Below are 144,179 nucleotides of genomic sequence, written 5' to 3'. Positions count from 1 at the left end.
TGTTCTAGGAACAGAGACATATGCAGATTAGGACAGCCCACAGAAAGCACTTGTGTGTCCAGTCCTATCCACCACCCTGCATGCAGAAGAGGTACCACTAGTGGGGGGCAGAAATAGGCAATAAACAATTCCTCTTTATGGTGGACTCGGGAGCCGAAAAATCGTGCCTCATGGAAGGACGATTCCTGCTCTTGGGAAGAAATGTGGAAACGCAAGGGTTCTCTGGGGCTATTTTAAAAGTTCCTTACACAAAAGATCTTGACATAACAGTGGGGGAAAAAACAGTGCATGCACCTCTACTGTAAGACTCACTAATAAATTTGTTGGGACGAGACCTCCTGAGTAAATTAAACATGACAATCTCTTTTACTGAGCAGGGAATAGTTTGCTCCACCACAGGAGTGTGCCCCGTGCGGGCAATGGTGATGATTAGTACAATGACAAACGAAGTTGCGGTAAGAGGGGTGCCCATTGACATGGATATGTTCATTTATGGTATCAGAGTGTTAGCACGGGTGGTGCCAGAGATAACAAGAAAAGAATGGAAGATACCTTCAGATTTTGTCTTCTGCCCAATTGTGAATACAGATATTGTACCAGGAACAATTTTGTCTATTGATTTAAAAGGGATACAGGTTTTTAGTAAACGTATTGCAGTAATACGACTGGACACACATGGATGCGAGTGGAGAACAGTGCTGTGCATAGACCCAAATATAATGTTGCGCGATTTAACTGATGAAGAATTGTTCACCGACAGTGAGAGTGATAGGGAAATAATAATGGAAATAAGAATATCATGTGATATCATGATTCAGCACAGAGAAATACACAACCCTCTCATGGCTAGTGTTAATGTGCCACCTACCATATTTGAGGAAGATATGAAAAATGTCCGGCCAGAAATATGGACCACAGGCCCCATGATGTAGGACTATTACAAGAAGTTACACCTATCAAAATAAAATTGAAACCAGGTGCCATACCCCCTAGAGTAACACAGTACCCACTATAAAGGGAGGCAGAGGAAGGAATACAGGAAATAATAAATGCACTACTAGAACAAGGGATAATAGTGCCATACAATTCACCATGTAACACAGTGATTTTTACGATCAAAAAAGCAAAGGGCGCGGCTAGAAGTATGATCCAGGACCTACGCCCACTTAATGACATCATACAGAAGGAGTTCCCATTAGTGCCTAATCCAGCATCAATATTGTGTAGCATACCTAAAGATGCCATGTGTTTCACAGTAGTGGATTTGAAGAACGCTTTCTTATCAATACCGCTTGACTCGAGCTCTCAGTACCTCACAGCGTTCATGCTAGGGGGGAACAGATATGAACATTGTGGACTACCGCAGGGATATTGTGAAAGCCCAAGCATTTTCAATAGAATATTGCACGAAGATCTTGGAAACATTGATGTAGAAAGCAAAATAATACAATACGTAGATGATTTACTTGTCTGCAGTAAAAGTAGAGAACAGTGCAGGGCCGATTCAACAATATTGTTAAATTTGTTGGCCGCAAAAAGGATACAAGGTGGACAAAAGCAAACTGCAATATTGCATAGCAGAGGTACTCTACTTAGGACAGCTAATTTCAAAAGATGGCAAGAGAAAATTACCCTGATCATACCAAAAACGGTAAAAGACATGCAAAAGTTTCTCTGCATCTGTAATTACTGCTGTGCATGGATACATGATTATGCAGCATACATACACCCTTTGCTACAGGCTCTGAAGGAAGCACAAAAGAATAATGTCCCATTAAAATGGACAGATGAAATGATGACACAGTATTTCAAACGGCAAGATCTCATTGCACACGCACGAGTTTTGGCGAACCTAGATTACGATCGGGAATTTTACATATTTTCACACTGCAATGGTGTATTAATGACTGCAATGCTGACACAGAAAACATCACTAAGTCACAAGCCATTGGTCTATTACAGCGGTACATTAGACTCAGTAATGCAAGGCCACTTCACATGCGAACAAGCTCTCGCTGCAGTGGCCTTTGAAATAGAAAAAAGCACCAGAAATAGAAATAGAAATAGAACACACACTCTTTGCAATTTTAGAAAGATCAAAATCAACGTTAACAACACAAAGAGCAATAGCATACGAGATAATAATATCAAGTCCAAATGTTCATGTGGTCAGATGTAAGACAGTGAACCCAGCCACATTCATTACAGAACCCTGCACAATAAACGATATCCAGACACAGGACTGTGCTACATATGAGGGAGAAGAGGATGATATTCCCAAAACAAGTGAAAATGCACTACAGGAGGGAGAGATATACTTTGTAGATGGGTCAGCATCAATAGACAGTAAAACAGGAGAAAAACACGTGGGAGCGGCAGTTGTAAGAATGGAAGAAGGAGAATACACCAACAGTACACTCAGAGCTGTCACAATGGCGATGAAGAAGTTTCCGAAGGGCAGATGGTTCGCCAGTACAACATGGCGCATTACTAAATGAACTGATAGAAGCATTAACAGAACCATCAGTAGTAGCAATGATGAAATGCCAAGCACATACCAATAACACGGATGCCATCTCATTGGGAAACGCGGCAGCAGACGCAGCAGCAAAAGATTCCACGTGTTTAAATATCTCACACGCAATAGAATGCATTATCAAAATGCCGAGCACAGACACATCAGATGAGGGATACAGCCATACAACGATATTCCAAGCAATAGAGCTCCAAAGACGCGCACCTGTAGAAGAGCAAGAGTTATGGTCCAAGAGAGGTTGCAAACAATCGTCGACCGATTTAATATGGAGACAGGAACTAACATGGAAGTTGAAACTAACAGGGAAGGTGGTGATGCCAGTAGAGTTACTAGAAATAGCATTCCAACAACTACACTTCCCAACACATGTAACTAAACAACACATTGCAGCAGAAATACAGGAACATTGGTTTGTTCCAAATTTACAGGAGTATTTGTCAAAATTAACTATAGAATGTACAACATGTCAGACATACAGTTCAAGAATGACACTGAGGACACTGTGAGGAACAATACTGCGTCCTGTGGGCCAGTTTAGGGAGCTCCACATTGACTACGCGGATATGGGAGAAAGATGTAATGGAGCAAGATACCTAATTGTGATAGTTTGCCCCTTCTCAAGGTTGGTGGAAGCTGGACCATGCCCCACCCAGACACAAAGTGTGCCGTGAAATTCCTGGTGCGGGAGGTGTTCTCAAGGTGGGGCATATGTGACGTAATAATATCAGATAATGACACACACTTTTTGAATGACCTCTTCAAGTAAGTAACATCATTACTGGGGGTCAAGCACAAATTGTGTTCGATTTATCACCCGATGGCTAACGGGATGCTGGAAAAAATCAACAGCCTGCTCAAAAGCAAATTATCAATGTTGCGTAACATGCTTAACAAATACTGGGTGTATTGCTTGCCCCTAGCACTGTTTAACCTCAGAACACAGCCAAGTAAAGACCATCATTTGAGCCCACACAAAATAGTGATGGGAAGGCGCATTCATACGCCACTCTCCCCAGTGAGAGGAGCTTCAGATGCTCACAGAGCTGCCACAGTGCTGGGGGATGAATTTAAGGAACACCTTACCCACTTAACACGCGCAGTGCATAGCATTGCAAGACAAATTGCGCCACCATTCACCAAAAACGCTGCAACAGACACTGTGATGCCAGCGAATGACAGCCCAAAGGGTCAGTTAATGCCAGGAGAGAATGTATATGTGCAAAGTTTTGTTCGGAGATGGAACTCTCCAAGATTTCATGGCCCATAAGAAGTTGTCTACTGCACACCTACTGAAGTAAAAGTTAAGGGATTCAAATATCGGGTGCATTTGTCAGATGTGAGAAGAGTACGTGAGAGTGCAATCCCTCAATACCAACAAACTGACAGCAACGAAGTTGGTAGTGGGTAAAAAAGAAGGTATGAAGAAACAAAAAATTGACAAAAATGAAAATTGAGAGCAATGATTAAAAATTAAGTATGTCTCTATGTCTCTCTCTCTCTCTCTCTTCTATTAATTACAAGAAATTTGACTGACAGATTGTATAGAAAAATGATTATCATTACTGAAAGAAAATAATATTAATTACACGATAAGTTCATGTTAATGAAATTCACTAGAAACATAGAAGAAGAGTATTGAGGTGTGCACACCATAGAAATTATTAATTTAGTAATAGATCTGTGATTTTTTTGTTGTTGATATGATGATAAATTGAGGAAATAAATAGTGAAATGTATGCATGTCACTTAACAATTTTATATCACCCCTTCAGGTGACACAATGGCAGAAAGGAGTGCACTCACTGATGATGACACAATTTTAGTTAGTGATAGGGCAGTTAGTAGAGTTAATAAATATTATAATTTAGAGTGTGGTATAAAATATTGTGCAATACTGTTATCTACGATGTTATTCTTTATGGCGTGGTACTATACTGTATCTTTCATTATTGATGACATAAAAGAAGGGGGGATTGGGGTAAACCTAATACGAGAGGGCTCAACACTTAAATGGGCAGGTGTGAAAACTATGTGGAAACACAATCACTCTGTTAATACAAACCTCACTACGCTGTACAAGAATCGCACAGCAACAGCCCCCCTTTTTCCACTTCTTGCTATCAGGCCAAGTAATGAAAACAAAACCATTCAGTATGATGGGGATTACTTTTGGGAGAGTGACCCTAAACTGATAAATATGGATGTACAAGCAACCACAGAACCTACCTCACCAGGCACTATAATGCACTTTAATCCTGCTGCTACCTAAGAGACCCCAGAACCACAGGCCTGATATACCATGAATGAACACAATGACACAACATGGGCAGGTGTTTTTCCCATAAATTATCGAAAAGTAAAAACGATGAATGACAGGGGAGGGGGGAGGAGGAGACGGAAAAGGGGGCGGGAGGGAAAATATTTCATATCTACCATGGCCTGGGATTAGATGAAATAGAAGCCCCCCGCCACCCAGACCAGTCAAATAAATGGTACTCAGACATGAGTGCTACAGCAAAACAGGCCACGAACGAGAGCTGCTATGTCTGCTCTCTCATACCGCATGCATCAGGCACACCTAAAATACTTGTCCCGCAAGAAGTGCCCTTGTCAGACGCCCAGTGTTTGATTCATCTTGTATTATGTAGGATTCAGAGCACCTTCCAGGCACACACAGTTACAATAGAAATGCTGTAGAACGAGAAAACATGCACGAGCAAGCGCCCAGGAGTAATTTGTATTATAGAGCCATTTTTTGTCATAAAAGGAACAAGATTTACAGAAAACAAATGGCATGACGAAACCATCGAGTGCAAAGCTGAAGCACTTAGAGGACTAACTGAGGAAAACTTTCAATGGGTCAAAGAAACGTGTGCTCCTGTCTGGTCCCAGCACATTGCAAAACTCACATGGGTTACTGCTCTCGAAAAACCTATCAAGGCCCAAAAAGAAATCTCACATGAACTTTGTTTTCATGGAGAAGGGAAGGTGCCAATGAGTGCCAACAAGCAATGCAACAAAACAATCATTATTCCAGACATTAAAAAGGATACAGCCGCGCTCATGGACACGTACTGGGTCTGTGGCAAACAAGCCTACCTGCATCTACCGGCATCATGGAGAGGTACTTGCGCCCTGGCCACTCTGCATTCAGCATGGATGGTAATCCCAGAAAGCAATATCCAAGGGAGGAGAGGTTCGGCTGGCACATCGGCAGCAGGTGAATTGGCTGGCATATCGGCGGCAGGGGAATCGGCTGGCATATCTGCAGCAGGGCAATCGGCTGACACATCGGCAGCGCCGCAGCCAGCAACCACAGAGTTATCGTCATACGATATTCTGTCTGAAAGTGACCTAAAAGACAGACTCTACAGCAAAAGGAGGTCATCAAATTATATTTCCAGCGAATCATCCAATCTTCTCGCTGAGATCCCAGCAATATATAAACTCTTTAACTCTGCAGAGACATTCTTTGCTTCCCTCTTAACGCCAGGACTTCAGGCGTGAACCAACGCCAAATGGTTGCAAATCGTCCGCTGGGAGCTGATCCAACTGGCCAACGACACTGAAGATGGATTCAATGTGATCAAGGTGGAACTTCGTGCCTTGTGGTTAATGACAATGCAGAACCGGTACATCCTAGACCTTCTCACAGCAATGGACGGCAGTGTTTGCCAAAAAATTGGGAGTGCATGCTGTACATTCGTAGCTTCTGAAGACGCAGATAATGGAACCCTCTCCCACGTCATCTCAGCAGTACACAGCCTAGGGGAAAGAATAGAGCCAAGCAACTGGTTTGACAACATGTTCAATTGGATACCATCCTGGTTCAGCATCGTGATGACATTTTTTCTCCCAGTCATCATTTTTATTTTATTATTTTTCTGTGTGTGCCAAATGGGTATCCGATGCTGTGCAAAATCTATGCCTAACTCAACAATGATGATGGTAACGATGGGCCGACAAACAACAGTAGCCACTATGATAGACGCACAGATGCAAACTGTAGAACCAAACCCACCAAAATATCGCATGACAGCTGTATGTTGCCAGAATGGGGATAAGGTAGATCATTTATATCACACTACCATAAAGGAACCAAGGGAGCTGCAATGGTACAGGGAAGTGTGGGTGGACCTGGATGCAGATGGAGGAATATACATAACATGCACGCTTGATGAATATGCGAGAGGTGGGCACAGCCTGAGAAGTGTATGTAGGGCTTGGATGCCAATAAGGGGTACACCTGCTTGGGATGAAGCAGTAGCAGAAGCAGAGTATTATCGGAATGAGAATAAGAATAATAAGTAGTTAGTTACATTAGATGTAACGAAAGGGGGGAATGTGTGGGAGTGAGGGGTCATTTGGACCCCCATGATACATTCAGCATGGACCACTTGCTCTTCCAATGGTGGGGGATTTTTGCCTTGATAAGTTCATGTAATTGTAATGTTTGCCAGAGCGCTGTCGGGCAGCAGGGTTCTCTGTCTGCCCATTTCAAATAAAAGAAAAATAAATCTAGCAGCCTGTTCAGTTAGTCTCATTCCCTGTTGGGGTGTGTCTTATTTCTTTGGATTAAACGTGTAAGATGGGGACTGGGCCTTTACACTTATTTGGCTCATACCGCCTTGTCTGCTGAGATTCACTTTATAATTCAATTTACTTTTTAACTGTGACACTCTGGAAATGAGGCTTTCTCAGTCTTCTTGCTAAAGTCCAGCACTGCTATAATGCGTAGTGGAAACATCCATCGTTTACTTGTCTATATGCATACATATATATTGGCGCTTGCCGCAATCTATTCACTATAAAGCCAGCCTTAAAATGACTTTGTCTGCATGCGTTTCTTTTGCATCTGTACACGTTTAACACAGCTTAATGTCTTCATCCGTTCTGTGGCATAAGCTTCTTCATCTTGATCCCAAGATGTCACTTATCCTTGATACTTCCTTGATGCCCTATAGAATATCTACATTCTCTGGTCTCTGTATCTCTTCTAGGCACATCAGCTCAGCTCTGTGTGACGTTTACTTGGCGATGGTTGGTGACTTGGTGAGTTGGTGACTTGGTGAATTGGTGACGTCACCATTTGTCTTGACCCTTCATTTGCTCTGCTTCTTCAGGAATCTCATTTAAACAACCATCATATTTTCTTGTATGCAGATATGGATTCTTTAATGGGAATCTTGACTCTAGGATTCCTTTTTGCCTTTGTCGTTTCAACTGCTCCGTGTATGTCACATACGTGGTTTCCAACATACAGGCAATAGGGGCGGAACGGTTGAGGTGGGGGTACTTGGCTCCTCCTCTACACTTATATTCTATGGTTACTCTGATTATTATAATGGCCTTTGTTGTGGACTGATACTATGATGCTTTCCGTCCAGGTACTGGGGAGAGAGCCTGAATGACTGATTTGAGTGAATAACCCCATGTAGAAGGTCTGCCCAAAGGGTTGGCTTCTCCCTCAGCCAGACATTGTAAATACTGTTAGGATCTGGTTTCCTTGAAGGTTTGCAGTTTTTGATTATGGGTACTAATTCGTTTTCTGTATGGGAATATTACCAATAATGGTCACATGTGGAAATACTGATAGCTTCGGAGGTATTTGAGCCTAAAGTGTTGTTAATGTGTGAGTCACAATCCACATTAGAAATCCCACAAATTAGATGTCAGGTTGGTTTGGTGCCATTGATGGTGGTCCAAAATGCATTGTGATCCCTGGAATAGGAACACAGAGCAGGAGAATGCCACAGTGCCCTATCAACCCATCTGAAATGGGCTCTAAGCCATTTCTGCTAAATTGCTCTTTGCGCACATACTTTGTTGGCTATTACTGTCTCTCAGTCCGTGTTGTATGTGTAATGAGGGGGATATTACGTCTGAGAAACTAAGGATGGAATTAATAGCAGAAAATAATATCTTTCGATTGATGTTGCTATTAGCACAATTAGAGATATCAGAGATAAAAGTCTTGTATCTCTTAATGAACTCCAGAGCATCAAGAGGGTGGTGGACCATGTCATAATTGCTATTGACCCTGGCATTAAGATCTCTCAAGCAATTTTCTGCAGCAAAATTTACTTTGTCAAGGTCCACTGTGCTCCAACTATTTCGGCTCAAACCGGTGTCAACAGCTAACAGCCCTGCTCGATCTATGGAGTTTCCAGAAGTACTTAAAGAGAAGACCGTAAGTAATGAAAAATTGTCACTTTCAAATCCAGTCAGAACTGTCATTTCCTCAACCAGAGGGAACAACTCAACATAAACAAAAGCATAGTTGATTATTGAACCTTGCTCAGAAGCAATTCTAGTTTAACGTCCAGGTCAGTCACCAGAATATTACCTATTTAACATGGTAAAGCCACATAGGTATACAAAATTAGCCCAACACAAGGTTTTTTGGTCTGCATATTGCACGGTTCATAGGGACAAGAAGGCATTGTGCAGTGAAAGTCATGGTCCGATGGTATTCTGGCATTACAGTCACCACACGTTAAAGTCAGAGGTCGATCTGGAGAGTGGAGATTCTTATCTATCAACTTAGTGTTTTTTTGTTGGTTACAATTATAGGGTGGACCATAGATATTTATCACTAAAAGGGATCGTTCAGTACCCACTGAGTCTTTCCAAGTTGTCGATCAACCAGGTTTCCTGAAGCATAACTATACTATAGTTGGAAATATGTGCTGGCAAGCCTTCCTCTGTGGAGTAATGGGAAAACCCACGGGTAGTGCATGAAAAGATGGTGAACTGTGTGCTAGGTTATCCTGATTAGCAAGGGTTGATGAGCAACAGGGAGCTATTTCAAATCTATAGGAGTGGCAGCCTCGATATTGTCAGAGGTATTTAAGGCAGTGATTCTCCTATTGCTATGTTGGTCCAGATTAACAGCGAGCTGACTGGATCTTTCCCTGCCATGTGATGGGAGGGCCTGTGATCACTCATTTCTTACTTGGAAGCAGCTAGTTATGAGAGTACAGGACACTTTTTTGCTTCAAAAGAATGATTTATTAGTTCACACTGCCCACCAAGATGGATGTAAATGGCCATACAGTCATATCCTTTCTTTCAAAGTTCAATATTGTGGGATGCCACACATTCAATTAAAGAAGGTGAGTAAGGTGCACTATGGGGATGGTGTAGTGTGCTTCTTCGATTTGTTTTACTATGGCAATGCCATCTGATGTAATACAACGCAGAGGTATGACGCTGTTAAACTATTTTAAAATAGCTGATCGATTTAAGTGCTGCTGGTTTGTTAGGCAAAAAAGGCTCCAGATTTTTAGAGCATGCTTTGAAATTACTTGATCCACATTTCCTTCGTTTGTGGGTGGAATAAATTGGTCGTGATTGCTTTATTAGTGTATGTTATAGGTTAGATGGCCTCTTCGGAGTGGATTATTGGTCGATGTTAGGGCAGTGGTATTAGTGGGCTCCACTTCTACCAATTGAAAGAGCTCAGCCACAGCATCCACATCAAGTTAGAGTTGTCGTGTGTCGATGTAGGTTCTGATGGTGCACAATTAGTTATTTTCACAGTAGGTGCTTTGCATGCATTAAGTGCTGGGGGGCCATCGAGGACGATATGCAAACATTGTCAAATATCAGTTGTAGGGGTATTGTTAGTCTTAGTGGCGATGGTGGCTGCAGTTGCTTCAAGATTGTCTGGCACCACAGAACTAAGTTCCTTATGTTTACATTTCTTCTTTTTATTGTTCCTTTTAGGGCCATCTTTCTTTTTTGAGCAACGGATGATATTGTATACGCCCCTTTGTTGGTGAACAGATTGTGAGGCCTTGTCGTTTCTTTGGCTTATTGGTTGTTTGTCTTTTTCGATTTTTCTTGCCATATTTGGTTTGGAGAGCAGGTATATTACTCGTTTAGGTACCAGCTAAGGCGACAGGTCGCCCCTGTGACTCACAACGTGCTATGATGACCTCCATAACACCATTTGGTGCAGGATCTGGCTGACAGTCAACACCTTCAATAGTGCTCGTATTTACATTAGATGCCACATTAGAGAGTGGTCTTTGGATGGGCAATCGATCAATAGAGCATGTAAAAGTGTAGTGTGAATCACAGCCATGTTTTTATAGATCAATGCAAGCAATGACCAAAGCGGTCAGTAGCCGATCAAGGGCTTCCATTTGCAGAGCGGATTGAAGTGCTCACTTGCTCGGGTGAAGCGATGTTTAGAAGTAAAGATGGAGGTTGTGCTGGGTTCTCCATGGTTGGGACTCATCATTGATTAAAATAGAGTTGGGGGGAAGAGAAGGAGTGTGAAGAAAACTTCTAAAATCCAAATCGACATTTTGTTGATGTATGTCGATACCTTCTACTCTTACTTCACGAGTTCCTGATGGCACGCTGGCTCAGGTGGGTAGTTCCATGTTTGGGGCAAGCTGGTTGTTCAGATTAGGAGCTAAAACTGTCCTGCCTATGAGGCCCTCAACAGGTGCTGACGTCGCAGAAGCTTCCACAGACGCAGACAGCCTTTCATTATTGAACTCTGAAGAGTTTGCATTAGCAGGACAAAGCGAGTGTACTATCTTTTGAGTCAGTTTGGTGACCAACCATGCCAGATTCCTGCTCAAATTAAGAGAGGAGATGCTTCGCTCCGTTATCTCAGGATTGGGCTGAACGAAGTTAATAATTTTAGTGTAAGTAGGTGAATTAATTTGCTTGATAGGAAGTGCTTGCAGAACCTTAGGTGGATAACCTCAAGGCTGTCCTAAATCGTATTTACAAGTCTTTTCAGGTAAAGGAGTATTGTCTCCTCCTACAGTATCTTCAAGATTCATTAGGTTGCGTAGCTGCTCATTAGGCCATTCTGCTAAGGTCGAATTGCAGCCATCTCTATCACTGGTGCGCCGGTTGATGACGTGACGGGGACTCACACTGCGCACTTCACATGCAGCACGCTCATCACTGATGCATCGCTCAAGCACTGCTTCAGGGTTTACCTGCTGTTTTTATGTTGTAAGGGGGTGGTTCAAAGGGCTGGCTAGCCTGACAGCCACCGCCTGGTTGCCAGAGTACTTATGGTAAACGTAGTTTGCAGAAGGGACACATCCAAACAGCTAGAGAGCTGGGTAAAGCACTAGCACTGTGTCAGTGTTCAGCAGCAGTTTTTATGCAGGAAGAGGACAGTTCAAAGGGCTCACCAGTCCGACAGTCAACGCTAGTTGCCCAAGGGCTTATGGTAAGCGTAGTTTGCAGACGGGGCACAGCCAAACAGCTAGAGAAATATTTATTGTGAATAGCCAGCTTCTCAATATCAATAAGTCCTAAGACCTGCACAACAAGATCCGGGATCAGTAAATCTGAAAGAAACCAAACAATTGCGTCCAGAGGCCGGAAAGGAGAGAGGGAGGTAACAAAGAAGATTGCGGCCTTATAGAATTGCAAAGTCTTACCCCAAGATAGCAGAAATCTGTCTTTTCCTGTGTACGCTTTGCTTCCTATGCTGGATTTTCACCCATGAGACCTCCAAACCGAGTGCGGAACACGCAGTGAATGTTTTCATTAGCCTGAAACTATTTCCATGAACGTGATGTCTGTTATGTCCGCATCATGTCATGGAAGCCGGCAAAGCGGAGCAAAAAGCACAAGCAGCATGACGCATCGCTTTTCGCTCCTGGTTCCGCGCCCGTGCCACATCCGTATCGCTGCCCACGTACACTCTATCCCCGCCGGCATCACCGGTGTGGGGACACAACAATGTCTAATCACGTGGTATCTACGTTCTATAAGAAACCTAGAGCTTGATTGGAGAAATCTTGGCTATCATGTAGAGGGCCGGATACGTGAATCTGACACTAAATTCTTGTTTAATAGGGCACGAAGCCACTCATGCTGCCCAATAGCTTAAGTAATGATTTGTTGAGTTTAATTGTCTCTCGAGAACCTACTATTAGGATCATGATGTTAGTGCATGAATATCTTATGTAAAGTCAACCAATGTGGGAGGCCTGGACTCATTCAAATATTATCCAAATATGCGATAGTAGAGATGATACCAATGTATAGGCATGAAGGCTAAAATAAATAATCATGGTTGCAAAAGATTGATAGCATTTACATGTTTGATTTGCGCATTATACCAAAAGGTATCCATTATATATTATTCACATGTATTTTTCATGCCTCTGTTATTCAACAAGTATAAAGTGATTGTCGTTCATGAAGAACACACTTAATTAGCCATAACCATGATTATGCAGTGACCTCAAGGAGACATTTGAAAACAGAAAGTGCACATTTTTTTTAGGCAACAAATTCATCTTTGTAATTTGTACTATTTTTGACAGAATCAGTTACAAGCATCTAATATTTTTCTCTACTCTTCAGTTTGCAGAAAATGTCACCTTTCTGCATGACTGCACCAACATTTCTATACTGTCCAAGTCATGTCAGTGTATAAATGAGGGTGCTCAACTAAGTGTTATTTGTGATCTGTGTTTATTCATCTGTGTTAATTTTTTCCGTGTGGTGTACCCTGTGTAAAGCAAAATATATGTGCCCTGCACTACCTTATGGCAGAGACCACACAAGTTCCAGATAGAAGGCTATACCTATGCTTTGTTGATTATACTTAAGTGTTTGACTCAGTCTCACGCCCATTGATGTAGTCTAAATTGAAACGCTAGGGAATGGGCCCTCTTCTCATCTATCTTGTAAAAGCCATGCATTCAGGGATGTCATTTCACCAAAATGCAAGGGGTAGCGGAAGTGACATCACACGACCCTTGACCTCTGATGACGTCACAGGAAGTGATGTCATTTGACCCCAACCCAAAGTGACATCATAGGGAGGGGATGGAACATGACCTTTCACCCCACGACAAAACAGGAAGTAGCATCACATAGCATTGTTCCTAAGTACACTACGAAAAAATATTGTTACGATATCACTGTAATGCGATGTACATTTCATTCAAGAATGGACCACCATATTTATCGTTAATATCAGTGGGTATATTTATTTTTTTATTTTAATTTTTGTAATGCGCCTCCTGCCCATGTGCCTCAGCGCGCACATGAATCAAGATAAAGACTAACAAAAAGGAAAATCAAAGTCAGAGGAGAACGAGCAAAACGAAAACCGGTAGAGACAGGTTGAGGTCCATGCTTAGTCCTGTTTCTCAGTCACTCTTATGATCCCAAGTGTTGCGTTCCGACCCAATACATAAAAATAGGAGTTATAGTATTAATAACAACTCTGAGACACGGTATGGTTCCTTCTTCACTTATTTACTATCTAACCCCAACTAACCATTAGCCTTGAGCCCCACATTCTGCATTCCCCTAGCCACAGTCCAATTCCACTGAACCACAACAACTCCCCCCTTACTTATCATCTAAGTTCATAACCCATATATTCAGCAATTTCACATCTATACCTGTTCAATAAGGCGTGAGGGCTTGTGGATAACCCTCTGGGACGACCAGTTGCAGATGCCCCCTAGACTTCAGGATTCTGTAAGCGAGGTGAGGAACACCCAGAACCTCCAGGTGTACTAACACACAATTCCTCATCTTCATCCTCATCTTGTGCCTGCTCATTCAGATCGCCCTGAAACATCCTGTGAAAGAACAAAGTGTTTCCAGTTATCTTACTGTCATCCCCCACAGCCGTTGCCATAGGTCCTTTAACTGCTTTGAACACTATGGGCACAGGTTTATATCTAGGATCCAACTTCCTTCGTTGTCTCTGTCGAACCATTACGGTCTCACCCACTGGTATCTGGTGTTCTTCAGCTTTCCTCTTGCAATCTGTCCATTCTTTAGCTCTTTTCCCTTTTTCATTCTCTCTTTCTCTGATCTATTCATCTTCAGCAGGAGGATAGCCCTCAGGTTGCGGAAGCTGGTTTCTAGGCTTATACTGTATCATCAATTTGACAAGAGTGCACCCAGTCGCTTCATGCGGCGTGTTCCGATAACTTCTCAGCATCTGCGAAATTGCTTGTGGCATGGACATAAGATCTGTTGCAGCTTCTTGACGTGTTCGCTTTATTGTGGCCATGAACCGTTCAACCATGCCATTGGCTTGGGGCCAGAAAGGTGTAATCTTCTGATGTCGGAAACCCAAGTCTGTTGCAAACCTTTTTAACTCTTGTCCCTGGAAAGACGGGCCATTGCCAGTTTTAACTGTGTTGGGAACACCCCACTCACTGAACAACTCATCCAACACTGTCACCACATGATGAAATGACGTGGACAACACATGTTTGCGTAGTGGAAACCGTGAATATTCATCTATCGCCACCAACAAATGGCATCCTTCCTCTAACGGACCATAAAAGCCAATTGCAACTCTCTGCTAGGGTGCGTCAGGCATCGGCACTATTTGAAGTGGGCAAGGGTGTTTACTTGATGCCATCACTTGACAAGCCACACAGTGTTGTAGGGCATCTTCCACGATTGTATCCATGTGAATCAAGACAAAGACTAACAAACAGGAAAATCAAAGTCAGAGGAGAACGAGCAAAACGAAAACCGGTAAAGACAGGTTGAGGAGCATGCTTAGTCCTGTTTCACAGACACTCTTATGGTCCCTGGTGCTGTGTTTTCCGACCCAATATATATAAACAGGAGTTATAGTATTAATAACAAGTCTGAGATGTGGTATGGCTCCTTCTTTGTTTATTTATTATCTAACCCCAACTAACTAACCATTAGCCTCTAGCCCCACATTCCAAATTCCAATTCCACTCAACCACAACACAGGTTGAGGTGCATGCTCAGTCCTGTTTCTCAGAACTCTTATGGTCCCTGGTAAGGCATTCAATTCCCTGCCAAAGGTGCCTGTATGTTGAAGATTGTCACCCCAAACAGAGCCAACTTGTATCTCGGCTGGTATGGGACCAAGGGCAGTCCAGCACCGAAATGCCAGGCAATTCTCTTCTGAACAAGAGTACCAACAGTAACCCTAAACACGTGTTTTGCCTGGTTGGCCCTCATCATTGAGGTGGAGCTGTGCCACTCTAAGAACAGTGAGCAAGGGTTCCACTGTATGTTGAAGATTGTCACCCCAAACAGAGCCAACTTGTATCTCGGCTGGTATGGGGAAGACTGGGCAGAGGAGCAAAGCTGTCTCCCTGGGGTGTAGGACTTCAGTCATTCATTGATGTATTTAGGTCTGGCATTGATTTGACATTTATAAGCAAGGGTAAGAGATTTTATGGGTAATATGATGTCTAACAGGGAGCCAGTGAAGGTTTCTGTGAATGGAAGAGACATGGGTCTGTTTTGACAGGCCATGGATGGCGTGAACTGCGCCATTTTGTGCCACCTAGAGTGAATGCACATTGGCGGCTGAGGTGCCAGCAAGCAGACTATTGCAGTAGTCCAATCTGGAGTTAACTAGCGCTGTGACTAGCAAGGCAAGGTTGTTGGCGGTAATAAATGGGCAAAAGTGGCCAACCAGCTTGGTAATAAGGCCACAAGAAGATCAAATGTAAGAGACATGGGGCTTCATGGTGAGGTCTGCATCCAAGAATACTCCCAGGGTTTTAAACTTCCTGGAGACACAGATTTTGTTACCGTAATACAGTAGTCACCAAAGGCTGGGTCAAGTTTCCTGGGCATGGGCCTGATGCAACAATCAGGAGCTCTTTTTTTTTTCACTATTGAGGGCAAGGGAGTTGTCCACCATCCAGTTGTGAACTGCACTGTAGATCTTTTTTATGGCAGCAAGGTCCACTGAGTAATTCCCACTCAACTCAAGGACGATCTGAATGTCATCAGCATAATTAGTATACGGCACACCCAGGTCATCCAAGAGGCTCAGCAGGGGCCTGATTTAAATGTTAAACAAAGATGGTGAAATACATGAGACAGGGGTACACTACATTTTTGAAAAACCGGGGTAGAGCTTCCTCACCCACTGCAGCTCGGGCTATCCATGGCATGCGGAAAGATGAGAACCAAGTCTAAAACCTGACTGACATGACCCAAGGATGTTTTGTTTTTTGATGTGAGCCTGTAGCTGGGTGTAGGCTACTTTGTCCATGATTTTAAGGATGAACAAAACGTTTGTAATAGGTCTGTAGTTTTTTGAGAATTAGGGGATCAAGATTACTCTTTTTAAGAAGAGGTGTGATCCAAGCTTCCTCGAGGGATAGTGGAACCTGGCCTTTATCGAAGGATCGATTTATGAGCTTGGTCATCCAAGGAACCAGTAACTCAAGAGATGCTTTGAACAGTACTACCTGGCGAGCCAGTTCCAATTTGTTGTGAAATGGTTGGGAGACGACATGTCTATAGATACACTGCTCTTTCAGCCAGCAATACGTCAGTATTACTTGAGGGAACTCTCATGGATGGACGAGGGTCTAGTCAAAACACTCCCTACAAATGGGCTTGATGCTGTGGAAGAGGGCGTGGAAGATGCAAAAGGTCCGTGACCCCTACTCGAGACAGATTCCCCTAGCAGGACTAGTCGATAGTCTTACGGCACCCCTGGCCATCTACCGCACGCAGTAGGAAGACAAGGGAGTGGCACAGACTGGAGACCTGTGGAAAGAAGGACGGTGGGTGGATTTTCAGACTCTGATGGATGAGCAGGATATACACAGCAGACAATTCCTATCGTACAATAGCATGATACAGAGGATCAGGAAGAGGGGGGGGGACATTGCCGGGAGAGGAAGATGGGGACGGAGTGCTAGACACGTGGACCGATGTGTCGGAGGGAGGGCACACAATATCGAGACTCTATGAACAACTCCTGCAGGTAAATAATGAAAGGGATCTCCAAACAAGAGCTAGATAGGAAGAGGAGCTCCAGAAGACCTTCATGGACAGGGAGTGGAATAGGATACTTCAGAATACCAAAAAAGTCTCCAGAAACGCGAGATTCAAGCAAATGCAACTGTACCTTACGCATAGGGCGTACATCAAACCCAAGAGAATGTCCTTCATGGGAAACAGACAAATCCAAAGCTGCCCACGCTGTGCAGTAGAGCAAGCGGACATGATACATATGTTCTGGTCCTGCCCAGTGATACTACATTTTTGGAAAGAAGTGAAAACAAGGGCAGAAGCAGAAGGGATCCAAATGCAAGCATGGTCGTCGGAATCCTACCTCTTGGGACTATTCCCAAAGGGTGGTATACAACGGACAGATATAGTGAAAATTAAAGACCTAATGTGTATTCTAGCAAAACGCTGAATAGCGATGGCATGGAACACAAGCAGTGGGCCATCAGCAGAAATGCGGTGGGCAGACCTGCAGAAATTGACAATAGCGGAAACATCAGTGTGGACCAGAGCGACACAGACGGGGGAGGGGGAGAGCGGGGCTAGACTACTTGCATGGAACTCTCTCATACTGGATCTATTTAATAACATGGAAGGACAAGATACGACAGGCCCAAGTGAACCGGAGGAGGATTGAACCCACAGAAAACAATGTGAGCAACAGAACCCGATGGGGGTGGTGGACAGGCCACAAGGTTAGATACAAGAGCTGGCGTTGTATAGAACCGAACGTGATGACCAGACTAGGAGAGAGCCTAGCCAAGACCCCAAGGAGACAAAGCATATGGTGCGGATCCCGACACAATGTGCCAGTTGTAGTGTGATGGTTGTTTATGTTGTTGTTATGGTTTGTCTGTTTAGTGTTGGAATTAATAAAGAGTTTGAAAAAAAAAAGTAAGGGGGGTTATGGGAGTTTCTCTTTACCGGCCTATATGCCGGGTTTGAGTCTCAGCCAGAGTCTTTAGCGCACCATCCTTTCACAGAAGAGAAATTTACACTACATATCAGTCGTTGTCCTGCCCAAGGGCAGTCCAGCACCGAAATGCCAGGCAATTCTCTTCTGAACAAGAGTACCAACAGTAACCCTAAACACGTGTTTTGCCTGGTTGGCCCTCATCATTGAGGTGGAGCTGTGCCACTCTAAGAACAGTGAGCAAGGGTTCCACGTCTGGAGATGGCACAGAAATTATGTAATGCCCGAACAGTGGTTAGGAGTGCTTTTTCATATCCACTGAACTTAGTTTCATCCTGTGACAAGGCCTTACTAGCATATGCAATAATTTTGTTATTCACATCATGCTTTTGATATAACACTGCTGACATCTGACATGCACTGATCAGTGAACCCTATCTCTACAAAGAAATCCTGGTTCTTTATGGGATATGCCAGACATGGTGCCTTCATGAGACATTCTTTCAGCCTGGCCACCGCTTCACATTGCTCTTTTTCCCACTTCCAGGGTACACATTGCTTTAGTAACCTTCTTATAGGCTGTGTAATTTCTGCATAATTCTCAATACATCTCCTGTTATAACCTGTCATCCCTAATAAATGTTTAAATGCTTCAAATTAGTAGAATCTTTCAATTTATGTATTGCCTCCACCTTCTTCTTTTGTGGATTCAACCCATTCTCAGTCACCTCATGACCTAAAATGGCCAAGCACATGTCTAATCTCATTAAAATGATTTTTCAGATTCTCATTTTTAATTAGCACATCATCTACATAAACGAGTGTCCCCTTTTCCGCTGCATCTGGGAGCGCTTTCCTCAAAAATATTCCAAATTCACTCCCACTATTGACATATCCAAAAGGTGGCTGGGACCATGCATATTGGGAATGCAAATACATTTTGGATATCTTAAGCCAATGGCACACACCAGTATCCAGCTGTAAGATCTAATATGGACCCGTGGACCTGTGCGAGACCCTGGTCAATAAATGGAAGCGGCCACCTTGAAACAGGTACTCTCTTGTTTAACTCTCGTAGGTCTGCATACAAATGTCATTGGCCATTAGGTTTTAACACACCCAGTATAGAAGTATTTGATGTGCTATGAATGGGCCTAATGATCCTTCTGGATTCTAAATTCTTAATTATCCTAGCTAATGATTCCAAACATGCCTGGGGTAACCAATATTGTCGCACAAATACTGGTTCCCTACCATGCCCCGTTGGCAATGTGGCAACATGCAAATCTTTAAATGCACAATCATATGCATCTTTGGCAAAAACCTCTTTAAATTCCATAAATATTTTTCTCAATTGGTCCTTTTCTTCTTCATTTGGGCATGTATCTGCAGCTTGAATCTGCTAATGTACCATTTTTGAAAATTCTGGGAAGTCCTCTAATGGAGGAATTTCTGTACTCTCCTCTAACTGTGTAGCTGTATCTCTTTGGAGAGTTGACACATTCAAATATTTTGGAACATTGACTTTCATCTGAATATGCTATTTTTCTGTTTTATTTCCGTTTAAATCAAATATGATGCAATCATCTTGATGACAGCATACTATTTCACTTGATTCATAAGGATACACAGACTGACCTTTAAAGATTCCTTTAGGTTGAGAGTCCGAAGATTCTGGAAACTCACTCTGTGTCGTCACATATCTTTCAGAGATATTCCCAATCACTGTATTACTGAACTCTGCAGTATAATAAGATTTCTGTATTGCCATTCCTAACGCTGAATTCTCCTCTAACTGAATATCCTGGCATCCTTTATTGTCCACCAGAAATTTAATGGGTTCGTCCCCAATCTCTACCAATGGTGTATATTCACATTCTAGCCCTTGCTGCCTCATGGATTCATTTAGGCACACAATTGCATAAGAATCTGTCATCTGTTGTCCCTTTCTGTATTTTAATGCTATTGTAACTTGTCTGGTAAATACAGGAGTAGCAACATCCTTTCTCATCTGCAATTCAATCGCATATGGGGCCATCTGCGCGCAATTATAAGCTTGTCTCTTGTCCACAAATACGGGCACAGCCCCATCCAACCTGGACCAAACCTTGTCATTTAAGGTTGTCTAACACCATACTCACTCTGTGCATAATGTAATTTCCCAGGTAAAATTTATTTTGTGTCCCACTCACTATCCACACGTTGTGATGAATAGTCTTAGGACCAACTGTAATTTTTAACATGCAATTTCCTACAATCCTATTTCCTGACTCCAGATCAACCAACCCAAAATGTGTGGGTTCTTTATTCTGAATCTTGGGATCTCCTCCCTGTTAATTATTTGCTGGAGTACTTTCTCATTAATGAAACTTCTTTCCTGTACAAATGCTAAAGTGGCTTCTATCATTTAGGAATGCCCACTTATACGGATAGGGATCCATGGCTGCTCATCTCCCGTGTGTATTTCAGAAAGGGTTGAAATGTGTTTTTCTGTGTTTATCTCTGGAGTGACATGTGGCTTGCATTTCTCCTTCTTTAAATAAAAGTGTAATGTGTTTTCATCTATTTCTGTTAGCCATTTTTTCTTGGGGTCCAAATAAATCTCCATAGACTGCTTCTCTTTTTCACCCCGCATTTCACCCTGACACATGAGAATTCCAGTGACACTAGGCACACAGCCATTCTGAAGATACACGTCCACTGCACTATCTTACTTTTGTACTGTTGTTTTGCGAGATCACCTTCTTAGGCTTCAATGTTTTTTTGGCTAGGGACCATAAGACCCCATTTACCCCATCAATGAGGGGCGACAACCTCTTCAGGCAATTTGTCCCTATTAGGAAGGGTATTTCACTGATGGATGTGATCAATAATTCCTGTCTCATCCGATGTTTCTCAATCTTTATGTCAACCTCAGTGACACCTTCGATAGGTATTTCCTCACCACTGAAATTGTGCACAGGGCCTTCATTTTGTCTCACCTTTATCTGATTTTGTGGGGATCCCCCTTCATTGATACTTTTTACCAACTCTTTGGACATTATTGTGGCCTGAGATTGATTTCTATTTGTGTTACTTCTGAATTCATGGGCCATATGAGGCGGAGAACGCGTTGTGACCATTCTTTGACTGTGGTCAACTGGTGGTGGTGACTGGTTATAATGGCGCGGGACATAATTCATATTTTGTCTTTCATTTGGTGGGAATTGTCCCTTTTGCTGATTTCCATTTTCAATGAATCTATTCACGAACCGTGGTTTTTCTTAGTGGCCATAAATCATTGTATTAGGGTCAAATCTGCTCTGTGTCACCAGTGTCTGGTATGGGCCATTATTCCTTTGATTTTGATTGTTATTCATGCCTCACATATGGGGGCAAAATCCGACCCTAGGGGCATCGCCCAGGTATCTAGGACTAATGTATCTCTCTCTATTGCTCGGATCAACCGATTGGAACATAGGAGTGACGTCCTCTGTGGTGGCATGCCTCTCTGATTAGGTGTCATGTTGTTCCTTGCTTGAGTTTGGGCTGATTCAAGTGGCATTTGTGCATATTTTATCTCCATTACTGCTGGGGTGGATTCTTTAGATTTCGATTTTGTCTCTCTATTCCTTGATCCTTCCTACCTCTGGCAATGGATTAATAGATTACCGCATACAGTTTGGAACCCTACTCTTTTATCCATTCTAGTGATTTTTCTCTGTCAAATTCGTGAATTAACTGTGATATAATATCTTTTAGGAGACCATAAAAGTTTGTAGTCTTAAATTCTACAGAATTAGGATTAAAACACATATCAAAACGGGAAAATGCTCTTTTTAATTCTTGGAGGAACTGGCGAGGTGACATATCTGGCCTTGCTTCCAATGTATGCACTGCTTTTTTAGCCTCTTGAATTGACTGGTACAGTGAGAATGAATGTCTAACCTCTTTCTCAAAGTCTGCGCTTGGCAGGTTTACCTGTGACCCCGAATAACACTAGCAGCTGCAGGGTCCAGCGTTAGGTGAAAGTACTGTCTATACTGTTCGCTAAGTATCTGAAGGACTTTAAATATTTTGTGTACTTTCTCTAAATGGTCTGCCATGCAACAATCACCTCCCTTTTTGCCTTTTGAATGGTTTAATCAAAGTTTTGATTGATTTAATGATTTTGATAGGGCTACTTGGTGCATTCTGAAGTGCATTATTCTACTGGTCATTTCTGTTCTCTGGTGGGCAGTACTGATTGTAACCACTGGCGGGTGAATCAAACCCTCCTGATGGGCTATATACAGACCTGGCCACAGGGATAGCTATTGGTACACTGTTCCCTCGGGCAGAGCTGGGGTTAATCTCAACTCCATTGAATGTAGTGCCTTGTCGCATTTCCTGAGATTTAAAATGAAACATTTGCTGTTCCATATCCATGCATTTTCTATGATGCTATTCTGCCTCCTGACAAAGATTAGAGTTTGCATCCTTAATTTTATTGATCACGCCCGGCAGTTTGCTTATTTGCATTTGATACTGGTCAAACTCCCTGTCCTTTTTGTGATTCCCTTCCAACATTTTAACAATTTCTTGTTCTATAGCACGACTCTCCTTATCTTTCTCCATATTATTCCTTTTAAGTGTTTCTAATTCTGCATCCTTGTCTTGACTTATTGCATCTAAGACGCCTTTTAAGTGTATCAATTCTTGTTCATTCTTATCAAACTGCGTTTTCCTCTGAGTCAACTGATTATCCATATCACTACATTTAGACTGCATTTCTGTGTTAGATTGGTAGAATTCCGATTCTAGGCACTTTATTTGCTCAACTGCATCATCCAAACTGCCCTGTAATTTATTGATTACGTCAGAATCATTCCCCTGTATTTTTAAAGACCGGTTTATGAGAAACCAGAGCTTGTCGCACAATCGTATTATGCACTCTTTTTCCCCATTCCGGTCTGGAGCAATAAAAAGTTTCAGCAGGCATACTTGTACAATACTCCATTCTTCAAAAATGCCCTGAAATGATTCCTTCTGCACTTCTTCACATATTAAGTCTTTCCATAAAATTGCATTTTCTGATGACCACACCCCATGGACAAAGAGTTTTGCCACAAGATAGTTTGCCAGCTCAGAAAAATCAGCTCCAATTTGGGACTTGGTGACACTGTGCACAATGTTGCCCTATCACTTCACAGAATTAATTCCCTTTTTAAGTGCAGAGAATGGCTATACCTAAAACACTGCCACGCCCAGTAACTGCTTCAAATTTCCCACAAGCCAACGCACCAAAATATGATAGAGATATTTTCTAGAGGCGATACACCTAATCTTGTGGTATTTTGTTATTGTGGTGAAATGGTGGTATATTTTATTGTGGTAACGCATTGGTGTCTTTCCTATTTAGAGTGGCAATGCCCCCCTCAGATTATACCCCAACATTTGTACTTCATCCCTGGGCCTCCCAAAACAAAAGTTACCAGACTTTTTACGCCTATATTTGACAGTGTCACTGTCTTATATCAGCAATTTATCTACGATGCCGAGCTATGCATTAGCAGCCAAATCACAAGTCATCATATACACATGCATCACACACTTTTCAACTTACTTGCTATGAATGCCAACATTTACTTTAGGTTTTTTACCACGTTTGGTAAAATGCCTTACCACCTGCAGTATATTGGGCTCTTCCCTGAGCACATTTTTGCACAGAAAACACAACCCAAATTGTTTTAGTTATAAAAAACGTCTTTTATGTACACGCTTATTTGTATTTTTTCAGAAAACATGTCATGCAGAAATAAACTTGGGTACAAGAAGAGAAAATCTACATAATATCATATGATACAGTTTGCATTTATTAATAGACACCATCAGTTTTTCTGATGCTACCAACCTTGTATTTCGATGCACTTGGCAGCAAACACAGTCTGAGAGAGAACAGGAAAAATAAAATTGACAGCAAAACAAACCCCTTTTTCTGAATTCTCAAGTTGTGTTAATTTTTACATCAAAGAACATTACACATGAACGAATCCTGCCGGCGCTGACTAACTCTGAAATTGCAAATATTCAGGCATCCACCTCACTTATGACTGGTTTATATTCACCTTGGAAGCTGCAGAGATTCCTGTGCTGCTATCTCTGGAAAACCCCTCCTTGTTGGCTTGACATCAACCAGAAGTATCGCAACCTCAGCACACCCAGGCAGCCCATGAGAAGGACACGACTTGTATTCCAGGAACTCTGCTCCTAAATCCACCGCCTGCCTCCTCGAACTCAGCCTGCTGTCTCCCCAAGAGTTTCTGAATCTGTGCTCTGCCAGTCTGACCCACACCCCCTGTCTCTCTTCCTTTTTAAAGGCTATCATAGTCACTCAACAGGACCTGCCTCTCTTCCTGATGTGCTCACATAACCCAATCTAAATAGTACTTTTCTAAACGCCTACTAAACTTTAAATATATCATCTCACTTTCCGCTTCCTGCTAAACAATGGCCTTTTAGCAGTGCATATTTCATATTCGCAGTCTGTGCCATGCTTAATGAGATCACATAGCCAGTAAATATATTTGCACGTTTTAACTCCTTAGCAGAAAAGCACTCATATTCAGTTCATCAGATATGAGTCCATTTTGCACTGATTTGTTAATGACAGGTTACAAGTTATTGGGAAGGGGTTGTTAATTGATTAGCTCATGTTAGTATTTATGTGCATAGTGCAAACCGGACAGATGATCTGTTACCCTGAAATAGACCGTTTTAAAACAGGTGCTCACTGCCAGAACATGTGCATTTCATTTATGATGTGCACCGGCCATTCATGATGTTTGTATTTTCTACATGAACCCCATACTTATTTGTGACCCCTGTACCTCATTGCTCTCAGTGTCCCTACACCACCTACCTGTAACTGCATACTTGAAGTAGCCCCCTGTACCATGAGGTTATGCTTTGCAAACGGTGCACCCTTACCAATGTCGCTTTTTACCTACCTGTAACTGCACACCTGATGTAGCCCGCCACACCCTTTGAGTTGGGGCTCTCCCAATCCTTTGTCTGTAACCTTGTGCGTATTCTTGCACTTTATAATGTGCCATGCACTTTCTTTAACTAGCGCCCAGATGCCTCTGGGTTCGGTGTGCTGAAATAAATGCAAAAATTAATTTAAAAAATAAATACCATCCCTTCCATCAGTTTGGCTCACTGAAAGATGTGATATTTGTATTCAGTTGCAGAATCTTCACTCGGATCCCAGCACTTTGTTGGGCTTAATTGGCCAGCATTTGCGGGAAGACTGTGATTCATCTGGCGAATATGGATCTATCACGGGATTTGGTACAGGACTCCCCGAATGCTTGTGCCCTTATAAAAAATAAAACAAGAAACTGGAATAGAGTAGTAAATATAGGGAAACTGTATGAGAAAAAAGGGTACAGAGAATACAGTTCACAAGGGTTTCAGCCAAAAGCCCCCTCTATTTAACGAGACTGTGTGTTGGCAACTTAAGAAGGTTTATTGTTTTATTTGTGTTTTAACTTACTTCCCACCCATGAATATGTTGTAGAAAGCAGCGGCCAGCTTTTAACTTTTTGCCCCATTTTCAAGTCATGTTATTTTACAGGGATTTGAGGCCTCCGTTAATAAAGTGGAATCCCTCATTACAGATCAGTTTTGCAGTGCGATCTATGGGGCAGAATCATTGGTCATAACTGCATCTACCTACTATGTATGAAGGGAGGCACTTGGGCTACTCGATCGAGCACTGGGTTCGGCCTAGCTTTTGCTTGGTGGGAATTAGGTAAAATAATGTTTTGGTATTCCTGATATTTGTACTTTACATATTGTATTTCAAATTAGTATAGTGTGTGAAACCATTTGTCTTTGGAAATAATTTTAATTGTGGAACGTAATTGGAAATTAATTGGGATACAGTTTTATTGATTTGTATATGTATTTGATCTAACGAGGCGAATGTGATGTTGCAAGATACCCACATTCCACATGGATAGTGTCCCCAAACTTCTGGGAGCCCCCATGATCCTCTAATGGACTGGACATTTGGTTCTCTGTATGTTTTAGCTTACGTTTGCTTCAGGGAAGGAGCTTTCTTTCTTTTATGCAAACAGTGGATATTAGTTTACATTCTCTTCTTCTGTTAAGATTTTCCAATCTGCGTTTGATTATTTGACCAATCTGTGCACTATTGGGTTTAAATATGGGGGCACATGTAATGCAATTGGTGTTTTGTTTTCTCTCTCTGGGTTGTAACAAACACTCTTTGTGTAATTTTCGCATTCAAATGCTTCAGTAATGATTCTACATGGATAACCTCCCTCTTCAAGCTTCAATTTAAGGTTAGATGATTCCTTGATCAAATCCGACTGGTCCATGCATTTATTTTAAATCATACAAAATTGTGCATAGGGGAGTGCAGATTATAAACTCTCCAGATGAAAACTGTTACAATGGAATAGCAGGTTCCTGTCATGTCTTTGGGAGAATAATCTGTTTTTTAAATTGCCATTTTTATGCCAGATATGTAGATCCAAAACATATATACTGGTTTGGCTATATTGCATGCTGAACCTAATGTGTGGTGTACACTCACTAGGCCATTGGTGAAACAATGTTTAAGTTTCAACAGAATACTCACAAATCATGATCACATCACCGATGTATCTTTGCCATAGTATAGTGAGTAATAATGGTTTCTGTCCTTTGATATGAATGCGCTCTCAGAAGAATCCATATAAAGATTAGCTATGAATGGGGCAAATGTTCACCCATACTGGTGCCCTTAATCTGATTGTAAAATTGAGTTTGAAAAATGAAAGAAAATGTGTCATGCCGATCCGTTAAGAATTCTGTGGGTATCTGTTGACGGTCATCCCATTGATTTAATGTGAAGGCAACAATCTTTATGGATTCCTCTTGAGGAATATTAATGCAGAGGCTCTCTTCATCAAATGTGACTAATCAATGTATTTCCGGATAAAATCTCAAATTTTCCCTAATTTGAATAGCATGCATAGTGTATTTGATATATGATGGAATATGTTCAAAAATATGTTTTAAGAGAAAATACACGAAGTTGCAAATGGGTTCAAAGATGGAGTTAATTCCTCACACTATGGGGCATCCGGGTGGGTTATTTAAGTCACTGAGAATTTTAGGGAGTCTGTATATAGCAGGAATGCTGGGTTATGTTTGGAGTAAATATTCAGCTTTTGTGTGTAATCCACTCTTCTTCTTGACAGCAAGTGATTGAATGCTGTCATGAATCTCCAATGTTGGGTCATGTGTTAGTGGACGATAGAATGTTAAGGTGTTGTTGGGCAATTGCTGCATTAATTTTGTCTGTTTCCATAATCACTACACCCGGCCCTTATCAGCAGGTTTTATAGTGATAATAGAATCAGATTTCATCGCTGACATAGGATTACGTTCATCTCTCCTGACATTAGATTTAACAAATGTCCTGTATTTTTCAAGCTTCTCACACTGTTCTCAAATGTAAGAATCTCGGCAGGCATTCAGGTGCCCGGAGGATGGAAGGTGGACATTTCTCTGAACCCAGTTGTGCTTTCATACACTATGGATTCATGGTGTTTGAAAAAGTTTTCAAGGAGTACTTTTATGAGGAACTGTGAGATTTGAAGCCGCACACTAACAGTCTGGTATGTGGGCACAAAGGTAATCCTTTGCTTAGGAAGATAGGTTAAATATTGTAGATTCCCTTACCAATCCTGATTGTCTTGGTGATAGAAGCCCCATCTGGTTTGTATCTGGCTCAGGGGCTGGTGGGGTGATACCATCTTCATCTCCCCCTGGTGCCTCGTCGTGCTAAAAACATTAACAGGCTAAAAAAACACGAGAAGGTTACAAATGGAAAAAAAGGACCGAAATGTCACACTCTCCTCCCTCTCTAGGTGCACTTTTGCCCAGAGAATGCACATTTAGGTACCAGTGTTTCCATCCTATTTAATTTTAAGGAGTCACATAGTAGTGAAATGATAAGTAGCATTTCAAAAGGCTGTGTACAACCATAATCAATGATACAGGGGGGCCAACCCAGAATTGAGATCTGTGGATATTGTGGTTGATTCAGCCTATAAACAACAGTTTGCAGGTACTGTTTTGCACCATAGTTTCTAGAATTATTTGCATCTCAATATTGAATTGCAGAAAATGCAGTCTTCTTGTAATTTAGTGTATGATATATATATTCATAATTTTTGAAGCAACTCATCTATACTTTTTCTGACCATCCCTACTTTCAATGAAAAGTCAGCGCAGCCATCCGGTTCTACCTTTGATACCAAAGTAGTTCAGGTCAGGCATCTGACCTGCATTCTTTGTGGTTCCTTGCCTTTATTTGCTGACGTATGGTGGCTGTCCTTACCCTATTGTCAGTTTCAAAGCCCCAGAAACAGTACTCTGAAGCGGTAAGCTGTATTGTGCCATAGTTAGCAATCCATGAGTGATGCCAGCACACATAGGTTGCAGTATTTATATTTGGGCTCCTGCTGATCAAGGATGACTGTACTTACCCAATCTCGAGTTACATGAGTCCTAATAGAGTTGCCAGCGTTCTCTATAGGGGAAAGCTCCTATGTGTCCAGTTCCAAGTGCCAGATGTCATGCCAGAACATGTGGCGTAATGCCTCTTTCATTGGGCTCATACCACTAGATACTAATGGGGACTGCCCCTACCCAGTCTCAAGTTTCACATTCCCCGGGAAGAGTGCCAGCCTTCTCTGGAGCAGTAAGCTCTAATCTGTCCCAGTCAGACTGAACTCCTCCAAAATGTGGGGTTCTGCCCCTGGCCTTGGGCTCCAACTATTGACCCATGGAGGTTGTTATTTCAAAAGTTACATGAACACCTTGAGACATCCCATCATCCTCTGGAGGGGGTAATCACTAGTGTGTCCAAGTTAGAGCACAATGAGTTTCCAGCACACTTGGGATGCTTCCATGATACTTAAGTTCCTGCTTCTGCCGCCCCAGAGTGGATGTCCCCATGCAATATGAAGATCCAAGAGTTCTGGTAGGAATACCAGCCTTGTCTGGAAGGGAATACTTTAATGTGTCCCAGTCAGAGCTCAGGAGTCACCACTATCCTTGGACTCAAGCGCTGACCCAGTGTGCCTGTCCTAATGAGAATAGAGTTCTATGACACACGGGGGGAGACCCAATCTGTTCTTACTACTCCAGAAGGCCATGCAGGGCAAACTGTATCCCTATCTTTGTCTCAAGCTCCAGCCATCAATTCAAGGTGGCTTTCCGCACCAAGAGCACAATTCCCTAAGCCCAGGAGAACTCTCAGCCTTCTCTGGGGAGCCCATCATTGACAAAGAGAACGGGCTGGGACTCCTCCTCTGGCTCATGGAACTTGGGAATGGGTAGAGGCAAACATTCTGGATTAGTGGTTGCAGCCATGGGCAGCATGCCAAGTGTGCTGGCAGAGCCCTAAAGTTACATCAAAGATTACCCATCCAAGCAAGTCTTGTACCACTCCTGGGATTAGTGGAACTTGTATCTGGGTAAGGAAAGCCAATGTGGATTGGTGGCTGGATCTCTAGTCCAGGGGCAGCACCCCAGGCGTTCTTGGAGTAATCCTGGAGCTCTGATTGGGGCACATTATAGCTTAACCCTCCAGGGGAGTCTGGGCCCCTCCCAGGGCTTTCAGTCCTCTTGCAGTCCTCTTCCCTGGGTAGGCCTGCCACCTCATGTGGGTGGGTAGATCATGGGTGTGTGGATAACAGGCAGGCACACATGTGCTTTTGTGTACCTTCCTGGAGTTTTAACTCAATGGGTCAGAGATTGGTATCACAGAGACGGCTGGCACTCCTCCTGCCCAGGGCTCACAGATCTCTGCCTGGGTTTGGTCTGCTGCTTTGGTGAAGGGATTCCAGAGGAGTTATCCAGGTGGGCCATAAGGGCCTCATGGAACAATAACTTTGATGAGACAGGAGCTTTGTATCCTGGAGGAGACTGGGAATCCTCTTGGTGCTTGTGGATCTCAGTACTGGGTTGGAACTGACACCTGGGGCAGATAGCTGGCTCCTCCGACCCAAGTGCAACCGCAGCCCTCTTTGTGCTCTAACGCAGCAAGTAAAACCTTGTTGCCCAGAGCGGACTGTGATTTCTCCTTGTGGCTGCTAAACTCTGCCCTGGATAGAAAAAGCCACCTTGCATGAGTGGCAGGAGTCCTTCCCACCTTAGGGATCAAAGTGGGCCTAAAGGGCTAACTTGAGCTCTAATTCAGAAGGAGCATAGAGCTTTGTATTCCAAAGACATTTGGGACTCCTCCCTCTAGACTCATGGAACTCTGCATTGGGTAGAAGCAACTACCTGGAGTGGATGACTGGAGTGCTGGAGAATAGGCAGTGACCTAAGTGCTCCCTCAGCCATCCTGGAGCTCCAATTTGAGTGGGTCAAAGGCAGACTCCCTGAAGGATCCTGTTACTCCTTCCATGCAGATTGAGGTATGCGCACTTTGCATATATATTAATTGAAATATTATTTATAAAGAAAGTGGTGTCAAAATGTGACTGTAGCACTTCATGTTACGGTTCATTTATATGTATGCAAACTACAGGCGGAAAAATATGCCATTCGCATTCTATTCATTCAAGCTGCATTTGGTCAAATTGTGCCTATTGTATGCAAAGCGAGTGTTACATTAAAGAAGTAGAGCAAAGAGCACAGCACACATCAAACACATTGAAGTCTCATGCATACAAAATAAAAAATACACCTAAAAACATGTTGCATCTGCCAAAGCAACAAACACTATGAACAGGACCAGAAGCACAACAAAATACAAATACTAAGCAGAGTGAAAACACACAAAAATGAACAAAAGGCAGTGCATGCAAATTGGACACTTTGGAGAGGACATGTCCCTCATCATAAGATAATTTACACCAGATGAGGACTTGTAAGACGTGTGACAAGATACAGACACAAAGCAGTGGACACACAGTTCCACCTGACCACTTAACACATTCATAAGTCAGCAAGCAACTGCCATGCCGGTTGCTATAACACTGCCCCCAATGGCACACACATGTACCAAGAACATTTTCATAACACCACAAACATCCCACAAAACACTGAGTGACCCATCCTGTATAAATGACAATCCACCTATTCGCAGAGCACCATTGGGATAACATGAATGCTGACACACTGGACCTGAATGCAGCCACCAAAACTCTGGGCACAACTGGGTTGCTCCATGTAATGAATCAGGCCTGACTCAGGAGAACACTCTTTCCTGTTCACTGTGAGACAACAAACAAGTCGATATTTGCAACACATGATGTGCTCATGTGTACTAATGGAAGAGGCTAGCTAATATGGGACAACCATCTTTCAAACAAATGTGCACAGGTCCTCTGTAACCTTACTTATCAACTAAAGTTATAATCACTAAAGAAAGTTAAAGTGATGAGTGTAATTGGGTATGTCCATATTATATGATTGCCTGGTCACAACAACTGTAGGGAAATCTACATGAAAGAAAAGGATGCAAAACAAAATTACATTTACAAATCAACATGTGAGATGCAGCCTGTGCACAGCATCTGAAAAAGACATGTGCAAGTAAATGCGTGCTATTAGTAGCCCATCTATAGCTAGAATATATGTCCAAAGTAGCTAACAAGGTACAAAAAGAAATTGTTTCAGTCACTAGAAAGTATCCAGCAGTCTTTCATTAGGAAAATAAAACTCAAATGTGGGCCTGTATTGTTCTGTTTATTTCCTTACAGGATTAAGAATCAGCATTATAAAATCTTCATATACATATACTTAGAAATGTAAAATGTTGACAGGGATTAGATTGGGAAAGTAAAAGCAATGGGGAAAGGAAAATGAATGTAAAAGCTGCATTTAAGAATTAAGCCAGCTTTACGTCTGTTAAACAAAGGGGCATTTTCATGACCCCTCTCCCCCAACAACTTCTGAGGGTGATGTTTACTCCTTGGAAATGCTGCCAGGCTTTGAAACTGACCATACAACTTTGACACCGGAATTCATCAAATGACCTAATGTTTGCTTTGGTTCTCAAAGATAGACCTTGCTAAGGAAGACAAATGCCTTATAAATACACAGATTTCAGTCTGAGCAGTGTTCCGATCTCCAGATAATCTTATCTTTTAATCAGCCAGGCCTTTCCAGAAGGAAACACTTCACACTGTTGAAGACTTGGGATCTGGTTAAAATGACAGAAAGTGACTGTAATCATTCAAGGGGCAGAGCTGCATAAACAGGTGGCTATGAGGAATTAAACCTCAAAGAACAGAACTTGCACCGTGACAGCCAGCCTGCTTAGCAGTCATAAATGCCTGGACTTGTAGCTCAAAGGAAATTATAACATATGTTCTGTTATCAGGCAGAGGACCTGGAGAAGCCAATTCATATTTTTGTTAAAGTAAAAACAAAATGCCTTTGAAAAATGGCATATGGAGTCACAGTTTTGTAAATAACTTTTGATCAGAAGGTTATTATGACACAGAAAAATAATGTTTGTATAAATGCCTCAGAGGGAACAATGTAACAATGTATAACACATACGTCACATGTCATGAGGAGATAAGAATTGCATGATTGGATTCACCTGAGTGAGAGCAATCTGATGAACCAATTAGTAACATGATCATATGTGTGGAATATGATGTTTCAGAAAATTACAATTGTTTTATGTAGAAATCTCCAACATGACATCAAATCAAATTGGAATGGAAACTGGTTGTAGAAGTCAGTCCCATTAGACTTTGCTTCTCATTGATATGCCCATTGAGTACAAAGGGTATGATTTAGTGTGATGTCACCTTTGGAACACTATCCAATCACAAACACTGACCCATTAGGTTAGAGAAATTATACCCACCTTTAAAGGCAGGCTTTTTTTTAAATATATAACGTGCACAAACCCATAGAGTCTTGCATTCACTTGCTACATACTGACTGGGATGGACTGACTGACAGACTGAAAAAAGGAAATAAAGGAAGGAGACTTGGCAACAACAGAAAGGAGAATGGAATATATTGCTTTCCTTTTGGACCCATTTTGGATTACAAGCAATACAGTGCAAGAAAGACTTACCTGGAGTGAAAGACCCAGGTCTTCTTCAGGGAAAAAGACAGCGAACAGACCGATCCTGCTGACTGATGTCCCCCTGTTCCTAGAGAGGGAGAATTTAACCAGGTCTTAAAAGAGGGCGCCCACCTTATCTGAGAGAAAGCCAACAAGAAATTCCTATGTAAGTATAATATTGAGGTGAAATAATTATGTGCAGAGTGAGAGCAGTCTGATGAACCAATTAGTAACATGATCATATGTGTGGAATATGATGTTTCAGAAAATTACAATTGTTTTATGTACAAATCTCCAACATGACATCAAATCAAATTGGAATGGAAACTGGGTGTAGAAGTCAGTCCCATTAGACTTTGCTTCTTATTGATATGCCCATTGAGTACAAAGGGTATGATTTAGTGTGATGTCACCTTTGGAACATTATCCAATCACAAACACTGACCCATTAGGTTAGAGAAATTATACCCACCTTTAAAGGAAGGCTCTTTTTAAATCTATAACATGCCCAAACCCATAGAGTCTTGCATTCACTTGCTACATACTGACTGAGATGGACTGACTGACAGACTGAAAAAAGGAAATAAAGGAACGAGAATTGGCAACAACAGAAAGAAGAATGGAATATATTGCTTTCCTTTTGGACCCATTTTGGATTACAAGCAATACAGTGCAAGAAAGACCTACCTGGAGTGAAAGACCCAGGCCTTCTTCAGGGAAAAAGACAGCAAACAGACCCGATCTTGCTGACTGATGTCCCCCTGTTCCTAGAGAGGGAGAATTTAACCAGGTCTTAAAAGAGGGTGCCCACCTTATCTGTGAGAAAGCCAACAAGAAATTCCTATGTAAGTATAATATTGAGGTGAAATAATTATGTGCAGAGTGATACTCTAAAAGGGAATAGATTAAATCCCATCCTTTTTTATTTGTAAAAGTACTGACGGACAGGGGCATGTCAATCGACTGCACATGCTTGGAAATTAGTAATTATTTCAGAGATGTAAGTGTGTGGAAACTTTAGATTTTATAATATAGACCCAAATGGTGTGTGTGTTTTGGGAGATCCCTGGCTCCTTCTCTGTGCAATGGCCAAAAGCAGACTAGGAGCTCAAATATATCTCACTTTGAACATACCTAAAGGGTAATGTAATTGAAGTCATTTTCTGGTTACATCATGAAGCAGAAACAGGTGCTGGTGCTAAAACAATCAAGACAAAAGGGAATAGGTGACTATCCACCACCCATTTTCCCGCCTTTAAGTTATCAATTGAAAATGAGAAATGTAGACTATTACACTGTAATGTAATAGAAGTGCAATCGAAGGGAATCTAGCGAACAGACATGCTAAACAGACATTTTTCTTCTTACAAGCAATTTACATGAAGGAATGTCAAGCAACCTCTATTTCAATTGAGTTTTCTAGAACACTGTTTGAAATTCTGACATATCAATTGAGTAAGGGAGAGGTTTTTATTCTATTGTATTGTATTGTATTGTATGTATTTATGAAAAGGAGAAGTAGAGAGATCTAGATAGACAGGGATATTCTGATTTAATTTTGTTTTTATCAAATGAAAGCTTTATCCTGGAACCTCATTCATTTTAACACATGGTGAAGGTCCACTCAAGGTAAACCAAATATATATAAGGTGATGTGTGCGTTATACAAGTCTCTTTTCCTGTAAATGTAGCATTGAAAATGGAGGTGACTAGTGTATTGACAATTCTTCATAGGAGTCACCATTGACATTGGAATTTCATAGATGTATAATGTGTTTATATTTAAATTGATGTAATAATTTCTGTTTTATTAATAAATAAACCATCTGTGCAACCCTGTGTGTTTCTTGTCCCAAGAAAGGATGGAGGCTGTAGGGAATCAATATTGTTAAATTGGAGGTTCCATGGGCATAACATTGTGTGCACCTGATTTGGGGTGGGTGGAAAATTCCCCTGAACTAGTTGTTCGATTAAAACATCCTACCCAACGCATCCCAAATTGTGAAACAACTGACACAATTTAGATTGTGTCATCACAAAAAGAAGGGAAGGCACAATTCAACCATCATGCTGTCATGTCAGTACAATAAATATGCGTGTCTGGTCTCAAGCCTGATTTTCTATTGGTATTTTCTCATTCTGCAAGGGGATATGCATCATGACAAACAATCTTTTAGAGGGTTGTCTAGAGTCGTGTCATGTCAAAGCCTCCCATGCACCACTCTTCAGTTTTGCAAAGGCACCCCAAGTGGGACGGAATGGCCAGAAGTGGGTTGCAAGCTGACTGTGCCGAAATTCTCAAGCTACACCTTGTTGAGGAAGGTTAAACCATTTTGGAGTTGCTTGTGGTCTTGTGCAGAACATATGTGTCCTAGCAGTTCGATCTGACATCCTCCTTTCGTGACTTGTATAGTGTTATTTCAACTGCACAGCAGGCTGAAAAGTATGGTTTGGAGGGTTTTCCAGAACAAATAAGTTGTTTCTCTTGTGTTGAAAGAAAATTAGGCTCAAAGTTGGTGATGGCTTCATGTTTTTGTTTTTGTTTCTGGTGAATGGAATGAACATGAATGACATGAAGGAGCTAAGACCAAAGATTGACTAGATTATTTTGGCTCCTACGGAAGGAGTTGCCAAAACATAAGATGTTAATTGGAGCAAATTAATAGATCAGATATTATGTCTGTGTTTTAATGCACTTTTAACATTTGGTACGGAATACATATATTTTTGTGACTGAATTGAGTCTGAAGAGAAAGATTATGTTGAATCAAGTTATGTGGACATGAATGTCGCTCCTTATGATGAATATATTAGTGTATTGAACACTGCAGGGTTTGTATAAATTAATATTTGCACCTATTTCAGAGGTAGACAGGGAAGCCCCAACAAATTGCTTCGGTATTTTTGATGTTTTGGGGTTAGCTATGGCCAATGCCACTGGTTAAAATGTATTCTCAATCTTGCATCCGCCACTCTTCAATTTATAATTTTAAATGCTCACAGACTAGGATGAAGGATTGACAGAACACAACCACAAGAGGTAAATGCAGAGTTCAACACCTTTGGTATCTTTGTAAGGAAGGTTGGGGTAAATGCCTGTAATATCTACAGATTTTCTACTAGAAATAATAAGGGTAACTGTGCTACAAAGGTTTATGGAAGTGCCTCAAGGGCCCACAGTAACTATGGGAAAGATGATGGTCCCCAGGAGTTTCTACGTAAATATACTTTCAAAGCCTAGGGCTACAGCACCCTGCTCACTTTCAGTTCTAGGGAATATGTACTTTTTCCCATTGCTAAGAATAATCGTCAGGCTTAGATATTCTCATCCTCTAACCAGGGATGTACTTCCTGGGCTAAAGCCAACATCTCTTAACACATGCCTACCTACACATTGTTCTTTCCACTTGCTGAGGGCCTTTGTCAGTCTGATATATAATAACCTTTGAAATAGGGCCATCCTCTTTTGCCCAGGTCAGTTCCTCCCAATTCTCTCCTACCAGGAAGTATTCTTGACCCCTTGCTTTAGTTTTATGTCAGTCTGTGATACTCTCACCAATCAGCCTTGGAACACCCTCTTAGGCCTGTTGTTCATCTAAAGACCTGTAATTATAAAAAGTGTATTCCTCTTGCAAGATCATCTCCTTTGTAACTAGTTCTTGGTAAGTTTCCAGGCAATGGTCAAACCCACTTGTGGCCACTGGAAAAAGTTGTGTAAGCATCTGGCCGGGCTTTCCCAACCCCACAGTTCCAGGTCAACATCAACTGTTTCTTGCTCATGTACTACAAATTGAACAAATTCAGATGTGATTCTAGTCTGTAACCCAGTCAGTCCTCCTTCTTTCGGTGCCTCAAGCTATTTCATTGTTTCCTTGATTAGCCTGATGAACCAATAAAGGTTTTGATTTTTTATTCAGTTTGATTACCTTGAGTCTTGTTACCTTTGTATTGTCTAAAAATGGGTTGATTTTCTTGCACCGTCCTATCTCTTCTCTCGTTTTGTTTACCCCAATCCTCCTCCTCTTACGTATGCATCACTCTATCACTCTTTCTCCAAGCTGTCCCTCTCCCACCATTTCTGTGTTATGAAACCTGGCCCTGACATCTTGAAAGGCACTTCCTTGTTGTTTATAATCAGCCACACACTTGTTTCGTTTTGATTCTCTCTGAAAAAGTATCTTCTAGCTACCCCTTCTTGTTAAGTTGTTCCATCATTTTGGTTGGCACTATTTTGTATACCTATGCAGACTTTAATTTTAATATTCCATAGGTCCTCTTTACTCCTAGAACATGCTTGGTTATTCCTCCTTTTTGTCTTTTCTGTTCATTTATTTTCTCTCTTTCTCTAAGGGTTACAAGGCATGGCTGATTATCTGGCCCCAATTGGTAATCAGTCCCATTTGTGCAAGCAGAGGCAGCCGAGGGCTTAAATAGCCACTCAAGTATGAGTGAAATGTTGGCCTTGCAACACCACAGCACATGGCCGCATCCCCCAAGCGACTCTGTACGAGAGCACATTGATCCAGGAGCGAGGCAAACATGGTCATGTCTAAACCACTAACCAGGATGGGAAAGACTGTTGTGCTTGTGAACAATAATGCTGCAGCTAGTGATCTTCCTCAAAGGGTTACGGCGGCGGGGGATGTGGCGGGCATGCTATGTGCATTACCAATTGCACAAGAGGAAGGACGTACAGTTTCCATACATAATAACAATCTACTACGGTGGAGGATATGGTCGACAACAGATTTTGGCAACAGAAAGAAGGAGGGCCTTGAACAAGATGACTGACTTTGGCAAATACCCCAATCACTTCCATCAAGTAGCCCACACATACCATAGCAGGTGGGCACCCAGCCCCCCAAAACCACTTCAAGTCTAACGGGTTGTCAAGTGAAACTTCATCACAGAGTTGTCTGTGAAAAGGAGATTGTCCCTTGTTCACCCTACATGCATAGCACTTCTGTAACATGCAACATGTAGAGAGAGCATTACATCATATGCCATGGCAGCATGGGTTCCTTCTTCCATTCCATAAATAGCTTCAGGTACTTAATTACACAGCAGTTCTCTGTATGTCAAAAAGATAAAAAAGCAAAGATGGCATTGGCGTATTGTATTTGTATTTTGTTTGTATTAAAGAGCCATGATGCCATTTTGAAAAGAAATGAGGTAAAGAGTATACATTGCTCAGGCCAGAGACAGCCCCTGGGCAGTGTGCGACCTTGGTTAGGGACAAAAGAAAAAACACAATTAAGATGGCATTTACTGTACAGGTAAAGCAGAAATGTTTTCGCTGCAAGATTTTTAATTATTCATAACATCTGGAATTGCTCTGGGCAACCATCAATATCATAATTAGTTAAGCCTACCATTCATTACAGAAGATGAACAACCATGTAGAAATCTTGCTTAATCCCACCCAAAAGGGGCAGTATGCCTGAAAAGCTAGATTGCATCCCTTCTGCACGAGACCAGGAGCAACCCCAAACCTCCTGCTGTCTCATTGACCAGTGTCAGTGAGGCCTAGCCTTGCTCTGTATGCACAGCAGACTCAGCACCCACGTCTGGACAGTCTTATCACACTCAGAATAGCATGAGCAAAACTGAAGGTTAGTCGCTGGAATGTTTTGAATTAATTATAACCTCTGGCGTTGCTTTGGGCAACCCTCTGAACAATTGTTTTTCAGTCTGACGTGTCAGTAAATAATGGAAAAGTCTGTATGCAAATCAGGACAGGTACCAGCAAAGGTTTGGAGGTGAGAGGAATGGTCCACAATGTCAAAAGGATGTGAGGAATTCAAGTAGAATGTGGATGGACGAGAGGTTGGAGTGTTGAGCAAAGGTAAGGAAATTGGAGACATTGCTAAGAGCAGTCTTGGTAGAATGTTTGTACCAGAATCTAGAATGGAGGGGACACCGAGTGGGTGTACCATGGGACAATTGGCCATGCAGTTGAGGGCAAACCTCTCAAGGATTCTTGATTGGTGGAGTAGAAGGGAGACAGGTCTGTAGAATGAAGAGTTGTTGGGGTAAGCAGTGTTTTTTAGGGTGAATGTGATAATGGCTATTTATTTTGTAGCCAGCTGGCCAGATGCCAGTTGAGAAAGAGGGAGATATGAAAGATGGATTAAAGGGGAGAGAAAGTAACAGGTGTGAGCTAGTGGATAGTTTGGGCTGCAAAGGGATTGATAACAATGCAGTGTGGTTTGGCAGAGGAAGGATGTGTAAGAATTTGGTAGGGAGAAGGGTGAATAGTGAGATAGTGAAGAAAGGGTACGGAAAAATTAGAGGTAGAGAGAAGAAAAGTTGGGTGGTAGAGACATAAATGGGGAGAGGGTGACATATATTTTGATAATTTTAGAGGATAACTAGGAAGCACTGTCATTAGCAGAAAGTGAAGTGGATGTAGAGTGATTCTTGGGGGGATCATGAAACGGAGTTGAGGTGGCAAGCAGGGAGAGGATATGACATCTGTGTAGTAAGGGAATATAGCAGATTCAACAGCAGTCACAAAGATACAACAGAGTCTTTGTAGGTCCTACCAAGAGTGAAAGAGTAGTATTTGCAGCACTGTGCAAGCTAAGCTGCATGATTGCCCTCAGCTGTTGTTTAGTTGGGGAGATCCATGGTTGTGGGTGCAGGCAAGAGGGGGGGTGAAGCAGCAGAAAGGATAATGGCTGTCAAAGGATTGGCCAGTGCTATGTTGAACTTGGCAGAGGTGAGAGTGAGTGAGTGAGTGAGTGAGTGAGTGAGTGAGTGAGTGAGTGAGTGAGTGAGTGAGTGAGTGAGTGAGTGAGTGAGTGAGTGGTAGATGAGGGGGGTTGAATAGTAGTGGGGAACTCGAATTGTGAAGTAGATGAGATTGGGTTCAGAGTGTGAGGGGTCAGTAGAGTGAGCAGGTGAGTTGAGTGTTGAGAATAGAAATATGAGATCCAAGGAGCTTCCCTGAGTATGGGTAGGCCCGTTGTGACGGATGACCAATGAATTGTCAGAAAGGGTAGAGTCTAGTTGTATTTGGTTTTTATGAGTCACATTGGAGAGATTGAGGTCATCCATATGAATAGCTGGGACATTGGTTGGGAGTGTTTCTATGAAAAGATGAAGTCAGAAAAAAGAGGTCAAAGACTGCCATGTGGGTGGTAGATGATAGTGAGAGGTGTAAGAGCCAAAGGTTAGACAGAGCTGTTTTCAAAGTGAGGGGACTACAGTTTAAGAGAAGAAAGGGAGCCAATGGTGTGTTCATGCTGATCATACCACCAACACCTACATGTTTTTGAAGGGAGTGGCAGAGCTAGCAGTTTAATGGCAGTATTCCAGGTTTCAATGATAACCACCACCGAGAGATTCATGTGATGGGAGTCAAAGTGGTCAGTGGCAAAATAATGTTACTTTCCACGGTATGGGCATTCCAGAGGGCCAAGCTGAAGTAGGTGATGGAAGGGAGGGTGAAGTGGTAAATGACAGAGGAGAAACATTTAGGGTAAAACAGATTAGAGTGGAAAAGCTGGTGAGAAAGCAGTGGCCACGTTGACATTTAGAGGGATAATGGAGGTTGGATTGTGGAGGTAGTTTAAGGCCATATAAGAGGGAGGGAGAGAGAACCATAAGGGGGAGGGTTAGCGTTGGTAAGACCATGTTCAGTAGAGGTAGGTGCCAGTCTGCCTTCAACCACTTTTTGATGTCTTCCTCCTACTGACTATGGCTGACTCTACAAACATGTTCTGATGTCGCCCTCCTACGACCTTCTGTTTCATCTCCCGTTCATCTCCAGTCTCCTTTCAGCTTTCCTGTCTCTCTCCAAACTCCTCCAACTTACTTCCTAAAACACCAACTCACTCCAAACTATCACCACAACATTTTCGAAATGCATGACCCTCCCCTTCCTGGGGTGTCCCTTTTATCTTCTAGCTGGTCCTCTCCTTGGGTCGGTCTTGGACTGTGTGTACTCCTTTTTGTGGAAGAACTGTTTTCTCTCTAACCATACAATACAAGTGACAACTGGACCGCAGATTTAAGAATCCAGTCTGCCATCTTGGCTGTTGTCTTTGTGAAGGTCTGTGCATGGCCATCCATGGATGCAAGTAGAGCTGTATCTGCACAAAACCTGCTGTAATCATTTTGCGTGTTCCAAGATTGTAATGATAGTTTCTGATGAGATTGAGTTGCATTTTTCAGTGGCATCTGACTGTCCTCAGCCAGGTGGTCAGAATTAAGTGTGGGTGACATGGAGATCATCCCCATACTACCCCTGGGGGCATCATCCACTAGTTCATGGAGGTACATGGCCCCTTCATCACTCTAGATGTCCCTAGAATAAGGTCTGGGAATGTGTTGCATTACACAGCACATACAATTCATATTACAAAATGTAATTCTGGTCATAGTACAACAAAATCTTCATTGTGTTTTGTCTAACATGAAGGGACCTAAACAAAAAATATCTTGGGCCCAGGAGACTAAGACAATTAGAACTAAAAGAAAATCTCAACAAGCATTGACACTGCCAACAGTTTGGGTTTTTGTGTAGACATGGGAAAGGCACTTGCCAGGCACAGCTGGTGTGTTATTAACTGGCCATTGATGGTAACAGGTGCAAAATGGTGCAAGTACCTGGGCACCTAATAGCAGTGCCTGACAAATGCCTAATACCTATACACAAGCCAAAACATTTGGCTTTGCCAATGCTTGTCTTTAGTAGGACTTCAGTAAAGGGCATGCATAGTGCTTATAAATCGAGCGGCAGAAGGCAGACCTGCTTAAGATATTTTTAGTACACCAGTAGCAGGTTTACAGATCCAATTAAGTTATTAACTTGCAGAAGATTGCTTTGAAAAAACACTGGCAGGCATTTCGAGAGCAACTTTTGATGGTAAGACTTGATTAAGGTGAGCTCAACGAGTACCCATGAGGAGGTGTTTTGGTCTCGTAGGGGCAAGACCTGGATAGGAATGGACATGGGGATAAGCATGGCCATGGGCAGACACTGAGTGGGAAAATAACCAAACAACAACGACAAGCTGTGTGTCCCTCCACATATGCCATTTCTCCCTATCTGTACTCTAATATAATAGTTTCAGTTTATAGGTGTTGCAAGTGACACCTAATAGCCCAAACTAAAATTGTGTTTAAATTATTGATGTGTAAACGTAAACTGTTATATGGTTTGGACGTATTACCTGTGACTATAAGAAAGTGGTTGGGGGTCTTCGAGGGTAAGCTATGGTGTGTTGTTTTGGGTCACCCTAAGTCAGTGCCTATTGCTGTTATTCGTTTAGAACGAGGACTTAGTTCCTGGTGGTACACCTATAGATATAATAAATTGAGGCTATTCTTCAAGATCAAGGGGGATGAAGGTGAAACCCTTAATAATAGACTGGGAAAGATCTACCAGGAGGCGGGCGAGGTGTATGTGACAAACTTTATTGAAGTCTGTAAAGAAAATGTAAGGGAAGCATCTATAGACCATAAGAAAGAATATTAGGTATTAAAAAAAAGGTTACAGCAATTGTATTATATTGAACATTGGTACAGTAGCCAACATCTTAAATTATAAAGAGAATTTAGGTGTACATCAGCTTGTTTTATGTCTCCTTCAACCTACCTTCCGAAATCCCCATCACAATTCTTTAGAATGTGGTTTCTAGAATTTTGACTGAACTGTTTAACTACGCGAGAAGTGCTGGGCCCGCGTATTGGCAAGGCACCTAATAGAAGGTCACACCGGCTCTGTAAAACAGAACAGTTGGAATCTCTCAGGCACTTACTGCTCAGGTGTTTTGACCTTGAAGAGAGGCAAGTTCGTTATCTGGGCAATTGTGTGGACTCTACGAGTATGACCATTGGGGAGAGCTTGTGGAAACGTCTAATGCTGGGGAAAACATGGCTCTTATCAATTGCACTCGTGGATTTTTTAAAGATATATTTCTACAGATGGGAGATATTCAGTCCCTTACTTATATAAGTGTATGTAATTGATTCTGCAATTGCATTGATGGAGTAGGTAGATTTTATGTGTTTTTGTATGTCCTTTTTCCTGTTCTATTGCAAAGTGTGTCATGGATTGTCTGGTGCTATGAAATGTAAATTGTGTAACTATGTAACTATATAGGGCCTCATTACGAGTTGGCCAGTATCCTGGCGGTAAATCCACAAGAATACTATCCAAATGAATTACTGTTACTGCAACTTGGTCCGGCAGAACTTCCACTGGATTACAAGTGGTGGTGGCGGTGTAATTCCCCATTTATTTTGAGTCCATTGAACGCAATCAGTCTTTTTTGGTGGAATTATTGCAGCAGAATTTCCACTGCGGTAGTTCCGCTGATTCTTCGGCGGCGTGTTGGAGGATTTACCTCCAGGATTTTCATGGAGGCAAATCCTCCACTCCAGGCCCGAACAGAGTTACCACCAACTTTACCACTTACCACCAAACTCATAATGAAGCCGATATATTTTTAGTTAGTTAATTTGTTTGAGGTTTAATGTAAACCAAAACACAAATAAAATAAAATAGAAAATGTGTTATGTTGTGTTTTCTCTTTGCAGTTCCAGCCACTATCTATGGTTCAAGCCATAGATCCAAAGACATGAATGCAGTCCAACTAATTTGACATTTCTCCTCCAGATGAGGGTCATACACAATACCTGACACTAAACGATAGGACCTCATGTGTAGTCAGTTACTATTATTGTGAAGTGAGGTGTGCACTCTTGGGAAAATAGGTGTGTCCCAGACTCATGGACAAACGGGTGGGACACTTATGTACACCACAACAATCTAATTGATGCGTACAGTTAAAGTGATATCTTTGGTGAAAGAGGGATCCGTTGACGTATTTATAGACAATGGAGGATCATAATATTGATGATACTTTTGGAAGGTTACCATGTCATTGTTGAAGCATCATTATGGACGTATTTTGGAATGAATAGACTTCAAAAGCCTTTCAAATGATTTCCTATTGTAGACAGACGCTGATAAATAGGAAGCAGCCTCTAGCTTTTTGGACTCTTGAGTGTACACAGAGCAAGACACACAGAGCAGATGTAAGAAAACCTTAGTGCTCACCCTCATACATCCACATCTTACGTGGCACAGGAAACAGCTTCCATGAGCGGCAAGTTGCAATTTTAGGGCCGGATACTTGCTTGTGCCAAGTTCATACACAAGAAAAAGTAACGCACGCAGTTTGCATAATGGCCGATTCTTCAAAAGATACACTTCTTGCGTAATCAGTTTGGCCCTCATGTAAAATGTGCATGCAGTGGCCAAGCCTAGGGTTGTTCAAAGTACATTTCAATAGAGATCTTCTCTGGAATGCGCTCTGACTGCAGATTATTCTCGTACTGTACATCTGTCTGCCCTGTTGTGAAAATTCTCAAAGCACACCAGGATCTTTTTAGACACCCGACTGACATGCTTTGAGGGCCCGGACTAAAATTGCTCATTTTCTCATTTTCCTTCCTAAAAAAGGGCCCTGCGCGTACATGATATGATAGGTTATTTATAACGCACGTAATATCCAGAGGTTTCTAAGCGCGGACACGGGGATCGAACCTGTGTTTCTCTGTGTTGTCTTGCTTCCAAGGTGTGCACGTTGCCGCTGTCCTATCCTCCCGAGACATGGCCAGAGGGCTGGCCCCACTGCCCTCTCCATGTGGGTACAGATGCCCAATGCATATCTAGGGGTGGAGTCCAGTCCATGCCCAAATTTCACGTATACAATGAGAGTCACACTGCGAGCGCTTACCCTCACAGTATGATCCTCCTGCATGAAGGTTCCTTCAGTGAATCAGAATAGCTTCATGTCGACACTAGTGTCCCAGGATGTGGCAAGCAGTTTACTCTTCGCAGCCATCAGTCTTCATAAATCAGGCATTATTGTCAACCTATTCCTCACCAAGTACTGGATTGCTATTTGAATATTGCCTTCAATACATTATACAAAGTTAGAAACAGTAATCTGTCAAAGTAATAGAATCTCTAAGGGCCAAACTCTCAAAAAATAAAAAAGAGTGCAAATCTGAGGGCCTTATTCTCATCCAGGTGTTAAGTACCAAAAAGGACGTTAAAAGCCTTAACGACCTTTTCGGTACTTAAGACCTATTCTGAAGGTGGCGCATTCCTCCGAAGTCGGAAGGAATGCGCCACTTTAGGAATACATGTGGCGGTTGCTGGGATGGGTTGGAAATCAACCTAGCAACTGCCACATTTGTAAACTGACTTTTTTAAAGCCTATTCTTGTGGCACTCCGCCAGTTTAATATGTGCGCTAAACTAGCACACATATACGGTACCCTTTTGGTGCTGTTAAACTGGAGGAGTGCCACAAGAAGCCTTGTTTGGTGTAAATGAAAGTGTTCATATACACCCGTGTGTTGTATATGGACACTTTCATGTACACCAAAGCAAGCAGCTTCAATGTTACATGAAAGTGTTCATATACAACACACGGGTGTACATGACACTTTAAGTTGCAGCAAAGCGAGCAGTTTCAACGTTGCATCCTGCAACGTGGAAGCTGCTCGTTTTAATTAAAGTGTTCATATACACTGCACGGGTATATATGAGCACTTTCATTTACACCAAAGTGTTTTAAATGAAAGTGTTCATATACACCATACAGGTGTATATGAACACTTCCCTACACACCAAAGTAAGCAGCTTCAACATCCTGCAATGTTGAAGCTGCTCACTTTGGTGTATAGGAACGTGTTCATCTGTGTTCTCTGCTCATATTCTCAACTTGGCGCAGTGAAGGTGCTAAACAGCATGATTCACTGCGCCAAAAGAGGACGCCCATGCCCCACTAGTATTCTCAAGTGGGCATGGGCGTCCTCGTAGAGCACAACAGTGCTTTGTGTGGATTGCGCCTGTTTTTAGTTCTAACGGCGCAATCCAAACTCGGCAGCATTTTTGTAAAATAACGACATATTTGTTATTTTGCAAAAATGCTGCTGAGAACACATGAACACGTTCCTATACACCAAAATGAGCAGCTTCAATATTTCAGGATGTTGAAGCTGCTTACTTTGGTGCTTTATTTAAAGCAAGCAGCTTCAATGTTGCCCGATGCAACGTTGAAGCTGCTCACTTTGGTGTAAATGAAAGTGTTCATATACAAATCACCCCTGATGACATCACAGGAAGTGATGTCATTTGACCCCACCCCGAAGTGATATCGCGGGAAGCGATGGAACATGACCTTTCACCCGTTGACAAAACAGGAAGTGGTATCAGATAGCATTGTACACTACGAAAAATATGGTTACGCTATCACTATAATGTGATGTACATTTCATACAAGGATGGATCGCCATATGTATCGTTAAGATCAATGTGTATAGGCCCATATTACCAAATTACTGTGAATGCAAGCAGACGTCCATGACCAAATGATAATGATGTGTTATTATATAGCACTTACCCTTAAGTGCTTTATATAGAAAAAATATAAACCCAATATCACCCAACCTTTGGTCGTACTCATTTATTGACCTCAGAAGGATGAAAGGCTGAGTTGAGGCGTTTAAGAACAGACTAAATCAGTGTCTCACCCCCTCAAGTGTGCCTGAAATAAACCTTTAATGAGTCTAGCAATTATTGTACAGAATTCCAGAACGACACAACTTGTGGCACTCCTGTTCTTTCATTAAGGCCTGAACAAGAAAGCCAGCCACTCCAGAAGTTAAGAGCCACATGTTATTTTTTTTAAGAGTTTGCAAGGGAGACCTCAGAGGTCGCAGTTGTGACCTCTGAATGAGCTCCCTGCATTTCAGTTATCCTGCTGGTGTGCCTGGTCTTCCTCCTGATTTTGTGAATTGCGGTCATTTTATGCGCAAATGACATGACCTGCACGTTTTGGGGTTTGCATCCAAATGTTTACTCTACGTGTGCGCCCATTTGCTGGATGCACTTAGCAGCGCCGCCAAATGCATTTTTTGGTGAATATTTATTTATTGGTTTCTTATAACGTGCTCGAGTTCAGTTTCTAAGCGTGGATCTGGGATTCGAACCTCTGTTACTCAGGGTGGTCTTGCTTCCAAGAACGGCACATTGCCCCTGTGCTAATATGTGTGGCTCAAATGAGACGCGCCATGGCGCAGGCACATCTTTGTGCATTGCTGCATCTCATTGAGATGCACACTTTTTGGAGCATTTGCTCCACTATAAACAAAAGCATCATGAACACTGTTCATTTAATTTAAAAAAAAATGTGACAAACTAGCAAACGCAGAAGAATACGCTAAACATTGTTTACAAGACCTGAGGGCCAAACCATGCTTTTTTTGCATACTTTACCGACGCACATCTGGCACAATAATCATCTCAGCAGCTCGCATTTCCAAGAAAATATGAGTCCTGGGTCCTCAGATTAGCATGAAAATTGATTCCAATTATTGGACCCCTCTTGTTTTATTGGGCACTTCTTGCTATTTCAGGAACAAGACAACGGGCCCGATTCACAGAACGTTTTTCAATGGAATTGCGCCATTATAAAACGCTTCTGTGAATCAGGCGCAACGTATTTGTCTTCGGTTTCACCCCTCTTGGTCTTGCAACCTGGTAGAAATGCCCTCCAATCCACTCAGAGGAACAGCAGCTAGTTTGCAAGTTAGGCTGTGCTGATATTTTAACCTCGTTACTAAAGCATGACATCCATGATGGATTAAAGCCGAACATTTTTTAAAGGAAAAGAACTTACGTCAGCCGCAATGGCAAAATATTTAGAGTGGTGCTCAAAGTAGTGTGCCAAAAAAGAATAGATGCAATTATGCCCCAAGCACGGAAACACTGTCCGTGTTCCAAATAAATATAATAGTCTTCCATTTGCGTGTACATGTCTTGTTTTGGGTCTACTCGTTCTGTTGATCATTTTTATATCATGCCACATGCAACACAAAGAAAAGGCTGTACAGATTCACAATTAACTCTTAAGGTGCAGGTGAAAACACTTATGGGTGGCAGCTGTCAATGTAAAGTGCAGAGCTAGGTGGCTGTGGTCCACATTCAAAGAGACCACAGAGGGTCCCCTCTCCCTCTGAAAAGCCTTCCACGCCTATGGGAGATCAACTGAAAAGGCGCATCACACTTTGCACAGCCACTGATCGTGGACCACCAAACTGAGTCTGCTTGAGTTAGTTTGATCATATTTTAAACTACACATGTTCTGGTGTGCTTAAAGCCCCACATTTTCAGCAATTTGAAGGAAAAGTGTAAGCCTAATTACTATAACATAGTAAAGCTTCAATTGGGCATTGTCTAGATCCTATCTTGCCTATCACCACTTCAAGGCCTGGTTCCATAATACTCGTTTAGCACTGCAAGGCTGGATTGCATTATGCCCAGAAAGCACAGCAAGGATCCGATTTGCTCTTTCACCAGGCAGAGCAAGCCAGAGAGGGAATGTCACTCCTCCAAGCAGTAGCATAATGGATGAGCCAGTCACTGGTGAGAACTGCAAGATTCCAGTGCTCTCCCCTCTGCATCCCGCTTCCCTGCCTCGGAAGTTGTCACAGTGTGGCTGTTATCCGGTCGGATAAGGCGAGCAGAAACACTAAAGCATGGGGTTCTGTTCTTTCTGGTGCATCACTGACTTCCCCATTATACATGCTCTGATAGAGAGGATGGCGAAATAGTTGGGAGAGCAGGAGACTAGCAAAAGTCAGTTAGGAAGAGGCAGGGGGCATGGATGCAATGCCCACTCTCCTGCTGCCTTCAGGAGGAAATGTGTGCTTTGTGTGCTCTCACTGGCTTCCTTATTAACACAACATATAACTCATTCTTGCATCTTTTTTGGTAGAGCCAGCTCAAACTCACAACTGAGAAGCAGCTTCTTCTTGTTTTCTCGCAGTTTCATGGAGGTACTTTGCACACTGGTACATTTTTGGATAGCCAGAGTGCAGTATGTCTTCATGGATTTGTGTTTGCTTACAGACATAGTTTGTCTGTTTCTGTAGCACCAGCACTCACGCAAAACTAATAAGCAACCTCTTGCATATTATCAGGCACTTTTTACACATACGCAAACTCACACACACACACACAGCAGGACACATCATAGCAGATTAAACCTTTTTGCTCACCCTGATACAGGCAGTTTAGGGATCCTAGGAAGCAGCTGCCATGGGCCCACGAAGGTAAGTTTAGGGCCTTAATCACTATTCATTTTTCATACTTCTGTTTGCAATGTGCGCCCGCAAGTAGGAATAATGCATGCAGCTATGATGAGGGCTTATCCTTAAAAAGAAAAATTGCACTAAATAAATCTTCATCTCCACTTGCGCAGGAGAAGTGGTGAGGCCTAGTCTTAATGACTCCCTCACCTCCGGCAACTTCCCAGAATCCTTCAAAACGGTGTATGTAAAACCTGTGCTTAAAAAAGCATTCCTCGATTTTCTCCTACTGATCAACTACAGGCCCATCTCCAACACTGTTTTTCTGGCAAAACTCATCGACCGCACTGCATACTGACAGCTCAATGGTTTAGGGGACTCAAACAATCTCCTAGACCCTGCACATTCAGGTTTCTATCTGTTCTGACTGCACCACGGAACAGAAACCACACTGATCTCTATCTGGGATGACCTCAGGCTCAGAAGGATGTGCAGCACTTGTTCTTCCTCTCAGCAGAGTTTGACACCATTACCCACATGATCCTCCTTGACATTCTGCACACAGTAGGAATATGAGATTCAGCACTCACCTTGATTGCCTCATTCCTCACCATTAGATAGCAAATAACCCATCCCCCCTTTTCTCGCCTCTGCATGCTCAGTGAACACTGGAGTACCCCAAGGAACCTGCTTCTCTCCCCTTCTCTTCAACCTTTACATGACCCCCCTGCCCAGGATCATCCGCTCACACAACCTCATCTGTTGTAACTATGTGGATGGATAACACACAAATCATCTTGAGAATTCTGCTGTTTGACGACTAACCACCTCCTTCTGAACCCAGGGAAAACGTAGATAATGGTATGCAGCAAAACTGCCTTATTCCTCAACAGACTCCCTGGCCACTCTCACTCGCCCCAGGCCCCGCGGCCACCACCACTGTCAAAAACCTTGGCTGCACAATGTACTCGGACCTAACTCTGTCTCACTAGATCAACATTTCATCCAAATACTGTAATTTCCACCTTAGGCTACTGAAGCGCATTTTCAATTACCTCACCTATCCCAACATAATTGCTGCAGTTATGTCCATTGTCATGTCCAGTCTTCATTATGTGAACTCCCTGTACCTGGGTGCACCGGCCTACCAGCTAAACAAACTCCAAAGAGTACAAAACTCAGCTGCCAGACTGCTCGCATTGAAACGAAGGGACCACAGCTCTCTGCACTCTACACTGGCTCCCAATTGGTCGCAGGGCCACATTCAAATTCCTATATATTATCCACCGAGTGGTGCACAAAGCAGGCCCCAAATTTATACAAGAAAAGATTACGCCCTACCACGCAACTCACACCCTAATGTCATGCACTGCCCTCCTCTTAGTGGTCCCCACCTCCATTTCGGCCAGGATCGGAGGATCCGCCTACTCAACCCTGGCACCAACTTTGTGGAACTCAATGCATCCCTGCATTAGACACAGCAAAGACAACATGCAGGGACGTTATTTAGGGGTTGCCAGCGGTTGCCGCTGTGACCCCTGAGGTCTCCCTTGCTACCCCTGTGGTCTCCCTTGCTATCACTAAAAAAAAAAGAAAAAAGTTTTATTTTTTTAAATGTAAGGTCCTGGGCTGTGTGGCCAGCGCCATGTGGCTCTTTCCTTCTGGAGTGCTGGCTTTCTTGTTCAGATCTTTAAAAAAAATAAATAACATGGGTTCCGCAATTCTAACACTTTCAGCAGTGACCCTAAATAAGAAAGAATAGGAATACTAAATCATTTGTCTTTCTAGAATTGTATAAATAATTGCTAGGTTCATTAAAAGTTTATTTCAGACACACTACATGGGGTGAGCCACTGATTTAGTCTGTTCTTAAAAACCTCAACTCAGCCTTTCATCCTTCTGCAGTTGATAAATGAGTACCAAAACAGGTTGGGGGATATTGTATGTATATTTGTTTTATATAAAGCGCTTAATCGTAAGTGCAATATGATAACACATCATTATCATTTGGCCATGGACGTCTGCTTGCATCACAGTAATTTGGTAATATGGGCCTATATACACTATTCTTAACGATACATATGGTGATCCATTCTTGTATGAAACGTATATCACATTATAGTGATATCATAACCATACTTTTCGTAGTCCACTTACAAACAATGCTATGTGATGCCACTTCCTATTTTGTTAACGGGTGAAAGGTCGTGTTCCATCACTTCCCTTAATAACACTTTGGGGTGGGGTCAAATGACATCACTTCCTGTGATGTCATCAGAGGTCAAGGGTTGTGTAATGTCACTTCCGCTGCCTCTGGTATTTTGGTGAAATGACGTCCCTGACCACATGGCTTTCGGAAAGGCACTCAAAACCTGTCTCTTTGCCTAAAAACACATAAGGGAATGCTCCTACCTCGACTTACCACCACGACCAAGAATTGGCATGGTAATCCGCTCAATACAGGCCCTTTTAAAGACTCTCAGGCCAAACGATATCTACTCCCATTATCTGGAGCATTTGCCCCAGACTTAAAACCCTAACCGCAGTAGCACATATGTACATGATGAAATTTAATATTTGCTTTCATCCGGCAGGAATACCATATGATCTGAGGCCTAGAGATATCTATCTCCAATAACCTGGACCGATTATACTAGACTCGTAACCCAAGCACTAATTGCTCTTATGAGCTTGATGAATGCCAGGCAATTATGCATTATGCAATCAGTCCAAGACATTCACATGCTTGCTAACCCTACTCATCTGGATATCCATGAGCAGAACTATATACTGGGGGCCGTCTAGCACTTATTTGCTAATTGCACCTATCTGGGAATGTATTTAGCAGAACTACCTCCCGGGAATCTATCTATCAGATCTACCAGCCCAAGCTATAAATGCACTTATAAACCTGATCATTGCCCTGCAAATATGCAATATACTATCAGTCCAGAAATGCCCTGGCTTGTTAATCCTACACATATGGAAATCTGTGAGCAGAACTTTATGCTGGGGACCGTCTAGCACGTATTCTTTGCTAATCCCAACTAGCTGGGAATGTACTTAGCAGAACTACCGACTGAGGATGTCTCCAGCACCTCTACAGTAACGACATGAGTTGGAACAGATCTGCCTATCACCACCCGTCAGTCTTTGCCAAAGCAATTTGACCCAACAAGACACAGATTTTGATTTTTGGCTATTTCTTGTGCGCACCAGGCAGACTGAACTGTATTTGGCGCAGATGTTATCTATGATTCAACCTTTAACTGAAGAACGCTGTTTTCACCCATACCTCTTTGGCTCACTTGAATAAAAAGGTTTTGAGTGCCTTTCTAAAGCCTTCTAACGATGGGCATTACCAGATGTCAGTTGGTAACTGGTTCCATATGTTTGGGCCGAACACAGAGAACCTCCTGTCCCCCTTCGAGGTCAGTTTAGCCCAGGGTATACCCATCAAAAGTTTGTCTCCTGACTGGAGATCTCTGGTTGGCTGATAATGGTGGATTATAGCGCTCAGGTATTTTGGTGCAAGGTCATAGAAACATCTATATATTAGACACGCCACCTTGAACTTAACTCGGTCCTCCACCATGAACCAATGGAGAGCTCTATGTGACGCTGAGACATGGTCCCTTTTCCCAAGATGGGCAATTAACCTAACTGCAGCATTCTGGGCCCTCTGGAGTCTCATCATCTGTTTCGCTGGGATGCCTGTCATCAGACTGTTTCAGTAGTCAAGATCAGAATTGGTCAACGCCCCTACGAACATTCGGTGGTCTTCAGTTGCCACTAAGGGGAGCACGTTCCTAAGCATACGCAGGGAGCATACTGTGGTCACCGGTGTCTGCGCACAGCTATCCTGATCCAGAGGGGACTTTGTGCAGAAGGAGAGTGGTGATGCAAGTGCCTTAAAGCGGACCTGCTTTGGAGCCTGCCACCCCTTGCATCCTGTCTCCCCTTGCCCATCTAAGAGACACGCATGGACTTGGCACCTATGTGTACATGGCTCATGTTCAATCACGTGGTTGCGTTTAGCCCTCTGTTGTGTCCTACCTCGCACCAGGACAGCTGAGGTAGGCAGCCAGCACTCTACCAGATCTGGAGGGCCAGGGATAATGAGCCGGACCCTCCTTGTATGCCAGGAGTGGTTGCTCCGCTAATGATGGCAGGATACGTTGGTGTACTCATGCGCTGGGGACTGGTGCACATGCTCAGAGAGTCCTCCCTTTATTTGTGCATTGATATCTACCCGCATCACCATATGCATGTTTGCAGGTCTGGGAATTTACATGTGGTCCTCATGTATAGCACGTCAACCACATACTACTGGTGTCTACCCGACAATGCAAGTTCTTTAACAAAGTTCAAAATGTTTCTATTATAACTGTTAACCTAATTCCTTGAACCTTCCTGGTGGCTGTGCTTGACTTCTCGTTTGATATAGCCTCTTGACAGGAAGCCTTGGGCTCAAGCTGGTGGATGGCCTTTCGTTCGCACATGCCTGACCTCTAGGTGTGTATATTCTTCAGTCTCTGTGTCCTCTTCCCCGGCCTCTGATTGTTCTTCCCTTCCATTCTGCCCACTCAAACTCATCAATGGGTGGGCCAAGGGTTTGAAGAGCTGCCAGAAGCATGGAAACTGCTCTCCTGAACCTCCATGAAAATCTGCTCTCCAACCTTGATTCCAACACCCCCTGTGTCCTCATCTTACTTGATCTCCCTTCTGCCTTCGACATGGTCAACCATGCCATTCTGCTCAACCGTCTCCATGATAACCTGGGGATCACTGGTCAGGCCCTGGCGTGGCTGACTTCTTTTCTCTCTGATCGACTCTCCCAGGTTCAACTCAGGTCCTTCCTCTCCTCCATCTATATCTCTACCTGTGGTGTTCCCCAGGGGTCAAACCTCTCTCCCTGGCTTTTCAACCAATACCTGGAACTTCTTGCCCACCGCATTGCCACGCTGCGCCCCAACTTCCAGTGCTATGCGGATGACACTCAGTTCATTTTCAGGCTACCCTCAGCCACCTCTTCTCCCTCTCTCATCTCTGACTGTCTGTCCGCCATTCAGGAGTGGTGTGCCGGCTATGATCTTTGCCTTAATGCCAGCAAGATTGAGATTCTCCTCATCGGCACACCCACACCCTCCTTTCCTGTCACTCTCAGGCCGGCCTCTCTTGGCCCTCTCCCTGCTCCCACCTGTGAGGCTAAACACCTCAGGGTCATCTTCGACTCCACACTCTCCTTATCCCATCACATCTCTGATGTCTCTAAGAAGTCACACTACCAGCTGCACCTCCTCAGAGGTATTCTTCCTTTCCTCTCCTTCCCCCAGAAGCTCACTGTCTACAGAGCCCTGGTTCTCTCTATGCTGGACTTATGCAACAGCCTCTTTCTAAATCTCCTTGCTTCTACTCTCCGCCCTCTGCAACTCATCCAGAACCGGACTGAGAGACTTGTCCTTGGCCTCAAGCCCAGGGATCGTATCTCTCCAGGACTGAAATCTCTGCACTGGCTCCCAGTGTCAGCGAGGATTACGTTCAAAACCCTCTGCATTGTCCACAAGTCCTCTGGGGCCTGGGGCCTCAATACCTTCAACTCTCTCTTCCTAAATATCTTTCTTCTCGAGCTCTTCGCTCATCCGTCTCCAACTCCCTCGGGTTCAGTCACTTCTCCAAGCAACGAGTTGGTGGTAGAACACTTTCATCGGCTGGGGCCTCCCTCTGGAACAACCTCCCTAACCTCCTCAAACTTGAAGAGAACCATCCCTGGTTCCGGAAGCACCTCCAAACCTTTCTCTTTGCTTCTACTTTTTCTCCTCTGCTCGGATTTCCTGGCTGATACTGAAACTGCACTGGGTTACCTGGCCACCCTCTGATCTCGGGCCCAGGTCCCCTCCCCCACCAGTCGCACACCTACACTGCCCTCCTGGCAACCCCCGCACTTGGGGACTGTTTTCTCTATCCCTACAGTCCCACTACCAGCACTTGACACCTGATGCCTGCACTTACCCTTTACCCTTGCACTTGCCACCTGCTGGCCTTAGCTTTCTATTGTTATCTTTCCCCCTCCCCTTCCCATGCACTTGCGTGATCTGAATGACACCTGGCCTAGTAGGATTGCTGTCTGTCTTCCATCTGTTCCCCCTCCCTTGCCTTGTCACGCCTTGACACACTTGTGTATATGTGCGTTATAAATGCCAAATCATATCATATCATATCTGAGAATTTTAGAGTTATGCAGGTTGTCATGCCTTGGGCAGCCACCATGGTTACATCCTTTGCTGCTGCTATCAGGGTTTGGAGGCTGAATAACAGGCTAAACTTCCCTTGCGGTCTTGAGTTTTCCCATTCTCCTGCTTATGCGCTCAGTCTTGTTGGATTCTGCCAGTCTCGAGGCACGCTGTTGCACATGCAGTTCAGCAGGTCTCCATCTGGGGACGGGTGGAATTATTGTTCTCGGCACACTGCCCAGCAGGAGGCTTGCTAAAGCTACTCCTGTGGTCATGTGAGGTGGAGACCAATAGTCTCTGAGGAACTGGAAGACTACTCTCTCTGGGTCATTGTGACATTCTGCGGCCATGCTTAAGGATATTTTGAAAGTGGGCATGAAGCGCTAAACGTCCCCGTTCACCTGGAACCAGAATGGGATGATCTCGCGATGTGCCCAGGAATCAAAGGAAAGCAGCATGCTGTTTGTTTTGATAGAAGAAGGGAGCCCAAGGATGGCAAATATGTTCTCTGGCTTCCGGATTCGACACTGTTAAGCTGACAATCTCCACTTTGGGGTAGTGGAAAAACTCATCCACCATCACCAGCATATGCTTTCTGTTGGGGTGTGATGCGAAGTCAGCAATCATGTTCTCCCAGGGTTTCTCTCCTCTGGGCATGGACCTGATGGAAGCTTATGGTGGGGTGGCAGCAGTCACCTGTCATCAGGCGAATCATGCCATGAGAGTTTCCATTCCATTGCGCTGATGCTAAAGCTTCTTTGATGGCACAGATTCATTCATCCCGGATTGTCATAGCCTTCACTTCCTCCAGGGACACTGCTCATGGGATGTCTTGCTCTGCTACCATGGTCACATACCATTCGAGGAATCTGTCTGCACGAGCCTCACTGGTAGTCGCTGAGTGGGTGTGTTGTGAGAGATTCCCTGCCCCTCAATGGTATCCAATGATAAAATCAAACGCCTGAGAGGATCAGACAATGTGGCTAGGTGGATAATGAGCCTCCCATGGTAATGAAACATTCCAAGGAAGCTTCTGCCTTTAGTCTGATTTTGTGTGGCAGGCATCGTTTTGATGTCCTTGACTTTCCGTGGGTTTTCTGACAGACCTTCTTCTTGAAAGACAAATCCAAGGAATGTGATTCTTTCTTTGTGGAACTCCCATTTCTCTCTGCTCAGCCTGAGGCTGTGGTCTTCCAGCCGTTGCAGGAGTGCTTTGAATCGTTGCTGATGATCAGCATAGGTTTTACCGAAGATCAGGACGTTGTCGGTGACATTGACAGTGTCAGGGTTACCGGCAATGACTCCACAGATCATGTTCTGAAGACCTTGTTGGCGGAGGACACACTGAAACTCAGCCTTTTGTAATGGTGTGAGCCAATGTTTGAAGAGAAGGTGGTGATGTAGGTTGAATCTGCATGTGTGGAATTCGGTGGTATCTCCAAGTATGTCTGCAAGGAGATCATCTATCATGGGTGTTGATGTTGCTCTTGCTTGACTGCCTTACTGGGCAGGCACATGTCTATGCACATGTGTACCTGGTCTGGTCACTTGCGCTTCTTTGCTACCACAATGCGGACACCTATCGAGTGGGTCCCTTGGCCTTCTCTTTTTATTTATTTATGTTGAAATGTGTATAGTGCTATTATCCAAGAGGCATCTAGGCACTGTTCTTGACATAAAAGAGCGTAGGAGTTCCAGGTTAGAGAGGAGCATAAGAGTTACATGTTACAGAAAAATTCTTGATAATAGAATGTAAAAGAGATTCAAAGGTTACACATATACAAAGAAGGTACCAGACAATCTACACCCTAAGTTTCCAAGTTCATTGAATTATTGAGAAAGTGTAGATTGTTAGGAAAGTGTAGGTTGCTGTTGGAGGGTTATTCTTGCATTCTCCATATTGCACAGCTCTTCCTTGACTTAAGGATGCAGATGAAACAGGACTCACCGGTGCTTTAGAGCAAGCGGTTGAACTGCTTCAACAATCTTCAAATAGATTTCATGTGACAGGAAGCACCCTATGTCATTGATGTGTTCCTTGAATTCTTCCAGGGGGTCTTCAATTTTCTCCACATGCACCCCAATGCAGAGTGACTGAGCTAAAGGTCCTCAGCTGTACTGCAGCTGAGGACAGTTGCCATCTGCAGGTGTGACACACTATTTGTCTTCCGATTTGATATTGTTCTGTTTAAATGTTATTATCACCACACAATTCAGGGGATTAGTATGTGTTAGGGAGAATTCTCTGTTTAGGCTGAATTTCCTAACCTAGTGAGTTCCCCAGCAGCATTGCTGGATTTCTGGAGTTGTTTTTTTCATCCTGCCAAGAGTGAGACTCTTTTCCTCCCACTCTTGGACATGAATGTGGTTGATTTCTTTGAATGTCAATGTGTTCTATGGGCGATGGGGTCTTTTACTCCATAGGGCCTCATATGTTTTGCTATGTGTGTTACACCGCACCCTCCGTGCCGTAACACTGGGGTGTCCTAGAGGATCCCCATCATAGACTCCATACCCTGGGACTGACTACTGTCTCCCAGGGCATGTAAAGTCACCATTGGCTTTACTAGACCTAAATTTACTAACAGAACTAGTACAAACCATCCTATTATGGCCGTACTGGTAGGGGTAATTCGATTACCCGTGGGTCTGTTGTTCGAGGGGGCACTGTCCCGTCCCCCTCGTCGAGTTTTGGCTGGTGGCAGTGGATACTACTTTTTATATTCGACCGCGAATATATTCCTATGGGATTCTTCCCATTGTTGGAGGCTAATACTTTTTCACGTTAGTCTCTAACATACCGCCGGTTTATTTGTCTTAAATAAATCCACCGGTTGGTATTTTCTGCCAGAACTCGGTTTTTAAAATGGCGTATGTGTTCGCCTCTGTAACTCCGAACCAAAGGTTGAGCCCTTTGTTCCACTTTTGGCGGGCTTCTGCACAGAAGCCCTCCAGAGTGGTGCCATTCTGTCTGGGTACCACAAGGGGTGTGGGAAGGGGTTTAGGCACCTTGGACGGAGTTGCCTTGCCAACTCAAGTCGCACTCTGGTGTGATTGGCCCGAGTGGTGAGCCGCCGCCCCGCTCACCACTTAGCATGTTTGATTGACAGCTAGGCTGGATGAATGGGGGTTTCCTGCATAAAAGCAGGGCTTTTTGGACTGGAACTTCAGAAGTCGCCACAGGACCTAAGAATCCGACGAGGGTAAAGCTGAGCCGACCTGCAACGACGACACCTCTGGTGGAGCCCTGCTGAACCGACTCACCACTTCCCAACGACAGAGATCTCCCTGCTGGAGAGTCTTCTTCCCCTGACCGGTGGGAACAACCAGTTCCTTGCTTTTTCTTCGCTTCCAGGATGTCTAGTGGTCGAATTGCCCATGCTGAGCACCCCGGCAACCGTATAGCCACTAACCACTGTACCGCGACCAAAAGGTGGTGCCTTCTGACGGAGCACTCCGCGGCCGGTCTCTTCCCTGGTGGTGCAAAGATCTTCAACTTTTCCTCGATGACGGGATCCTTTCATCTTCTGGCAAAGCCCCGACTTGCATCCACCACCAGGAACAACTGCCCCCGCCGGAGCTGTCTCTTCACTTGCAAGGTACTGTCTCCGCCTGGCTTCCCTTGAAACGGTTAGTGTGAGGTGTCTTAAATCCTTACCTTTCCATTGGGTCGCCTCCAGACCTTCTTAACTTTTTGTTCTAAAACTGGTCCAACCTTTCTGTGACATTTTGCTACAAAGACTTGAAGTGCATTTCCACTGTGATACCTTTGGGACATACAGCCTTGCCTCTCTCCGAGTGGGCCTGGCCTCTGAACTTTGTGATTTACAGTAGACCCTGCCTTGCTCGCCTTGCATTTGTTTCGTAAAAGTGTTGTTACTGAGTTGGTTTCATACCCTGCCTTTTTCTCTCCCTTTCTAACGAATACTAGAGTGCCATCTAGGTTAAAGCATTCACCTCTGTCTGCAAATAAGTGGTGCCGTTGAACCTAGACTTGTCGAAATATTGTTATGGGATTGATATATACTTATAGTAACTGTGATTGAAGATGTTTGCCACATTAGTGCCAGTGTGTTTTCCATGGATGTGTTTTTAAATAAATAATTATATATCTTTACACTCAAGCTCTGATCAGTGTCTGCTTGTTCTACTGTGTAAATTGCCCTATCCTGTATACTCCAAATGCGGCCTAACTCGTCTTGAGAGAAGTCTGACTGCTCAGCCACAGCTACCAGGTAAATCTGGGTCGTACAGACTGCTACCAATTGGGTTTACTGCTAACTCCTGTAGACTTAAACTTTTTGCAGTGGTCCCAGAGGGAACTGCACAGGTTTCTGCCTAACAGTATGTCCCCGCCATAAGCATATATGTGTAGTTTAGTAGGTTTCATTGATTGGCGGCGCCTGCCAGGCTTGCACCATCGGGTGGAAATCATAAACTCAGCATGCTCCTCTTCCCAATTGTCAGGGTCAGACAGTTCTGCTGATTCCTTCTCTTGTACCATGAGGTGCGCTAGTCGGCTTGTTTTTGTGGGAGGTAGGAATGTGCCAGCATGGCATACCTGTGTGAATTGATTAAGCTGGCAGCACTTGGACCATTTGACACCCCTGCTGGACATCAACCTTTGTGAGGCAAGGGCCAGCTGCAGTAGTCACAGGTCTTGGCTGGTTTCAGAGGTGGGGCACTCTCATTGTTTGCATTATCCTGACTGCACGCTGCTCCCTTCTAAGGCGGTCTTTCTGGGAGAGCATGTATGCCTCTGAGTACTACAGTTTGCCACTGCCCTTCGTCTCTCAGTCAGCTCTTGTAAGCGGCCCAGTTCTAGGATGTGCTGCAGTCGAGGTCCAGAATCTGCCTGGTAGTTTGTTAGAGAAGCAACCTTGTAAGTTGTGCCTGCATCTCATCAATCTCATTGACAATGGTGGACATAGAGGTCAGATAGTGTGGCCATACATGGAATGCGTCAATCAGTTCATGAGCTTCTTGCCTTACCAGGCGGGCTGAAAACGCTCAAAATCAGCATTGGTCTGGGGATTAAGGTGCTCCACCAATGCTCGTTTGTTGCCCCAAAAGAGATGTTGACAGGGGACAGGTTCTTGAAAATGTAATGCACCTCTGTGCCGGCATAGAAAAGCATTGTTGAATTATTGATGCCATCATCAAAGTCTCTCGGGGTGGCAAAATATATCGCCAATCATTTGACCCATCGTGACCATTTAGGGCCTGAGGCAGATGGTGTCCCTGTGATGTCATACTCTTGATTAGGTATGGTATTTGGGCTGGGACTGCTTGTGGCCCTGGGCATGAGTGACAGTGGCAGAGGGGCTGCCTCCTCTTCTTATCCTTGTTGCCAGGTCTGTCCTACCCTGCACCTGTAGGGCCCAGGAACTTGCTGAGAAACTCAGCATCTCCGGCAAACAGCACACCACCAGAAGCAGGACACGTGCAGACTTAAAATCTGCCGCTGCAAAAAGGAAAGGACCACAAAACAAGCCTTTTCTGCTTACGCCTCAAGACTATGGACCCTCCTCCTCATCAGCATCAGTCTTGCCCCCAGGCTCTTACAATTCAGAGAAGAAGTCAAGACCCACCTCTTCAAGGAGTCTCGCTTCCTTAACACCTATGCCATCATGCAGCCCTGCCGCGCCACCTGACTCAGTAGATGCTGTCTGCACCTCGCCTCGCTGCCACCTTGTACAGCTGGTGCCCCTCTGTATCCTACCCGCACCCCTGCTGTATAGCTGTTCTGTTGTATACTTCTGTAATTGCTCTGTTGCTTCTCAAAGCTAGGTATGTGCTCAATAAATACCATAATAATGATAATAATAAAGGACAGCTGAAGCAGGCAGCAGGACCTCTACCAGAATTGGAGTCAGGCAGGTTTGCCTGAAAGCTGGAGATTCATATGCATGGGATCCTCGCGGGCCAAGGATCATGGGCCTGAACCACCTTGAATGCCAGTAGTAGCATGTCTGCTAATGATCACAGGACACACAGGTGTATTCATGCACTTGCAACTGGTGCCCGTGCATGCTGGCATCTCCCTTTATTTACATAGCGACTCCTCACTGCGTCATCACATGTATGAGTGCCTGCATGCAGTCTGCACACTTAGAGCTTCGGCTGAGTTCTACTGGTGTCTATCCAACACCACAACACCCTCAAGCCATTGTATGCAGGATGCCCACTGCAGCTGATGGACCTCTTTCACAAGTATGTGTTGTGTTTCTTGCAGGCACACAGAGCAAGCCAGGTGCGTGTCTAAAAAGCCCTGAGTGTGCATTGAGATTTCTACTTTGCTGGCCTACAACAGGGAAGAACAATCCACAGGCAGAGCAATTGTTGAGCACAACCCTACATGGCTGTACTTTACACATTTTTTAGGAAAGTTCACTGCATGCACATGTTACCTGAGGATCAAAGTGCATGCACATAGGCATTTGCTTATTTTATGTTATGTTATGTTATGTTATGTTATGTTATGTTATGTTATGTTATGTTATGTTATGTTATTGGGCATTTGTATAGTGCCTTTTACCATTGGTATGATTCCAAAGGGCTCTGGGTTGAATGCCCTTGGGGTCCGCAGTCCAGGTCAGTGGAGAGAGTGATGTAGTAAACGTGCTTGGGTGCACTTGGGATTTGTGCAGCCAGTGTGGAATAAGTGGTGTGTAGCTGCATACTAGTGCTAGGTGTGGTGCTGTGGTTGTATGAGATCAGTAGAATGTGCGCAGCAGGGCCAATAGACTTGGGTATCTGCATTCTGGCACCGCTGAAGTTTGTGAATGAGGGGTATAGCTGCATTCTAAAGACTGTTGAGGTGATTGTGGAGGTATAAAAGTGTATGTGCAGGTAGGCCGAATTAATCGATGGGTATAGCTGCATTCTATTGTTAGTTTGCGCAGAGGAACGCGTAAGCATAATGGTGTGTATGAGTGTCTGTGTGCTTTCCAGGGGGTCCCTGTTCCCTGTTGAGCTTCCAGTGCCTGTCCAGGGAGTGGTATCTCCCTTCGGGTTCGGCTGTTAGACTAATGTCCTCCCTGAAACACTGCGGATTCTGGGTGAAGAAATTCCGTTCTCAAGGAAAGTGAGGAACCTTGGGTGCATATGGCAGGAAAACCTGAGCAGTGAAGCCCAGGTTGGGGCCATAGTAAAGGCTGTGTACATGCAGTTTACTCCTTGCAGCATGCACCCACAGGTCTATGGGAAATACATGGGGCATTAGTCTTCATCTTTTCCTCCCTCTGGAGTGACATTTTACTATTGCTTGCAATCACGTGCACAATGCCATAAACAGTAATATCATCTGAGAATCATAAACCAATAGAAATTATTAAAACCATCATGGACATTGATCATTTCTAAAAAAATTCCCAAAATGTGCCAAGCTCGAAACTCAGAGGAATTAGCTAAAAGCTGTTCACAAGAGCACATGGCAAAGCCCTGGTATTTTGTGTGTTGTACTGTGCAAACATCTTGCACAATAGGTTTTTCAGCTGCTATTGTTTTCAAGAAAATATGAATTCACGGAACTCGGAGCAGCATGAGAATTAGCTTGTGCTTTGTTTTATTTAAATTGCCGGACTCCTGTTCGTTTATTGGGCCCTTCTTGCTATTTCAAGAACAAGACGACATTTTTGCATTTTTGTCTCAGGTTTCACTCTCGCTCGTCCTTCCAAATCATGTGGAAACACGGCCTGTCGAGCCAGTAACCCATAGCAGTTAATGTGCAAGTAGACGTTAGGCTCTGTATTCTACTCTAATTTTTAAAGAAATGTGTGTATGCAGGATTAAACAGAATAATTTTGAAAGACAAAGATGGGTGTTTCAACTAACTGGCAAAATGTTTGCAGTGGTAGGCAAAGTAATATGACAAACATGGAAACATTGGCTGTTTCACAAAAATATACTAGTCTTCCATTTGTTAAGGTGGAATAGCCAACCAACCAAGTCTTGTATTGATTTTGGTTGTTTGCACATTTTCAGAGTGCCACTTACATCAAAAATAAACAGGCACTATAGATTCACGATATGAAATGATATATGATATGATGCAGCATTTATAACACACCTACATACACGTTTTTCAAGGCGCGACTAGACAAGGGGGGAAACCGAGGGAGGGCAAAAACAATGATTTTACTAGGTCTTGTGACATTCAGATCATGCAAGTGGAGGGTCGAGGGGGAGGGGAGAAGGGCCGGGGGCGAGGGGATGGAGAAGTGTGAGACAAAGGAAACAGCAGAGAGTGCGGGTGGCAAGTGCGGGTGCTCGGAAGTACAGCCACTGGGTGGCTAGTAAGTGCAAGAGTAGGGGCTCTAGGGTTACAGATACAGACCACAAGTGCAGGGGGTGCCAAGAGGCAGTGTGGGTTGCAAAAGGACAGACAGGGACCTGGGCCCAAATTTAGAGGGTGGCCAGGTGACAAGTGCATGGATCAGACAGGAGATCAGCAGAGGAGAGGAAGAGAGAAGGAGGAAGCAAAGAGGAAGGTCTTCAAGTGCTTCCGGAACCAGAAATGGTTCTGCTCAAGTTTCAGAGGGGCAGGAAGGCTGTTCCAGAGGGAGACCCCAGCCGAAGGAAGAGATCTGCCCCAACTCTTTGCTTGAAGAAGCGACTGACCCTCAAAGAGTTGGAGGTGGAGGAGTGGAGGGCTCGAGGAGGCAGATATTTAGGTAGAGAGTGTTGGAGGTAGTGTGGCCCCATGCCCCAGAAAGCCTTGTGGACTATGCAGAGGGTCTTGGTCTTGAACTTCATCCTTGCCGCCACTGGGAGCCAATGAAGAGATGTCAGCACTGGAGATATACGATCCCTGGGCTTGAGGCCAAGGACAAATCTTGCAGTCCTGTTCTGGATGAGTTGTAAAGGATGGAGAGTAGAGGCAGGTAGATTTAGAAAGAGGCTGTTGCAGTAGTCCATTCTAGAGAGGGCCAGAGCTCTGGAGACAGTGAGTTTCTGGGGAAAAGTGAGGAAAGGAAGAGTACCTCTGAGGAGGGGCAGCTGGTAGTTAGACTTCTTAGAGACATCAGACATTTGAGGGGAGAAGCAGAGCGTGTGATCCGATGAGGAGGATCTCTGTCTTACTGGCATTAAGGCAGAGATCATTGGCAGAACACCACTCCTGAATTGCGGGTAGACAATCCGGGATGAGTGTGAGAGAAGAGGTGGCTGAGGGGAGCCTAAAAGAGAGCTGAATATCATTCATATAGCACTGAAAGTTGGAGCAGAGAGCAGCTATGCAGTGGGTGAGAGGTGCAAGGTATTGGTTGAGCAACCAGGGAGAAAGATTAGACCCCTGGGGAACACCAAAGGTAGAGAGAGAGATGGAGGAGGGGAAGGACCCAAGTTGAACCTGAGAGGGTCTATCAGAGAGAAAGGAGGTCAGCCAGGCCAGGGTCTGATCAGTGATACCCATGTTATCACGGAGCCGCTTGAGCAGGATGGCATGGTTGACAGTATCAAAAGCAGAGGACAGATCGAGGAGGATAAGGACAGAAGGAAGGTTAGAGTCAAGGTTTGAGAGCAGGTCTTCACGGATATTCAGGAGAGTGGTTTTCATGCTTCTAGCCGCTCTGAAGCAAGACTGAAGGTCATGGAGACAACCAACAGATTCAGTGTGATGGTTAAGCTGGGAGATGGCCAATTTTTCCAAGTGTTTGCCCAGAAAAGGAGTAATGGAGATCGGGCGATTGTTAGCCGGACAGGAGGGAATCGACAGATGGTTTCTTCAGGAGAGGGTGCACAGGGGAATGCTAAAGGGGGAGGGAAGGCTTCCAGTGGTGAAAGAATGATTGTAGAAGTCGGCCAAGGCTGGAGCGATGGTGTCAATGTGGTCCTTGATGGTTTTGAAAGAACAGGGAAGAACCTGTTTTGACAAGACTTTCATAGATCGGACTTGTCTAGAAATATTATCTGAGGTGAACAAAGGAAAGGAAGAGAAGGGAGGAGGAGAGGCGGCCACAGGAAGGCCATGACTAGAGGAACAGGATGACGAGGCGGAGAGGGTGGACAGGATGTCCTGGGTTTTTGTAATGAAATGAGAAGCCAAGGCCGTGCCAAGTGCCTGGGAGGGAACAGGACAGGTAGAGACTGCAGCAGGATTGGCCAGCTCCTTGCAGATTCTAAAGAGACAGTTTTGTTCTGGATAAAGAGAGTATCTTGTAGCCATCAGGGAGGAGAGTGTCAAAACTTGTGACAGATCTGGCCGTGAACCATATCTCAGTCATACCGAGAACATCAAGGTCGAGGTCTTCCAGGAGACGGCAGATGTCAGAGAAGTGTTTGACAGCTGAGCGAGAGTTGAGCGTGGCAATGTGGAGAAGGATGCCACCTTTGAAAGACTTCTGTGGAGGGGTACAGATCTGAGGTACATCCTGCAGACGTGTAGAAGGAGCCCGAGGGTGGGCAGAGGAGGAATGAGTAGAGGGCAAGGTAGCCAAAGAGGAGGAGGAAGTGGACGCCAGCGAGGTGGCGCAGGAGGGAAGCAACAGGGCGGCCAGAGAGGAAGTAGCAGCAGCCATCGAGGTGGCAGAGGGTGGAGGAGGCAGAGGAGCCGGAGAAGGGATAGAAGGTACAGCAGGAGAAGGAAGGAAGTTGATAACCGATGAATGATGAACAGGTGCTGTAGAAAATAAATATTGACTACAGCTGTCACTCTACAGGAAATAGCTAGGTGGCTAAGGCGATCCATTTAAAAATAAAAAACACAAATGACGTTTGCAAACGGAGAAGACACACACAATTGTGTCCATCCACTCAGAGCCAACCACCAAACAAAGCCTGCTTGAACAAGTGTCACCCATATTTTGAGAAGTTTAAATTCCCTCTAACTTCTAAGACGTTTGTGGTTCAGCAGAAAATGACTGAGCCATACAGAAAAGGGCAAGTTGTGTTCCCTCACATATCACTAAAACATGCCCCACTGCCCTGCAGGAACCCAGCAAGGAACCTGTGGGTTGTGCTTTCTAACCCTGCTGCTTCTAGAAGTCTTTTTTTCTATTGCTAGCAAGATCTGTCATGTCTATGTTTGAAATCAAAAAATTAATATCATGGGGCAGCCATGCCCTCTCGTGCTACAGATCGCAGTTAATAGAGCATAGACATCTACGGCTTCTTACTGGATTAGTAACTGGAATATTTGAACCAGTGTGCCTAAAAAAATAATTCTAGTAGTCTGTTTTTTTTTCTATCATGAGTAGGCATGTCGATGCTTGAAAATGAAAAACGAATACATCTCTCATGGGCAGCCATGCCCTCTCGTGCTACAGATCACTCTCATTTGATAGAGCATAGACATATAAGGTTTCTTACTGGTTTAGTAGCTGGAATATTTGAACCAGTGTTCTGAAAAAAATAATTCTGGAAGTCTTTTTTCTGTTTCTGGCATGAGCAGGCATGACCATGCTTGAAATCGAAAAATAAATACTTCTATAATGGGCAGCCATGCACTTTCATGCTGCAGATCACAGTTAAAAGATCATAGCTACCTGGGTAGGACTGAGTAGCTGGAATATTCCCATCACTGATCCTATACCGATTTTCCTTCACTATGCATAATAGATATCTCAACTACAAGGATTGTATGCATTGTCTTCCTACGCACTACAATGCTCTGTGAACATCTATACCTGTTACAGCATTGTCTTCTGCGCATTATTAAAATGATTGACTCTTGATGTAGCTGTTGCTATTTCTTTAGAATGCATTTAATGTGCCAGCAGTCTCTTAATTCTATCCACCCATGACATCTGTGTATGTTAACGTTTGCATCATAGTTTAATCTTGGAAAGCGATTGCTACATGATAATGCCCAAATTGATTTTTGTAATAAAAGCATGAATATTGTTTAGTATCAAGTTATCACTGTTTACCCCACTATGAGTTATTTAGAGACTGCTTCCAGTAGAACAAATATGGTGAACATGCTCCAAATACAATTTCCTTAAAATGTAAAAAAGAATGTCCACCCCACCCTCATCCTGAGACAGAAAAAACAACACGGGTCTGCTCTGTCCCGATGGGCAGAGCGGTGAGTGCTCAGCTGTATGGCACTGCTCCTGGAGAGATGGTACATGGCATCAGAGGGGTTGGCATTGTGACATGCATAGCATCTGCCTAGGTGAACACTGGCATGACGCCAACTTCTGACAGGGGTGATCCGCTGACATTTGGGGGTTGCTTTATAGATCTTCCAGCAGGACTACACCAAGCAGTGAAGATCTGTGGACCTAAGTGTCTGTGGCTGATTAAAGCCTAACACTGATGGAAAGGGCGTTAATAATCTCTGTCACCCAGGTCTAGGATTACAGAAAAGATACAATCTCTGACCTGGAGACATGGCGAAGAACAGAGGGCCGGGACAGCCGTTTTTATTTTTAAGTCAATCTATTTGCTTATTGATGAAAACCAAACAACAGGTTCTCACATAAAAAGTTACATTTAACAACGCTTAAATGATGCATTCAAGATGCCCACACATTTTAAATATCTAACATGAAACAATCATACAAAGATCAAACATAGCATTCATTTAAATCCTTGCAAAATGATGTGTACATTCTGGATAAGAATGGGCTCCAGGCAATTAAAACATGCACAGCACCTTCCTTTTTCCAGAAACCTGATGGAATTGGTTGACATTATTTTTGCATAATCCTGGTGATTGAAAAAGTATGTGATGGGGGATATGGAGAGAACATGGAGGGGATTGGCTTTCTCGTGTCTGCACAATCTGCTAGAAAGGTGCGTTCGAGTTTTGGTGCTTTGCCCAATCTTATATGTATTCATTTGTTCACTGGACGTTTTGTAACGTATATGACAAAGATCAGACATGAGGGGAACACACATTAGCAGAAGATGCTCCTCATATAAACAGGCAGGGGTTAGGGAGACCGTGCATGGAGTAGGGCCAACGCCATTCTTACTCAGAGGAAGGTCCGATTATGAATTCCAGACAGATACACTATGTTCCCCCTGAAGATGAAATAACTAATATGCATGTGGGCATGCTTGCAAGCCTGGAGCAAGTTTAACAGAAGACCATATGCTTAGCGTTTTAGGCTAACATGTATGCATGCAGATTTCGTGCTAGCACGCTTTGCTTAGTGCGGAATCCATTGCTCGGTTCAAAAGAATTGACAGTCCCGATACCCAAGATCTGAAAAGATGGTAAATCTGGATCTGGACAATCTGAGTCAGCTGTTTGGGGTAGAGGTCGACTCTCAACAAAATCCTGCACACGAATAATCCCCCCAGATAGTCTTGTATGATAAAGATGTTGCAGGAGAACAGATTTAGCTTTAAAAACAAAAGGACGCAAATTCTCTCCATGGGAGCAGGGTGGTGCAGGCCTAAAATAGTGTGCCAGAATTAAGGGGCTAAAATAGCGTGCCAGAATTAAGGGGCTAAAATAGTGTGCTAGAATTAAGGGGCTAAAATAGCGTGCCAGAATTAAGGGGCTAAAATAGTGTGCCAGAATTAAGGGGCTAAAATAGTGTGCTAGAATTAAATACGCGTGTCATTTTAATTGTGGCATGTTGTGGATCATTTTCATTGTGGCATGTTGAGGAGATTACCTCGACTAAGTACTGCATCTCAAATATTCTATGCTGTATGTATCCTTCCGCCTTCAAAGTAGTGTTTTGTAAAAGGTAGCCTACAACACAGTGTGCTGTTGAGTGCAGGCTCACCTTAGCACGAGCAAGCAGATCGTTTCTTCTTCAAACTACAAAGTGTGGGGCTGTGTTGCAATTGGGAAGGGATTTTTTTCAGTTCCCATCCGAGATTTTAGTACGTGGAAATGATGTAAGTATACGGCCATTTTATTGTAGCCCTGATAATGGAGGAACTACCTGGGTAACGGAAATGGTGGGACAATGTGGTCCTTCAATGCCAAAACATGGCAATGGTGTGGGTACCTAGGTCTTTGATGGCAATAGGTGGTTTATGTTAACAATCCATGCCATATGCGTATACGAAATGCATACACAAATGTATACTATAGCTTGTGTATTGGGAAATGAACATGTGCTAGGCCACTTTACCATGAGCCCCAGTTACTCTACTGCACAGTGATGGGAAGCAGTATCTTCATATGGTCCTTGATCCTCAATGTAGTGGCTCATGTCGCAACCATCCTATCCTCACAACCACACTCTGAGGCTGGCCAAATGAGTTTATTTGGCTCAATGTTGCAACCATTTTAATGGGAGGGTGAGTCTGGTGAAAAAGGATGTGAGCACCAAGTGCAGTCTGCATTAAGAACCTAGTGATTCCAGCATACAGCTCTTTCATCACATATATATATATATATATATATATATATATATATATATATATATATATATATATATATATATATGTCAAATATAAAGATCTGCTGTCATTCCTATGTTCCCAAAAGTCTCACTTTTATGTAAAGCAAGCTGTAATGCTCATGCGTGTTATTTGTCTTCGTCCTCTTTTTTTCACACAGGTATTTTGAAAAAAGTGAAATAGTGGTGTACCAGGCTTCCCATCTTTGAATGATATATCAAGAAATAATGGATCTGTTCATTCTAGGTTTTGATAATGGCCATTGCTCAGTAAGACAAGTGTAACATTATTTTCGTATTATGACTAAAATGCACAGATATCTGTTTTGTGCAACTGTTAGACACCATTAGCAAACGCACACCTAGCAGGACAGCTCTGACCCAGATAGAAAGAGACAGAGGGAACAAGAACAGCTGGGCACAGCTAGTGTAAAGGAGCACAGCCTTGCACGAACAGACACCTTTTTCCTGGGACCCAGCACCCCTTCTACTAAGGTTTTATGAGACCGCCTCACCTGCAAGAGGAAATGCACTCATCCCCAGAAAGGAGAAGCAGGAGGTTCCTTGGACCCTAATGAATTGATAGATGGTCACATCCATGTTATCCTCACATCCCAATCGGGTGGCAGTCAGAAGAAATATATATATGAATCCTGGGTGCACACACTATAATGTTAGGATGAGTGCTGTGAAAAATGAAATGATCACCAATCTCAACATGCGTTATTTATTTACTGATGCACACATGCAGACATTTTATCACAGTATTATTTGTCAAATATAAAGATTTGTGGTTATCCTTATGTTCCCAAAACACTCCTACATGTTATGGAAAGACACTTACCTTAAATGGCGTTGTTTGTCCCTGTCTTCTTTCTTAAGGAGGGATTTCAAAACAGTAGCCCAGATCACCCATCTTTAAATTATAACTTTCCATCAGAAAACAATTTATATAGTTATTCTAGGTTTTGACATGCACTTTGTTGAGGATTTCAATCATTCAATACACCCAGGTCTCGCCTAGGATGCAATGCACAGATTAAATATTTATTTATTGTGTCTATAGGTTCAATATTGTGAGTGATATACCACTCATATCACACCCTTCTCAAAATGCCCACCTGGACACACAGGATCAGGAATCAGGCTGGCTGGTAAAGGTAAATATGTATTTATTATTTAAAATTCAAATCACAGATCAGTTTAAATATATGGGGCAGCAATCACCAATGTGGTAACAATACAAATCAGAAGGTAATAAGGCAATTGAATTCACTTTTTAGCAAAACACAGAATGTAAAACACAGAGAAAAGAACAGTTTTGGCTTGTGAAAAGATAGCGCTTAGGTTAAGATTTCCCCCTGCAAAGTTCTTAATTCACAAATGAGCAATTCTACACCGATGTAAGTAAGCAGCAGGTATTCAGGAATGTAGAACAGTATACAGTGTTTGAATATAATCTCCCCTCCCCAAAAAAGAGAGAAAAGCATTTGGAACTTTTACACTTTTAAAATTACAGTTGAAAAATGGCTTAGGAAAACAATGAAAAGTATGCAAAAATCCTTAACTTGATATGAATTCCTATGGGAGCAACACTGAACAGGTCCTAGCAAACATAAGCTACCATATGAGCGACAGTACACACTTTAAATCAAAAAGGAATTTTAGAAATACTTTCAATGGGAAAACACACGTGGAAAACTTTTGCAAAATTGCGAATTCCTGTGTAATTTTTGCTATGCGATTTATTTTGCCCAACTAACTGTTACCTCAATAGAGTCAACCTTGTACGCTTTAGTCAACTTATATTGGAATCCCAAGAGCATTGAAAATCGGAGGTTTCTGAATGATGTTTCAACGATGCTGGACTTCATTGTATTCACTCCTAAAATACAGTATACAATTGTTGCCGGTGATCTCAATCTGCACTGTTTTTCTGCAAATTATGTTTTAGGAGAGTCGAGACGCACATTGTGGGAACAACTTATGCTTTCCAGAGGCTTTAGTATGATGAATGGAAGTAAATTTGACATCAGTGTCTCAGCTCATACGTGGCAACAAGGTGCTGCAAAAGCCACAATTGACTACATCTATGTGAATGACAAATTGTACTCGAAAATCCATTCCTTTAATCTAGAAACCAACCCAAATAGTGATCATCGTCTGCTCACTATTAAGTGGTTGACCAATGTACCTTCTACAAAATGCAACACAGTGGCACATTTGGGTCAAATAACTGTTTCTAATCAGTTAAATCGAATAATCTGGAATGAGAACAAACTAAATGATTTAAATAATTCGTTGCATGTTGCCTTCCGTCACTCACGTGAAAAAACATTCTCCACTGTTGTACCCTATTACGATCTTATACAACATTTTGCAGATAATAGGGTGCGTAAAAAACAGTCCTTTAGAGGCTTACATAATTTCGATATAGAAGCGAAAATCAAAAAAACTGAATTTCGATTCCAAAAAAGAGAGGCCTTGAAACTTCCACTAAGGATTAGGTTTACTACTCTCACTCAAGTTAAAACCTCATACAGAAATTGGCGAAGACACCATCGCAGTAGACTATTCCAACGAGATGGAGAACTAATGCTGCAAACCATCCGTGACCATAATACGGCACAAATTTGGAAAGCTCTAACTAATGCCATATCCCCTGTACAATCTATGTCGCAACTACAGAGTGTGCCGGAAGCAAGTTGGATTAATCACTTCTCTAATGTTTACGCTAGTCCGCCTAATTCTGAACCAACTCTTAGCACCTTTCCTCATAAACGGTTTCATATCATCATCACTAAATCAGACATATTGTACTTCATCAATAAAATAAGCCAGTCCAGAGCTCCGGGTCCTGACGGACTGTCCAATAAAATTTTTAAACAACATCCAGTAATATGGTCATCAATACTATACCAAATTTATGAACATATCAATGAAACTCAAGAGATCCCTGCATCTTGGAAACATTCGCTGATCGTTCCAATCTATAAAAAAGGTGATCGGAGTCTCCCAGAGAACTATAGACCCATTGCCTTACTAGATGCTCCTGGGAAACTTTATAGCCGAATCATTCTACAAGAATTGAACAAATGGACCATAAATGAGCTCAAAAGAGACCCGTTTCAAACCGGCTTTGTTGCTGGCTTAGGAACATCAGTGAATTTGATCACCCTGAATATGTTAAAGTCTAAATATGCAGAGGTCAATCAACCGTTATACATGGCCTTTATAGATTTTCGCCAAGCATTTGATTCGGTCGACAGAACATTGCTTTTCCAGAAACTACAGAAGTATGGTTGCCCTCCTTCACTATTAACCATAATTAAAAAACTACATACAAAAACATCTATTCAAGTAAGATTATCAGTTGATGGATTACTATCTGCGCACATTGAGACTTTGAGAGGCTTGAAACAAGGGTGCATTCTGGCGTCCACTTTGTTTAACCTGTTCATTCTTGACATAGGTGTCTTCTTTGAACAAGTAATATCCGATTCTCCAAAATTAGGATATCAAAAGATCACATGGCTTCTTTATGCCGATGATCTTGTCCTTATTTCTCAAACTCCAAAAGGACTACAAGAATTACTGCACAAACTAGACACTTATACCTGCAATAACAATTTGATCATTAATGTGGACAAGACACAGATAGTAGTTTGTCAAAAAAAGAGGCACAAAAAATTGATGAATTTCCAATGGTATTTGCAGAAAGCCCCTTTAAAGATTGTACCCTTCTATAAATATCTAGGATTACCATTTTCTGGCACTGTGAAAAATCAAATTTATAATGATACCCTGAAAGCAAAATCTATGACTCTTATATCTCAAGCAAAAATTATCCTACATAAGTATGGTAAATTTACCTCAGCTCATGTTGTCACTTTCTTCAATCAAAAAGTTGTCCCTATTTTAATCTATGGAGCCGAAACATTGCTTCCACAATCAAGACTTTATTGGGACAGACATGAAGGGAATTTTTGGAAAGCAGTTTTTTGTCTACCTACGTGTACTCCTATTTGTATGCTGAGGTATGAATTGGGCCTCATCTCTCTATCTGCACTAGTCCTTTGGAAATTTTGTAACTTTTATCGCAAATGTCTGTTAGAAATTAACACAAAGAATTTAATAGGCCCAATTGCAATGTATATCTGCTCGTCCAACGATGTGTTTCCAAAAAAATGGGTAAAAGACATTTTGAAGGCATTGGTAAATGCTGACATCTCCATTGACCTGCTACTCACAAACCCTAATCAAGCAAAAAAAAGATTATACTGGCACGACTGGATTGTAACACAAGAACTATGTTCAAATTATGTGGATTTTGATTTAAAACTCTTTCCACATAAGAAGCTCAAACAAATGGCCAATTATCTTGTAAAGTCTCCATCACATTACGTACGTGCAGAAATGCTAAGAATGCGTCTGAATCTTCATCCAACAAATCAAATTTTGGCAAGACGTGGTCTTATTTCAAAAAATGAAAATTACTGTCGTTTTTGTAAAAACTATAAACAACCAGAGTCATTGGCTCATATAGTGGTTGATTGCCCGGCCTTGAATGGCTTACGCAAACACTACTTTCACAATCTATTGCAATTAAACTGCAATCACTCCTCAAATCATATATGGAGCTTACTAATGACGAGCAATCGAACTGCCATTCATATTGCTCTTACGCAATTCATAAAAACAGTTTTGCCTTGAAATTCTTTTTTATGTTTAATTAACAATTGTACGAATTCTCTTAAGATATAGGTTGTTCTTTTATTTTTTTAACCTTTTCTTTTTTAATTCATGCTTCGCTAACTCTTGTTTAATCATTTTTGTGAAAACAAAGAACAACTTACTTTTAATATTGGCTAAACTTGCTATGTCTATCTATGTACATTTCTGAAGGATTATCATCATTTGTAAACTATGTAAAAAGTATTTAATTGTATATGTTGTAATGAATAATATTTTGAAAGGTTGAAACCTTTTCAGCCAAACAAAAAATAAAATAAAAAAAAAAATAATAAAAACGGGTCAAAGATACTGTTTTGCAATGCGGTTTTTAGTTGTGGATGTAGCTACAGTTTATAGGTTTAAGTGAGAGTTGAAATTAAGTCTCCAGCTATAAAATTGAGGAAGTTATGCACGTTCGAATGAGAGGTGGTTTTGAAAATAAAGGCGTGAAAATTAAAACAGAAATCAGTTTTTACAATGACAATTATGCTCTAAACTAGGATATTCAGGATGGTTACCAGTTTGAAACAAGGTCAGCTCCAGAGTGGTCCGTGGAAACCAACCCCAGCACCTCCGTGTCCGCCTTGGAAGACTCAGTGTTACGGTCACCTGGTATCCACGGGGGCGCCACACGATACTGGATGGAGGTCTAAGCGCTAGCTCGGACCCCTCTCTGCTTCGTATGTGCCAGACATTGGGTAGCGCCTATAACAGGAGAATGGAGGGTTAAGATACTGGTTCTGTGATGGTCGGACTCCTACCTCGCTCTGCTCCAAATCCCCTCCTTTGGGGTTATTGCTCACCTTAGGTTTTTGTGCGTTGAACACTCCATCCTGCGTCTCTGCGCAGGGGTGCATGGTTGGTGCGGGCTTTCCGTGGACCTAGTTGCTTCACTGGTCCGTGCGCCCTTATGTCGGTTCCAGACCAGCTGTGACTCCGACTCTGCTTGCTGTTTTCCAGGTGAGTTATAATGTCTTTTCCGTCTTTATTCTGTCTCTTTCTTTCCATCCGTTTTCTCTGTCAGTTTGGCGTCTTGCTCCATTACGCTGTTCCCTAACAATGTCTCTTTTTGTTTTCACAGGGATGGCTCCGATCTCGGAGTTGCTGCGCCGATGGCCAAGACCACGGTGAGTTATTGATGCGCGGAGCGCTGCGCTGTTTATTGGTGTTAATTGCTAACCTGTGTTCTCTTCTCTTCTTTGTACAGGTTGCAGTGATGTTCCGGAGTAATGAGCGATCGAAGCGCTGCTTGCCCAGGTAAGTGCTTTGTTAATTCTGACCTTGTTCCTTCTCCCTTGCAGGTTGCGGTGAAACCAAGAGATGGGCGAGGTAAGAGAAGCGCAGGATGGATTCAAGGCCGGTTACTTCACAGGTAAGTGTTCTTGCTCGCTAATGCTGTTCTTGTTCTTCCAGGTTATTAATGGAATCCGGATCTAGGGCTTCAGGATCGGGCCGTCGGAGAAGCAAATGAGCAGGAGCTGGACACAGTGAGCGTTACGTTGCAGGAGTGCAGAATAACGCGAAGCATGTTTTGCTGTTTGGGTGTGGTTTAAATATCCCAGGTAAAGTAGTTCCAGGCCAAGTAGTTCCAGGCCCAGCCACACCCAAAACACTAGACCGCATGGCTTGGTTCTAAAGAACTGAGCTGTGTAATAGGCCTCCATGTTGGATTAAGGTCCAAAACTGGTATTGCTTTATTTCTGATAATGAGCATGGCACCAAAGGCGCCAGGACTGACTCCATGTAGGTTTCTGATGGAGTTTTAAGGCCCTTGGGGCCAGTGTGAAGGGCTTTAGCCCCACTGCTGCCAGGGGGCTGTTATACTTGAGGGGGTCAGGGGCATGGATCGTGACACTCAGTTGGATTACACGTGGGATGATTTTAAGGGTTTGGGATTTTCACAAGACAAAAGGATTTTAAAGAAATTATCACTATTACAAGTTCTTAAGTTAAAGAGAAGATGGGGTAGGACAAAGCAAATATACTATGGGTTACTATGATTCCTGTTTATAATTACAGTCCACTGTAAATTAAGATTGGACTGTCAGGTTCTGGTCATCACGGATCGGGTCTACAGGCAGCAGGGCACTTCTGGTGGGATGGTCAGCTGGGCGGTTCTGGTCAATTGGACTGCACCTCAGATTGGATTGGATTGGCCCTTCTGGTCACTGGACACGGTAGCTTAGCGGGATGGCGAGTTTCATTAGGCAAGCATGAATGGTAACTGGCCAGACTGGATCAGAATTATTTCCCTGAAGTTTCTTTTGGGATGGTTTCAGGATTTGGACCAAGCTGGAAAGAGTTCAGCAAATGCTGAGGCCTGGGTTTGCAAAGTAGTCTGGAATCAGGACAAGATGAAAAGTTCTGGAACGGGATGAAGAAGTCAGGAGCAGGGTGTCACGCGGAAATCAGGATGTAGTCAGGAATCAGTGTCTGTGTGTGGTAAAGTTCCTTATTTATCCTGCCAAGTGACATCACTCAGTTTATGGTAGAGACAGAATTACAATCCACACCCACACGACTGTGATTGGTCAGAGGCACTTGCCTTCTTCTGTTGGAAGCCAGAAAGAGCTATCATATTTTAATATTTTGACTTGGGTACTCCCACAGTTATTTAGGCCACAATTTAACTTTCCCACAAATACACATTTCTTTAATTATGCCCTCTAATAAAACCGCAGATGAGCAAGGTCATGGAAATCTAACTGCTGACAAAGAGCAACTGAATCCTGGATTTGTCACAACATGATTTGGTGGACACAGAATTACGAAAAAGTCTGTATACTGCAGTTCAGATGTAATTTATGTGCAGTAAGTGTCAGGATACACTTGAATTTATAGAGCATAGGATATTCAACATTAAAACTTACACGGTGTAGTACCTGAGTTAAATGAATCAAATGACAAATATTTAAAATACCAAATTCTTTTGCTTATATATTCACTATGGGTTCCTTGGGAAGGAAACTAGAGAACTTAGTGGAGTAATAGTCAGGTAATCAACACAATTGTGTGGGAACAATCTAGAGTTGAACAACAACATAAACAACAAGTCAACAAAACAGTGTTTCAGCCATTTTAAAGATAAGCTTGGTTAGCTTTGGTGGTGTAGGCCTTCATCAGGACGGGATATTCTTGTGAGTGAAGTATCCGATGTAGTCGATCCAGAGAGCACAGTAGCTCAAGGCATCTTAGTGTCTATGTACACTGAGGAGGGTAAGAGAGTTTATCTTCTGTAAAGCGGCCATTCCTATTGGGAGCCTGTTGATAGGATGACATTCTTATAGCAGGCAGTGTAATTGATACGGTAGGTGTTCCGGGAGGGACCAATTTGGAATCGTCACTCCTGTGGAAGCTGGTTCTCAGAGGGACCGCATTGTTGGAACTACCAGCGGTCGGTGTGCCTTCTCCAGTGCGGCTCATAGTACACGGACTGACCTTGCTCATCTGTGTTTTTTCTATATATGTGTACCTACCTGGGCAGAACAAGGCATCAACCAGGCACCCCGTTGAAAATTTCTCTAATAAAACCGGACAACTACATTACATATGTTGTGGGTTATCTTTACATCCAATTCCCACGCCACTGAGAGCTGTCTTTGTCTTTCTGTGGAATTTTGTTAATTTTGATCATAAAGATTTGGCCTAACAATTCCTAATTCAGTAGATATCTGTGAAATCACCCCTGGAACATGGGTATACAATATTAGCTTTGCAGTATTAATAGTCTTGATGCAATTAGTGTTTCTTTATAACTTTGGGTCCTTATGCAGTACAAGCTTCAATCACGTCTTCAAAGAAAGAGCATAACATTAGATTTACATCCACCATTTTTTTTATTTATCCTCCTTCATGTGGCAAAGTGAAAGGTTTTTAAATGTCAAAGGCTGTCGGAAGCGGCTGATTCTCTGTTTCCTGTTCTGAGTCTCAGTGCGGCTTGACGGCGTGTGCGGAAGGTCCTCTCCTCGAATCAGGGTTGTAGCACGGCACACTCTAGCCCGGCGGCGTCGGCGAATGGTGGAAGTGACGGGAGAAGACCCGTGACCCATGCTGGCCCTTAGGCACCGGCGCAAGAAGGGTGCCACAAGGGTGCCACAAGGAAGTGGTGAGGAGGCGGTGAGCCGTAAGCCGTGAGCCATGAGCGGTGAGCTGCTAGCATCTGTTAGATAGACAAAACAGATTTAGGCTGACAAGGAGCTGCACGCCTGCTCACCTGCTCACCGGCCCGCCCGCCCGCAGAAGGAAGCTTCGATCGGATTAGATAGGAGAAGCGGTAAGCAGTATACAGTGGTTGTGCCAGCTGAAAAGTGCTACTAATGTGATTTAATCTTTGAAGAGACTTAAACCTGTAAAGTCTCTGTAAAGTCTCTAAAAGGAATAAAGCGATTAAAGGCGGGCAAGTGGGAGACTGTTGGGGGTTTCTCCCCCTTTGATCCCACTGCAAGTTATTTAGATTACTTGACTGTGCTATGCTTGACTGTGCTTGACTGCTTGACTGTGCTGTAATAATAGGCAGAGTCAGCACAGAGTCAGCACAGAGTCTTGTGTGTTTTTTTGGAGCCGCGGGTGCTTCCTGTTCTGCTGTTTGTACTTTGTATCTTGCGCAGGTCTGAAAAATTCTTCCTGCTGAGTTTCTATCATTTTGATGGAAACGAGTGAAGTGATTGAACCGCTGCAGAACCGCTCTCATCTGCGACGCGGAGCTTTGCCCGTACGTGCGCCTTTAAAGCTTGCATCTATAAGAAAAACTGCTACAACTCAAACAAGCACTGAGACAACTGATATAACCATTCTTCCAACAGATCGAAGTATTCTAGACCTGCCAAGTGCAACTGAGATGCAACTTTCGGATGATTATAGTGCATCCGATTTTAGGAATGACAATAGGGGATCCGTGCTTGCGAGTCCTCAAGAATTAGAGGATGGTAAGGCTGTGGATTTTCTGCGTGAGCATGGTGAGCTCGGCGAGTTTGATGGGATGTGTGCTGAATTGGCAGGTATCACTGCAAATGAAAGTGACAATGATTGCTTCATTATTAAAACAAATAAAACAACAAATTCTGAGGGCATTACGTCCCCTGGGAAAATCGCCATAGGAAATGAAGCGCAAGGATGTAAATATTATTCATGCTCTGAATATCCTATCGAATGCAATACGAATGCTACAAAGTCGGCTGCATTAGATGTTTTCCCACAATTGTGTGACCTAGCTGCAAAAACTGTGCAGCGGACACATGAATCGACTGCTAATTGGTCTCTTGAAGAGGCGGTATGCGGAGATCAAGGCATCTGCAAGAGTTTTCAAAAAAGCAAAAAAACGAAATTAAGAAAAGAGCTGGTCCAACATGATGAGCTCATGATATCTGTGAGTAAACCCAATGGACAAATGGAATTCACTACAGAACACATGACAGAAAAAAGTGCTGCGCATAAGAATGATAATAATCAATCTTTATTCTGTGACCACAGTACAAGTGCACATTAGTACTAACACTAATGAAAAAGACATCAATTAAAGAAGGAATTCACTTAGTGTTGCAGACACATTATTAAAAGATTTAATAAAAATGAATTGCCACTTTAATAATCGTTCAAATAAGAAATCAAAGAATATACCTACACCTGTTGGCAGCTTTTGAGGCTGTATATACCAATAGTGTTGACATTGAGGAAAATCTTTCATGAGAAGAGAGTGTATCAAGTGTATCAAAAATTATACACAGCCCGGCACGTAAAAGAAAAAGAAGTGGAAATAGCCTTTTGGGAGAGATTTTTTGTTCTCAGGCAAGGAATCAACAATAGCAATATATGCTGCATTCACCCATAAGATTTGCAGCGATGGAAACCAAGGAGTTGCTATATAGCAAAGGTCTAAATGAGACCTTAACATCTGCTAATGCAAGAAAAAGCAGCTCAGCAACGACATCGTCCTCTTCTGCTTCTAATACTGACGACTCGTCCATAATTGAAAGACCTTTTCCTAAAATAAGACGTGCTCAGTGGAAAAAAAAAACGTCCAATCAGCAAATGAAAACAAATGTGGCAGAAATAAAGACACCGGATTTATCTATCTATCTGTATTCTTGTATTGCGCCACTAACCCATAGGCCTCAGGGCGCACACAAAAGGAGGAAAGAGACAGAACAACAAAAAACAATGTCAGACAAGGAAAACGAGGAGACATGGAGACTTGGTGAAACCTAAACTTCATAAGGACCAGCAAAATGAGGAAAAGATAGCAGAAGACTGATTTCAATACCGAGAGGGCTATGCTAAAAAGACAGAATAGACCTATCCTTTGTCAAACAGGAAGGTCTTCAATTGCTTTTTGAAGATAGGCAGAGACTCACTATTAGAAAGGTATTTAGGGAGAGCATTCCAGAGAGCCGGGGCCCAAGAGTCAAAGCTAATACCCCCAAATCTTTTCAGGATAGATGGGGGCTGAACCAAGACGGTGTTGCTACTTGAGCGCAAGGAACGGGTGACAGGTTTCTTTTTGATCCTAGTAGCGAGGTAGGATGGAGCTTGGCCATGAAGGCATTTAAACACAGTAGTAAGGCCTTTGTGGTGTAAGTGCTGTTTCACAGGGAGCCAATGAAGGCTGCGCCTGGCGTCAGAGACGTGCATGTTGCGCTTAAGGCCCATTACAGCGCGTGCTGCATTATTTTGTATAATCTGCAAGATTTTAATGTTGGCCTGGGAGGTACCGATCATTAGACTGTTACAATAATCCAGCTTGCAGTTTACAATGGCGGCTGCAATCGCAGCAAGGTTCTCTTTAGACAGATAAGGACGAATCTGCCATAGAAGCTGAATATAATAATGACACGAGGATTTGAGGTAATTAGCCTGACGGGTGAAGGATAGCTGCGGGTCAAAATAAACTCCCAAGGTCTTTACGGACTTAGATACGGGAATTATATGTTGGCCAATAAAAAAGTTGTCATATTTTGTTTCAAGTTTTTTCAGTTTTTTCTGGGTACCTAAAATCAACAGCTCTGTTTTTGCATTGTTGAGGGCCAGTGAGTTTAATGCCATCCACTTCTGGATTTCAGTAAAGATGGAGTTAATATGCTCAACATCTTTTTGATACTCACCAGTGAGTTTAATAACAACCTGCGTGTCGTCAGCGTAATTGGCAAAATAAATGCCTATGGCTGACAGAAGAGCGCAGAGAAGACGAGAGTAGATATTAAAGAGAAGAGGTGAAAGACATGAGCCCTGTGGAACACCACATAATAGTAAGGAAGCCATGGAGTGAGCATTATCCTTAGTAACTCTCATGTTCCGTGGACCCAAGAATGATTTGAACCAGGCAGAGGCTTCAGGGGAACATTTGCCGATTGTGATTAGTCTATCCGCCAGTAGTTGATGATTTACAAGCTGTAATTATGTCCACTATGAACATAGCACTAAGCCCCTATCTCAAATTCTATGAACAAATGGATGGTAACATCAAAGATCTAACAACGTTGATAGCTCTTTTAAATGCCAAAGTAACTAATATGAAACTGGATGCAAATCGAAACTCAAGTGATGATAAAAAATGATTAGCAGAAGTTGCACGTGAAGCATTGAAGCTTCTTATTAAACCCCATTTAGATGCTATGAAGGAGAGTGTGAACAGCAGTGAACAGATAGACAGTGATAAGAACAATACTATCATGGAAAAAAGCAAACTGTCAATAAATCAGCGAAAATCTGAGTGCAGAAATATGGAATTGGTACAGAAAAAGAAAGGTCACCTATTACTAGAGAAAGAAAAAGGGAATTCAATTACGCTCGCCCAAAAAGACAAAGAGAAGGACTGGCAAGGGTGCCTCCCACTTTCAGAGCAGTCCTTTGCTGCACCTAGGGCTGTGTGCGAGATCCTAGTGGATGGCCTTCAAGAGAAAAAGCTGGATTTAGCCAAGTGTGATAGGAATGAATTTACAAATGAGCGAGTCTGTGCCATAAAACCTCTCCTTAGTGACAGCATAAATGTTAAAAGCTTAGAGGGGCCTTAATTGGATGTAATAATTGAAATAAAAGATCCACAAGTTGAAAAAGATGCTCCAACAATAGTAATCATGAAGGTCGGCTCAAATGAAGTTCAAGGGACAAAACAAAAAAAAAATATATAATAATTGAGAACTCAAAAAACATGTCGAAAGAAACCTTAAATGAGATTGAAGATCTACAGGAAAACAATACGCAAGTAACAAAAGGTGTGTTCGATATATTTGCAAAAGATAGAACTAAGCAAAACATAAAAGGAGTGCCCCAAAAGAAGAAACCAAAAAATGTAAAAAAGGAAAAATAGCGAATAGTGCTCGAGCATTCTTAAGAAATCTCACAAATCAGTCACGGTTAATATTTTGGCAAATGGTTGTGGCGCATTGTAAAACAAATCGGAGAACAGTACTGATGAAGGAAAACAAAAAAGAACGCCACCAAAATTCAATGGCACAGAAGCAGAAACCTTGGACGCTTCCCACTTTGATCAGGAAGTAGAAATGGGGCTAGAAGAAACTGATATTGAGATCCTAGTGAATCTCTCATTGTAGGAAGACATACATGAGAAGTGATAAGGAAAGTGTGGCAGCAGCCAGAACCTGACGGGGCCTGTAGAATCTATAAGAAAAGACTGTGTACCAGCAACAGGATGTTTCTGTAAATGGGTGACTAACCCGAAAATGGTGATTTCTGACCCTCAGAAAGAGATAAAAAGCTCTTTTCAAACATGGGATGAAAAAAGAAAAAAATCCTCTCTAAGGATGATGCAGCAAGAGAGCAACTGCTTACCAGTCTGTACGGCCTCTACTGAAATATCCGCAGATGAAGAAAAATTGTTGGAAGATAGAAGTCTGGACTGCAAAAAAACATCATTGAGTGCTAATATGCCTCTGGATACAAAGGCTCGTAAAGGGTAAAAGAGTTTTTCTAATACTCAAGATGATAATGGTAATCATAAAGTTGACAAAAGCAAAATCCATAAAACAAAGGCGAAATACTGTCTCAGTCTAGAAAGAATATTAAATATTCATGACGGCCTAATAATGAACAGGAAAAATGTATTAAGCTTGTTTCACCATGTTCCTGTATTACGTACCATCGAGTCTAGTGATATTCAGGGTGTAGAATGTAAAGACGATATTGCTCTGGATAAAGTGTTTTTATATGTAAACTCCAGACTAGTGTGTGAAACATTGCTGCAGGGTGCGTCTGCACTGCTACCCTGTGGCTTTGATATTGTAGAAGTAGATGCTGATATTGTGGTCAAAGAAATAAAGCATGTAGCTCGCACGACTAAACCTCTGCCCAATCCACCGCTGAAGGAAACTCAGCCTGAAATACAAACTTTGGCAGAAGAAAATTGGAAATTGGACTACAAACAATTCATTCTGTCCCGGCAAGAACAGTCCGGCAATCAAAAAATCAAACAAGCTGACCAAATCCGAATTACACTAAAAAGCACTCATCATATCATACAAATAAATGAAAAAGAGGAAAGTCCGGTGGTCGATAGTGAGTGGAATTGGCTAGCAGCCACTTTGGCAAATAATACCCAGAGTTAATGCTCAAAGAAGCCAAAAGATGAACAACTAGTTATTGGCTTGTGGAATACAAGAGGCTTTTCTCATTTGTTTAACTCTAGAGAAAAATGGGCAAGTGAGGTAGACTTGATATGTCTGCAAGAAACCTGGTTGGACATTTGTCCAATAACAGAGAATTTCCAAATAGCAATTAATCCTGCTATCAAAGGAAACAAAGGTCGTCCAAGTGCAGGTCTCCTCCCACTTGTCAAAAAAACATCCGGATGCAGATTGATGGAATACAAGGATGTATCATCGTACATCCAAGTTGCTACAATCATAAGGACTAATACTAATGAAACTAAACACCTGACATTTTTCAATATCAATCTGTATTGGCAGCACTGTAAGGCAGGCACTCTGACCTTTGACGAACAAGTTATCGATATAATCGATGAATTAATGATCGAGGGCAGCTCTGCCAGTATAATCATATGTGGAGATTTTGGACTTTATAGAGAGAAGCAAGAAAGATACACTAAGGAACAGAATCTGGCGCAAAAATGGTCCGAAGAAATAACCTTAGGGAGAATCTCTAGGCTAAATGGTAATGTCGAGGAAGACATACCAGCCAAAGCGACCTGGCAAAGGAATAATCAAAAATCCATATTGGATTACATTTTTGTATCAGAAAATGTATTGTTACAGATCATAAAGCTTCAAGTCTATAATACGCAAGTCAGTGATCATAAAATGGTCCTAGCGCATTTTGAAATGCCCCAGCAAGTCTCCTTTCCGAATTGGAAATATAATATAATGCCAAATTGCAGAGGAAACATACAAAAACTTAATTCACAGCAGGTGAATATAATGAAAAATGAATTTGAGAAGCACATTGGCCCTCATTAGAACTCTGGCGGAAAACCATGGTACTATTAGCACCATGGTCGATGCCGGAGTCTGCCATGGCGGAATGGGGAATTACTACCCCATTCCAAGGTTGGCGGGGCGGTAATTCCCCATGCCACCATGGCCCTTCCCCATTCCCATTTCTGCCCCACAGGGCATAATGGGAATGGGGAAGGCGGTAAGTAGAGTACCGCAAATTGCGGTACCGTACTTACCTCGAGAGTCCCTTTGCGGGCCCCTACTTTAACGGCTGGTCTAGACCAGGCGTTAAGGTCGGTCCCACAAAGGGACCTCGTAGTAAGGCATTAAGGGTTTATCGGTGCCTACACCTTTTACGGCACTGTTAACCCCTTAATGCCAGGGTCCTAATGAGGGCCATTGATTTGCTAGGTGTAGATTATACTCCTCTGTTGGAAGAATATAACACCGTGAGAAACCCAAATGGTACCCAGGCTTATAAGCATATACATATTTATAATCTGGAAATTGTCACAAGAAAAAGGGAAATGCGTAGGGTTCTACAACAACTTCATTAAACAAAAGTATAAGAACTGGACAATAGCCCATCATCCTTTGATGGAACAACATGATGCAGAAAACATAATGAAGTTCCAAAAAGAGAAAAATTCTTCAGATTTTTGGTCAATAATCAATAATGAATCTGGTGTAAAGATGGCTCCGCAAAAAAATATGGTTACCGAAAAAGATTGGATTGAGCACTTCTCCAAGCTGTTCTCAAAAAATGAAAACACCCCTGATCCTCCCTTGCCAGCCCTTTCACATTGGGATATTCATTTTGATAAGGATGATATTCTGAGAAACATCAAAAAAATTTCAAATTCTCGTGCACCAGGACCGGATGGGATAACTAATGCTATATTAAAATCTGACGCAGAAGCCTGGGCAGAATTTTGCAAGGTCTTATTTGATAGAATTGTTGCAGAAGGTGCTACACCTGTCTCTTGGAAGAAGGTGATTGTTGTGCCCATCTTTAAGAAAGGCAACAGATCAAATCGAAAGGACTAAAGGCCAATCGCCTTGTTGAATGTTATAGGAAAAATATATGCAACACAACTCCAGCACAAACTAATGGACTGGCTTGTTCTAACTAAACATCTAGATGTTAGACAAAGCGGGTTTGTGAAGGGTGTTGGATGCTGCCTAAATCTGATACTCATCAATCTACTGAAAATGGATGCGATTAGGAAAGGCTCAAAAGTGTATCTTGCATTTGTTGATCTGTCTCATGCTTTTGACAGCATAGACAGGGAAATGCTTTGGACAAAATTAAAAACGTGGAATTGCCCTGATAGACGTCTATCTGCCATTAAAGATCTACATACCAATACTGAAATCTGCATTCGATTGGACGCAAATGACACTCTGTCAAAACCCATTCAAACCTTCTTTGGGGTAAAACAAGGGTGCCCGCTGGCAGCTATAATTTTCAATGCTTTCATCTCTAACATTGGTGAAATATTTGAAAAAACAAAAGGCTTTGATCCAAAAATAGATATGATTCTGCCCTGAATTGGATCCTTTATGCAGATGATCTAGTGTTAATGGACCTTACACCTATTGGATTACAATGTAAACTTCATGCATTGGAGCGATACGTTGGCGACAACGGTTTGCATATAAATCCAAGCAAATCTGTCGTTCTAACACTACAAGATCTCACCAAACGTGCATCTAAGAAGTTCAAATGGCATCTTGATGGCGAACCACTGCAACAAGTAAAACAGTTAAAATATTTAGGCATGTGGCTGAATTCTAACATAAACAACCACATTTGGTTCGAAAAAACTAAAGCTAAATGTCAACAACTAAGCGCCCAAGCCTCAGTCGTTGACAAAAAATGTGGCAAGTTTTCATTGGTACCCACATTAAAGTTTTATAAACAAAAGGCTGCACCATCTTTAATCTATGGTGCAGAAACTGCCTTTGGATGTCCTGCTACCTTGTGGGATAACCTTGAAAACATTTTCTGGGGCGGAATCTTGAAAGTAGCCAGGGGGACACCTGCTGCTGTGGTGAGATATGAACTGGCGCTAATTTCAATAAATGCAAAGGTTACCTGGAATACCTTGTCAATTTTCCGTACGATAACTCTGCCCCATGGTGCACCACAAATGAAAATCCTCCATGATTTGGTGAATAAACAATCGAATACAGTCTTTGGGGCTTGGATAGACCAATGTCAGCAAATCCTAACAGATATAAACACTCACATGGTCACATTGGTGGAAAATCCAGATGCTGTAAAGAAAAAACTGTGGGAACATGATTGGATAAATACTGGTATAAACAGAGCAAAATACTTGCTTATGAAGAATGTTCCATCGGAAGGGGAACTTAAAATTCTACATAAAAATATCTTGAAAAGTACCCAGACAAACAAAAAAGAACTCTGCTCATAAAATTTAGGCTGAATCAATTTAAGACCAAAGAAGTAATCATGTGATGGCCTAAATATGAGAAGCTGGATCCAAAATGCAGATTCTGAAATCATGATGAAGAAAATATCAAACACTTGACTCTCACTTGCAAAGCCTTCTCTGCGATAAGAATGACTTTGTTCGAACCAATTGTGGCAAATAAAGTTCATCGTACAATGGAAGAATGGTGGGAGGAATGTTTTACAGAAGCTAACAATAAACTAACGTATGCTCTGACATTTCTTCTCAAAAATATCGAAGAACAACTATGTAAATCTAACCAAGAATGGACTTAATTTGGGCATTCCGTATTGTGTGATACTTTGCTTAATCAGTGTTCATTTGATATTATTTATAATTGTTTTTATTATTATGATGTTTTGCATTGTAGGCGATAATTATGTTATTTTTTTTTTCTTTCTTTCTGGGAAATTGTTAGATGTAGCTATTAGTGATTTCTTTTAAAGGTTTGAATAAACCAATAAAAAAAGAAAAAAAAGCTTAATTACAAATAGGCATTTAACCACCAAAAATCCTTAGCAATTCTTTGACTTTTCTTTCAATTTGCAACAGCTGTCAATATCCTTTGATCAGGGTGGGGGTCCTCCTCCTTAAGATGGAAGTTTCCTGCCCCTCCCCTGTAGCGATGAGTGTTCACGCTTGCTATTGTTTTTAGCTGAGTCCCAGACAAAAATCTAATGCGTTCTTTGTCATAAGTAGGCGAAAACCTCCCAGCAGCAATTAGCCCTTTCCTGCCAGCAGTGATGTGTTACCCATTCCCAGGCTGAGGCATTCAAGCAGAATTGTAATTAACTCCAAACTGGGTTTTACTTTAAGTTACCTACATCTTTCATTAACACATATAAAATGCACACAGTTATCAGTGTATTTTGACATTAGCAATCCTTTGACTTTTCTTCAAGAATTAAACCTTTATACCAAAACATGCTTTTAAACAGGTGATTTTGCACTTTCTTCATGGAAAAAGCACCTTAAACTGAGTCTTTTTAAATCAAATTTTTTTATGCAGCACACACATTTAATTCAGCACTATTTCTGTCCTTGAGTGCTGGGATTTGTTTGCAGTCTGTATGTATGTATCCAGCCTTAGATTGGAGTTCTCTCTGCACAGCTGAAATTGTTACATGTTGCCATTTTCAGCCGCATTTTTCCCATGGAACTGAAAATAATGTTGCTGGCCTGCCTTTTTCATGAAATACATTTATTAGCTGCTGTCAGTCTAGATTGTATAAGACAAAATACATTGTATCTAGTGTTGCCATCAGAGGAACATTTTCCAAAGTCCAGTTAGTCAATTTATTGAGTAAGTATTTACAAACATACTTGCAAACACAGCATAAGAGAGAGCTATTGCCATGATATTTTAAAGAGAATCAGTTGATCTCTTTTATGAATCAATCCTTTTATGCTGCCTGTCTCTGAGGATTGTATAAGATATCCTTCAATTTGAAGAGGCTCTGTACATTGCCGTAGGAATCCCATTGTGTTCTGGGTCCCTGAGATTTGTATGTATGTTGTCAGTGTTCCAATCTCAGCATTGCAATGGTGGCAGGGGATCCAATGAAGATCCCTAGAGTTGTGTCACAGATTTGTGACATACACCACTCCCATAGATTCTTTAAATAATGTGGACACATATTTCACCAAACGTCTTCCTAAACCAATAGCCTCTAACACGAGACGACCATTCTATAAATCTCTGGCACATCATCCAAAACCCCTTTAAATCCCAACTTTGTATTGAAACAGACACCATGTATCATCTGTAATGTAATCAGTTTCCCACATAACGTGCCAATTAACACTGATTGGCACTGAACAAACCAGCAGATGTCCTGGGCATCTCAGATTTGCTACATTGTACCTTCTTTAAAAAAAATCTAAAATAGCAGCATACCTGGAGCTGTGTGGAGCATATTTGAAATGCTCATGTGAAAATGGGATGCACACGGATTTGCTCAAGGGTATCTTAAAGATGCTCCAGCAATCTCCAGATATATTCTAGTTGTAGACTTTGTGAATCAAGTGTGAGGTAGCAGAAGCAATTCTGAGATGCTCAAGGCATCTCCTTATTTACTCCACTACAAGTCTTTTTCAATTGATTCCAATGTGTTCTTTGTATTACAGGTGCATCCTTTTAAAATTCAGTGAGGAATCAGGAGTAGAGTATACTCGATATTTTACATTGGGCAATTCTATGTTTTTTGCAACATCTCCACTGGCTCCTGGTGACCACAACAAAAACATTCAAGCCCCTTTGCATCATCCACAAGGCTGTCTGGGTCCTTGTACCTTTCTAGATCCAGTTTTCTCTCTCCAAATACCTCCCTCCTTGAGTTCTTTGGTCCTCTAGCTTCAACTCTCTGCAGGTCAGACGTTTCTCCAAGCAGAGATTGGGATGTAGATCCCTTTTCTCTGCAGGTTTCTCCCTCTGAAATGGCCTCCCTGTCCCCCTCAAACGTATCTGCATCATCTTAAATTCCCAAAACTTCTCAAGACTTTCCTTTTCTATTCCTTCCCTATCCCCCTCCCATGCTAATGTCCCTCTGCCGCTGCGACTGGGTCCTGGTCCTTTCTGAGTCATACAGCGACCAGTCTCCCAGAGGATCCCTTTTCAGCACATGCCCTTGGGCACCCTTCCCCAGACTAGCCCAAATCCGGTCCACCCTGTCCATCACCCTTATCTTCCCTTGCCCCTTCTTTCCCCTGGCACTTGCCCTCATTGGCCCCCCTCAGCACTTGTAATAAATCGATCAGTGCACACCTTATGGGATATTTACAATCAAACTCAGTTTACAGTATTTTAGCAACTGTTTGGGTGCAGAAGAGGAATACCGACCCTGACACGAGGCCGTAATACAATTTACAACAAAAGGTGTCCAATCCTTGGACACATCTGTCCCCTGCACACTTTAATGCTGAAAAACCAGCCAATATTATTAATACAAATTAGTGAATGCCATGTTTCTTTCCAACAACATATTATACACAGGAATCTCTATTCAAATAGTCAAAACTTCGTTATTCTGTATTGTTCGGAAGGAGGCCAAGGGTGTACTATGCGTTTCGGGGATGATTTCTCCTTCTTCAGGAGGAAAAGACACTATACCTACTCATATCAAGGGTAGAACCCTTGATTGGTTAACAGACTTGAACTGTACAATTAACTTATCATCTGTAACTCCTTGCTTATGGTCGGATCACCACAAATTAATCTTCACCAACACAGCCTCCCCACTAAGTAACATAGCACCTGCCATCCCCACTTGTAACAAGAAGGACATTACTGAGGAGAAACGGCTCCTTTAATCACCCCCCTTCTCAACAAGATGTCATTATCCAACTCTGACCCCACAGTCCTTGTTGACACTTATAACCTTACTATCCTAAAGGCCATAAACACTATTGCACCATTAAAACTGCGTACACCAAAACCACGTCCTCATCTGAACTCGTGGTTTACTCCTCAGCTTAGAGTTCTCTGCAAAGCAAAAAAAAACGCAGAGGCATATTGGAAAAGTATTCCATCTGACGCTAATAAAAGCTCCCTGATCAATGCCTCATCAACCTACAAAGAAGATATATTTCTCGCTAAAAAAGATGCTTATAATAACCATATTCTGCTGGCCGAATCTAATACTAAAGAGCTCTTTAAGATCCTTACAGAACTTGAGTCACCTATTGCGCCACTAGACCAGTGCAACACAGATTCCTCCTGGTGCACTAACATCCAGAAAGCTCTCCTTGATAAAGTCACATCTCTACAAACAAAAATCAATTTAAAAAAGGTAGTATCACCCTAGAGCCTGCACTCAACTTAGAATCTAACATCACAACTGCATCACATCCTGCCAATCCATTCACTTCCTCACCACTCTGCATAGGGGAAGTTAAGCAGATCATTAAAAAACTCAAACCTTCCAACTGTCAAGGTGACTCTTGCCCAGCACCTATCATTAAAGATGCCACACACAAACTTGCCCCCTTTATCACTACTCCCAACCAGGCCTGGATGGCACATCATGGATTGTGCTTAAATGATGAGAAAACCGAGTTACTTATCCTTGGTTCCCACACCAGACTCAGTAAATTGGATCCCACCTTCAAATCCTTTATCATTGACGCCAATACTATTAACGTCTCCAATGATACAAAAACACTAGGTATTTATTCTGACTCCACTCTGTCACTCACAAGACAAACAAAGGCTGTTGTTTCTGCATCAGCTTACACTTGCAAGCTTATAACAGCATGCAGACCATTTCTAACTACCCCTAACTTCATCACCCTCGCTAGAACCCTTGTTATGGCAACAATTGATTACTGCAATGCTTTATATATAGGTACCAGCCAATAAAACATCAACAAGATCCAAGTCACCCAAAATAATGCTATAAGGGCAGCCCTCCACATCTACAGGAAATCACACATCTCTGACACACGACGCAGTTTACACTGGTTCCCTATCGCCTCTAGAATATCACTCAAAACTCACAAATCCAAAACCAAACAGGCACCTATCTATCTTGCTAACCGCGTACTGCCCACATTCCTAACTGCCATTAAGATCTGCACAAAACCACTCACTGGTAATACCTATATTCAAGCTCCAGAAAGCAGGGGGGTCCAGCTTCCCAGTCCTCGCCGCTAAACTCTGGAACACTTTACCCTCCACTTTAAGAGCTGAACATCATATCTGGCATTTAAGAATAAAGTGAAATCCTGGCTCATCGAGCAGGATCACACTATATCTCTTACATAACCTGCTGCACCTCCATTATCTTCTCTTGTCCACTGCGTGCTAATACAACATCTTATGTAATTAACTGTGCCTTTTTCTAAAATGTCTCCCAAGCCATGACATACTGCCTCTCTGTAAATAAGTGTACATTTGCTGTTCTCTGTTGTATATTGCTGCATATTGACATTATTGCAAATTCACGGCCTTTCTATGTACCTTCCATGTTACCCCCCCTAAGAAATGCACCCAGATGCCCTTGGGTCAGGTGCGCAATACAAATAAAAATAAATACAAATACAAATATATGCATCTATGATCTGCCTTTTTTTTAAATTATACAGGTACTGCTTTGAATAATGGTTCACGTAACTTGCCACAGACTGCTTATTTCGCTGAATTAATTGGAGACTTATTTCATTTTTCTGGCAACGTACCATCCCTAGTACTAGTTATATATTTAATTAATATCAGTAACTGACTTACCAATCAATGGATTAATTTTTGTCACATATGATGCGATCGCAAGTTGACATTAATCTACGGCTTCCATTGGCCTATGGTATCAGATTTCGATACCTCTGCTCATAGCATTGAACAAATATTGATGTCTCGGCATATTGGAAGGCAGGCATTTCCATAGCGGCACTCTGCAGTGCAAGGACCTAACCGCTGACAAACAGGAGCTCATGTCCTTTGTCATGGCATTGGCTTTTTTTGCATAAGAAGCCAGTATTATAAAGAGCCCAGTGCATGGCGTCCCGCGTGCGAGTGATATTGACGAAGCGCCAGGCATCCGCTAAGGATATAGGCGTTACCACCTTTGTGGTAAGCACTACATGCAGCCTATGTAATGTAGCTCACATTCTCGCATATATATATATATATATATATATATATATATATATATATATATATATATATATATATTACACGGCAGTGGCTGTGTAGTTATGGTTAAGTTGATGTTTCCATAGGAAGAGCCCTTTTTGGGTGGCTTATAACTTTGCTCTCCCTGGACGAATCCTCACCAAACTTTGCAAAAAAAAGTATATGGGTCAATCTGAATTTTTTTGCAAAGTTTGGTGAGGTTTGGTCCGGGGGGGGCAAAGTTATAGGGGGGTCCCAAAATTTCTTTTTTTCCCATAGACTTAATGGGGAAAGTGTCCTAATTGGCCAACTGGCTTGAGTCTTGTCCGCAGACATGCAACGTGTTCGCTGATTGGACAGTGAAGAGTGCGTCAGATTTTCGGGAACGCCCACCATCTTGGATTCGCAGACGTCCGTGGACTGCGCGGACTGCGCGGTGAAAAATACTATTTTGTAGGGGATGTCTTGAAATGTTCTAAATAAACGAAATGGGGGTGTCCTGAGGACTCTACGCCTGTACGTATGGTTCGTAGGCAAGTTGAAACTGTTCTAAGAACACACGCGGTGTCCTGAAATGTTAAAAAATAAACGAAATGGGTGTTTTCCTGAGGACGGTAAACCTGTCCGTTTTGTTCGCAGGCAAGTTGAAATTGTTCTAAGAACACATGAAGTGTCCGGGATGTTCGTCAATAAACAAAATGGGGGTGTCCTGAGGACGGTGGATGTTCATCAATAAACAAAATGGGGGTATCCTGAGGACGGTATGCTTGTCCGTACTGTTTGCAAGCAAGTTGAAATTGTTCTAAGAACACATGAAGTGTCCTGGGATGTTTGTAAATAAACTAAATGGGGGTGTTCTGATGACACTACGCCTGTATGTATTGTTCGCAAGCAAGATGAAACTGTTCTAAGAACACTCGCGGTGTCCTGAAATGTTCGAAAATAAATGAAATGGGTGTGTCCTGAGGACGCTGTCCGTATTGTTCGCTGGCATATTGGAAGGCAGGCATTTCCATAGCGGCACTCTGCAGTGCAAGGACCTAACCGCTGACAAACAGGAGCTCATGTCCTTTGTCATGGCATTGGCTTTTTTTCCATAAGAAGCCAGTATTATAAAGAGCCCAGTGCATGGCGTCCCGCGTGCGAGCGATATTGACGAAGCGCCAGGCATCCGGTAAGGATATAGGCGTTACCACCATTGTGGTAAGCACTACATGCAGCCTATGTAATGTAGCTCACATTCTCATATATATATATATATATATATATATATATATATATATATATATATATATATATATATATATATATATATATATATATATTACACTGCAGTGGCTGTGTAGTTATGGTTAAGTTGATGTTTCCATAGGAAGAGCCCTTTTTGGGTGGCTTATAACTTCGCTCTCCCTGGACGAATCCTCACCAAACTTTGCAAAAAAAAGTATATGGGTCACTCTGAATTTTTTTGCAAAGTTTGGTGAGGTTTGGTCCAGGGGGGGCAAAGTTATAGGGGGGGTCCCAAAATTTCTTTTTTTCCCATAGACTGAATGGTGAAAGTGTCCTAATTGGCCAACTGGCTTGAGTCTTGTCCGCAGACATGCAACGTGTTCGCTGATTGGACAGTGAAGAGTGCGTCAGATTTTCGGGAACGCCCACCATCTTGGATTCGCGGACGTCTGTGGACTGCGCGGTGAAAAATACTATTTTGTAGGGGATGTCCTGAAATGTTCTAAATAAACGAAATGGGGGTGTCCTGAGGACACTACGCCTGTACGTATGGTTCGTAGGCAAGTTGAAACTGTTCTAAGAACACACGCGGTGTCCTGAAATGTTCAAAAATAAACGAAATGGGTGTGTCCTGAGGACGGTAAGCCTGTCCGTTTTGTTCGCAGGCAAGTTGAAATTGTTCTAAGAACACATGAAGTGTCCGGGATGTTCGTCAATAAACAAAATGGGGGTGTCCTGAGGACGGTGGATGTTCATCAATAAACAAAATGGGGGTATACTGAGGACGGTATGCTTGTCCGTACTGTTTGCAAGCAAGTTGAAATTGTTCTAAGAACACATGAAGTGTCCTGGGATGTTTGTAAATAAACTAAATGGGGGTGTTCTGATGACACTACGCCTGTATGTATTGTTCGCAAGCAAGATGAAACTGTTCTAAGAACACTCGCGGTGTCCTGAAATGTTCGAAAATAAATGAAATAGGTGTGTCCTGAGGACGCTGTCCGTATTGTTCGCTGGCAAGTTGAAATTGTTCTAATAACACATCATGTATCCTGGGATGTTCGTAAATAAACAAAATGGGGGTGTCGTGAGTACGCTATACCGGTCTGTACTGTGTCCTAAGAACACACGCAGTGTCCTGAAATGTTCGAAAATAAAGGAAATGGGTGTGTCCTGAGGACACTATGCCTGTCCGTTTTGTTCGCAGGCAAGTTGAAACTGTTCTAATAACACATGCAGTGTTTTGAAATGTTCGTAAATGGACTAAATGGGGGTGTCCTGAGGATGCTCTCCGTATTGTTCGCTGGCAAGATGAAAGTGTTTTATGAACACATCATGTGTCCTGGGATGTTCGTAAATAAACAAAATGGGGGTGGCCTGAGGATGCTATGCCTGTCCGTACTGTTCGTAGGCAAGTTGAAACTGTTCAAAGAATACTCATCATGTCTGCGGACATTAAAAGTGCCCATATGGCATAGTTAAAATGTTTGAACTCTATGGGTGTGATATGCTGCAGTGGTTGTGGCCAGGGCATAGAGTCTTGGGAGCATAGCCATATGAACATGCACCCAAGACTCTATGCCCTGGCCACAGCCACCGCAGCATATCACACCCATAGTGGCTTATAGATGAAAGTGTTTTAAGAAAACATCATGTGTCCTGGGATGTTCGTAAATAAACAAAATGGGGGTGGCCTGAGGATGCTATGCCTGTCAGTACTGTTCGTAGGCAAGTTGAAACTGTTCTAAGAACACTCATCACGTCTGCGGACATTAAAAGTGCCCATATGGCATAGTTAAAATGTTTGACTCTATGGGTGTGATATGCTGCGGTGGTTGTGACCAGGGTATAGAGTCTTGGGAGCATGGCCATATGGCCATATGGCCATGCACCCAAGACTCTATGCCCTGGCCACAACCACCGCAGCATATCACACCCATAGTGGCTTATAACTTTGGGATCCAAGAACACATTTATGAGCCACGATGTTATAAGCCACTATGGGTTTGATATGCTGTGGTGGTTGTACTTATTATAATATACTTATTGTTTGGTTTAGTAACCGGAGATCTACAGATTGCAACATGTTTTCTGTTAATTCTCTGTATTGGAAATGTTGCCAAAGGTTGACATTTCCAATGCTGCCAACAGTTTTACGGCAGAGTTTGTGTCCTAAGGTTTTAAAAAGAGGCTCACCTTTCACTGGTGTCAATTGAAGAAGATCTCCAAAAACAATAATATGTTTTCCTCCAAAGAGCTCTTTGTAGTTTGTTTTGAGTACTTCTTGTAATCTGAGGTGAATCAAAGCCAACATTAGGTTGGAGACCATGCTCACTTCATCCATTAGTAGCATTTTCATATGTTTTAATACTCTGCGTAATTCCATTGCAGCTTCTGTAGAAAGTTTGTAATAGTCTAATTTGTTTTGGTGTTCTACTGGCAGGAGTAGTGATCAGTGTAAAGTGACATGTTGTAGGCAGCTAAACCTGTGAGGGCAGTGACAACAGCTGACAGTTTGTTGTTTGTCAATTGTTGAAGGAATTTACTGATGATTTTGATTCAGAATGTTTTGCCAGAACCAGCTTCACCACTGACATACAATAGTATAGGTTTGGCAGGTGCATTCTTTGTTTTCATGTTGTACACCATGTGCAATTTCTTTTGTTACTTCTTCAAAAATGCTATGTTGCTCATTGTTTAGTTTTGATTGTAGTATAGTTAACTCTTCTTTATCTTCATACTGACACATGGGGCCTCATTACAACCCAGGCGGTAAGTTCCCTACTTTACCACCATGGTGTAAACTCTGTTTACACCATGGTGGATGGCGGATTTACCGCCCCATTCCAAGGTGAGTGGGGCGGTAAATCCCCATTCCCCATTTACCCTTCCCCATTCCCATTTTTGCCCCATAGGGCATAATGGGAGTGGGGAAGGCGCTAATTACGGCACCGTAAATTACGGTGCCGTAATTAGCACCAAGGCGGGTTAGCGCCTTGCATTTTAAAGCCTGCTAAAGCAGGCGTTAAACTGGTAATCAGGCGTTAAGGGTTAACGGCTGACGGCGCCGTTAAACCCTTAACGCCTGGGTTCTAATGAGGCCCATGGTGTTTTCTACTTCCGTCATAGCTAATTCTGCCTAATTTGTTATTAGTGGCTCCCCCAGTGGTTCTTGGCTTCCTGTTACAGAAGGTTGACTACTGTCAGTAGTGTCCTTATCTAGTTGGGCCTGGAGTTCTTCTTCGTGTTGCTGTTCATTGTGCAACATTGTTTTGTACTGTGTAAAGTTTACATCGGTTATAGTGCTTTCATTTGCTTTGAAAGCGTCTTCATAGGAGTCATAGTTATCTAGTATTTCTTCTTCTTTTCTCCATGGTTTAAAGAGTTGTAACAGGGACATGTAATATAGTTCTTTATGTTGAGGAGCCTTTAATGACAATTTGATATGATTCATTAAAATTGGTTTGGTGAGTTTTACTAAGCTGCCTTCACAATTTGACACTCTGTATTTACCTTTTCTTTCATAAGGTTTTATATTATTTTTGTATGTGAAGTTTTGGGCTATGTGGTATAGACACATGGTTTCCAAAGTGGTACATCTGTTTGGGTAGTATGTGTTGAGTAAATTGTTTTTTAAAATGTCTTGGCTGCTGGGATCATGTTTGGCTATTGTTTCTATATCTTTGTATGATTTTAGAACTCTTTTTCTAGATTTAGCAGGACCAAGACTTAGCCATACTATATTTTCAGATTTTCCAAAAAAAGCAGTACCAGTTAAACGATCTGCTGCTTCATAGGAGTCACATTCTCTATGGGAGAGCATTTTTATGCCCAAGCTGTATAATTTCTGAGACAGTGTTTTTTCTGATGACAGGTCATTCCAGAGGTCTTGGAGCTCTGTTGTTTCTACTTTGGTTAAGTATGCTGTAACATATCGTGCAACTGCAGTGGAATTGTCTGCAATCTACTGCACATCTATGTTTGCATTCCATAAGCGGGCAATGATTGCATTGTAATCATTGATCAATTTTTCTTCTTCTGTTCTTTTTATGTAATATGTATTTTTAGGTGATTTACCTTTAACACTATGCTCAACTGAAGACATGAAGTTGTTCACTTGACCTGTTTTTGTAACTGGTCTAGGGAAACCAAAGTAGCATTTGGTGTAGTATTTCCCTTTGTTTTTGTATTTGCGACGACAATATTTGCCACATTTGTGTCTTTAAAATTGTAAAATTTGTGCAAGAAGATCACTATTTGTTGCTTCTGATGGAATTTCACAAGTGACATATTTTTCGATAAACTGTAACATAGTGGTATCATTGTCTTGATCAAATTTAGGAGCATCTTAAATCCATAAAAGCATGTGGATATGTGGTGCTCCTCTGGCTTGGTATTCTTTTCTCCAAAAGAAGTTGAAGTGGGAGAATGGAAAACCAGACTCCCGTCCTTCACCTCTCGCGCTTGGCCTAGAGGGTCGCGGCCCAGACACCCGCCACGAGAAGAGTTTGCCCATTTACCAGATGACCAAATACCCTGGTACAGAAACATACGGATGTGTCCATCTGCCTGCCCAACAGCCCGCACTGGCCATGCCGACACCTGCGGCACGGACCAACTAGACTGAAATCTACACATCGTTAGAGATGCCATGACGACCTAGATAACGGGAAGCACCGCTGAACTATTATACACGCTGAACATTTCCACACCAATCTACACGAAGAACATACTCAGTGCTCTGACGTAGGCGACAGGCTTATTCACGGACGTGCATCTTTATTATTTTTACATAGGCTTTCAGAATGCAGAAACGCAAGACGCACCATGAGCTCATTTATAACGCTTGCTCACGCTTCTCTTGAAACCCGTTACCATCATGAGAGATATAATGGAAACACGATACTGGCCATGAAACTGTATGCCACTATAACCTAAAGCATCCATGCACTAAATGGATTACTCGTGCACCAGGCCCAAGTAGGCCTCAAGCAAGAGTTCCCGTGGACATTAACAAAGCAAAAGTCAGGTTGCTGAGCCTGCAGAAAGAACCCAGTGGAGCAACTAGCCAAGGTCGTAATGTTGCAAACCCACAGTCAAGAAACAAATCTTCAAAGGCACGATGTTGCAACCTCGCACTCCAAGTACCAATGTTAAAATCATATCTGCAAATTAAACCAGACATACAGTGGAAAAACAATATTAATTGTGCAGAATTATGCCTCAAACACGGTCCCTCCCCACGTGACCAAGCCGAACCTGACGAGATGCCAAAACCCAGGAGAGAAAAGGCGTCTGGGTACCTCGCTACGAGACGCAGGCCGACACACTTGAAAGGCTCAATGGACACCTGCTACAGTGGGAACGGTCAGTCTCCCACCTATGAATAAATCCTCACATTGCCTGCACGTACCCATATTGAAACACTGTTGCAACCACAGGTGCACCGTGTGCTGGGAACAACGGTGGTCCCAGGCTGGGGAGCTCACGGATGCACCAATCAGAACATGAGGTTCTTATCTCAGACGTCAGTAACGTTAGCCAATCCTCAGGGGTCTTCATGTAACAATTCTTATGTATCTAATTGTAGGGACAACCCAGATATACCACCTGACTACATCTTAACCACTAATATCATTCTCTATATGCGTACTATACTAACCCCACCACTCGAGCAACCAATCAAGAGTGGCGATAGGTTCTTTTGGTAACTTTTTGGAATGACGCAAGTAGCGCGTCATAATGTAGTAAAAAGGGCCTGCGAGCCCCACTATTGTGTGTGTGTCAGGACGAACGCGTGCGCTCCTTGACCCATCCCTGCCGTTTGCATAATAAACGACAGAAGTTGCCTTGCTCCTTGTGTGTGCCTCATACTCTGTCTCGATCCGAGATATACACGGGAGGAGTTGGGGCCTCCCTGCCCGGAGGTCTGCGGACGGCCCGGCCGACCCCGGCAGAATCCCCCCCGACAAGTTGGAGGCACTGCTGAGATCTGTTTAAGATCGACTTTTATTTTTTATTTTTCCAGGCACTCCCGTTGCGGGGAGGCCCGGCGGCGCGGCCCCCTCTGCCGTTGCCCCCTTCTGAGGACTACAGGACCATCGCGGAGCTGCGAGAGGACCGGACAGCGCAATCCGGATATTGGCCCTCGGGAGCCGGTTGAGAAGTATCCCGCCCGCGGTCGGCGAGTGTCCAGACGTGGTCCAGACGAGGGGAGGTGGCGAGCCGCTTGGAGGGGTGCACGCAGTCGAGCGGCCCTGCATCGAGGGAACTTGGTGAGCATGACACGCACAACAAGCAATGCGAAATTGTGAGGGAGGGGGCGGAAGTAAATAAGGGAGGAGGGAGGTATTGTAAAAAGGTGGGGTGAAGGTTTAATTGAGTGATGATAATGGAATGAATGGTAGTGAATTGAGTGCGAGAGAAGGCGGCTAACGTTACGCGAAAGAGGGGGGCAGGGCACGAGAACAACACGTGCAGACGCTCGCAACAAAAAGCTAACGTTACGCGAAAGAGGGGGGCGGGGCACGAAAACATCACGTGCAGCCGCTCGAAAGACACTGATTGGCCTAAATCGCGACTACGTGTGAGGGTGGGTGTGTGTGGTTTCCTACGATTTGACATTTATCATTCAATGAGTAGATGAGGTTCCCTATTGTTCGAGCAAGAAACTCGATAGGTAGATGAGGTTCCCTATTGTTCGAGCAAGAAACTCGATAGGTAGATGACGTTTCCCTGTGGGCGGTGGCTAGTTACGTAGTTGCCCAAAACGGAAGATAATTGGCTGGTTAAGCCCTCCTGTTGAGGGGCGTATCACACGCGAGGCGACGCAGCGTGCGCAGTCCGGTTATAGTATTGATGAGATTACCTTGTTCCAGGAGAGACAGGAAGACAGCTGTAGGGTTAGCGGGGTAGATTGCAAGTGTATTTTGAATTTAAAGAACATAACACGAATATACCAGTAGTTCGAAGAAATAGGTGACGTCACCAGTAGGGATTTAGTAAGATATCGTGAACACAAGAAGCTTTGGGTTTGACATTGGTGGGGAAGAGAAACATGATAAAGGAGCGGACACGGAGATAAACGATAAACGAGTGGATCAAAGAGGAGAAGGGGAAGGGGGCGTGGCTGCGCACGGAGAACGCCGGCAACGGCAAGTGTAAAGGTGGGAGGAGAACGGGGAAAAAGGACGACTGTGTAAGATCGTCGTAAGGGGTACGCAGCTGCAGGGGGCTGCGTGCGCTTCGGCCGCAGGGGGCCGTAGGGGAAGGAATATAATATAACATCATAAATATATTTGTTTTATAATTTTTTTTTTTTGTGATTATTATCATTGCATAATTTGTCAAAGGATTGTCGTAAGTCCCCACACTTGCGGGGCAAGGTAAGCAATAAAAGGTTGTATGTTGCAAACTGGTAGCAAGGGGAAGGGTAAGAAAGGGTGCGCTAGTATGTCATACGGGAGAGGGTTGGGAGGGTGGGGGAATACCCTCACTACCCCACTACAACATATATGCACCACACTGCCACCACATAGGGAGAAGTTAATTAAGTACAGCATAGAGTGGACCCAGGGGACGGACAACAAAATGTTGACACCATGGCCGCCTAATGGTAGCTTTGACCCATATGCCCAACATTCACTATTAAACCATCTGCACAATACATACAAGGGGAAGAAGTTGGCAAACCATGTGGAGGTGTTTAACTTATGGAGGATGTTCCAGGGGTCTAGACCAGGACCAAATGGAATGTTCACTATGGGGGAAACACCGGAAGAAAAGGAGATTAAGAAAGAAGGAACGGATGGGGAAAAGGAGAGTGAAGGAACAAAGAATATGGGGAATGAAAAACTGGGTGGAGGAAAGGTTGATAAATTAGCTGACATAAAACAGGAACCGAGCAATGAGATACCCTTAACACCGGGAGTGAAAACAGAGGGGGGAGGGTTGTACCCTTTAAGAGAATTAGGAGAAATAAAAGGACAGTTAAGGGCGGCTGAAGGATACTCAAACCCGGCATACAGCCCTCCACCATATGTGGCTCATGGAAAGATACCAATGGGGGACGGGAGGAGAGAAGAGCAGACTGTAGAGATAGGAAACGATGAGTGGGTAGCTGCACAGATATTGTTGAAATTACGAGGATCACTAACTGGAGAGGAAAGGGAGGCGGTAAAGAGAACAAACGAGGATAGTGAAAGAGAGAGTGAAATGAGGGGAGAGGAGCTGCTACGGCAGAAGGAAGAGATTTTGGAGGAAAGATTAGCTAAACTAAGGGATGAGCAGAATGAACTGATAAAACAACTTGAGGGGGAGGAAAGAGAGAGAGTGAGGAAAAGGAAAGAAGGTAAGGACGAATTGGAAAAATTAAGGGAGCAAAGTGAGGAGAGAAAGAGGGAAGCTGTAAGGGTAAAAGCAGCAGCAGAAAGGGTATCAAGAGTAGTGATGAGGGAGAAGAAGAAGGAAGAAGAAGAAAATGAAAAAGAAATGGAAATATGGAGGAGGAGGATAATATCAGAGACAGCTAAAAAATATGAAGAGGGGAAGGTAATAGAGAGTATAGTAGAAAGAGAAAGGGTGAAATGGGAAAGGAGGAGAGAGGATGAAAGGATATTGGAACAGATGAGCAACGAAGTAATGGAGGAATTAAAAAGGAAAAGAGAGGAAAATAGTAGGGAGATGGAGGAGAGGAGTGAAGGGGAGATAGAAGAGAGTAAGAGGGAGAGTGAAAAATGGGGAGAAGTATATAAAAATAGAGAGGTAGCAACAACGTCAGCACTAAGGGGAACAGGTGGTAACAACGGAAAGGAAGAGGGAGACCTAATAGACTTAAAAACTGTAACAATAAAAGGAAAAAAGGCAGAGTGGGGGGCGCAATTTATGAATGATTTTTGTAGTGAGGATGGAAGGAAGAGTGAAAGGGAAAGCTTAGATAAGCTATACCTCACTAGAACAAACATAGATTCGCCATGGGTGAGTAGAAGATGGGAGGAGCTGGAGAGAAGTAAGGAGGAAGTGAAAAGAATGGGAGAAACACAAACTAACGAACACACGCCACCGACGCTCACCAACCAACACACGCCACCCACATCACCATCACGCTCTCTAACGCCACACCCCACATGTTCAACAACTGCACGCTCTCTGCACAGAATAAAGCTCGCACCCTTCATGGACGAAGTTACACCTTATGCATGTCGGCTTAGGGACCTCCCTAGTCGCAGGCAAGACAGGCAAACAGACGTGACAATATTGAACACAGGAAAGGATGAAAAAAGGGGAAAGGAAGAAGAGGGAGGTAGGAGAAGAGGTAGTAAGGAAGGATTTGAAGTAGTAAAAGGAATGGGGGAAGAGGAGGGGTGTGAAGAGTTAACATCATGGAGCATAAAGGATGACACAAGACAGAATGTAATGCCACTGCTGGAGAGAGGAGGGGTTAGACCACAATATGTACCTTGGAAACATACGGATAAGGAAAACATAAAATGTAGGCTCCCATCATTAAGTGGAGGTGCGGGTAAATGGATATATGAAATGGAAAAACACACCGCAGGACAGAAACTAGCAGTGGGAGATGTTAAGGGCCTGTTAATATCAATATTAGGGGATAGAGCGGATGACATTTGGAAAAGAGCGGGATTCCATGGGGTAACAATAACAAACACATCGCATGATGGGGCACCATTTGCAAACTGCAGACATGCGCTATGGCAGGCACTAAGAGTGCAGTACCCAGACACATCAGACATAGGAGCCATTACTTCCCGTAAGATGGGTGAGAACGAGGATCCTGTTGATTATATCCAGGATATTCAAGAGAAGTGGCGCATGGAAACTAGAGAACAATGGGACAAAACACCAGCCATATTTTATCATATACTAGTACAAGGGCTCCCAGAAGGAGTTCAGAGACAATTAAAGAAAGTAGTGGGGATGGAAGCAAAACCATGGCCGGAAATACAACTGACTATAGTACATCACTGTAGAACATGGCAAGGAAAAATGAAACAAAAGGAAGAGGACAGGAAAACAGAAGAGGCCAAATTAGTACAGAAAAAACTTACTAAATATACCATGGAAGGGGCACTAATAACTGCGCCAACACCAATGGCCCAAAGCCCAACGCAAGTAGTGGCTGCACAAAATCCAGCTCAAATAGCGCCTCCACAAGAGGTAATAGAGCAAGTGCTGCCTCTGCAATCACACGCACAGAACATGGGAGGAGGGTACCCAATGCAAGGAGCTGGGTATTATAATTATAATAGAGGGAGAGGAGGGTTTATGAGGGGAAGAGGATACGGATATAATACCCAACAACAGGCTGGGGGACTCAGAAATAACTACCAGACAGGGCAACCAGTATACCAGGACAACACAGGGAACTTCCCATGGCAAAACAGGGAACCACCCGTGTGTTGGAGCTGCGGACTATTAGGACACATGTCACGTACATGCAGGGTCAGGCCAGGAACACCAGCATGGAACGAACAAGCACAACATAGGACATCACAAGAACAGCAGGGCATACAACCACAGCAGATGTCACCACAAGGGAGTGACCAACACTATTCCCTACCACAACAACAAATAAAACAATACCTGCCACAAGTAACTGGTGCAGCGTTAATACAACCACCACCACAACCTGAACGAACGCAATTGGGTGGGGTGACGGTGTTGGGGCACAACCCTTACACAGGGAATGGCCAGTCATTGTACCCCCAATAGGACAGCCCACAGACGGCCTTGGTGTGTCCCATCCTGTCAGTAACACCTAATAGTGCGGAGGAGCCACGCATAGAGGTAACGATAGGTGACAAAAAATTATCATTCCTTGTTGACACCGGGGCAACCCGGTCTTGCATAAGGGAAGGTAAGTTTAAGATGTCAGGCGAAGCCATGAACACACAAGGGTTTTCTGGGGCTAAAGGGTTGGTTCCATTTACTGATAACGTTCCGCTATCTATTGGAGATTACGATCTGTCAGTACCACTTTTGTATTATAGTGCCTCACCAGTAAACATACTGGGGAGGGACATAATGAACAGATTAAATATGACGATCTCCTTTACAGAGGATGGCATAATTTGCTCTACTCCAGGGATTAACATGCTTGCAGCACGACAGATTTTGCAAGCATACTGTGGACAGATAGCGATCAGGGCGGAGCCGGTAGACGGCGAGCTATTCCAGTACGGAACAGACATGGCATTTGCATGGATGCCAGGGATAGGAGGGAAAATATGGAGGAGACCAGCAGCCTATCTATTCCGACCAGAAACACCAGCTAATGAACTGGAAGGGAAGGTCATTGCAGTGGACATTGAGAGCATTATTGCAACAGCTGATTATGTTGCTGTGCACGCCCAAGATAAAGAAGGGAGAGCATGGAGGGCGGTGATAGCACTAGCAGAAGGATGTAGGCTGACCCAGGTGTCAGATGAAGAGTTGTTTTCAGAAGAAAAGGAGGAAAATGAAATGGTGTTTATGATGAGTGTAGAAATGTGGCTAACAGTGGCTCACAAACAAGTGGCACAGAAAATTGCAATGGCACTTGAGGCACCCGCTGGCACACCAGTCCCATTTTTTAAAGAAGATATGTCAAAGGTGCCAAAATCATTATGGACTATTAGCCCTTATGATGTAGGATGCATTAAAAGCATAGGGGGTGTAAGGATAAAATTAAAAAAGGGTGCCATACTACCAAGAGTGAAACAATACCCATTGTCAAGAGAGGCAGATGAGGGCATATACGAAACCATAACAGCCCTTATAAACAATGGCATATTGGTCCCCTCAGAATCCCCATGCAACACAGCTGTGTACCCGGTGCGCAAGGCTAAAGGAGGGTCTTGGCGGTTCATACAGGACCTCAGACCGTTGAACAACATAGTAGAAGCAGAGTATCCAGTAACAGCAAACCCGGCCACAATTTTGTGTGGCATTCCAGCAGAAGCATCACGGTTTACAGTGATTGACCTTAAAAATGCTTTTTTCTCAATACCATTACACCCAGACTCACAAGACTTGACAAGCTTCACTTACCGAAATAGGAAGTGGAAACATACCAGATTACCACAGGGATATTGTGAATCACCTTCAATTTTCAATAGGGTAATACAGATGGATTTGGGTAACGTTGAGTTGGAAAGCACAGTGTTACAGTATGTGGATGACATAATAATTTGCAGTACAAATGAAGATAAATGTAGAGAGGACTCATTAAAAATGTTGACGATATTGGCTGAAAAGGGGTACAAGGTAGACATGGAAAAGATACAATACTGTCAGGAACAGGTACTTTACATTGGCCAACTGATATCACAATATGGAAGAAGGATTGCACCACAAAGAGCACAGGCAATATCAGGCACTCCCGTGCCACAGACTGTAAGAGAACTGCAGCAATTTCTGGGACTGTGCAACTACTGTAGAGCATGGGTATTTGATTACAGCTCTTACATAGGACCCCTGCTTGAGGGTTTGAAGGAAGCAAATAAAGGGGAGAAAAAGTTGGGATGGACTATGGAAATGAAGGAGGCATTTGATGAATTAAAAGAAGCAATATCAACTGCTCCAGTACTAGCATCCCCAGACTATGAGCGACGATTTTTTATATTTTCACATTGCGACTCAGCAGTAATGAAAGCAGTATTGGCCCAAAAGACTAGCATGGGCTATAAACCAGTAGCATTTTACAGCGGTCACTTAGATCCAATAATGTTAGGACAATTCTCTTGCGAACAAGGTCTTGCTGCAGCTGCATTTGCAGTAGAAAAAGCATCATCAATAACTATGGGGTGTCCAACTACACTATTTGTAGAACATGCACTATTTGCGATATTGAATAAACCTAAGTCCACACTGACGACACAGAGGGCAACAGGTTATGAGATTATTTTGTCCAAAGCTGAACTGGCAATTGTTAGATGTAGCACGGTTAACCCTGCAAGGTTCCTAGCAGAAGTAATTGAAGAGGGAGATTACGCCCACGACTGCACCCAAGTAACTGAGATGTACTCATGTACTAGGAAAGTTGAAGAAAACGCACTAGAGGGAGGTGAGCTTTTGTTTATTGATGGGTCATCAACTATTGATCAAGGAGACGGGATAAGGAGGACTGGGGCAGCAGTAGTACAAATGATGGAAGCGCCAGTGTGTGTGGCTATTAAGTGTGTACAATTACCACAGCATTACTCTGCTCAAGCGGCGGAACTGGTTGCACTCATATTGGCACTAAAGGAAAGTTTTGATAAAAAAGTTACTATATATTCCGACAGTGCATATGTTACATCCACTGTCCACTCAGGGCTATCAAAGTGGAGAAGAAGAGGGTTTAGGAGAGCTGACGGCACTCCAGTACAACATGCCCTCTTGTTGGCTGAACTAATTGAAGTAATAAACGATCCCCAAGAACTAGCCCTAGTAAAATGCACAGCACACACCAATGGAGAAGACTATATATCAAAAGGAAATGCAGCAGCAGACGCACATGCAAAATATGCTGCATATTTTGGTGAGATATGGAACCCCACAGACTCACAGAGAGGGAGAGGGAGGGGAATAGCGAGGGAGATGTTAATAAAAGAAGGGTACACCCATCTCCCAGCCACCCAGATTATGGAGTTACAAGCGGCTGCACCAATGGCCGAAAAAGAAGTATGGGTGAAAAGAGGATGCACAATGTCACCAACCGACGCACTATGGCGCCAGGGTGGCACTGGGAAAGTTGTAATACCATTGGCATTGTTAAATACCGCCTTGAACCAATTACATCACCCTGCCCATACAGGCAAAGAAATAATAGCAGCACGAATTAGAGAAGATTGGTTCTGTCCCGAGTTAACATCCCATGTGTCAAATTTTATCAGCAATTGCCTTACATGTCAACAGTTCACGGCCGGTCATACTTTAAAGGTGATAAGAGGTACCATACCCCGACCAGAAGGACCTTTTCGGCACCTCCACATTGACTATGTTGATATGATCAACATTTGTCAAGGCAATAGATACATGATAGTAGTAGTATGCCCATTTTCTAGGTGGATCGAAGCAGGGCCCTGTTCACACCCTGATGCGTTTAGAGCAGCCAAATTTATAGTAAGGGAGGTATTCCCCAGGTGGGGAGTGTGCGAGGTGTTAAGATCAGACAACGGACCCCATTTCGCAAATGAAATGTTCCAGCATATCACATCCCTACTGAACATTAAACACAAATTTGCATGTGCGTACCACCCACAGGCCAATGGTGTATGTGAACGCCTGAATGGCCTATTGAAGGAGGCAATTGCTAAAATACAGCAAACAACAAAGAAAAGTTGGTTGTATTGCCTTCCGTTAGCACTGTTCGAACTTAGAAACAGGCCAGGGTCCGACCACCACCTCACCCCACACGAGGTGGTTACTGGACGCCAAATGCGCCTTCCCCTAACACCAACGTCAAGGGCATTCACCGACCAAGAAAGTTCTGCGAATGTGTTAGGTGATGAAATGTATCAATATGTGTCTTCTTTGATTACTAGCGTTGTGTTTGTGTCTCAACAGCTCGAGCGCACACGGGGCGGGTCCACCAGCAACCAAGAAATAGACGAAAATACAGAATTGGGAAAGGAGAACTTGTGCCAACTTGCCAAAGGTGACCACGTACTACTTCGAAATTTTAATAGAAGGTGGAACCAGCAGAGGTTCACTGGCCCCCATTTAGTAGAGGACGTATCAACAAGAGCAGTAAAACTAAAGGATAAGCGTGCGTGGAACCACCTGCATGATGTAAAAATCTACAAACTGCAGACCCGCCCCAGCGCCAACGACAGGTCCATTGGAAAAACGCCAACAACATCCCCGGCAGCGGAAGAAAACACAACCACAGACAACGACCCAATTGTTCCCTCGGAGAGAATAACGGACGAAGAAGGGGGTGATCCCCACACTGCCCACCCCATGGTCACACGTTCAAAGAGTAAAACTGCTCCCGCCATCTGAGCAAACCCCCCCCCCCATTGACTACTAAATACAATTGTAATAAAAACTAAGGACTTCGCTTGCACCAATACACATGTAAACACGTGAATGTTCTCTTTTTCTCTCGCACATACAGGAGCTGCGTAATATTGTATTGTTAAGAAAAGTTATCTAACAAATTCAGTGTGCAGGCGTAGATGGTGCTGCCAGACGATAGTTACCCAGAAGAATTGTCACACCAATTTGTATACGAAATAAAAAGGCCAACATACTTAAAAAAGAAAAGGGTACGTGTATACTACACGGCCTTCCTCCTGGCCATAGAAAATTACATGCCCCACCTCCGCCCATACTTACCGGTCTTGAGAGACCGATCACTTAGAGTAGCGTGGGAGCAACTCTTCACCTGGGCACTGAATGACTATTTGATAGGGAGAGCTTAATGAAACAAAACTAACATTTAATAACAAGCACTTTTTGAGAATTTTTAGGCGGGCAACTTTAACGTCGCAAGAATACGCTGCCAGGACTGCAGCAAGGTAAGAGCAAAAATGTCGGTGAGGTTAGCATATGTAATAAAAATAATAGGGATTTTTATGATCACCGGAGTTTTGGCTGCCTCTGTATGGCAGTACAGCTATGCTATGAGTTTTTTTGCTGCACCCAAACCTAATGTACCCCACCTCCCTGCTGCAACAGGTGTTACGTCAGGTGGTAACAGTAACAATGAACAAAAGCGAAATAAAGTTAAACGCAGCACATACTCAGACAATAAAGGTATTGATAATTATGTACAAGATTCAGCACACGTCACAAACAACATATGGTACCAGCACATGACCCGCATTGGTAAGCAGACAACTGAGGATAGCTGTTACGTTTGCTCATTAATACCATACGCCATGAGCGCTTCACGAACATTTGTTGCCACAGAAATAGATGAAAAAACAGCACAGTGCATAATATATTTGGCCCTGTTCCAAACGAAAGGAAGATTCCAAGGAACAGTAGTGCACATGACATGGAAAACACGAGACTCATACCCATATGAAAACAACTTCCTCAAGACCTATCTGAGTTATCACAAGACCAGTTTACATGCTGAAGCATTCAGATACATAACAAGTGGCCCTGAAAAAGGAGAAACAAAGAAGGTAACACTGCAGTATCTACCATGTGATTGGTACGCCACGGAAGTTCCGGGTAAACAAGGATGCTGGGAGAGGCCATTACTGACGATAACAGGAAAGGTGTTCCTGGGTACCAGCTGGGAGATAGGAGTGGTTGGCAGCAACATGGTAACAAAAGAAACTATCTCAACCATCGAGACACACAATCATCGATGTTGGACGACATGGATCAAGTATGTACCAATGCTCACGTGGGTAGAAGAAGATGAAGACCCGATAACTATATTACCATTGACTGCGCCCAAAGTATGTTACCAGCATAAAGGAGAGGTGGACGTGGGATATAACACCAATTGTGCAAGTGTGATGGAGTTACCTGAGGGGGGAGCGGGAACAGCAGTAATAATGGACCATTATTGGGCCTGCGGAGAAAAGGCATATCATACACTGCCTCCCCTGTGGAGTGGTGTGTGCACAATGGTACACGTCAATGTACCATCACTAGTGGTACCTAAGAAGCATGTCGATGTGGCGAAATTTCCGAAAATGGATGAAGGAGACAGGAGAAGAAAGAGATCTGCACCACTCCAGAAGGAGCAAGAAAACAGGACCAACAGCAATGATACTGTCCTAAACAGGAGAAAAAGACAAGGAGAGCCATTAACAGGAAATTATCTGTGGGGAAGGTCGGAAACGGAACTAACCTCAATACCGCCAGAACACAGACTATTCAGCAGAGCAGCAATGTTCTTCTCCTCAATAATACATCCGGGACTGCAGGCATACGCAAACGCAAAATGGCTGCAAATAACCAGATGGGAACTAATGATGACCATAAATTCGACAGTAAATGGGTTTAACGCAATTAAAGAGGAGCTGCGAGCTGTAAGGATGGTAGCACTACAGAACAGATATGTATTGGACCTTCTCACAGCAATGGAAGGAGGAGTTTGTGCAAAGATAGGACAATCATGCTGCACGTTCATACCTGCCAACGATGCCGACAATGGTACACTAACAGAAGCAGTTTCACAATTGGCCCAGATGCACTCCAAAATGATGGACGAAAGTAACGGCGTAAACAAGGATAAAAGCTGGTTTTCACTATTATGGTCATGGATGCCATCTTGGCTGTCAGATGGACTGAAAATAATAGTGGGATGTGCTATTTTGGCTGGAGCTGCACTGATAATAATTAGATTTTGGAAAGCCCGGAAGGCGCGCTCAACTGATGAGTTGCTGGAAATGGTGGGAATGCACCCCTTGATGCCAGCGGATGACGGCCAGCACACAGGTGTGATAATACACGAAAGGGAGAAGTTGCGCACCCAAATCATCGCCAATCATCTAGACCCACCATCAGTGAAGATCGAGAACCCAAGGAACCCTAGGAGCTACATAGGAAGATGGGTGTACTGTACTCCTGGAGGAACATGCGAATACATGTATTGGTCATTTGAAGATCACGTAAACCATTATGGACATCTCGGAGGGATAACCAAGATATGGAGAGTAAGAGGAGATAACGAGAAGGATATGTTTGTGGTCGACAAGTCGACCAGAGGGGGGACTGAAGTGGGAGAATGGAAAACCAGACTCCCGTCCTTCACCTCTCGCGCTTGGCCTAGAGGGTCGCGGCCCAGACACCCGCCACGAGAAGAGTTTGCCCATTTACCAGATGACCAAATACCCTGGTACAGAAACATACGGATGTGTCCATCTGCCTGCCCAACAGCCCGCACTGGCCATGCCGACACCTGCGGCACGGACCAACTAGACTGAAATCTACACATCGTTAGAGATGCCATGACGACCTAGATAACGGGAAGCACCGCTGAACTATTATACACGCTGAACATTTCCACACCAATCTACACGAAGAACATACTCAGTGCTCTGACGTAGGCGACAGGCTTATTCACGGACGTGCATCTTTATTATTTTTACATAGGCTTTCAGAATGCAGAAACGCAAGACGCACCATGAGCTCATTTATAACGCTTGCTCACGCTTCTCTTGAAACCCGTTACCATCATGAGAGATATAATGGAAACACGATACTGGCCATGAAACTGTATGCCACTATAACCTAAAGCATCCATGCACTAAATGGATTACTCGTGCACCAGGCCCAAGTAGGCCTCAAGCAAGAGTTCCCGTGGACATTAACAAAGCAAAAGTCAGGTTGCTGAGCCTGCAGAAAGAACCCAGTGGAGCAACTAGCCAAGGTCGTAATGTTGCAAACCCACAGTCAAGAAACAAATCTTCAAAGGCACGATGTTGCAACCTCGCACTCCAAGTACCAATGTTAAAATCATATCTGCAAATTAAACCAGACATACAGTGGAAAAACAATATTAATTGTGCAGAATTATGCCTCAAACACGGTCCCTCCCCACGTGACCAAGCCGAACCTGACGAGATGCCAAAACCCAGGAGAGAAAAGGCGTCTGGGTACCTCGCTACGAGACGCAGGCCGACACACTTGAAAGGCTCAATGGACACCTGCTACAGTGGGAACGGTCAGTCTCCCACCTATGAATAAATCCTCACATTGCCTGCACGTACCCATATTGAAACACTGTTGCAACCACAGGTGCACCGTGTGCTGGGAACAACGGTGGTCCCAGGCTGGGGAGCTCACGGATGCACCAATCAGAACATGAGGTTCTTATCTCAGACGTCAGTAACGTTAGCCAATCCTCAGGGGTCTTCATGTAACAATTCTTATGTATCTAATTGTAGGGACAACCCAGATATACCACCTGACTACATCTTAACCACTAATATCATTCTCTATATGCGTACTATACTAACCCCACCACTCGAGCAACCAATCAAGAGTGGCGATAGGTTCTTTTGGTAACTTTTTGGAATGACGCAAGTAGCGCGTCATAATGTAGTAAAAAGGGCCTGCGAGCCCCACTATTGTGTGTGTGTCAGGACGAACGCGTGCGCTCCTTGACCCATCCCTGCCGTTTGCATAATAAACGACAGAAGTTGCCTTGCTCCTTGTGTGTGCCTCATACTCTGTCTCGATCCGAGATATACACGGGAGGAGTTGGGGCCTCCCTGCCCGGAGGTCTGCGGACGGCCCGGCCGACCCCGGCAGAATCCCCCCCGACAAAGTGTTGCACTTCTCTGAGGGGAGGAACAGTTTTATTACAAATAAAGTGTCGCATAGCAATGAAGCGATGGTGAAAATATCTTGAAACATTAACAGGATCTAGAGAACAAAGTTCTCCAGGTGTTAGTATATCTATGTTTGTTTTGTTTTTGTTTGATATGCGTAGGAAATCATGTAAAACTTCCCATGCATATTCTGCACAACTTAATGTAACAAACCAAGTGGGTGGGCCAAGGTTTCTTAAGATACAATGTATATCTCCATGACGTCGAAACCAGTACTCTTTAGTACCACGCATGTTTGCTAATAGATTTGTAATATTTGATTGTAAAATCTCATCTTTTTGTTGCACTTTTTGTAATAATTGTGTAGTTTAAATAATTTGAAAGTGGGATCCTGATTTTTAACGTGTGTGCAACTCCGTAACATAAAGTTGCTAGTTCACTTTCTAAGAGTAGGTGGAATATGTATTCCACATTTTGTCTAAATCTGGGATCTTCAGAATACATCCTAAATGAGCGGTATTCAGATGCTGTTATTTGAATAGGTCTATCATTGTACCTTCCTCCTTTGCCAGTAGGAAAGATTAGAGGAAAAACACGTGCTTCTATACTTTTTTCCCATATGCTGATTGGTGATCTTTTTGTTTGTCGCATTTGGTACGTTTCTAGTGCATCTTCTACGGTGTCATTAGAGTGCAATGGATGAATTGTATAATGGTCTAAAGTATTGGATACTGTAGCAGGATATAGGAGCTCAAATTGACCAGCTTCTTGTGACTCTTGAATTATTTCAGTGGTATCCTTCAAGTTTTCTTTAATATTAATTTCTTTGTGGTATTCATTATTGTCTTTTAGATATTGCAAGGCTTGTCTAACATTATGTAAATCTACCAGTTGTTGCCACATTTTTTTGTCTTTTGTAGGTACACCATTTACTAAGATAATTAAAGATTGCTCCATTGGACGTTGCACTCCTAGAGTGTGCACATTTTGTTTTAGATCTAATGGTAAATACAATACTTTTCCGTGAATATCTTTCACTAATTCAGACTGAGGTAATTTTGCTGTTTTTGGTTGAAGGCGTATTATTGCTTGAAAGGGGTGCACTGTTTGAATTATGATGCTTTCATATGAATTGAGTTGTTGTAGGGGTTTTGGTAGTGGAAATAATTCCAAATTATTTGTGATAGCACGTGAAGGAGTTTGGTTGTTGTCAAGTTTTGTAGTGCAGTAACTGCAAAGTATTAAGGGATCAGTTATTTCGTATTTGCTTTCTGCTATAAGGCAGAGAGCTAATTCAAACCATTTAGAATCTTCATTGTCTTCTATTTTGTATGTTAGGTCTACAGTTTTTGTGTTACTTTTGTAAAAGGTTCTGCTGCAATATACACACACATGGTTTGGTACTTCAGCAGATGTACTTTTAAATTTCGGTATTTCTTTTTTGTATGAGTGTAGTAGAAGTTTGCCATGCATAGAATTGTTGCTAATTTGCTTTAAAGCTATTTCATTCTATAAGTGGCTTTCACTTCCAAAATATTTATTCTGGATATAGTCGATTTCTTCAAGTAGGTCTTTTGCTGTACCATGTAGAAGAAAGTTATTTAAATTGGCTAGTGCAAAAGCAGGACTTTTAGCATAGTACAGTTTATAGACTAGATTTCTTATAGTTGAATGATGTGTTGATATCATTTTAATATAATGGAAGGTGGTTTTGCAGATAGGTCCTGAAATGCAGGCCAATGAATGTCCTCGTAGTCCTGTGTACTTGCACTGGACAGGTATCCATATTTTGCAATAGTTTAATTTTGATTTTGTCTTTGCCTTTCACATATTGATTGAGGAATTAAAGACTTGAAAGATTTTTTGGGAATGTTACACATTGACGTGCATGGCCATTTGTAAACTAGACGTTCTGATTCAGTTCAATGGAGAGGTAATTCTAAGTTGTCTGGGGATATTTTTGTAAGCAGTATTTCTTGTTCCATTATGGTATTATTAACTTTTTCATAATCTCGTCCACTGCTATGTATGGCAATTGTATTTGTTTGCTTTTGTTTGTATGCTTCTTCATTAAAATATGGTTCTGTGCTTGTAGTGTGACTCCACTCACCTCCACAGATATTTAAGAAGTTATTTCTGTTGACATTTCGTTTATTGAGAAGTCTTTTTTGTAATTTAGTCATTAGTTTTGTTAGTGGTTACATTTTGTTTAACACTAAAATAAATAGCTTTCTTTTGAGAAGGATTGCACTGTCTATCAACGCTTCTAAGATTAATTTCCTACGATAGGTTTTAAGGGTTGTGCCTGTTTTCTCTCCTGTTTTTATAAGGTTTTGAAGGACTCTATGACGGAACATTTTTGCTAAAATACTTTTTTTGGTATGCTTACTTGGCACTATATCAAGATTTATAGGAGCAGTTTTATCTGTAGTGGTAGCTGAATTTGTGTTAATTGTTTTCTGGTATGTTTTACATTTTGATAGAGGAGGCAAAGTTTCTGTACTTGAAGCTTGTTTTGTTTCGCTAAATGACTGTATTAGCTGTTTTGTTTGAACTTTTTTTTACAAATTCTGCTAGAGATGGATGCTTATTTTGGAAACTTCTATTTTCATTTGCTCTGCTTCTGCATTGCTTTCTATGGACTTGATTTTTTGTAGGCAATCTTTAGGGTCTGTTGAAAAAAATAAAGAAGGTATGGGTTGGGGTGTTCTGCAATGTATGTGTGCTGTGTGCATGAGTGTCTGAGTATGATGATAAAGATGTATGTGATGGTGTGTGATTGTGCATTGGGCAACTACAACTAGTTGGGATGGATATTGAATTTATGTGCTACTAAACTGGGGTTCAGATGACAGTAGAAAGTAAGCTAGTGGTGTTGAGAAGTACAAATAGTAAATCTAATGGTATACAAATAAAACAGTTGTTTGTTCTATAATATCAAAATTCTAGGGGCTGAGTTCGGTCATTTGTGCGCTGAAAAATGGGAATTTGTGCGCAATTCTGCCTGTAAATCTCTGTTTGAGAAATGGGGATTTGTGGACAGAATGGTGCACAATCTCTATTTTTAGGCGCAGAAATAGCATGAATTAACCTTACAGTGTGTTTGAGTAATAGTACAAATATTATGGTGGCATTTAACTTACTTTTTTTCTGGAATGAGCAGGTTTCTTCTTAGTTGTTCTTTGTACTTCAAATTCGACTGCTTCTTTTCAGGAGAGTGGTCTTCACTGCAATTGTAAAGGAAACAAATTAGTAATTTTGTTTGTATGTAGCACTGATTTTAATTAAGACATTGATTTTTATGTTTTTGTACAAGTATTGTTGTTTGATATTTGAACATACTGGCCCTCATTACGACCCTGGCGGAAATCGAAAAACGATGGCGGAAATGCAATACCGCCATCGAATAGCGCTCGGTGCGACTATGACCCGTCACCGCAAAGTACGAAGCCATTAGCGACACCGTAGTGAACGCCAACGCTAACTGCACCAAGCACGCGCGCGCGCCATGCCAAACCGCAAACACCACCATGGTGCAACGGTACGCCAATTCCGACCCTAGCGGACATGTACCTAACGCCATCAGGCAAGTACGGCATCGCGAATCAACCGTAAACGGCCCCACTGAGTGCCTGTATACCGCTCCCTGCCCACAAAGTACAACTCCCTGTAGGTGCAATGAAGTCACAATGCAACCATTGAAATGTACAAAGCACCCATGCATGCCAACGAACAAAAGCAACACAAGAGGGGCCAATGGGAGCTGCAGGTCACAGTTGGCACGAATACAGAAGCCATCCCAATGGACATGACCACAGTCCCCCACCAAGAAACGCACGCAAACACAGGCACCTGTGCCCAGCAACATTCCGAAAATCACATCATTCCACCAGTCCACCTGGCTGACCGGCATCTGTTACACAAAACCCAATCCCCCGCCCCTGAGCATGACAACATTCAAACTGTCATATAGGCAGCCCCCATCCCTGACCTCACGGGCTCAGTAGGCAAACGCGCCCAGTACAGTACCACGCAACTAAACCCCGAAGCTGGAACCCAATGCAGATCTCCTCACAATACATCGCCCCCCAAATAGGCATATGCCACATCACTTGCAAAGAAAAACGCTACACGGGCCAAATCAGAATAGCAATTCATGCACATCAAAGACACCAAGCCCATACAGCCATCAGGCCATGAACTCCAAAACACTAATCACCATTGTGGGCTGCATCCGCAAGAAATGACCAGCCACTACTTGTGTGTCGCCCTGTACCCCCATGGTACACAGAGCCACATTCACGTACGAAAAGGCAACATGGAAGCGCACAGAACCGCAGGGCTGTCCCAATGGGGAGGCACTAGTCCAGCTGAAAGGCCGAAATGTTGCTCCGAGACACCAGTACTGCGTAAGGGCATGTGGGCCATTGGCGATCGTCCCATAAGATCGTAATGCTGCTCCACCGATTAACACGAAGCAGCAGGTGTCGGGAGTAAAATCCATCTGCAGGAGTGGCATACAGATGGCAGTGGCAAAAGGGGAGGAGATACCTGTCAACCAGAAGAAAAGAAAAAGAACAGAATGGCCATCAGAACTACATTCGAACAACTCACTTCAATGATCACACGAAATCCACAGCCATATGCATGCTAGCCCACTCAAAAGGATCATCACCACCCCAAAACCACTTGCGACTCATAACCATCTATATCGAGGTGCAAACACCATCACTAACGAGTGTACCTGTGCATGCGTCTGTCAAAACAGAATCCATCAGATGGGAATGTCAACGTGCATGGACACAAGTGTCTGAGGGCGCCTCGAGACAGGGAGGGCTCAACAAGGCCAGATAGACGATGGTCCCACTATGGCAGGCCTGCATCACATAGCGTAGGGGAGGCGGATAGATCCCAAGAAGCCCTGTACATGGCAAACTCTGTATCAAATCACCTGCCCATGCATCCATTCATCATTCCCTCATCCCGGGATCAAAACGCCTGAATAATTACTCACATGACATTAGAAACATCCATTGAGTCTGTGCGTTATGCAGCCTGCAAAATCCACAGTGCCCCAGCCCGTATTTCCAGTGTTGTGAAGTAACATGTATTTTGGAACGGCCGGCCTCATCGCCCACGTAGCTAATGCGCATCCCAAACTATTCATATCAATCATTGCTCCCTCGCCATGGGCCCTGTCTCAAGGACATTGAACAATAGAACGTTATATTTGCAGTCAGACCTGTGGGCATCTCCTCGCCGCCAGCTGATAACCGAAAGCGCCGCCCTTCGAATTCCTCATTTGCAACATCACGTCGAAAAGGCATCTGTGGCCGTTTGAAATCCCTAATTATTCCATCGAGTGCGGCTGTGTGTGAAAATGGCAACTGCCTTCACCCACGAATGGGACGCCCCGCCCGTCGTTGCAACTCGGTACAGTGATGCATGAGGGCCCACCGTTACTCGAGTACTACGTTCCACTGACCCTTCACAAGTCTGTTCGCGACTGCACAGATGGAATGGGAAACAATGGGACCATAGCCGAATGAACATAACAACCAATCCAACACGCCCATCGGGTACAAATACATGATAGCAATAGCAAGATACCATTCCCCGAATTGCAGCGTTGTGCGCGTGACGTGCTCGGCCAAAGGGGAGAGCAGTTTGCACAGGTGGAATGAATCACCACAGGTGGAGGCCATACAGCCTGAAAACACATGAATTGCACAGCCAGTCTCCTCCCACAACCACACCGAAATGCTACCGGCAGGACTCGCGATGTTGGCCCTGGGGGACCTGATAGCGCTGCAAGTGCTCCAACTCCAAGAGGAAGACGAACACCAACTACAACCGGCCGCACGGAGGAGACGCAGGAGGAGGAGGAGGGCAAGGCAGGGCCAGCAAGGCCCACCAGCACAGCCACTACCACCACGCAGGCAGCCCGCAATCCCACGCCTCCGAGCACATCCGTTCAACCTCACTGATGAGCAGATCCACACCCTCTACCGTTTGGACCGGGACACCATAGCCGCCATTGTGGACATGACACAGGCTGACCTTGTCAGCATGATAGATAGCCCAACCGCCATCCCACCCCTACTGAAGGTGGTGTCTGTACTCCACTTCCTGGCCACAGGCACCTACCAGCACACAGTCGGACAGTTGCATGGCATTTCTCAGCCACTGTTCTCACGGACACTATTGCAAGTGCTCGATGCCCTCCTGCAGCACGCAGACGACTACATCTGCCTACCACGCTCGGAGCAGGAAATTACAAACACGAAAGTGGGATTCCATGCACTTGGCGGCATACCGGGTTGCATTGGTGCCATCGACTGCACCCATGTGGAATTGGTCGTCCCACATGCCATGGAGGCCCAGTACCGCAACCGAAAACAATTTCATTCCCTGAATGTACAAATGGTGTGTGACTCCAACAGGATCATTACACATTGTTGTGCCCGATTCCCTGGATCAACCCATGATTCTATGGTCTTGAGGAACTCTACAATACCACGCTACATGGAGCGACACGCAGGGAACAGATCCTGGCTACTCGGTGAGTCTCATTACATGCATGATGATGTGGGGTATGTGAATTGGCAATGACCTGGCAGGAAGGGGGGGGGGTGTGCGTACGTATCAATGGCATTCCACATCATACGTTTCTCGTCCACATACAGGTGATGCTGGATATCCACTGAAGAGATGGCTCCTCACACCAGTCCGGAACCCACGGGACCAGCATGAGGAGGACTACAACCATGCCCACTCACGTACCCGTGTAGTCATAGAACAGGCATTCGGCCTACTGAAGGGCCGTTTCCGCTGCCTCAGCAGGTCTGGCGGGGCACTCCTGTACCGCCATGAGAAGGTTGCAAAGATGGTGATGGCATGTGTCATGCTCCACAACATGTGCGTACGTAGAAATGTGCCCATGCCCCCTGACGCAGAACTGCAAGCACCTGATGATGGTCATGATGAGGGTGGGGATGTGGCAGCACCTCATGGAGTCTGCGAGGCACCGGAGGCCCGTGACATTCGTCAGCATCTCATTGATGTATGCTTCTAGCACTCACGCCTGGTGGCTGATACATGGACACGGGACTCGTGGCACTGCGTGTGTCTGGGACATGCACAATATGGACTGTACGCCTATGATGGCCTAGTACACAAAGATCAATGTCCACACATCTCATTGGTTGATCGTGCACTTTTTATGGCATATGTGATGTCATGTTGAACACCCTATCGACCCACCACCCAAGTGAGCCCAACACACCCCCTCCACCCCCCTACCTCCCCCCCGAACACCAGTGTCCAAAGATGCTCATTGTCAGTGGGCTGTCGCTATTGCAGGCCCCCTCTGCGGGTATCAGGGGCACCCCTGCCTGTGGAGCGCAGGTTCCTTCCAGATCTACGTTGGGGGCTGCCCTGGACGGAGCTTGCAACGGATGATGTGTCTGCCTGATCACGTCCATGCATGTCCCTAAGGGTTTGCGAGAGCTCAGTGAGCACACGGCGCACTGCGGCAAGTTCGGCACATACGTCCTTGGCCGTCGCATGCAGTTCCCCCCTGAGGCTCTCGGTGCTTCTCTCCATTTGGACTCTCAGGCTCTCGGTGCTACTCTCGATTTGTGCCCTAAGTGTCTCAGTTGATGTTTCTATGTCTGCCTTAGTGCCCCCACATTCATCAGCATGGTCCTTGAGGAGCGTGGCCAGTTGCTGCTGTTGTTCGATCAACTGGTCGAGGGACTGTTGCCTCTGCTGGGCCAAGGCCATTTGCGGGGGTGTCACGGAGGGGCTGTTGTCCTCATGTTGCATTGCCACAGGGCTTGTGGGGGATGGCCAGTCGTCGTCTTGTGGGTGCCCCTGCGTGGTATCCTCATGTTGTACGGGATGGGACAGACAGGGGGATTGGGACAGGTCATGGATGGATCTGACTTCGGCATCCCCGTTTTCTGTGTCGGAGCATGCTGCCATCAATGGGGTGTCACCTATGGTGCTGCTGCCACCGGAGGCAGTGCCTTCTGTGGCATCCATTGGGGGGACCTGTGGTGGTGGTGTTGTGGGCATGCTGGCTGCTGGGGTGCCTGTTGATGTTCCCTCCTCTGTGCTGCCACCTGATTTGTGCTGCTGCCGTGTCTTGATGCGTGCAGCTGAGGTGGAGGGTCTCTGGCCGTTGGTCTTGGCCCTCTTTGCAGGTGTGCTGGTAGGGGTGTCCTGTAGCTCGTCGTTTGGATCGGACCCTGTGGTGGAGTAGAGGAGGGCGAGGGTTATTGGTGGGTCTGTGGGAATTGGAATTGCATTGTGTCACATGCATTGGGGTGGTACCTGAGGGTGATTTGGGCCGGGCCCTTGGAGGTGCTTTGATTTGTGTGTGGAGTGAGGGTGCAGTTGTTTGGCAGCCTGCAGTTAGGGTGTGCCTGCTGCACGTGTAGTGCGTGTATTAGGGGTTTTTAATTATTTATGTATTTATTGTGGGTTTTAACGTGCGCTATCAGGCCGATGTGTGTGGACGTTCTCCTGGACATGTGTTTCTGTTGCACTATGTGGACGCATGGTACTTCACATGGATGGACTGTGTGGATTTGGCATAGTTTTTCCTGGCCCACCTACCTGTATCTTCGGATGTCTGCACTCCTTTCTCCATCCCTCCGACTCCCTCTATGCTCTCCATTCCGATGGTGGAGGCACAGATTTCTTCCCAGGGGGTCAACTTGATGGGTGATTCAGGACCTCCCCCGGTGGCTGTGGCAATGTTGCAGTTGGCAGGGAGTATGCTGCGGACGCGTATCCGCAGGTCGTCCCATCGCTTGCGGCATTGCTGTGGGGTGCAGGGTGCGGTCCCCACCGCACTTACCCGCTGTGCCACCAGAGCCCATATGGCCTTCTTGTTTGCAAGTGCCGTCCTGGTCATTTGCGTGGAGAAGACGACGGCAGCATTCTCCTGGAGGGTCTCTGTTAGCACGGTGAGTTCCTCACGGGAGAAGTGGACCTGCCGCTTGCGGTCGCACGCTTTCTTCGCTACTTTTCCCATTTTTCTTGGTTTCGCTAGGGTGGTTGACGGGTTGGGGTGTGTTTCAGGGTAGTGATTTTAGTGGTTGTGTGGTTTTAGTGTATTTATAGGTGTACGCCGGGATGTTTCCCGTTCCGGGCCCATGTTTTAACTTCCGTTTCCGTATATTTCCGGCCACCGTACTTTCCGGTAGGCGCACACTGCGGTGACCGCTAAGAGGGGTGGCGGTATTGCACCTGGGGCGCCGTACGGCGGCGGTGTGGGCCGTTTTGGGGTCATTTCCGCCATCGCGGACTTTGCACTTCCGCCATGCCGTGGTGCTCGTGCCCGATGGGTCGGAATGGGCCGCACTTTGCTCCTTCGTGCAATGGCGGAAACGCTATTTACGCTGTGGCGCTCCGGTCAGTCGCTTTCCGCCAGGGTCGTAATGAGGGCCACTGTGTGCATGCAATTTTGTTTGAGTATGTTAACTCTTTATATTGTACTTTAAATATGTTAGTTCAACATGTTTTGCAAATGTGTGTGTAAAAAGAAATTAAATAGCAGATAGTTTTGGAAGTGACAGTTGATTATAGGAGATGGAAAAAATGACAGTAAGTTCATTTTATAGTTTATACAAGCTAAAAGTCAATTAATCTGTTTATATGAATCTATATGAATTGTACATGTACTGTACAGAAAACATGCATACCTGTAGTTTGTTTTCATGCATATGGATATGCATGCAGCTGCAAGCAGAAATCTTGGAGACTTGTACAGTATTTCTTGTAGAAGGTGCTTTCCAATGATATGACACTTGTACTCAGAGAGATTAACAGTACATTTGAAGTGCTGATCTATGATGATGCAGTTAGATGTAGAGGTCTTGGGTGTGATTGGTGGATGGTCGTGTGACTGCTTAGCTATATCCAATGAGGGAATGGCACAGAAAGTTAAATGGAAATGGTAGAAGGACTGTCCATGTTATGAGATGTCCGCGGACATGGCGGTAGTCCGTGGACATCACGTGTTATATCCAGGGATTTTGGGGTGGGGAGGCATGCAAATGAGAATGAGCAGAGCAAGGGATTGGTCAGTAAACTTTAGTGGGTGTGTTGTGGCAGGAGAGAGTTTCTCAGATACTCTTTTTGCTGAGAGAAGAACAGATAGCTATGGCTGTGTGTTTCAGAAAACAGATTGTTTGGATTTTGGGAGACTCGTGGATACATTGGTTGAAGGTGCATGCAGAAAGCTGTGGAGTAGCTGTAGATCTTGGATTCTCACATGTGGAAGTGTACTGGCATGGAGTACGTGGAATGAAGTGGTTGGACTTGCTACCTCTATGTGCTACTTTGGAGACAGAGCAACATCCAGACATAATTGTAATTCATTGTGGAGGGAACAGTTTAGGACATGTGTCTGGAATTTCTTTGCAATTTGCAATGAAAGAAGGACTTGGGAAGGTCATGGACATGTTTCCAAATTCTCAAGTAATTCTTTCACGGATTGCGCAGAGACAAATGTGGCTTCGTTCTTCTTCATTTGGTCCACAAATGGAGAAAGCAAGGCGCAATGTCAATAAGGCTGTTTGTGCCTTTCTAAGAGATGTTGGCATGTCCTCTTTTCACAATGAAAATATGTTTCGTAGCACATACATTTTTTGCAGAGATGGAGTCCATCTTACTTATGCTGGCAATCAGATTTTTCTGGGAAATGTATAAAATGCATTGCAACCTTTTTTGGAATTACAGCATCCATTTTGTAGTAGGTGTTGAAAATTTCACATTTTTCAAACACAAACAAACACAACCAAAAGGCTCCTTTCAGAGCCACCACTTGCTCCCAGACAAATCTGCAATGGTTATGATAGGGCAGCACCCTAAAATTTTAGGTGTTCACGGACTGTCCGCAGACTTCTAAAAAATACACAGGGCCGTGCTTCATTTATTTTCACTTCTATTTTTAAACTGTGAAAGGCGGCTCTGAAAAGAGCCTTTTTGTTTTTTGAATTTTGTTGTTTTTTTTGTTTGTTTTTTATACACGACACACTAGGAGAGGAGGGAAAAGGAGGATAAGGGGGGACACCAACCACAGGGATAAGAAAGGGCGGGTGGAGAGAGGAAGATGTAGAGTGGGTCTTACTTGGGTAGTGATCAGATCTTCTCGTGCTCTGAGACCAGAGCCTCAAAAGCACTTCGAAGTCTCTCCCCCCTGCAGAGTACTGCGTCGCAGTACATACACACAACTGTGACCCTCGAAATGTAAGGGTCATCAGTATTGTGTATGGCCTGTGAGGCAGTTTGAGGAATACGCTGTCCCACAGGAGTGTTCCTTGTGGTGACAGGATTGGAAATGGAGGATGTAGTAGAGGAAGTCAACCTACTATGCTCCTCACAAGATACAACCTTGCGAATGGCCCCAGTGTGGAATGACTTTAGGTGTCGCTTCATGGTAATTGTCCCAAAGCTGTATGAACCAGGCCTCCCGCGACTGAGTACCATTTTGCACTCGTTGCAGGTGACTCGGTTCGCACACACCTTAGGTACATTACCATGAATGGTAAATAACCACCACACCCAACACTTACGCCGAGTGCTGGTAGAAGGGAGTTCCTCTACCTCATTCTCATCATCCTCTTCATCCTCCTCTGCATCCTCACTCCTGTTCCCCTCTTCAGGCCCTTTAGGAGGTGGTGGAGGGGGTGGGGGTGGTGCTGAGGCAGATGTAGCACCAAGTGGCAGTACTGCAGCCATGGATGCCATCAGGTTTCAGATGAAAACCTGGAAAGTTGGCCGCAAAATGCACTGTGTTCTGTAAGATAGCCAGAAACACAATGAGAATGAGCTCTAGGGTATGGCCTTTTATAGGGGTGCTTGTGCGCGGTTTGCGGACATGCGTGCTGTCCGCGGACAGATCGAACACCAAAAAAGGTTTCAAAAAGTATGTAGAAACTCAGGATTACTATGTGGGACTTGTGCTATGGTGAGTTATTATTGAAAAATATTGTGGATTGCTTGAAAAGGTAGTTTTAAATTGTTCGGGGACACGAACAGTGTTCGCAGTCAGAACACATGCTCAGCGTGGGTGCGTTCATATGATAGCTTTGCGAACATGTCCGCGAAAGGAGCGGGTATCTGCAGGACATCAAATGCACTGAAACTGTTTTGTGCAAGCGCGTTGGTGTTCTACGGACACTGTTCGAGTCCTGAAACTAATTAAAAGTGCGTCACAAGTGAAACAAACAGTTACGAACTGGCGTTTGTTCTTAGAACAGTTTCAACTCGCTTGCGAACAATACGGACAAGCATAGAATCCTCAGGACACCCCCATTCTGTTTATTTGCGAACATCCCGGGACACTTGATGCGTTCTTAGAACAGTTTGAACATGCTTACGAACAGCACGAACAGGTCTATCTTCCTCAGGACACCCCCATTTTGTTTATTTACGAATATTTTAGGACACCGTGTGTGTTCTTAGGACAGTTTCAGCTTGCCTCCGAACAATTCAGACAGGTATAGCGTCCTCAGGACACCCCCATTTTGTTTATTTACGAACATTTCAGGACACTGCATGTGTTCCTAGAACAGTTTCAACTCGCCTGCGAACAATACAGACAGTTATAGCGTCATCAGGACACCCCCATTGTGTTTAGTTACAAATATTTCAGGACACCGTGTGTTTTCTTAGGACAGTTTCAGCTTGCCTCCGAACAATACACACAAGTATACCGTCCTTAGGACACCCCCATTTTGTTTATTTACGAACATTTCAGGATACTGCGTGTGTTCTTAGAGCAGTTTCAACTCGCCTGCGATCAATACGGACAGGTCTAGCGTCCTCAGGACACCCCCATTTTGTTTATTGACGAACATTTCAGGACACTGCATGTGGTAGTTTGACCACAGCTGTGTTCTTAGAACAGTTTCAACTTGCATGCGAACAGTACAGACAGATATAGTGTGCTTAGGACACCCCCATTTTCGTTTCTTTACGGACATTCCGGACACCCGGCTGTCCGCAGACACCTGAACTGCTTTTTAAAAAAAGACAAGAAATGAATTAGGACACAATATAATAATTTTACTTTATTTTATATAGATGTTAAATTTATGACAGAGAAGGTCAGGCAGAAATTGAAACAAAAACAGGAGAATTGGTTTCAATAGGATTTATATGAGGTGAAGAAGGGATGGAAGTCTCATAAAAACATTTTGGTTCATGGAGAAGGTTTGGGGATAATTGATTGGGATATGGTGAGGGGGGACATGTACATGTGGGACAATGGTATCTAGTTTTTTGTTTCAAGTGATCTTCCACAAAGTTTTTTAAATTGTTGAAATTTGCCATGAGTAGGTCCAATTTTTCTTCCATGTGCTGGAGAGTCTTATCCAATACTTATTTTTCTATATTATTTTCAATTTTGGTATGGTCTGTACAAAAAAAAATGTTTATGTTAAATGTATATACAATAATATGTATTAATTGGTTTATATAGTAAAGTGTCTACCATTAGGTTCACTATCTTCAGACATTTCCTCACGTGGGAAATGCTCCTCTAGCCACTCCAGAGTACTAGACATTTCTGTGAGAAAAAAAAAACATAGTATCACTTTTTTTGTATCTAATACAGAAATTTTACAAATATATGAGTAAAATGCAGTACACTTACTAGCTTCTGGTAAGGTGTGTTCTTACTGGTCTGTAGATCTGCTGTTGCTCTTAGTTGTGGAGTTTCTGTGAGGTTATCATGTTGGAAGAATATCTTTCTTCTTTTGGTATATTCCATTTTAGAACATATTGTATTTAAATGAATGGTTAATGTGTTATATATATGGGTTACACTTCTTATTTATTACTACATATAATGTCTATGTGTGCTGGTTTGTGAATTTGTAAACTGTTCATATGTTATGATATAACAATTAAACATACCCCCAGACTTTTTGGGTAGTGGTGCTGTTGTCCGCATATGTCCGCGGATATTAGATAAGTTCGCGGACATCAAATTCAGTAGAGGTGGTTCAGTATGTTCCATGTTACATGTACATAATGTCAGAGATGTTATTGTTAAGTTGCGCTATTAAAAACCTATGAAATTCAGTAAAAAAACTTTGTTAAAGGGACGTTATGGTTATGTTGCGGTACTAAAAACTTATGAAATTCAGTAAAAAAACTTTGTTAAAGGAACGTAATGGTTAAGTTGCGCTAATAAAAACCTATGAAATTCTGTAAAAAAAACCTTGTTAAAGGGACGTTATGGTTCCAAGTAAAACCGAAAAACCCCTGAAATTTGCCAGTTATGGTAAGCTAAGCAACCATAACTTGCGCCACCACTGTGCACTGCTAAGACTAACACCCAGGACATCAAAGATGACATCTCAAATGTCATTGATAACAAGTCCCTTTAACAAGTTTTTTTACTAAAAATATATATCACATGCGAAAAGCAATCATCCTACGTGTTTAAAGTGGAGCATCCCCTATGGAGAATTTATCCGCATTAGACGGAACTGTTCCTTATTGGAAACTTTTGATAAAGAATCTAGACTTGTGGCCCTCAGGTTTCAACAAAGAGGCTATCCGAAAAAAGTATTGGAGGGCTTATCTTAAAGCTCGACAAAAGGATTGTTTGATGTTGCTGATGCCTAAGGTTCCAACAGAAAATGAAATAGAAGAAAAAGATACACGACTCATCTTGACATTTAGCAAGGCCTCACAGCACAATCGCCACATAATACACAAACACTGGGATGTACTTAAGCAAGATGAGCATTTGGGGCGAACCTTAGGGGCAAACATTAATATCACTTATAGACTTTACACCTCTCTGAAGGACAGCCTAGTGTCCAGTTACATGAGTCCCACAACTACATCCATGGTCCCGAACTGGTTAGGTGCCAACCCTGAAGGTTTCCACAAATGTACCAAGTGTAAGGCTTGCAAATTTGCAAAAAATATCAAAAACTACCAACATCCGGTACTAAAAAATAATGTGACCATAAAGTCTAGGATCACTTGTGAGACCGAGTATGTTGTGTATGTCCTTACCTGCCCGTGCAAGCAGTGGTATGTTGGGAGTACGATCGACAAACTAAAACTCAGAATTTTACAACATATACGAGCGATAAAAAATGTCGGTCCAACATATCCGATGGCCCTACATTTTCTAGAGAAACACAGAGGGAAACTGCATGGTTTTGGGTACTTTGCAATACATGCCATTAAAAAACCAGCAAGAGGCGGAAACAGGGAACTTTTACTGAGACAAACGGAAACCAGATGTATTCTGGATTATGAGACCAAGAAACCACAGGGCCACAATCTAGATGAAGAATTATATACATTTATAGGCACCTGATTTTCTATAACAACTTTTGAAATAAGTACTAGTATGAACAGCCTAAGAAAATCCCAAATACCAGCAAAGACTGAGTAGTCCCTGTTTCCTCGAATAACATGTGTTTTAATGATTTCTTTCACAATGAATTTTATCATTAGCCTTGTGCCAATGTAAATGCCAATACTTTCTGTTGATTATAAGTTTGTCTGTAGTTCAGACAGAACACTTGTTATCTATTAGTACAAAGGTTAGAGGGTCTTTCAAATTAATTTTTTTCTATCAATGAAGGACTAAATATATTTTAGATCTTCCTCTCCCTTGATATTGCTTTTCCTTTTTAATATATATTTTAATATATATTTTTTTTCATATTTCTTTCACTTCTTTCTCTTGTTAGGGCGAGCAACTCATTTTTTGTTGAAGTATTAATTAACAGAGGTACACAATCATTTGTATACACACATTTCTCCCTTCCTGTCTCTTTCCATCTTTGATCATAATTTTTGGATTGGCAATATTATTTATGGTTTATTCTGCTAATAAGGGTTTCTTATATACAGGCAATTGACTTGTGGACCGTTGAGAATTTTTAATGGTTGTGGTAATTAATGACTTCTGTGTGTTTTTATGGTACAAAATAACTGTTTATGCACTAAGCACTTTATTTTATTCTCATACAGAGAATAATATTGTAAGGCTGCTAAATGCACATTGCACTTTACTTATTAGGAGTTGTACTCCGTGGCTGCTGTTTGCACATAGCACTTTAACAACATTTTGTTGGTTATGGCATATTTTGCACAGCAAGACTAAACAGGTACTTGCATTAAAACAAGCAATTCTAATACACATGAGTCTTAAAGGAGTGCACTAGGCACTTAAAATGTGAAATACCGTACCGCTCATTTTATAGGAAAAAAAAATGTGTAAGAAATGTTTACTATTCTGTAATATGTCATTGTCGGCTTTTTAGAATCCTTTATTTCCAAAAAAACAAATATGCATGTTTTGTTTATTGTTCTGCAATTGTGTGTGGTTTAGCTTTTTAACCCAATCAAAAATGGCCGATCTATGCAATAGAGTCAGAGGAAGTGTGTGTGACTCTCTATACCACCATCGTAGAGTGTAAATCTGTATAAATAGTCCTTGCTTTGTGTCTCTCGCCCTTAACATGAGCAAGCGGTCTGTTACCGCGAAACGCGTCTTTTTTGTGCTGTTTTTTCTTTCTGTCCTGGACATTTAATGTATTAAAGAAGACTTTTTGGCTGATATAAATGGTCTGCTGCTTCTGTGTTTTGCCGCGATTCCTGCACGCAAGACCGCTTCCTGGAGTGCCTTCCAATTTCCCTCCAGGTACAGGGTCTACAACAGGATTACTTGATGTAGCTACCATTACTGAAATCTACAATAATTAGCTAAAAGAACCATTTTCTTTCAGGCTAATATAGAAATATCTGAGACAGAAGCTCAGAATACTTTCCTTTCCAATCTACATAAAGATGATCTGATGATCTAAATATATGAATCTTGGTGAGTTTAGATGAAATAGAATAACGCATTTTGCTACAATTGCAATCTCACATGCACAACTTTTGCTGTTAATGGTATAAAATGTCTGATAATACTTATCAAAGCTAATGAGTGTGAGGATTTGTCATATAAATATCATTCCACAGGAAATCATATTCTTCCTCTGTTGCTTAGATCACTGAAGTCAATGTTGATGAAGATCACTGAAGATTAAGTTGTGGTAAACCAGCATGCCCTTAACTTTAATGAACAAAATACTACACTAATCCTACTCACCTATTATGGTGTAACACTGACAAACTGACTTCTCTAATCACTACAGCTACCAACAAGTTATAATGCTTATGGAGTGTTTTCTTGGTAACTTATGGTTTACAACTCACCCATTCATGATTTCATCCAAACTATCAACCATTCACCCAACTCACCATATGGGATAGAGCCCACTATGGTCTACTAATAATCCTGTCTGAATGGCAGGGATGCTGATGCATTTGCATGGTTAGCTCGAGTAGATAAGGATAAGAGATATACTAACATGCAGAGAATGGAATGATTCAGAATCAATGGTTTTACCTGTGTGCAATTTTGCAACTATTCTACAAAAAAAACAACAGACCCAATTCTAAGCTAACAGTCTGACTTGCTGTTCCCTGTTTTGTGTTCTTTGCTCCCTTTGCCAACCCGACTGTCCTTCACTCTAACTGGTTATGTACATGCGTTTGACATTTTGCGAAATTTTGTTTTTGAGTACAATTGTTATCTGTTATTTAATTTCTATGCTACTATTTGTGCTTAATATTTATTTATTTCACATTGATGTACATTGCTTACCATTTGTATTTAATTCATCTGATTTATTCAAATTTTCTTTTCTGTATAACATTCATGCATAATTATTGTGTTAATGGCAGTCTTGAGGTCGGCCTTTGGAAACACGTGTAGACTGTTGTTTAAGCCTAACACATGACCTGTATAAACCAGTCTGTATTTACAGTACATGTTTTTGGAGAAACTATATTCAAAACGCAAGAGTAAAATTGTTTTTTTCCAGCACAAACAGCCATTCCCTATTATCTAGCCGCTGCCTAAAAAGATAATTAGCAGGAATTTGCACAAGATAAAAACTGAAGAGTTAGAACAATGCTTAGACTTTATTATGAGCAACAATTCTGATTGTGACATCTTCTAAGTACTGGTGGAAGTTTACAACTCCGAGTTAAAATGCTTCCTTGATAATATAGCTCCATTGAAACCCAAGACCGTGAGAGACAAAACGGGCCATCCGTCTTGGTTAAATTCCACCCTGACTGGTCAAAAACAGAAAAAGGAAAATGTACGAAGCAAAAAAGGATTTCTATAACAATCAGATTGAAAGGGCGGGAAATCAAACTAAAGAGCTATTTGAGATTTAAAGAATGCTTGAGAAGCATGCTTTGCAATCAAAGCCATCTGCTCCATCTGCAGAAGACTGCAGTAAGGTTCAACAAGCTTTCTCATACAAAATTAACATTGCGCACGCAAACATTGTTAGCAGCATGAAAAACAAGACCCCGCTGGGAATGGTAACATCAAAAGTGAGTGAGAGTCTTCTTTTCTCGTTTAGACACAAAGTTGTGCAAGAGATGAAGAGCCTTCTCAAGAACATGCGCCCTTCCTCCTGCCCAGGTGGCACTATTCCATCAAAATTTATTTTGAATAATCCTGAAAATTGTAAACTTTTCTTAGCTCGCTTTGTGAACGCATCCTTTAATTGTGGCTTTGTACCCGAATCCATTAACAGATGGTTGTGACACCTTTGATAAAAAAGCCTAGACTGAACCCAAGAGACCTAAGTACGTGCGCCCCATTACTAACACGCTATTCCTCCTGATGATTGTAGATAAAGCAGCAACCGTTCAGCTCTAACAGCATTTGGAAAGCACCGGTATCTTTCACTGGAAACAATCTGGTTTCAGAGTACATCACAGAACTGAAAGTGCCCTTCTGGACCTACAGACACACATGTTAGAGGTTATGGAGAGAAGCAGGTCAGAGCTGCTGATACTCCTGGTTTTATCGGCCGCTTTTGACTTGCTGGATCACAGGTGATTATTGGATACTCTGCGACTACAGGTGACTGTTCTCAGGAACCCGTAGATTGGATCCGCTCTTTTTTGAGTAATAGTTCCTCAAGGGTATGCTGGGGAGATGCTGGCGGCAGCTGAACTAATACACTGTGGAATTCTTCAAGGAGCTTGCCTGTGCCCAACTTTGTTTAATCTTTATATTAGACACCTGTGTGACCTTCTTACATCTATCGGAATCCATTTTACCAACTATTCAGATGACCCTCAGCTCCTGATAGAGCTGAGTGGCTGCTACAGCACTGACTCTGCAGACTTGTGCACATCTATCACACCATAAAGAATTCGATGTTCAATAGTTGGATGTGTCTAAATAGTAATACAACCATGCTCATAATCCTTGGCTCTTGACAAGCCAGATCTAAACAAAGTTCGGATTGCAAACATATGAAAATCGAAGGAAATCGCACAGGATTTTTGAACGGGAGTTACGAACAAGGTTAAGACTTTCAGTATCTATCTGGAGGCATCTAAAAGTTCAGAGGCACATTGTAGATGGCATTATCGCCAACTCACACCACCAAATTTCTTCTGTCACCCAAAAATCAAGAGACATTAGTCAGGGCCATTATAATGCCATGTCTAGACTATTGCAATGCCCTGCTGATTGCAACAAATAAAAGCTGCCTTGATAGACTTCAAGTACTACAGAATGAAGCTGGTCATATTATCTGTGACCTTCCAAAATCAGAGCATGTTTCGGGTGCAAGAAGGAAGCCCCACTGGTTAGTGACACCAACTAGAGTAAGATTTAAGGCTCTCTTTTTGGCCCATAAATGTATCTATGGGGAGGTGCCCATCTATCCTAAAGAGCGCCTGAGACTATGCTGCTTCTAGATCACTCCACTCCAGTTCTGGTGGATTTTTTAATATCCCAAAATACAAAACTATGCAAGGTTGTGGATGCTACTTCCCTGTTCTCACAGCCCAAGCATGGAATACACTTCCTATTGAGTTGCGACTGGAAGTATGTCACATTCACTTTTGGAAACAATTAAAAAGTTCCTCTTTGAATAATTTTCTTCTCTAATTATACTGATATTTTAGTTAAATTCCTCTGACTTGATATTGGATAGGTCATTTGCATGAGTTTCTTTTTGGTTGTCTCGTCTCCTGAGGTCCTTGTGTTCATGGCGCTATATAAATAAAAATAGATGGTGCCCAATGGCGCAAAAGGTGGCGAAGGATCACTTTCCATCACCTACATACAAAGGTATGGAGCAGGGCATGGACCCGCCGCTAAATAGTAGAGGTGCCAGGGCAGTGCTATCCATTTGCCATGTTATGTTGATGTGAGTATTTTGAGTGGTGGCCCGAAGCATGCACAGGGCCATGTAGGGAACACTGTGGTGAGAGCAGTTTCCAGACATGCAGAGCTACTTCAATATCAAAACAAAGAAACAAAGAATGGATATTTTGAAGAGCATCACAATGTGTTGTACTCAAACATGTCCACTGCTTAAAATGAAGTACTCAGAAGCATATCTTTGAATTCTTAAATGAGGGCGTGTGATGAACAAGCCAGGGTCTACAAAGAAATGCCAATGTGGGTCCTTCAAGGAGGCCATAAAAGTTATTTTGAGAATAGAGATATGTTTAAATGCTCAACAGATGGACTAGTCACCAAGCATTGGGTGTGCTTTGTGGTCGGACATCCAGCAGAACTCCATTAACCAAATACTGAGTTTCTGAAGGCAGGCTACATGCATTTTACAGAGATTTTAAAATGACATCCCAATAGTCCCCTGTGCAGTTGAATATTTTGCAGTCTGGAAACAATGAGAAGTTTGAGGATTCATCGCTGTGGTCTGGATTTCTTTGTGGTGGAAACAGCACCAGGATTAAAATTACCATGAGGACTGGCAACAATACACATTCACACTTTGTAATGTATCTTGAATCTGTAGAATTCTGTTTAACCAATCGTAGAAGGTTCTACCCAGGCATCGTAATCGATTCAAAAACAGAACAACCTGCTCCAACATCAACTGACCAGTGAGGATGCAAATGATTAGAACTCAACCATCCCAAGCCGCCATGTCACAATGCCTGGTAACACTGCAACATGAGCATGCTGCTTTATTAGAAGTCTAAGGATTAAAGGTTCTTTTATAAAGACTGATTAGTGGCACATGATCACATACTTAAGCAATAGGGCCCGAGCAGGGGGGGCATTACCACTTCAGGTAATGCACCAGGGCCCATAGTTACAGGGCCGAGCAAAGTGAGGGCCCTAACGAAGGCCCCAGTGCATTACCTGAAGTGGTAATGCCCCCCCTGTGAGGGGCCTATTGCTATTAGTACCCCGTTCCATAAGACCAGGTACGTAAAGCATTTATTTTTCTGTTCTGAAACGCTGGAGAGTTTCAGAACAGAAAATAAAAGTTACAAAAATGGCCGCCGGAGAAGGAAAAACAAAGCCCGTTTACCCTTTCCATGGTAGCCATTGATTTTTTTTTACAGTAAACAAAAAAATGGCCACAGTGGAAATGGAAGAAGGAACTATGTGTAGTCCCTTCTCTCTTTCTGTGACAGCCATTAACAAAAAGCAAACAAATAAATGGCTGCCATGAAAAGGAAGAAGAGACTGCGTGTAGTCCCTTCTTCCTTTCCATGATGGCCTGTCGCAGATCGGGAGCGGGCGCTCTGCGGACACAAGTGTTCCCAGCGTGTCCATTCCTGAAATGGACAAAAAAGAAGGTACGTGGGGTTGGGAGGACAGGGAGGGAATTCCTTGGGTGGCTGGTGGGGGTTGGGGGAGGGGAAGACTTACAGCTTTCCCTGGCGAGGGCAGATGGCAGCCCCAAGCCCTGATGCGGCTCAGGGCGGCGAGATTACCATCTGGTGACGCCTGCGTTCTGTGCCTCCCGATTGGCTGGGAGGCCGTCACACCCCACTTACCCGGTAATAATAGCACATAGTCTCTGTGCCATGCCATTAGGCATCTTTATAATCATTGATGAAGATGCAGGACTTTTAAGTGGTGTACCTGATGGATGTAATTTAATGCAAGAATTATCAAAAGTGTGGTGGTAAACCCAATTGGTGTGGTAAAATGGTCCAGTGTACAGAGAGACATGAGGCATGTTAGTGCAAGTCAGTATTTTCAGTTCTACCACAAATGCATTGAACATTGCGCTCAATAATTCTTTAGGGATAAGGGAATTAATAATTAGGTAGTCAGACACCAGCTTGATAAATGCGAACATGAGGCATGTGGGAAACTTTCAAAGCTGGAAGGAACTTTTTTTAGCAACAGACTAAGAGCTGGCATGAGGAAAGGAGTGCTCTCTGTGAAATGGGGAAGGACCTTCCATCCAGCAGAGACTTCCTTCTGAAACAATTGAGAAAACGTCAGATTATAGGCAATGTTACTGACCAGTGAGGGCATAGCTGTAGAAAAGGAACTGGCTGTAACCTCAGCGGATAGAAAGAGCAGATAAATGAAAGCCCATTGGGTCCAAAAAAGGAATATAATATCCTCATCAGAGGAACTTGCCTTGTAAGTAGTCTAGTAGAGGACCTAGGATTGCAGACAGGTTCATGCTTATAGGTTTTTCAGAATCCTTAAGGCTATTGAAGGGAAAAGATTTGTGAAGCATCCACAGTTTTCTTTTTTATCAGCCATTGCTTTATATCTGGTAAATGCATAAATTGTTAAACGTATCCCTTAAATCTTGACAACCAAAGCAAGCTCAATGCACAGCCAGTAAGGATAGTACAGAGAGTTATAAAAAGGTATTAGGTTTCCAAGGGAAAGGTTCATTCCTCCCATCACCAGCTCATTTTCACAGCAAATCTTCTGATTGGTAGAGGGAGTCTTTGGTCTGATGCAGAATCCACATTGGCGGTTTGGGATTCTCCTACCAGGTAACGCCATCTCAGTACCCTTGCTTCGTTTGACAGGGGTCCGGAATTACACATGGCATAAACTGCCAGATCCCAGGAAATTCAACTTCCCCCTTCTGTGAAGACTTTAATGGACATTCTCCTGGGGTACACTAGGTCACCTCCCCTGTCCCCTTGTTCTCAATTCCCTCTGTTCCTTGGTCCGTCTCCATTTTCACCAGCTTAGAAGCACCTTTCTTGCCCAGATCGTAAAGAGCATGTTTTCCTCCCTCCTTTTATTCTCCAGGCTTCCTCCTTCCAGTTCTTTCTTCTGTGCTTTAATTTCTACCTCTACCCATTCTGTCATCTCATCAACCTCTCTCTTTAGGCATTCCTCCTCTCCAACATTCATCTAAGTGTTTTTCCTGGTCCATATTCTCTTCTTCCACTCTAGGGTTTCTCCTCTGCCTCCTCTCTCTTTCAAAACGCACACCCTTGCGTTTTCCCATGCACCAATATGTATCAGATTTGTGACGTGTAATGGAATGTTTGTCGTTTATTTTTAAAGTCACAAGTGCAAATGAATGAACGGAAGGCTAAGTCAGGCACCGATTGGTCTTCTATGGCGAGTGTGCAAGAAATACAAAGTTTTTTGCATTTGCCAACTTCAATCAATGGTTCATCCAAGACTTAAGACTGCTATTCTCCATAATCAAGCTTTTGAAAAAAGTCTGAAGCTTTGCTGGTCTGACAATGGGGATCCCACTTTGAATTTCCTGAAGTAACGATTGTGTTGTGGACCAATACTGTAATCAGCAACCATTTTTTGTCTAATCAGATGCCTCAACTTCGGATGTACAGAATGCTCTATCAAAGGAGCACAGCAATCAAGTCAGTTGCATCCTGCTGCTTTTTTTTTTAAAATGCACCCTGCAGCAGAGGCTAATGACATCATGCTGGACAAGTACCTTCCGGCATTTCAGGAATGGAGACACTATCTTCTAGGAACTTTGCATCCTGCGACCATCTTTACTGATTAGCAGAAATCTCCAGTTTCTGCATTCTGCCAAAACATTAACCTCCAAGAATTTGACAAGACCATTTGTGACTCCTGTGAAGTGTGTGTGAAGGCAAAGGCAGACAGGATGAGCCACCTGGCTTTTTGCTACCTCTACTACCACTACCATCTAGACCTTGAAATACTTTTTTAAAGGGTCTCATAGTAGACCTTTCCCATGATAAGGGATACTCACCTCTACTGGTCACAGTTGGTTAAGGTTAGTAACTTCATTCCAGTCAAGGGGGAGGGCTATTTGCCAATTCTGGAGCAAGTATTCTTTCAGCATATGGTATGTCTACATAATGTTCATAGTGTGATAGGGGACCATACTTTGGCTTGTGCTTTTGGCAGGCTATCTGCAGATTAGGGTCTCAAGTGTCATTGTCCTGTGGTTATTATGCTCAGCACAATGGTCAGATGGAGCTGGTGAGCTAAGAAGTAGAGAAGCACATACTTTGCTAATTGAAGGTGGGGTGGATTGACTATGGGTGAAAGAATGAAGCCACAATAAAAGCTAAAAAATGACTCTATAAAGATGTCCCCCATTTTCTGCTGAGCACTGAGGATATTAGTGATGCTGATGCTGATGTCCATTTGAGGTACATGAAAGAATGCTTGCAATGTGCCCATCAGGCCTTACAGAAAAGTAAGGTTGTATGCACAATGGCACCTGATCCAAAAAGGAGGAGTGTACACTATGAAGTATGACCTTGCATGTGGATGTCCATAAATGCTTGAAATTGAAAGGGAAGATTAAGTGCTCTCCTTGTTTCATTGAGCCATATTCTATTGAAAAGATTTTGAATCAAATATCATTTGACTGACACTCCCAGAGTCATAAGATCCAAGACGTTTTCCATGTCTGAAAGTAAGGGATTCATGAAGCAAAAAACGTAGCTGGGAAGCAACAGAGCACTGTACATAGGGAATGCAGCCATTGGGTTTACAAGCAGGGTGCATGCTAGCAGGTGAGCTGGGATGTGTAGGAGGGTCAGAGAAGAGGGGAGCTCTGGAGGGGTGAGAAGTAGTGCATGTATGTTATGTGTAGTGAATCCTGTTCATGCGGGAATGCAAGTTACTTATCCTGTTGCTACCCATTCTAGTGGATGATCAAGGAGTGTGTGGTTCAGGTGAGCCTAAAGTCAGGGACAGTCGCGGGAAGTTTTGATATTCCATTGACTGGAAAGTGTATGGGTCATGGGTCATATGGCATGTATTGGCAACTTGCTAGTCATCTTCTTGCTCCTGATTTCACTCATGGTTTTGATTCATATAATGTATTGATATGCAACCATGGGTAAGAGCCTTGCAGATGTGATAGAGAGGGTGTTGGCTAGCACCTTAAGTTTTCCAAGGTATGGAGTTAGCTTTGAGCTTGAGCAAGCTAGGTAGTCCCAGTTCTTAGGATCATAATGGCAGGGGTGGGAGGGGTTAATATATATTCGGGCCCACATCATTGTGCCTGGTTTTATCAATTTCACATTCCCCACATGTTGTAGAATTCACCTTGCAGGCTGACTTGCTAGAAGGTAAGGTTTGTATATTTTCTCCTCAACTGAATGAACAGCATTTTGCTCCTAGTTAACATGGTGGCCCCCAGTGATCACTAGAAGAATGAGGTGGAGCATGAGCCTGAGGTCATGAGAACTCTTCAAGGATCGCCAACCATCTTACAACTGAAGTCCTCACTTCGAGCAGATGCTCCGTTCATCCACAGGAGTTAAATTACAAGACTAGAAATCTTTGTGGACTTGGATATCTTTTCCCCTCCTCTGGCTCTGCCTTAGCACTGGAACTTTATGAAGACTTGCTGGTGAGGTCGCTGTGCATCGGTCAACAGGAAAAAGTCCCTTATTAATTTCGAGAAAGTGTATTATTCAGCACCTATCAGAAGAGCTCAGGGGAAGCAGAGATTAGTGGCCCAGTATAGAGATCTGTGAGACAATTAGCGTCCCTCTGAGGGGTTAGTAGCTCAATAGAGAGTAGTGTCAGGTGCAGTTGTTGTGATGGTGTGCCTGATATTAGATGATAAGAGCTTTCATGACCTCCAACTTGTCTGTTCAATTTACAGTGATGAACGTATTTATTCCACTCGAGTTTATGGTTGAAGGGCAATGCTCATGATTAATATTTTCCTTCCCTTTTCAGCTTTGTACTAGGAATGTCATGTGGTTATCAGTCAGTCTGGTTCTAGTGCTCTTTTTCTTTGCTAATTGTGGACAGTATTATATTACACAGCCTACTTACTGGCTACAGCATTTTTGCTTTGTTTTACTGCAGTATAATTGTACTCACTATGTTTTCAAATTAAAGTCAACACACAAGACACAGGTATAAAAGTAAAGCAATTGTGCTATTTGTAATGGAAATGTAAAGTGCAAATGTTTTGATGTAAAATGTACTACAATGCTTCATTGTGATGTGTTCCCTTAAAGTGTTCTGACTGTAATACATTACCAGTTTCATTTGGGAATCAGAACACCTGTAAAAAGAAACCAGGCGCCATTTTAGTATTGTCATACTTACCTGTTACCAAATAGCTGCAGTTGGTGTGCCCTACTGGGGGTGAGGGCGGGGGCACATGTCCTTAGTTAAGGCAACTGGGAAAATGGACTGTCACCCCTCTTGGGACAGTGCAAGTTGGCGCAACCCCTGGCATGCGTATAAATGAGTTAGTCCACCAAGTCTGACGGGAGAGCTGAGGGGAAATTGGCTGTAGACGTCCTGCTGCTTCTAGCAGCTCTGTCAAGGCCATTTTAGGATATTTATAATCCTGGTTCCTGTCACGTTCTTCAGTGGCTCTTAAAACCCAGAGGATTCTGGGCCTAGGCTTTGAAGTCCTGGGTGACAAAGTGTTCATGCAGCCCAGGTGAAGATGAGAGCACTTCCGTGTGTCGAAGGGCTGTGCATGCCTTCCCAGGTGCTGCACAAGTCCACTTCACTGGTCCATTTCACTCCCAGTGGAAGGGAAAAAAGAAAAGAAAAGAAACTGACACATAAGGTTGTGGCCTTGTTCATGTCAGCATGGGCCATGGAGTAACTGGCACTTTGCTGAGGTCCTCCAAGTACAGAAGACCTGCTCTTGCTTAGCCCCCCTAAGTTGCTGAGGTGCATATGCAAAGTCTACCTGAGATGCCCCAGGCCAGCAGTCTCATTTAGCTTATCAGCATTATCACAAGTGCAGGGAACACAAGCCAGGCAGTGTGCCACCTAGACTTGGCCCCCAATGGCAGATTTGTACCACTTAGAGTGTAGACCACAGAAGATGCTTCCTCACCACTTACAACCCGGCACTCATATGAAAAACTGGTATATTGCATTAGTTTGTTAAGGTCTTGTTAGCGATGCCTGAAGAAAATGGCCCTGACTGCTATCAGCATCTGCCATCCACTAGGGTGAGCTCTGGGTTGGTGCACTGGCATCTTGTTTTCCCGCTCTGCATATTGCAGCAGCAGCCCAAAAGGACAAAGGGTCACACCTGTCTGCTAGGAAAAACACAGCACAAAGAAGATCCCTTTCGTCCATCCTCTGCACCCCGTTATACTATACATTAATTAATAATCCGCAATTGCTAGTGCAGGCCAGAGCATGTAGCCCTTCTTTTGCCAGGGAGAAACGAAAGAAACAAAAAAGAAAGAGTTCCTCTGGGTTGTTCCTGCAAACTGTGCTGCACTGCAAATCCAACTAATTTAAATCCAGACCTACTAGTCAGAACTCCAGAATCTGATGAACGCCAAGCCTCTCTATGACTTTAAATGCAGAGAATGATGGTCTGGAGGGTCTCCAGAGCAACGCCATAGGTTCACAATAATTCAAAACCTTCCAGCCTTCACTATATTTGTTTTGCTTTAGTCACTTCGAGTGGAACAGGTATGTCCAGACGTGGGTCCGCTGCCTGCTGCGCCTAGAGACCCAAGCTACTCCTCACTGATGATGCCCAAAGAGGCTGAAACATATCTGGAGTTGTGTGTGGTCTCGTGCAGAAAAGATGTGACCAAGCAGTTTGGCTGGATTGTCTCTTTTGGGTTGGGACCCAGCCTGATTTGCATATTGTCTTTCCCCTTTCTGTAATGCTTGGCAGGTGAAGAGCAATGGTCTGGAATGTTGCCCAGAGCAATGCCAGAGGTTCATATTATTTAAAAAATGTCTATCCATCACCTTTTGTTCTGCACTAGTCCTCCCTAGTTTGCCCCACTCATCCTAGCTTCTCTTAGAGAAACCTTAGAGCAACCTTGAGATGGAGCCCTTTCAACCTACTCTCTTGGGAGTGAGACAAATCTGAGTATGAAAAACTGGTTGCGAAAAGTGAGGAATCTCTCCCAGCACTTCCTGGCACTACATTCCATAAAATGTCAACCCGAGCTGCACCCATTCAGCAAGAAGAAACAAGGAAAGTGCCCAACCCATCCAACCTCTGTTGCATTACAGCATCAGCCAAACGGCTGAAGTACTACAAACAAAGACAAACCAAGCAAGGAAGCTGACCCAGCCCGACAGCCTTTAGGATCATCAGATTCTGGAGGCATCCTCCGGGCCTCTTGCCATTCAAGACCAAAGGTATTGCAAGGACACCTAATCCTGATTTTCATTTTTCAATTTTTTGGTGCATTCTAATGTTTTTATTGTGCCTTTCCATTTTTATTTTTAGATAGACTGCAGCTGTCTATTCAGGTAGAAAAGACTTTCAATATTTGGATTTTAGAACATTGGGACCTAGAGTTCATGTCTCTTTATTTGAGGACAACTGGGCTATCTAGTTGTAAATCGGTTTTAAGGAGCTGTGGACATCGCCAGAGATTTTGGTAGGAATTAGAAACAGACTTTGGGCCTCATCATGACTCGGTAACCGTTAAAATCGGCGGTAACGCTCTTAGCGCCGATTTTACGGGTCCGTCGGATCACGACTCCAAATACCGCCGGCGCCATTACAGCTGGCGCGGGCCATAACAGCACCAGGAACCATAAGCGCTAAAACATCAGCAATCACGAGTCTGGCGTAAGTGCTATTAGCGCCAGAAAAGCGGCAGATAATCCGCCGAAAATACCTCCAGCAAAAAGCTGGAGGTAACAGAACACAGGCCACAGCAATAAGGGCCCAGGTGGAACCAATGCAAATCAGAGGCCTACAAAGGACCCACCCATGCACAACACACCCTCCCCAACACCATTACACCAGCAGGATCAGGGAGGAGACAGCAATGAGGGCCCAGGTGGAATCAATGCAAATCAGAGGCCTACAAAGGACCCACCCATGCACAACACACCCTCCCCAACACCATTACACCAGCAGGAGCAGGGAGGAGACAGCAATGAGGGCCCAGGTGGAACCAATGCAAATCAGAGGCCTACAAAGGACCCACCCATGCACAACACACCCTCCCCAACACCATTACACCAGCAGGAGCAGGGAGGAGACAGCAATGAGGGCCCAGGTGGAACCAATGCAAATCAGAGGCCTACAAAGGACCCACCCATGCACAACACACCCTCCCCAACACCATTACACCAGCAGGAGCAGGGAGGAGACAGCAATGAGGGCCCAGGTGGAACCAATGCAAATCAGAGGCCTACAAAGGACCCACCCAGGCACAACACACCCTCCCCAACACCATGCTGCCATTTGGAGCCGGGAGCCTTGATGTCGACTTCTACCTGCTGCGCCTGGAGCGACAGAGGCCAGTCAACCAGGACAGGGCCCTGGGAGTGCAGGGGGCAGTGAGGATGAGGAGAAGGAGGAGGAGAGCAGCACCAGCAAGGTGGCCAGCCATCCCTAGGGTCGGGCCAACACCCTGGGCCCTGACTGATGCTCAGTTGGTGACAGAATATCGGCTGGACAGGGCAAACATCACCCAGTTGCTGGACACAATCCAGGGTGACATATGCAGCCGCATAGCCACCAGCACGGCAGTACCTCCCCTAGTGAAGCTCGTGTCTGTGCTTCAATTTCTTGGGACTGGCACCTACCAACATACCGTTGCCATGATGCATGGAATGGCCCAGTCCACATTCAGTGCCATGATGGGACAGGTGCTTGATGCACTGTTGAATCATGTGAACGAACACATTGCATTGCCAGCCACACAGGCACAGGTGCACCAGCTTAAGGGTCAATTCTATTCCATTGCCCAAGTCCCGAATGTAATAGCAGCCCTGGACTGCACACATGTGGCACTTGTACCACCCCAGGCACATGAGGCTGCCTACAGAAACCGTAAACAGTACCATTCCCTCAACGTGCAGATGACATGTGGTCCTGACCTCACCTTCAGCCACTGCTGTGCCCGCTACCCAGGATCCACCCACGACTCCATGGTCCTACGCAACAGTACCCTGCCAGCGTACATGGAAAGGCACAGAGGTCAAAAAACATGGCTACTGGGTGAGTACAAATGTATACCACAAAGCATGTCAATCCACAACTGATGGTGCCTGTCACAGAATCCATCATTCCCAATAGGCAGCAGCATCACTGCTGCATACACATTCAAGCACCTTGCACGATGAACCTTGGACATGTCCAACACAGCAGAACACACCCATGCAGGATATAAGACATGTGGCGGCACAGTGACATATGGAAGCCCCACCACAACAAAGCCTCCTGTGTGAGTAGCACCATGGCTCCCAACACTGACACAGTACAGAAATCCC

This window comes from Ambystoma mexicanum, chromosome 7p (genome assembly GCF_040938575.1).
Source record: "Ambystoma mexicanum isolate Mex_15411 chromosome 7p, UKY_AmexF1_1, whole genome shotgun sequence".
Classification (NCBI taxonomy): Eukaryota; Metazoa; Chordata; class Amphibia; order Caudata; family Ambystomatidae; genus Ambystoma; species Ambystoma mexicanum.
The sequence above is the reverse complement of the archived record's forward strand: the minus strand, read 5'-3'. Positions refer to the sequence as shown.